The sequence below is a fragment of the Rhamphochromis sp. 'chilingali' genome (assembly GCF_963969265.1).
Source record: "Rhamphochromis sp. 'chilingali' genome assembly, chromosome: 5".
NCBI lineage: Eukaryota > Metazoa > Chordata > Actinopteri > Cichliformes > Cichlidae > Rhamphochromis > Rhamphochromis sp. 'chilingali'.
Window position 1 is genome coordinate 28,521,184 of NC_137932.1, and position 109,324 is coordinate 28,630,507.

A 109,324-nucleotide genomic window follows, 5' to 3' on the forward strand; every position below is an offset into this window, starting at 1 on the left:
ACTCTCGTTGCAGCATTTTGGATTAACTGAAGACTTTTCAGGGGTTTTTCAGGACGACGAAGATGATGACGATGAGGATGATAATGACGTTCTTTCTGAGAGGTCCTGTGCTTGGTGTTGCAGTGATTACATTATTAAAGGCACTGTCTTCATAAGCAGCACAGGCCTGAGGTAAAATCACCCTTCCTCAGATGCTGCTGACCGGTTAGCCAACAGTCAGCCAGAGCAGATGGAGCCATCTAGTGTTCATGTGAAGAACTCCTGCTGATAAGGAGCTCCTGCATGGCCGTTCATATACACCTAATTGTAGCTGCCCACTTGGAATTACCACTCGTGACGCAGAGAGCTTCGACTGATGCAACTTTATTCTCTCCTCTTTAAACCACCGACAATATGGCACCGTGAAAACGATAAAGATGCACAAACAAATACCATTAAACATTCAAGTAGAAAGTGTAGAAATGTTCACATTTTACTATAGAAAATTATTTTGATTAACCCAAATAGTTACATTGACATAAATCAATAGTTTTTAAACTATTTATGTTACAGCATTTAATAAAATTAATTAACAACAACCTTTCTGTCTCTTAAATACATAAACAATCATTTGCAATCATTAACCAACCTCTTTCTGCTTCCAAGGGTGCTAATCATGCTGAACCAGCTAGCAACCTCCTCCATGCGCATCTCTTAGCCAGTCTTTCCACACCGCAAACAAATGACATGCATACACAATAAAAAACGAATTCAACCACATTGAGTAAACTTTCAAAGTTATAGCATGTGACAGAAAAATAAAATACATAGTTTTGCATGAGTATTTTCAAAAAACAAATGCTTTTACTCACTCTGAAGCAACGTGTTTGCGTCGCCTCACCGCGAACAAAACAGGAAGTCTGACGCTATAAAAGAGGAAGTGCTGAGGTACTCTTCAAAATAAAGCACAAAGTAAAGTGGCTTTGCCGGCATTTACACTAATAATTAACAGATAAACAACCGAATGACAGAAAAGTCACTGTTTTTTCACGTCTGTGTTGGAAATGTCAGTTTTTTTATGTGTCCACAGTAAAAACATTAAAAATGAAAAGATTAAAAAACAGATTTAAAAAAGAAACTTTCAATTTTCTGACTGCAGGACAGTTGGAGCAATGAGCTGCTCTACACCAGTGTATACAAAAACTGCATTTGTTCCTTGTACTAGTTAAACTAGCGTACTGCGACAGACTATCACTTAGCCGTCCCACTTCAAATTAAATTCAACTAAAGTAGTTCTAGTAAAAGTACTTTACTAGAGACTTTAACATAGAGACTTTAACATAGTGCTCACAATGATACTGACTTCTTCCTCTGAAAACAACATAAGAGTATTTCAACATACATCTGAGTACTTACAGTTTTTTCTGATTGCTTAAGCACATTTTTTGTAACTATTGGCTAATTTTGCATAACTCTACACACAAATAAAAAAACCTGTCACCCAATTATCAAAACATTTTAGTTCTCTTGCAAAAGCAAACACAGCTAGATTAACCCTTCACACCTTTGTAAAAATGGTGTTTTCGTATCAAACAGTACACACAAGCCATCATCTACTAAGCACACAATGCGCCAACTGCACACTGATGGTATGAATACAAAACACATCTGGCTTTTGCTTTCTCTGTGTACAGATGTCAATTTGAGGTCACACCTTTGTCATAGTGTCATGTAAACATACAAGGATCCAAACTTCAAGTATTGGTGTTTATTCACACTCATCAAAACCAAGACAAAGTCAGAACACAAAATAGGAATTCCACAAATAAAAGGGAAAAAAAAGACAATCGGCCTACATCATGTCGTCTTTCTGGGTCCGGCCACAAAATTTCGTCCACATCGCATGCGATATCCTCCAGTCCAAGGCACCGGGGAAAATATCTCCTTGAATGCCGTATCCAGGCCTGACATGATGCCTGGTCAATATCTCCACATGCCTCCTCCATTGCCTGTAAAAGGGCTACCTGTTGATGAGGATGATGGTCATACACTTTCCAGCGCCAGGCAGAGAAGAACTCCTCGATGGGATTCAAGAATGGAGAGTATGGAGGGAGGTTGAGTGCCATGAAGGATGGATGGTCTGTAAACCAGTTGCGGACCAAAGCAGCCCTATGGAAACTAACATTGTATATGACATCATATGATGACATATCGGGTCTGCTCTGGTCTCTGAACAGTGAGCATGTCATGCAAGGTGTCCAGGAATGCAATAATGTGTACAGTGTTGTATGGGCCTATGGTTGCATGATGGTGAACAACACCATTTTGGCTTATAGCTGCACACATGGTTATGTTACCACCACGTTGTCCTGTGACATTGATGATGGCACGGTGTCCAATAATGTTCCTGCCACGTCTCCTGGTTTTACTGAGGTTAAAACCGGCCTCATCTACAAAAAGTAGCTCATGTCCCATTGCATCTGCTTCTAGTTCCATCACTCTCTGGACAAGACAAAACAAATGCAACACATCAGGCCCATGCACAGCACTACAGTATGCACTTCCAAATTCAGAACCAATGACACTAGCTTACCTGCACATAGTCATATCGCAGTTGCTTTACACGTTCTGTGTTTCTCTCGAAAGGAACTCTGTAAATTTGCTTCATTCTTATTCTGTGGCGCGCAAGTACACGACTTAGTGTAGAAATGCTTGCACTGTGTATATTTTGAAAGATGGTGTCATCATCCATTATGCTGTATTTCACGCAGTCTTATTGCATTACAGTTTTTTCTGATTGCTTAAGCACATTTTTTGTAACTATTGGCTAATTTTGCAAAACTCTTCACACAAATAAGAAAACCTGTCACCCAATAATCAAAACATTGTAGTTCTCTTGCAAAAGTGAACACAGCTAGATTAACTCTTCACACCTTCGTAAAAATGGTGTTTCCGTATCAAACAGTACACACAAGCCATCATCTACTAAGCACACAATGCGCCAACTGCACACTGATGGTATGAATACAAAACACATCTGGCTTTTGCTTTCTCTGTGCACAAGGTAGGCTATGTCAGTTTGAGCTCATACTTCTGTCATAGATCCATAAGCATAGAGGGATCCAAACTTCAAGTACTGGTGTTTATTCAAACACATCAAAACAAACACAAGTGTTTATTTCCAAGTATAGGATTATTTGCAATCGCCATAATGACTATATGGGTTACTTGGTCTGCAGTGAACATGCTTCCTCTGCCCCCAGCATCTGGTCATCTAGCAATTCTGTAAAGTAACAATTTCAGTATTTTTACATCAATGGTATTGGTGTGTTTCTCATTGGCATATGGCAGTGCTACAAATCTTTGTGCGAAGTGACTGTACTAACCGATTCTCATTTCAAGATGTCCTTATGGTACTTGCTACAGTGTAGCGGCTCGAGTTAGGCTGGACCCGTTGGCCAGCTACCCTCAGGGTCATTCCACGGTTGATTACATGGTCCACTATTGTAGCTCTGATGTCATCAGCAATTCTATTTCTTACTCTTCCTACCCTTCCTCTCCCCCTCCTCATCTTCCTCTCCCCCCTCCTCGTCTTCCTCTTGCTCCTCCTTGTCCTTGTCGTCCTCTTCATCCTACTTCTTCACCTCCACGTCCTCTTCCTCGGCCTCCTCTACTTCTCACTCTTTCTGCTCCCTCCATTGTACTCCGCACACACAGCTTACCTGTATTATAGTGCTTAGGCTGATTGCAAAGTGAACTAATTATCTAAAAAAGTTTTCACATGTGAAAGTGTGCCAGACAGTTGGCAAATTAGTGTTAATGATAGCCATACATGTGTATACTTTTGCTAGGAGTGTGTTGGAAATTTGGTAATTGAGTGTTGTGCAGTGAATTGTGCCTACAGTTTTGCAAAGTGTGTGTTACAAAATTGCAAACTGAGTGCAAAGCAGTTTTTGTGCTTTTAGTTTTGCAAACTCAGTGAGTGGTTTTGCTATAAGTCTGAATAGTTTTAGAGATTGTGCTACAGGAATCACAGTTAGGGTTTAAGCATTCAGAAAAAACTGTAATCTGTGACTGTATATCTCAGAATTACTTGTTTGAACTTGCCTGAATTAACTTAAGCTCATTGTTGTTATTGCTCATTGTTATAGTTCAAAAGGTACTGTACGGGTATCAATTTTTTTCTTATTTTATAGTTTTCACGGTGCTCAACGTCCAGAGAATGAGCCGTGTGTGGTGAGGAAATAAATGGCTGCACCCGTTAGAGACTCTTCTGTCGTTCCTGATGCCAAGGGCTGCTACAAAGGGTAAGAAGAGTAAGAAATAGAATTACTGATGACATCAGAGCTACAATAGTGGACCATGTAATCAACCGTGGAATGACCCTGGGGGTAGCTGGCCAACGGGTCCAGCCTAACTCGAGCCGCTACACTGTAGCAAGTACCATAAGGACATCTTGAAATGAGAATCGGTTAGTACAGTCACTTTGCACAAAGATTTGTAGCACTGCCATATGCCAATGAGAAACACACCAATACCATTGATGTAAAAATACTGAAATTGTTACTTTACAGAATTGCTGGATGACCAGATGCTGGGGCAGAGGAAGCATGTTCACTGCAGACCAAGTAACCCATATAGTCATTATGGCGATTGCAAATAATCCTATACTTGGAAATAAACACTTGTGTTTGTTTTGATGTGTTTGAATAAACACCAGTACTTGAAGTTTGGATCCCTCTATGCTTATGGATCTATGACAGAAGTATGAGCTCAAACTGACATAGCCTACCTTGTGCACAGAGAAAGCAAAAGCCAGATGTGTTTTGTATTCATACCATCAGTGTGCAGTTGGCGCATTGTGTGCTTAGTAGATGATGGCTTGTGTGTACTGTTTGATACGGAAACACCATTTTTACGAAGGTGTGAAGAGTTAATCTAGCTGTGTTCGCTTTTGCAAGAGAACTACAATGTTCTGATGATTGGGTGACAGGTTTTCTTATTTGTGTGTAGAGTTTTGCAAAATTAGCCAATAGTTGCAAAAAATGTGCTTAAGCACATATTAAGTTAAGCTTAATAAGGAAGTAACTGTGAGTTAAACATGGTCTCCGTGGTTCCTTAGTCTTAGGATATCACAGACGACCAACATTCTAAGACTGTTGCTGAATTGATCTCAAACCTTCGACAATGTTGTCATCGATGCTATCATCTAAACGACTCGAAACAGTATCTACTGGTAAATGATCCCTCTCTATCTGATTTGCTTAAATGAGCAGAACTGACTGAAGTTCACACCAGTCCGCCATCCTCCGTGACTTTTGACCTAGCACGCTGTTGCTAGCTGTAGCAGCCCTCCGATGGTAAACAACAAGCCAATAGGTGCAAACGTCCAGCCCACTTACATTGATTGACAGACAAAGTCATTCTGCTGAAAAGTCGCATTATGAAATAAATAGGCCATTGGGAAAAACGGGATTTTGAAATAAAGACTGACATTGAAAATGGGTCATTTTGGAATAAAAACGTCTGGAAATAAATAAAATGCCTCAGGAATAATCTCTATTATTGTGAAAAATAATGACCATGAAATAATATTTCACAATAATAAGTAAATTTATATAGTAGAATGCAATATATTTCACAATAATGAGCATTTTTTTCAAAATGTGTTTCATTATTTCACAATATCATTCTCACATTACATATCTGTGTCTTATTTATTCACATAGTTATTTATTTCATCATTGTAGCGACTTCCACAGTCGCTAGAGGCCGGGGATGGAGCCTGCCTATTTGCCTGACACGCTGTCAACTTTACGCAATAATACGAGAGGTGGAATTGTTTGCTTGTTTATTAAAATGCTTTGAGAGTTTACAATGTCATCGGCTCCTGATTCAGACTCTTACAACGTCACAGGCTCTAATATAACGAAGCAAAACATGTTGTGCAGCGGTCAACAAAAACTACAGCTACCCAGCCCTCCTCTCTGTCAAAATCAAAACCAGTGAATGACAGACTGACAACGCCCATTTATGTCACCGCTAGCACCCACGTGACTCCCATAACAACCAAACAAATAAAAACCCAGTGATCATCAAAATTCAATACATTCAATTATGGCTCCTACACACCAGCCCCTAATTATTAGGATCCCTTCTAATAATTACCCATAATTAACCAAGTAGGAGACATAAAACATGCAGAGAAAAGTCAAGCATTTACTGTATTTCAATATTACCCGCAGGAATCCTATAGGTAATCTTAAAGTCTATCTTTAAAGAAAAAAAATGAGAGACATTTTATGTCCAAATACAATCAATGTCTGATAATTGGACCCAGAAGTCTTTAACTGTGATCTTCCTCCAGCAGTAGACACAGTTTGGTAATAGGCCGATCCAGGCAACTAGTCTGAGTTTTAATCCGAACTTGACGAACGAATCCTCTTCGGTCAGGAAAAGTCTTTATCACACGTCCCATTGGCCAAGAGTTTCGAGGTGCCGAACTGTCCATGATGAGAACCAGATCTCCCACGATGAGGTTCCTTTTTACTCCAATCCATCGCTGACGTTCCTGTTGCTGTAGTAGGTATTCCTTCACCCATCTTTTCCAAAACAAGTCAGACATGTATTGGACATGTTTCCATCTTCTGTGTGTGTACATATCAGTGGAATGGAATACTCCTGGTGGTAATATCGGTGAGGTCTTTAACAGAAGAAGATGATTAGGGGTCAAAGCTTCCAGGTCGTTAGGATCCATTGAGGCTTTGGTAATTGGGCGGCTGTTAATGATGGCTTCAACCTCACAAAGTACAGTATGAAGACCTTCTTCATCCAGGTTTTGTACTTTCATTATGAAATTAAGTACTTTGCGAACCAGTCTTATCAGTCGCTCCCAGGTTCCTCCGTGATGTGAACCTCCAGGTGGATTAAAGGTCCATTTAACTCCCTTTTGCAGAAAGACGTCATTGATTTTTACCTGGTTCCAATGTTCAATGGCAGTTCTAAGTTCACGTTCAGCACCTACATGTCACAGGCTGGGTCTCTGACCCAGCACTCTGAACTCATTTTTGTATTTGTCTCATTTTAGATATTTGATTAGTTTGTGTCATTTCCTATTTATCTTTAGTTTAGGCAGTTATTGTATCTTGTATCGTTCATCACTTGTTAGGTCTGTTAAGTTTGTTGTCATGTCTAGTTTCAGTGTTTCCTGTTTTATTTTGGAAGGAGTCGTGTGTTCTTGGTTCTTTGTATTTAGCTTCACTGCTCCTGTCATTAGGTTCATGTTAGTCAGCTGTTTCCTCATGTGTCTCCACTTCCCCTGATCACCTCATGTGTGTATTTAAGTCCTCTGTTTTTTGCATGTCATTTGTCGGGTCGTCTGTTATTTCACCATAGTCATAGTTATAGTTAGAGTCATAGATTTTCTTGGTATTTGTTTCTTAGTGTTTTTTCGTTTGCTTAGGGTTCCTGGTTAACCCCTGTAATCACCTAAATAAAGGATCACTTTTCTGTTTAAACTTACAACTCCTCATCTGCTTTTGGGTCCTGTTTCCATTACACACCGGCGCACCCCGCTGTGACAGAACGACCCGACCAGTATGGACCCAGCGGACATCTGTGAGGATTTTTGGGAGTTCAACACTCAGGTGACCGTTCTCCGCGGACAGTGGATTTGCTACTCCGCGTGCAGACAGGAGAATGAGAAGGAGTCAATCAGAGTTCAGCTAAAACAGATTTTGTCTGCATATCCTGCTTACGCGGCGGGATTGTCGGAGGATGTGCAGGATTTTGTTCGCACCGTTTTGCCACCGCAGCAGCATCAAAACCGCGAACAGGAATCACTGCCGCTGCCTTGCGAGCCTGAGACGGTTCGTGTCGGTTCGCTGAGACTCGCCGCAGCGTCACCACCTCTCAGCTCATCAGTTTCCACACCCTCGTCACAGTCTTGCCACACTCTTGCCACAGTCCAGCGCGAGGAAGCGCTGGACGCCATAGATTTGGACTACGACGAACGTCAGTCAATATTCAGCGCTCTATTGGAGGAGGAGCTCCGGTGGAAGCCATGGTTCATTCCAGAGCACGAGCACTCTTTCCGGGGAACTCGACTGGCTCTCGGGGGTCCCCGGAGTTACCAGGGACTTCCACCCATTGCTCCGCCGTCTTCCACTCTCAAGAAAAAGCGGCGTGCGCACCACCGACGCTCCGCACCACAAACGAAAGTGAGTGACTATATTTTGGCTCCTCATGTTTTTTCTCAGGAGAATATTAAAACTAACACTGACTTACCAGTTCATTAGCCCAGCTATAAAGAGACTGTTTATGATTTTCACGTTGCTAAGACTGAGAATATTTCGGCCGAGTCTTCCACGGACCATCCTATCCCTTTGCAAACTTCCCGCTTCTCTGTGCATTGATCATGCCACGAACTATGCGTCCAAGAAGCCTAATTATGAGACTGTTTGCACTGGAAATGCTAGCCATCAGGCTCAGCTAAGCTGCTGTGGGACTGTAATCCAGGCCGGGTTGGAGCCAGGGGCGGAGGTGCAGTTTGTGCAGCCTTTTCCAGTGTCAGCTGGAGGGCCCGAGGAGCCCGTCCAGCCTCACTGGACTCTGCTGGGGGTTCGGGAGAACCCAGCCAGCCTCATGTGTCTCCACTTCCCCTGATCACCTCATGTGTGTATTTCAGTCCTCTGTTTTTTTTGCATGTCATTTGTCGGGTCGTCTGTTATTTCACCATAGTCATAGTTATAGTCATAGTCATAGATTTTCTTGGTATTTGTTTCTTAGTGTTTTTTCGTTTGCTTAGGGTTCCTGGTTAACCCCTGTAATCACCTAAATAAAGGATCACTTTTCTGTTTAAACTTACAACTCCTCGTCCTCATCTGCTTTTGGGTCCTGTTTCTATTACACACCGGCGCACCCCGCCGTGACACTACAAAATTGGTTCCGTTGTCAGAACGCAGTTCTCGAACCTGACCTCTTCTTGCATTGAAACGTCTGAACGCATTAATGAAAGAGTCAGTATCCAGTGATGGAGCAACCTCAATGTGAACAGCACGGATAGCAAGGCAGGTGAACATAACACCGTATCTCTTCACCACGCTCCTCCTACTTTTTACACTGAAGGGTCCGAAGTAATCCACTCCCACCCGCGTGAATGGAGGTTCATCTGGAATGATTCTTTCATTGGGCAAATCCGCCATCTGTTGATTCACTGGTGGAGCATTAAGACGTCGACAGATGACACATTTAGATAACACTTTTCTTATTGCTGTACTAGCTCCAATCAACCAGTACTTTTCTCTTAGCTTAGACAGCATGTGGTTACGACCACCATGTCCAACTTCCTGATGTATGTGTCTAAGCAAGAGCTCGGAAATGTGTTGATCCTTTGCTAGTATTATGGGATGTTTCACCTCAACTGGCATCGATGATCTACTGAGTCTCCCACCCACTCTGAGAATTCCATCTTGCAGCTGTGGGCAGAGTCTTCTTAGAGGACTTGATTTTATAATGGGTTGTCCCTTCTCCAGACTCACAAGCTCCAAGGAAAATCTCCTCCTCTGACAGAACTTGATAATGACAACCTCAGCTTTGTCCAGATCTTCCACTGTAAGATTCTTAATCACAGATGTCCTCTTAAAGTTCCTCAGCTTTTCTTCCACAAATGATTTCTGTTGCTCTTTGGTGACCTCTGACTGTGGTAAGCTTGAACACAATTCTCTCCTTTTCTTCACAAAGGACAGAAGCAAGTCCTTAAATTTTAACAGCCATGCCACTGACTTCTTAAGACGTGTCCAGGTGGAAAAATGTTTAAACAAGCGAGTAACAGAATTTTCTCCAGCTTGCTCAACACTCTCTGTGGCAACTGTTTTTACCTCAGGATCATCAGATGCAAGCAGACTGATATCATCTGGGTAGACAGGCCATTCACTTCTAGATTGTAGAAGATACTGAGGCCCAGACAACCATTTTGTATTCTTCATAAAAACATCGACTTTCACTCCTCTTGAGGCCATATCTGCTGGATTACTGGCAGTGTCCACATATCTCCATTGCGAGGAAGATGAAACTCCTAAGATTTGTGAAACTTGTTTGGCCACAAAAACCTTGAATCTTGAAGTCTCACTCCTGATGTATTTAAGAACAGAAGCACTGTCTGTCCAAAACACAGAATCCAGAAGTTCCATCTGCAGCTCTTTCCTCCAGAGTACATCCAATCGACTGCCCATGGTTGCTGCAATGAGCTCCATCCTCGGGATGGTAAAGGATTTAAGAGGAGCAACACGAGCCTTTCCCATAACAAACGCACAGTGTCGTTCTGAACAGATGTTTTCAATCAGCAGACAGGTCACTGTTCCATATCCATCCTCACTGGCATCAGAGAAATGGTGCAACTGAGCACTCGTGATTTCTCCAAATCCATCAGGTTTCAGACAACGACTCACTTCAAACTTGCTCAATAGCTGGAGCTGCTGGAGCCATGTTAACCATCTTTTGGAAAACAGCTCTGGTACGTTATCGTCCCAACCGATTCCTTCCTGGCATAGATCTCTTAGGATTTTCTTAGCAGTTAAGACCACAGGACTTAGCATTCCAAGAGGATCATAGATAGAACTGACAATTGAAAGGATTCCTCTTCTGGTGAGCGGTCTGTCCTTGAGCACAATCTTGAACTTAAAAGAGTCTGATTTTATGCACCACTCCACGCCCAAAACTCGCTCGATCATTGAGGAATCCAATTCCATGTTCAACTCTTTCATTCCTGTGGCTCTGTGACTTTCAGGAATTGATTCCAGCACTCCAGGCTTGTTGGTGATCCACTTTTTGAGCAGAAATCCTCCTTTGGCACACAAAGAAACCAACTCGTGGTACATTAACACTGCTTCCTCATCAGTTTCAACGGACACAAGACAATCGTCCACATAAAAACAATGCAACAACTTCTTCACAGCTTCCTCACTGTAGAGATGTCCAAAGTCATCCGCACACTTTCTGAGTGCAAAGTTGGCGCAACTTGGCAACAAGTTGCCCCGAAGAGATGTACATTCATCCTGTATTCAGATGTTGGTTGTTTTAGATCACCTTTAGGCCACCAGAGAAATCTCAATAGATCTTTATCTTCAGCTGGAACCATGACTTGATGGAACATGGATTCAATATCTCCCATAATTACAACTGGCTCCTTCCTGAATCTTGTGATCACTCCTATTAAAGAGCTTGTAAGATCAGGTCCTTGTAAGAGTTGGGAGTTTAAAGATGTTCCATGATAACTCACTCCACAGTCAAACACAACTCCGAGTTTCTTCTTGGTCTGATGGTAAACACCATGGTGTGGTATATACCACAGCTTGCCATCATTGCGATTGATCTCCTCTTCCGGGACCTTTTCAGCATATCCTTTAGCCAGAAGCTCATTCATGAAGACTTTGTACTCAGTATGAAACACTGTCTCTCTCAAATCTCTTTTTTAGAAAGCGCAGACGTTGTTGAACAACTTTCTTATTGTTTGGCATACTGATACTGGCATTCCGAAAAGGTAATGCTATCTGGATATGACCACCCACATATTTGGCAGAGTTAGTCACTATTTCCAGAAATCTCTGATCCTCTCTTGACAATCCAACCTGCTCATCAACTTTGCTCTCAGGAAAGTCATTCTTGAACTGTTGCTGCCAAAGATCCTCCAGCGTGACAACAGAAATTCTGTTGACTGTAACTTGTGGATGCTTCTGATCACCTGTAGCTTCACAGTTTCCTGAAAGTGGTCCATTGATGGTCCAGCCAAGCCTTGTCCTTACGGCATATGGTCCTCCATTAACACTACACACCACTTCCAGAGGTTCCAAGGCTTTGGGAATGTTTGTTCCAATCAGAAGTTCGATTCCTGCATTTATTTGAGGCAAGGTTATGCGTTTTAAATGTGCCCATCCTTCAATATCTCCTGGTGTTGTAATATTTCCTTTATGTACAGGCATGGACTCCTGTGTGTACACTTTTGGCAGTTCCAGAAATTCGTCACCACAAAGAGCGGCAACCTCCAGTCCTGATAAAGTGTTGCTGCTCACAATTCTTTCCTGGCTCATGGTTCTGAGGAGGATGTTTCCTTTCCTTCCCTCAAGGTGAAGTCTGCGCATCAGACTCTCAGTGCAGAAAACTGCTGTGCTCCCTTGGTCCAAAAAAGCATATGTTGTAATAATGTTGCTTCCTTTCTTTGACTTTACTTGGACAGGCACAATGGGCAGTTTACAGTCCTGATCTCCAGCCCCTGTAAGACCACTCGACACCAGTGTGCTCACATGCGGCTGCATGTTCCTGCCGGTCTTTTCAGAAGGTGAACTTTCTTTGTGCAGGATGGTGGGATGTTTTCGGCTGCATTTGGAACAGGAAATCCTCTTACGGCAATCTTTACTGATGTGTCCTATACACAAGCAGCCAATACAGATGCCATTTTCCTTTAAGAAGGTTATCTTCTTCTCATGAGCCATTTTTCCCAACTGTGCACAGACATCCAACATGTGTCTTCCTCCACAACAAATACAGACGTTCCTTCCAACCTGATTATTTTTGATTTCCATTTCCGCAGGCTTAGGTGTTCTCTCCACAACTTGCATAGTGGTGGCAAAGCTTGTTCCTTTATTTCCAGGTCTGCCTTGATACTTGGCTTTACTCATTCCTTTTGTTGGTAAAGAAAGCGGAGAATCTTGAATATCACCGAATACAGGATCAGTTAATATTCTTATTTGCTTCTCCAAAAAGTCTGCAATGTCCATAAATTTGGCTCTTCTTTTATGCCTTTCTTGCAGGTCACAAACATGGCTTCTCCATTTGTCCCTAAATTTATACGGCAATTTTTTAATAATGTTCACCATATTAGAAGGCATGTCCAAATCACTCAGATGCTGCACCTCCTCCATTGCATTACAGCATCCCCTGAGGAACAAACTGTAGTTCTGAAGAGCTTTTACTTCCTCTGTTTTAATTGATGGCCATGAAAGTGCCTTGTCCAGATATGCAGCTGCGACCTTCTGTTCATCGCCATAGTGCTCCTTTAACAGTGATTTTGCCTTACGATAACCACGATCTGAGTTCATTTGTTGACAGCTTCTCACCAATTCCTTTGCATGGCCTCTTGTGTACTGTTCCAAAAAATATAAACTATCGCTGTTATTTTTCGTATTGCACTCAACTGCATTCTCAAATGCTTTAATAAATGAATAATATTGAAGTGGATCTCCATCAAAATGAGGTATTTCTCTCTTTGGTAAAGAAAAGAGGCTTTGTTGTTGGATTAAGAGTGTTGTTATTTCATTTTGTTTAGTCATTATTCCAATAACATCATTTTGTGGTTCCAGTTCCACCATACCATTTGTATGACAGCCATTTTGTCCATTTGCATCAGATGGGTTTGAAGGAATAACTGAATATTGTCGAGGATGCTTATTTTGAGAAGATTCAGTCAGCACGGCTTGTTGCATGACACATTCCAGGGTTTTATCTTTTCTCCTGTTTTGAGTTTCAGCATTAGTCAATGAATTTTGTTTTGCAGAAATGTGAGGTATAAATTCCAATGCATCAACATTAAGGGTTTGTTTAGATCTTTCATGGGAAATGTATGAATTCATTCCATCTGAAACTTTTAAAGATCCTTTTTTGCTTGTTATACTTTGAGCTTTAAGGACATTTATTGTAGCCATTTTTTCAGCAATTTCAGTGTCCAATTTTAGCCTTTCCTTTCTTTTACGAAGACGTTCCTCCTCTTCTTCCAGTACATGTTTCTCATCCAAAATCTTCTGCTTTATCATTAAAGCTGCCAACTCTGCCTCAGCTTTCATATGAACAGATGAAGTTGAAGATCTTGATGAAGAAGTTTTGTCACTTTCAACATTTGAAACACTATCACTTGGCTTGATATCATCCTCCACTTCTGTCTCAGTATTTGATGCAACATTGTTTTCCAATAAATTGATTTGCTTTGGACAAACAGCAGGATTTTGTTCTCTTTGATTTATCCAGTTTTGAATTTCATTTAAAAACACATTGGTGTATTTCATGATGTTTGAAAACCATTCCTCTTGTTTTATTACTACTTCTTCTGGCACCAAAGACAACACCTCAACATGTGAACTTGAAGCCTTTTCACACAGTGCCTTTAAATCCACCAAATACTGCTTAATTTGAGAAAGATTTTCATTGTGTTGCATGAGCGCTTTCATTTTTTGTATTCATTTTATTGACATAAATTTTGCATTCATTTTGTAATTTTTCGATTTTATTCAACAATGCCTTTCCAGTCATTTTTCTTTCTCTCTTTCCCCCCAAATCATTAGAGGAACAATCATCACCTCCTGTTTGACTCATGATTTTCCCGTTTGTTTGTTTTATTTATTTATTTTAATCTTCAGTGATCATCCATTAAAACATATATCCACTGGAAGCCACAATAGACTTTGACCATAAAATCCTTTCAACGTAACGGCACTTTAGTTGTCCATTTGAACATCATCCAAGCAGCATAATTAATAAGACGCAGCGCAGACATCAATCCAAGAGCGCACCCAAAAACGTTGCACATATAACCAACATTCATTCCATTCAGTGTCTCCTCTTGAAACATCTCAGTGCTAATCCAATGTGGCTTCCTTTTCCACAACCAGACATGCACAGGTATTCTTACCTGCGCTCCTCAGAATTGCGTCAGGTGTGTCGGTGCTACTGGGCTCACTCATTCAGATGCGCTGCACTTACTTGGCGTCTCCGCTGGAGGGCCCGAGGAGCCCGCCCGGCCTCAAGCCACGTCAGCTGGAGGGCCCGAGGAGCCCGTCCGGCCTCATGCCTCGTCAGCTGGGGGGTCCGAGGAGCCCGTCCAGCCGCCTTCTACTCCTGCTTCGCCGTCACCTGGTCCAGCCTCTGCCTCAGCTCCTGCTTCGCCGTCGCCTGGTCCGGCTGATCTGATTTCTTTGATCCTGCTTGCGGCTTGCTTCTCCAGAATGCTGTTTTTTGTTGACTAAAGATGTAGCGACTTCCACAGTCGCTAGAGGCTGGGGATGGAGCCTGCCTATTTGCCTGACGCGCTGTCAACTTTACGCAATAATGCGAGAGGTGGAATTGTTTGCTTGTTTATTAAAGTGCTTTGAGAGTTTACAGAGTAATGTCATCGGCTCCTGATTCAGACTCTTACAACGTCACAGGCTCTAATATAACGAAGCGAAACATATTGTGCAGTGGTCAACAAAAACTACGGCTACCCAGCCCTCCTCTCTGTCAAAATCAAAACCAGTGAATGACAGACTGACAACGCCCTTTATGTCACCGCTAGCACCCACGTGATTCCCATAACAACCAAACAAATAAAAACCCAGTGATCATCAAAATTCAATACATTCAATTATGGCTCCTCCAATCATGACCTATTTATTTATTTAATTTTGAACACTTTGGAGTTCCATAGTAATTAAGTCATTAAGTGTGATTGGAGAAAAGGAAGTAAATGACCCAAGACAACAAGGGGTATCTTCACAGGGCCGTGCAGAGAGGTTTAAAGGGGCGGGTGCTCAAAGTTAAAAAGGGGCACATTGAACCAGGCTGAATAACAACAACACATTCATCAAGAATCTAATATGGGAAGGGCAGGGCTGTGTTGATCTGAGACTGTAGACATTAAAAAGTCCATAGGAGAGATGGTAGCTGATTAAACAAGTGTCATGAGATAATAACAAAATGCAAAGATTGGTGACAGCGCTTGGAACCATAAGGCAACAAAACACTGTGAGAAATAAACTCGGCTCTGCCTGTGAATCACTCTTTGCTTCTCTTCTTCCATCCCATCATTTCATATATCACTCTCCACTTGCTGTCTATCTGAGAACAAAGCACAACTTGCTATTGCAATAAACTATAATCTAATTATCCACATCTAACAACTCTTGCACTTAATCTAAAATAAAATGATGACAGAAAAATGTTATAGCCCTGCCTTTAGTAGCCTCCCACAGCTCCTGCTGTTTCCTCCTCATGTCCTTACCAGGCATGTCTGGATAATGTTATATCATGAGTAATATTTTTTTTTTAAATTCATCTAAATAAAACACACACATGCACACACAGTGACATTTTAGACCTTCTTCAGAATACTGTATATACTATGGACATCATGGTGCTGATCCACAATCCTTACATTATTATTTATTACTAGAGCTACAATAATAAAGCAAAGAGGGGGAAGTAATAAATATGAAATAATGTATTTATGATGATTCCATTTGTTTCACTATCCACTCTGTGCAGGGGCAAAGCTTATTACATTTTTAAACTGTAGAGATACAATCATTTTACTGCTGTAAAATCCAACTTTTGTCTTATTTAAAATATAAATCTAATATAATCTGCTTCTTAATGTATGTTCTTTAAAATACAGCTTGTGTTTTTAAATATATTATAATTATAATTATTATTATGTGGACATGCATATTAGATCATTTTTTAGTGAAATATAATCCCTCCAGAAAGGCAGGAAAAGCCCGGAAACTTACTTTAAAATTAAATATGTTTCTAAATACTTTAAAACTAAATATGTTCCCTAAAACGGTGGACAGAGCTACAGACCCATGACAGCCAGGTAGCCAGCAGCTATGACCAGCACTACTTGTGCAGTTAATAAAAGGACAGGTAATGTTTGTCACGCTGTTGCACACACAGCACGCTCGTTTGTTTCAGTTCCTCAGTTGCAACAAGACATCTTACCAACGTGTACGTAATAAGCTAATACTCCTGGGTGCTATACACTACAGTGTACGCTGTACACCTACTTACTGGTTTTGTCGCATCAGTCTGTGTCTCTGAGTTAACTTGTGTCTCTCCTACAGCTCCGGACCGCTAAAAATGCGCGTGCTCTTTGTGAGCTCGTTCCCGGCTCGTAACCAGCGCGTTCTGCCGTCAAGGGCGATCATTGGTTAAATGTGATCATGTGACTGATGCAAGCCAGATCCTTTTATTTAGCAAAACTGTGATTAATAGTTAAATATTATTGTTGAGGGGCACAGACAGGACTCCGCACGCACGCACACACACATAAAAAAATAATAATAATACTAATTTTTTTTTTAAAAGTTACCTCAACAAAAGGGCACTTTGGGCACCCATCAGGAAAGGGGCGGGTGCTCAAGCCCCTCTAGCCCCCCCCCCTCTGCACGTGCCTGTATCTTCATAAGGGGTGGCACTTGAGGAAATTTTGGATCTCAAGTCCATAACCTTATTTACAAAATGATTGAGGAAAGTATTGCAATCTTCATCAGAAAGTCACACAGCATGCTGAGTTGGAGGAGAAACAATATTGTTTATGGTATCAAATAGAGCTCTCGAATTACTTTTATGATGATTTATAAGATTATTGAAATAAGAGGAGCTAGCCTCTTTGACTGATTCATTATATAAGTAAAGAAGTAATATGTGGTTTGAATGCAAGCAGGTTTGCCTACAGCTAATTAAAGGCAGATCCAGCCCATAATACTGCAGCATGCAGTTTGTGATTTATAGGCTTTCTGCTGTTGAGTTGCAGTTTGATCTCATGGAACAAATGGAACAGGTGCAAACAGCTGTAAACAGCTGTTCTGCAGCTAACAAAATTAATTTAACATTTTCCAATCTACACACATTCAAATACTCATTGAGTCTGTGTAGCAAATCAATGAACTCTACAGGCAGGTCACTAAAGGCGCAAAGCAGCAACAACCTTGACAAAATGAAAACTATGAAAATCACTTTTTGTTGCATTACAGAGTTCCTGGCTGCCGTTTTACAGATTATTAATTAGAACTTTTTTTCTTAATTTGAATTTCACAGCTCATATGTGTTGAATAAGAGCACTCAGGATGTAGTGAGAAAATATATTTAGTTCAGGCTGAGTCATAGCAAACCTTTTGTCATGGTCCTGGGTCGTGTGACCCAGTGTTTTGTGTTTAGCCTATTTTGATGTTTATTGTTTGTTTAGGTTCTCTAAGGTAGTCCAGCCATTTGTATATATTACCCTTGTATTAAGTCCCTTGCCCTTCGTGTGTTTATGTCTGTGTGTCTTGTATTGTCAAGTTCATGCTGTCAGTTATGTCATCTCCCCTGTACTAAGTTTCCCTGGGTCGTGAGTCATGTCTGCGTGGTTATGTTTAGTTCTTGTCATGTCTAATTTCCATGTTTCCTGTTTTACTTTGTAAATCTGTATTCATGTCAGTGTATTCAGTTGCACCCTCCTGTCCTGTCGTTAGGTTCATGTGTGTCAGCTGTGATCCCATGTGTGGCCACTTCCCCTGATCATCCCTCATGTGTATTTAGTCTCTGTGTTTCATGTAGTCTGCGTCGCGTCGTCTGTGTTCCCACCCTCTGTGTTTCCATGCCCGGTCTGTTGTCTTCCAAGCCATAGCCTCACCTAGTGATGGCCAAATGAAGCTTTCCGAAGCACTGAAGCTTGTATTGAAAAACGGTTCATTACTCGAAGCTTTTCAACACAGTCCTCTCCGGTGACATCTGGTGGTGAAAATTTTAAAGAGCAGCTTGAATCTGCAAAATAAAACGGACTGCTCAATTATCACTGCTCACTCAAGAGTGGAGTTCTCTCTGATATTGGGCCACCGTTCCGTTGCTTTGAACATGTAATTGGTTTTGTTTTCTCGATTGGGGGGCTGAAAAAAATGTAATGCGTATCTGCGTAATACATTTTGATCAATAAACTTTCCCTATTTAAACATGCACTATGGTGTGGCCTTTCTTTGCTCATAACTCCTTGATGTTGGTAAATACAATAAGTGAGCAATATATATAATATACATATGAGAATGCACAGCACATTATGGAGTATGCCCCTGCTGTGAAGTCCTGCCTCCATCTACTTGTCGTTTAATCACTGGACAGCTGGACAGGTTCATACAAAATATTAGATTAGGCCAATTCCTATACATATTTTTGACCTAGGGGTGGGATTGATTGTGAACTGGAAAGGGAAAATGCTTAGGGAGCTGAGTACGGCTGCATCGTTACTGATTTGTAGAACCATTTTGATTCGATACAGGATCCGGTTCAATTTGATTGGAATCTGGAAAGTTTTGCCTCAGTCAGAAATATTACAATTCTGATCATTTAACAGTATATATCCATAATTTCGTATCTATTAAAAGAAAGCTGACACATGTGAGACTTAATTAGAGATGTAAACAGAGAGTTATGAAACCTGCAGCTGCAGAAGCCAGCGAAAAAAAAGGAGGCAAACACAGCGCGGACCCGACGACACACCAAAATCTGATTCTGACGCGTCGGGTCCGCGCTCTGTGTTTACGTTTGTATGCAGAATCCGTAAACCTGCTCCCAGTTACTGTTTTAGCTGTATGGTGTTTGACGACATGTTGTGAGGTTTAACCTGAGATGCTGGCGTTTCAGGCATAATAACGTTAATTTACAAATCGACACGGGATTTTAATGAATCAATATCACTTTATTCAATTTAGCATGGATTGTAATCAGAAAAGCGATAATCAAAACCCACCCCTAATCAAGAACTTGCAAAGTAAAAACATGATCTATGTAAGGTAGCCCTTTTGTTATTTACATTTAAAAAGAGGATTAGTGTTACTGTGCGCTGGCTGAGTCTGTTTCTTTTCTTAGAAATAGTTTCTCCTGCCCTGGAGAAAATCCACTTGCATGGAACAGAAGAGGCTGTGGAGTGCAGGAACCACACTGCAAGCTAGTAGATATGCAGGTATTCCTGGGTCCTGCAGACTATCACCTAAAAACAATAAACAAAATGATTTTCTAAACTGTGTAGCACTGTAATAGTGTCAAATACATTTTTGTAGTCTTCATTAGCTTTAATTCACATGGAAGTGTTCCTAAAGTCATATGCTGTAATGATATTTACATTATGAAAACATGATTTTGGACATTTCAAGTTTTGCACTTCGGCAGATAAAATGAATTGAGCAAAATCAACTCAAAATATTCCCACACGCCAGAATGTCCTCTCTTCCTCGCTGGCTCCATATCTGTCAGTGGAATGATCACCTCGTCGCTATCTGTCACCATCAACACACTCCACGAATCCCGTGGATGATTCACTTCCTTATATCCGTTTGAATCAGCTACCGAAGCAGTTAGGTGCGTAATGAAGCTTCGGACGTCACTGGTCACGTGACTTTTGCCAAACGAAGCAAGCCTCGACACAGTGCTTCTGAACCAGTGTGTTGTTTTTTTCGACACACGCTCCGGAGCGTCAGCTTCAAGCGGGCCATCACTAGCCTCACCATAGTTTGTTCCCAGTTTAGGTTTCTGTTTAGCCACGCTATCCCTGCTGTGTTTGTACACCTTGTTTTCAGCCATATTAAAGGCTCGCCTTCTGTTAAGCTCACTCCCGTCTGCTCACTTGTGTACTGTTGGATTGTAGTGTTATTTTATGCCATGTTATACTCCGAATTAAAGATTGTGAATTATTATGTAGTTTTAGTTTGCATTATTCTCCTGAATTAGAAGAAGCTGATAACTATTGCATTAGTTAAACTGATTTGCATTACATTAAACTGCTGACTTGTTGTGAATGAATGACATTGTTTTATGATGCATTATACTGCTGAGTTATAAGAAATACTGTTCGCAGAGAGTTATTGTCTTATTTGTCTGATTAGAAGAGAACAGAATATGCTGGAGTTTTCTGCCCCATCTCAGCAGGAGCAGATAAACAGGGAGCCAAGGTCGTAGCTTAGACGCCGTGTGAGAGAAAGCATGCGAATGTTTAGGCTTTTTATGATAAGGTGGAGGCACCAGACGCTATAAAAGTTTGAGCAATGCTCCACCATTTTGAGATCTGAGGCTGTCTGCATACAGTGTCCATCTCCCACGCGTGTGATCATTAAAATCATCGTTTGACTCAACCCGGCCGGACCAGTGTTGTTATTGTGGTTTTTTCTCTTGTTTCCATCCCCAATTTTGAACTCGTAACAGCTTGGGGGCTCGTCCTGTGGTATTGGGGTGGAATTTAAAAGTTTGGACGGTCCGAGGTTGTCGAATGGACAGGCACGAGCCAGTGGTCTGATGTGAGTGGGCATAAGCCGGCTTATCTAAAGGTAAGGCACTATCTGTTGAAATATTTCCAAAGTGTGCCAAATTGGATATGACTAAATTAAAGTCTACTCACTGAAATTACTGGTAGAGTGTCTGTTTTGATTTTGATGAGAATCACCGTGTGTTATGCAGTTAAAGTTGCTTAAGAGTATTTAATGAAGTTGAAGAAATATGAACGTAATAATGTTGGGTTTGAGTCCCTGGATATTGAGTTAAAGTCTCAAGTAGTTTGGTAGGGAATTGGCTAGGTATATTTTAGAAAATTAGACCAGAAACTGTTCCAGAAGTAACAGCGGCTGGTATTGGCCGTAAAAAAGTTACCTTTCTTCGGTTGGACCCGTTATGGTAAAATTTGTCAAAATTGTGTAGGCGAAAATTGTTATAGGACGGCACCAGAAGTTGCTAAGAAGCACATAGCCCGGAGGTTATGCTCCCTCCTGGCCGTGGACGCGCGGTCTTGACCTGTCGGCGAACAGGGTTAGTTCAGTTTGGCTTAACTGTGGGGTACAGGGCATCCCGGAATCAAGCTAGGAGTTAGAGTCTCCTCACCGTTTTAAACGGTGTCATGTGCTTTTTTGGATACTGTTAAATTGAGTTAGGGATTTTAGAAATTAGGTCAGAAACTGTTCCAGAAGTAACAGATACTGTTTGATTGATTACAAAAAAGTGACCTTTCTTCGGTTGGACCCGTTATATTAAATTTGTCGAAATTTGTTAGGTGCTGAATCTGTCAGGCCTGTCAGTGATTGTAAATATAAGACGTCTTTTGTAATATAAAGTAATAAAGTTTTGTCTGAGCTTTGTGTGACCCTGTGTGTGACGTGCAGCTGCAGCGCTGCGAGCTATTTTTAGACTGTGTGTGAACATGCAAATGAGCTGTGACGCGCACAGAGGACTTTGCTTCCTGTGTAGCGTGTTATTGAGTTTTATAAGTTTGATTTGCAAACAATGATACATGCCTGTAATTAAAACGCTGATTTTGCTGATTATAATATTACAAATAAGGTTTTGAAGGACTAGGGTGTGAATGATGTTGGGTTTAAAGCTGAAACTCAGAGAGGAGTGTGTTGGGAGACTGGCATGTAGTCTGCAGTGCAAAGGTGAGCGTCTTGCCTGCTGGTCTATTTAACAGTGATGAAAATGATATTAAATAAATCTCTCAGTGTGTTGATACAGGTGGCTACGGGCCTGGACCAACTGCCCCCACAAGCGCAGCGGCCGAAGCAAAATTATAGTAATGGAAACCAAACTCAGCAAGAATCAGCAGCTGTGGAAAAGACAGCAGCTAGCAGAGAATTAAAGGAGAAATTAAGAGGTTTTAACACATAAAATTGGGGCCAACAGACTTGTGGAGGTTGGGAAGGCGTCCGGTGCATCACAACAAAAAGGTGAAAAAAAACACACAAGCAGAGAAATGTGAGAGAGAGGCACGTGCTAGAGGAATGCCTCGTTTGAGAAAAGAACGTTAAATTAGCCCATTTACAAACGCACATACACGCAATGAAGAAACAGCTTACACCCATGAACACGTGAAGATTTTCCAGCAAGTAAAGCAGTGAAACTTAACATACATCCGCCGTTAAATAATAAAGTTTATCCACTACTAACAAATAAACTCTCTGGGTTGCAGGACAACAACTTAACTTCAAAAAAAAAAAAAATCACAACCAGTGATAACACGACAAATTTTGTGGTTAATAAAAGTCAAATTGTGACATGTTTTCTGCTGATTGATTAATACAAGTGATTACTAAACGAAAGAAAATTCCAATTTTTTGTGCTTTTAACCCTTTAAGACCTACCATAGAACCAAGTTCGCCAGAGCTTATATTATATTTTTACATGCTGTGGAGCCATTTTTGGGACCATTTCAAGTTGCTATACATCAATACAACCATTATAGCCCAAACTTTAATAATATGTCTGCATTAGGTGCATAGTAATTACATAAATTGCAAAAAAGTGCAATAAACTACAAAAAAATTGAAAATCGTTTTTGTTTTTTTAACATATATTTCTAGTTAGAGAAATTTAAGAGGCTTATCCCTCAAAACTGTAAATACAAAAAAGTTACACAAACTAGTTTCCCACCACAGGAAATTTATTTTGAGTGTCTTCATAGTTTTATTTTTGAAATACACCAATTTTTGTATACTGCAGGAAAAACGAAAATAAATATTATAGTGCAAATTTGCAAAATAACAGCATATGCATCAAAATAAACTATTTCCAGCAGTGCAATATGAGTCCTAAGCATCCCAGAAACGACACATAAAGTCATAAACTCAAACATAACTTTTTAAAACACATAACAAGTAAAACACAAGCTCATAAGGCCCCGATCATAAAAAAACTACATTTCCGCAAAATGACGTCACTTCCGGTTTCGGGCAGGTCATGCGGTCATGTGATAGTTCGCGCTGATGGACGTAGGAAGTGTTACAAACAGCTGATGGATCGGCGAAGCGTGTTTCTGGAATATCATGTTTTTGTTGCTGCAAGTGATTTTTATGCAGTTTTTGCAAAGCTATATGTGGAAGGAAACTGTGACCTAGGACAAGCTGATGGCATAAGATGTAAGTACAACTCCTCCAGTTTCATATGCAAAAAAAATTATTGCGCTAGCTTACGTGGTTGCAGAGCTACCGGGATTTAAAAATAGTTACGCAAAACGGAGCGTGCCCGCTCCGATCGGCTGTAAAGGGTTAAACACGATCTTAGGAATTTTAACATGTACCTGTGTTGTCCTGCCAGCTTGGCGGGTCATGAGTGGATAATATGGTGAGAAAAAACAAAAAAAGGGGGAGAGAAGGCTGACACAGGGCCTGGTCCCGTTGTTTCTCCCCCTCTGAATAACACAGCCAATACAACATCACTTTCCTGTTCGTTTGTTTTTGTTTGTTTTTGTTTTTGTTTTGTTTTGTTTTTTCTCTTTATGCTTGGTTACAGGCTGCTTTGTCACCCGGAAAAGCCGAAGCTGACCCTGGACTCCTGCTCTCCCCTCTACCATCTTTGCTCTCTCCTCCACCATCTTTGATGTGACCCTGACCAAATGCTAAAGCAGCTGGACCCACAACAACGACTTGAAAACGTCAACAGTGCTGCAGGAAAACGATCTCATGCAGCAGAGACGGAGAGAGTTAAATCCAAGGCCCGTTTCACTACACAGGGAGATTTCCGTCAGCGTCTTTTCTTTCTGAGAAGACTGAGAAAGGCCCGGCTCCCACCACCGATTCTGACCACCTTATATAAAGGAAGTATTGAGAGCATCCTGAGCAGCTATATCACTGTCTGGTTCGGGAGCAGCACCATGCCGGACAGACAAGCTCTACAGAGGGTTGTGCGATCAGCTGAGCGCACCATCCGCTCCGAGCAGCCTGACCTGCACTCAATCTACAGCAGGCGGTGCTGGACCAAGACCAGGAAGATCGTGAAAGACCTCAGCCATCCCAACAACAGACTGTTCTCTCTGTTGCTGTGTACGTGACAAATAAACATCTGGATTTGGAAAACGAGGCACTCGCAAAGCCACCAGCATTGTGCCTGATCGGACACACCCCCTCTCACACACTCTTCACATTCTTGCCATATGGAAAAAGACAGCTTCAGCTGACGGAGCTGTGACGAAACGCCCATTAAGCCCAGATGAAAAGAGAGGCCGAGCAAAACCATGCTGACCTTAACCACTCTGCATTAAAACTGTGCAGGACAGTGACGGACCAACACTGACCATCGGGCAGCAAAAAGGGCGTGCCAGAGACAGGAGGAGTAACTGAGGTCAGGAGGCACCTCAGAATGGACAAAACACCAGGAGAAAATAAGCTGAAGGCACAGGTGTCGGGGCTCGGCCAGGAGCTGACCTCTGAGAAGAGCCGAACAGCAGAGCCGCAAAAGGCCGTGGAGCAAAGCAAGGAAAACATCGATGGACTTCAATCTGAAGTGGACGGGAAACATTGTGAGGTTTCTGCCCCTCAGTAAGAGCTCAAGGCATCAGAGCAGAAACTGAGCATGGCTCAGGAGGAGCTGGCTGATTATCGAACCCATCAGACTTGGAGTCCCAGACACACGACTTGACATCAGGCTCAGGGCCTCAGCAAGGAGATGAGAATAAAGCAGAACGAGCAGCAGTGACAGCAGCTGAACTTTGACCTGAACAAAATCTTGAATTGGCTGGGAGAAACAGAGGAAGAGCTGGAGCAGCAGCGTAGACTGGAGCTTGACACTGACATCCAGACGATTGAGCTGCGTATCAAAACCCTGAAGGAGCTACAGAAGCAAAAGGGTCAAGCTAAGGAGGAGTGGAATAAGGAGAAGATGCAGGACACTGGAGAAAAGCACTGCATCAATTGGGGCCAGAACCAGTATGGACAGAACTTTGAGCAGCAGCACCAACGGATGCAAAACGGACTGAAAAGGAGGAGGGCAGGACCCCAGGGCACGCTTCAGGCCGTGGTTTACCCAGAACACCAGGGCCCTGTTTCAGGAAGCCGGTTTGGAAAACTCAGAGTGAAAAACGACACTCACGGTTGAGTAACCCCGAACTGTCCAACTCGGAATATTCCGTTTCAGAAAGGCTGATAACAATTAGTTCAGTCAATGCGGAGTTGCTTTAACCCCAAGTGAAGCGCGCGGACGAGGATACATAAAGCCCTGATAAACGGAGCACAGATTAAGCGAGTCACCATGGAGACGGAGGGAAAGAAGGCGCGGTCAATGTATTTCACAGCGCTTGAGGCCGAAATTCTGATGGCAGCATATGCCGATAACATGCAAATTCCGCGGAAAAAAGTAACACAGCCACAGCTGCAAAAGAAAGGGAGCATGCATGGCAAAACATAGCCGACAGAGTCAATGCATGAGTATTAATATAAACATTGATCTAGGGATTTCCACCCATTTAACACGTTATTTTATCATATGTTATTTTATTTGTTATTTTATACATTTTATTTTGTGATGTGATGTGAGCGCAGGTGCAACCCAACAGGCCCCAAACGTGCCTGGCAGCAAGTAAAAATGAAATATAAAAATATAGTCCAAACAGGTAAGGTGTAATTGTATTATGAGCCATAGTGCTTGGTCTGTTTGTCCCATGTAAATTAATTGCAGTTAGAGGCTACATTAATTTTCTTTCTGTAAGCACTTATTGAAATTATCTGAGCACATTACAAGTACATATTTGCTTACTCTGTATGCTCAAATGTGACCCGTTATAGCCAACAGAAAAAAAGCGGAGGCCCGAAAAACAGGTGGGGGTCCTCCACCACCACCACTCACAGAGGCTGAGCAGTTGGCCCTCAGCCAAAACAGTGGGCGCCCTGTGGCTGAAGGCATCTCTGCGGGGACATCCTCTGAGTCAATAACCCCGCAAGACACAAGTGCCTACATAAGGGGTAAATTCAAAATAATACATGATGTGCATACATCCTTTCTTCACAGTCACCTTTGCAGTGCGACACATTCATTTGATAAACTCTTTACCATAATGAATTATTTTGTAGTGAAGTTATTTTCCGACTGATTTTGCCTTCCCTCAGCCTTGGTTGTCTTTGAGAGCATAATGACAATGAAGTGTAAGGTGCTTGGTATGTTTGTTAATTGCCATTTGGTCCCTTGTAAGTTATAAGTGACCTGTATAAACCTCATATTCTATCAGTTGATGGTGGTGGTGTACTGCATCTGGTGCAGCCTCCTGTTGAGCCAGACCAACATGCAGTTGTGAGTAATACTCCACAGATTATATGAGTTTACAGTAGAACAGCAATGTTGTTTATTTCTTTACTGCAGGAAAATAATGAAGAAACATTGACAGCTGTTACAGAGGAGGAAGCAACAGAGACACTTTATGAGGTTTACATCTTTTAATACTTTGTGTACAGGAAATACAGGCGACCAATAAAGCCAGTTGAACAAAAAATCTGTTTATTCTTCTTTCAACATGTTGAGGTGATGGGTCAAAGGAAATGATTGTGACATATGGTGTCTCTGACTGCGCTTCCATCTTGTATGTCCGTGGGAGGGTCAGGATGTTCATGGTTTGGATCACTGCTGATGTTTGGTTCAGAAGGACAGTGTTCTCCTCTAATTGTGGCAATGTTGTGAAGAATCACACATGCCACAATAATGTCACATGCCCTTTCTGGGGTGACCCTGAGTCTTTGCAGGCACTGGAACCGGGCCTTAAGCATTCCGATAGTCATTTCAATTCTGGCTCTTGTCCTGCAATTAGCCAGATTATATCGCTGCTGTGGGCCCGGTTCAGGGTCAGAGTAAGGGGTAAGCAAATAGGGTAAACATGGATACCCCCTATCACCAAGCAAGTAGCCAGTGAACTCTCCTAAGACAGAAGGGTACACTTCAGTTCAAATGTCCCTGAAGCAATTGGTCTTTATATATTTTAAAGTATTCTCAACTCACCATGTCCAAATTTTGTGCTCAGTGTACATTCACGGAATATTTGTGAGTCATGGACAGAGCCTGGCCACTTGGCTTCCACATTTGTGATAATGTTGGCAGCATCACATATGATCTTCACAGTGCAGAGAACACAAATTAGCATCCATTACTATAATGAAATAATTTGTTAGTTTGACATGCTACAGGGAACTATGTACCTGCACATTAATGCTGTGGAAAGACTTCCTGTTCACATAGTCTCCTTCATTTACTGAAGGAGCAATGATTGGAATGTGAGTGCCATCTGTACAGCCAATCACGCCTGGGAACCCTGAAAATAAATGTGCAATTTAAGTAGTAGTCCAAGTATCACCACATCATACATTAAGTTTTGGTCATCCTGATACCTGCAATTTTGTGGCATCCCTCTTTGATAAATCTTGTGGGTCTGTGACCGGGGAACACCACAGACGAGTACAGGAGACGTTTCAGTGCAACTGTAACATTCCTGACTGCCCGACAGACGGTAGCCTTGGAAACGTGCTCAGCGTCACCAATATTATACAGAAAGCTCCCGTTTGCAAGAAACCGAAGTGCAATACAAATAATATGCAATGAACTGAGAGCATGTCCGCGATGTGTCACATGCGTAATATATGGCCTGAGGATGTTATCCAAATAAATTATAGATTGTGCTGAGAAACGGTAACGTTCGCACAGAAAATCATCAGGAAATGATAAAATGTCCAAACGCGCTCTGATCACTCTCTCCCGGCGGAGAGCTCTGCGGAGAATTTGGGCTTCACGATCTACTGGCTCTTCAAGGAAGTGGCACGCCATGTCCGACACTTCCTACTGTCAGGTTTCCGACAAAGGGGCGGAGACAGTCAGGGTTAGTTGTAGTAAACCTGCTAGGGGGCAGGTTAGCTTCACGGAGTGTGTCGTCATAGTGACTCACTCAGGCTGCAGCTGAACTCGCTTTGTGAAACCGAAAACCCAGAGTTTTCGTTAACTCAGGGTATACTTACTCAGTTTTTCCACTAAACCGGCTTCCTGAAACAGGGCCCAGAACAGGAAAGTGATGAACACAAACACCCACACAAACACACACATCTACATTCACTGACTCAGAATGTAGAGAAACACACATATGAACATATGCACTCGTTGATTGAGTGAGAAATGACACACACACCTGCAAAAAATCAAAATGCTGATTCAATTCACTGAGAAGTGATCCACACACACACACATCTACAAGCTTGTGCAATAAAGAGTGACACACACATACGCTGATGCAATGAAGAATGCTTTACTAACAAATGCTGCACACAAACATCCGAATATGGAGTCGGTTACAACAACAAAAAGCCATTGATTGTTTATTGGCTAAATGCATTTCATGCCACACAGAGGGCATCTGTGTAGATTTAGGGGACAAGGTCTAAAGCAGTGTGGTTGGGAAAATAATATCTGTGCATGATGTCTATTTATGGCTTAAGGCCTCCACTGAATTGTGTACTGTGCTTGACACAGGCTGATAAGGAGCAGTGGTACAGAGTGAAAATGATGAGTGAATGATGTGAGTTTTATTTCGGAGAGAATATGAAAAGGTTGTGTTGATTTGACTCAGTTGTTTAACTTTCTGCCAAAGCAAAACATTTGTGTGTAACCAGTGTCTACTATTGAATCAAGTCAATCTAACATGTCTTTGTCAGTGAAAAAAAAAAAAGGAGTTACGGTGCCTGTATGCCTACACAATATAGTGTGTGAAGTTTTGGTTGATTTTTGGGTTTTGTTTGACACTAGGTTGATTCTATCAGTGAGGTTTGGATTGTTCTCTTTCTCTAAGAGAGAGAAGGATGGTTTTATGTTTGGACATGTTTCCAATGGGCCCCAGTATCTGTTATTATATGAGTGTTTTATTGTTTACGTCTGTTTTTTCCTTTTGTTACAGTGCACTGAGATAAGAACATCTGAGAGGTGTGATCCACCGGTGGTGATATTTTGGTATTTTGTGAGTTTCTGATTTAACAAATCAGCTCTTTAATCCAGGCCTGAGAGATTGAACTTTAAAGCGCTATAAAATATTCTTATTGAAAACAGTCGCAAAGTATTTTTTCTCCATGATTACAATGAGCTTGGGAGAAAATTCACTTATATGGGACACTAATTGAATGAGAATTCCGGAGCCTAAAAGGATTGCAGCGAGTCAATCCAGTCCAAAGAAGGAAAAACAAACAAGGAACTGTTTCCTTTAAAATGATGACGTCATCTTGCTGGTGATGGAGCCTTGAATAGGCTGCGCATGAGACTCCATTATCAGCAACTTCTGGTATGAATGTGTGTGGATGTATGCATGTGACTGGACTGTGATGGATTGACGACTAAAAGTTTTAACTGACTTGATACTGAGACAAAAACGGTACTGACTTTAGGATTAGTAGATGTCCACGGACAATTCACCCAACCTGCAAAAGAAGGGTGGATGTTTTGTCTTGCTTTGTTTTGTTTGCAAGAACAGAAGAATGACAGAGACTAAAGGGGGAGGCTTTAGCTTCACTGCAGACTTAACCCTTTGGTTGCTAATTTTGAGTTACTGATGTTTGCATTAAGAAATTTGTGTTTTAGTAGCTGCGTTTTAATCAAGGTATCATATTATATTGTTGGGAATGTTAAATGCTAAAGTGAAGAAAAGGTTTGATTCCACTCATGACTGAGCATGTTATTTTTAACCATAGTGGGTCACTGTAAAGAGTCAATTAATTGTATAAAGAAAAAACAAACAAAAAACCCTCCACCGAGGTCTATGAATAATAGGGGAATGATAGGCAGCCACACTAAAAATGGAGATATGTAATGATAAACACTGGTCCCCGTCTTTTGGGTGCTTTCTTGAAGTACTCAAAACTTTAAAAGTAAGATAAAATAACAGGGGCATGTGCTGAGGGGTGGTGCTGCACAAGAACAAGAGTAAAATAAAGAAAATATTGTTTTTAGTTTCGAGAAGTGCAAATTAAAATGTACCATTACACTCAGAGGATCAATATGAAGCTTGATATTTGTTAATTTTGAATGAAGTACATGACTGGTGACTGTTCTGTCCTGAGCTTTTGTTTTTACAGCACCCGCTTGATCACACCAATGGTTTCTCGCCACCGAGGAGGGGTACTTGCAAACAAAAATAAAGAACGGGGAGGAATATCATCAAAACTGGAAAAAGGTAATCCCCAAAGGGGGTGATAACGCCATAACTTTCACTTATGGTCAAATTCTCAAAATTTGACCCCGAACTCGAAAAATTCTTAAAACATTTAGAGACAAAGTGGAGATTTAGATAAATATAATGTCGTAAACCACATAAGGATGAAGTATTTGATTCAATAAGATGGTGAAATAACAAGCAGCAAAATGTTGATCATATTAAGTATGTTTATTCAAGGGTGCAGAGAAGATTATTATTATTATTAAAGACAACAAATGAAATAACGAAAACTAGAAGTGGAAAAATTTGCGTTAACGGTAATAAAATCAAAACAAAAAGGAATACTAACTAAAACTGTACTGAATGTTCACAAAACTAACTAAAATTAACTAGATTTATAGCAAAATGTGTTTGGTTGCATTGATGTGTGCGTGCCCTGCAATAGTAAAGTTAAGGCAGTACGTTAGTCGAGTCGTCTGTGTGGCTGCTCCGTCCACGCGCAGAATCAGGTCAGGAAAAGTCGGGAAACAGCGCCAGAATAGAATTGAGGATGATTTTAATGTGACTGTTTTGTAGACATAACAAGAGTCTTGTAGTGGAGAGGGACATAATGACCTCCTGAGACCCAGAGAATAAGAAAAAACAGGGAGAAAATATTTTCGTTTTTTCGTTTTTTCTTTTTTTCTTTTTTCTTTTGAATAAATCAAGTGTTATTAAAATAACAATCTCAAACGATGAAGATCAGGGACCAACCCAGAAGTCACTGACACTTCACTAGCCGTAAACTATTGGTTCAGGAATAAGTGATGGCACTGAACTTTCTATTTCACAAAAGTCAATTTATTTAGGATATCTGAGGAAGTACTGATTTTATTTGGAGACACAAAGGAACATTTGGCACTCCCCTCATCTCACATCTGTTTCATTGTTACACCCAACCATTCTATAACTGAAATGCCTTGGACTGTTAACCATTTCAGGCAAGCGGAGTGAACCATATTTTGCTAGACTCTCATCGGATGGGGGCTTCCTTTTATTGATCTTTGGAGAGAAGTCTTCATTACTGGTACTATTCAGGTCTTGCTCACAGGTTTGTCCCAGGATTCTCAGCCAAGAGGAGCTTAAACTCCAGGTACTGTGAGTTCTTTTCACACATTGAGATCACTGATAACTTTTAGCAACGACGTGATCTTGTAGAAACAATTAGGTGTTATGGATTCAACTATAATTGCGACTCTTATTTTTTACTTTACTGGAAAAGATTTCTGCATTTTACCCATATTTTATTTTTAACTCAAAATCAAAATTCCAGATTCTACTACATGTTGGTTTTGCACCAGATAGGATGACAGATTTCAGGTGGCCCTGTGGTTTTCTCTGTTACATGTGCCACTGCATCTCGATAATCTTTGTGTGGCTTCTTGTGGGTCCTGACCCTCTCATATTTTGAAAAATCTATGTTTGAATCTCCCTCAATAATTGTGTTAAGAATTCTCTCCACCTTTGTCAAAAGTTGTCTATTAGGAAAAAGTGAAATAAATATAAATATAAAGTCCCAATGTGTAGAGCACACATTAATAAATTAGTCATGTTCTCTGTGAAACTAAATAAGCCTAATTCTTAAAGACCCCTCAAATTATTTACTAGATGTTTATTTTTTGAATAAAATAAAAATCTGAGTTTAACAAAACATTTTAAATTTAAATATCAAGCTTACCTTTCTTTTTCCATGAAATGTGCTTGTGGGCACGCCAGCCATTTTGAAAAGGTGGGCAAAACAATTGGCAAGGCCACACCCCCACACATGTGATATAATTTTAAAGGTACTGTTGCCCTCTCTAAGAAACATCAGGACTTAGAGGAGTGGCAAGTAGAGTATGCGAGCTACAAGCAAAAACTAAAATGTGTACTACAGTGTGCAAAAATGAAATACTGGGTCATCAGGGGGTTATGAGGGACATTTATAAAACTAAAAGTCCCACTAACCTTAAAGTGCACTTGAAAAGCTCACACAAGAAGGTTAACCTAGCTTACCTAGAAGAGCTCATCAGGGGGAGCACACTCCCCCTCCTTGAAGGGCTCCCCCACTCAGCCCGCATCCCCAGAAAATAGCTAACCCCAGATAAGGCAGCGTGATGCATCCCGAGATAACAGGACTGGGACATCTAAATAAAGGTGTGAAACAATCGCCTTCAAAAGGTTATCAATTCACTTCAACCAAAATTAGGACCACTCGGTGCGGCAAGAGTTAATAGTTATTAGTCTCAACACCCAGGGATAACCAGAAGAGCATGATTGATATGATGGAACTGAGATTTTGTTACACTTAATTTTTGTAAAACACAAATAAAACTAAATTGAAACTAAGGATTTTCAGAAAATAAAAACTAGACTAAACTAGCAAAGAATTGGTAAAAACTAATTACAACTGGTAAAAATTGAAAATCTGGAGTCGAAACTAAATAAAAATAACAACTAATGGAAATGGCGAAAAGTTAAAACCCTGGTGCAGAGATTGGCAAATCTGACCAGGAAACGTTATAAAATGGATTGTCAGGATAGTCAGCGTTAAAGCCACTTTTGACAGTCCATACTAGGATGGCATTGGACATCTTCGGGGCGGAAAAGGGTTGGTGTGACCAGGGTGTGGTTTGGCTTGTTGTATGTATATTTGAGATCATATGGCTCTGGATGGACCAGTTACCAGGGCATGGAACGAGGACAGACTCATTAAAGGAGGAGAAGGAACTTCCTGGGACTGGAGATCCTCTGGGTGAGTGGTTGATTAAAAGCATGCATAAAATAGAAGTTATCTGTTGTTATTGATTGGTAATAGATTGATAATTGGCCACATTTACAGCTGTATTGACTTGTTGTGGACGTAGTCGACTTCAGGTTTAAACACTTTAATTAACAGGTTGAAAATAGTGACATTAAAGGAAGAGTATGCAGCGCCACCCTGTCAGACGCCAGTGATGGTGGAGCTCACTGATGAATCAGGTGAGCTGGATTCATGGCTGATTTAAAACTAAGATCCCCCTGCTGTGGTCAGAAAGGGGAGAAAAAGGGGGAAATAAAATTAAGAATAAAAGAGGCATTTATAAACATTTAGGTGTCAAGTGAAACGGGACAAAAGGGGGTGTTTTACTGTTATTTTCAATGTCGGCATTATTATTGTATGAGAATCATGCAACAAACATTGCATCGATGATCATTTATTGAAGCTTTTGACCTTATACTAACATCTGTGTTCCTGTGATTCTGATGAATCTTCTATTTACAGGTGTTAGGATAATGATATAATTTTTCATTGCAGGTGTAACCATGATCATTTTTATACATATTGCAACTTGTTGCTCATTGTAGAGTTGTGCTCAAGTTAATAAGGGTTAAAAGCTACAGTCAGCGCGAATGTCTGACTGATCTATTGAGGGAAAAGGCTTCGAGCATAGAAGGCCGCACGCGCTTACAAAACACTGATATCATGTTATTCTTTGTGATCTTTTCTTTAATTATGTCTTTAAGGTTAGTTTAAATAGCGGCAGTTAATTAAACGACATTTATTAAAATATTAAATACCTGAGTCAGAACATTACACGCAGATCACCTTAAGAGTCTGGGAAACTTTGTAGCTGCCTAACTTTTTTGAATGTTCTAGCTCCGTTGATTTGACACATTGGAATGTGTCAAAAAAGGGGGGGAAAGTTGAGCTTTAACATCAAACAAGGATTATTTGAACATTTTTATAACTTCATTTGTGTCTTTAATACCCTAGGAATGGTAAAGCTTAAGCTAATAGCGGTCCGAGAAGACGGACCTTTTAGAGAATCAGTGAAAAAGCATAAACTATCACTTTCATGTTTAATCATTACTCATTGAAATGAACTGAATAGCGTTTAGAAGATTTGTTAATTTCTTTGTCTTTTGTTAAAAAGAGGGGTTTCAATAATATTCAGACACACCTTGCAAATGTGCTTATAACGAGTTGGCACCTGGTCTCTTGAAGGTCATAAGCTTCGTTCGGCGTGATTGTCCGGACTGATATATTGCAGGTACTGACTTTGAGTGCAGAGGGCTAAATGCAAACACGCTTACACACACATAAGATATGATTAGAATAAGTCCTTGGGACATTCTGAATGTTTTAGACCAATTCTGAATCACTAGAAGGTCAATAGATAACAACATTAGATTATTAGGGGTAGGAAGAGAGGTGTTTTGGTTTTCTGTCTCTTACAGAGAAAGGAACAGACACCAGACGAGGTCACAGAGATGCAAAGATCCTCCGTAGCAGAGACAGACACAGTGACTGCCGAGACATCAACTGGGTCCAAGGGTCATGGCGTTTGGGCTCCAGCTAGTCACCATGAAAGGATGGATCCCATAAACACAGCAATAACCATGAAGGGGTTGGCGGAAATCCGGGAACACCAGGCCAACGAAGTTCGAGAGGCTTTTGGGCAAAAAAAAAAAAAAGGGGGGACACCTTCCTGTTCCTTTTTCTGGAGGATACACAGATCGTTGTTTGAAATCGGGGCAGAATAATCCCCTGATCTGTGCCACGACTGAAGGGTTGTCTAACCCCTAAGGTTGAAGAATGAAGAGCAGAGGATCACCCAACTGGACGACACTGGTAGCTGCAGCAATGAAATAAAGGCTAAAAGCTCTTTGGACAGAGGTTCTAGTCTGAGTACGTCTGAAGGGTATAAGGTAGCACCAAAATAAAGCTGTGGGAGAACTGGGGAGTGTCATCTGGACCTGCTACTGTTGGAATCATAGTTTTTCTTGCATCTGAATTGCGCAAACATAGAGGTCATCCCACATATGGTTCGCCCCTCAGGGGGACAAAGGACCTCAGGAGTGAGAAGAGATGAACCCGGCCACACTGAATTGAAGGGTGTTTGTGAGGTCATTATTTTAATGACCTCATCAGGGGGAATTGTTGGATTGTAGTGTTATTTTATGCCATGTTATACCCCGAATTAAAGATTGTGAATTATTATGTAGTTTTAGTTTGCATTATTCTCCTGAATTAGAAGAAGCTGATAACTATTGCATTAGTTAAACTGATTTGCATTACATTAAACTGCTGACTTGTTGTGAATGAATGACATTGTTTTATGATGCATTATACTGCTGAGTTATAAGAAATACTGTTCGCAGAGAGTTATTGTCTTATTTGTCTGATTAGAAGAGAACAGAATATGCTGGAGTTTTCTGCCCCATCTCAGCAGGAGCAGATAAACAGGGAGCCAAGGTCGTAGCTTAGACGCCGTGTGAGAGAAAGCATGCGAATGTTTAGGCTTTTTATGATAAGGTGGAGGCACCAGACGCTATAAAAGTTTGAGCAATGCTCCACCATTTTGAGATCTGAGGCTGTCTGCATACAGTGTCCATCTCCCACGCGTGTGATCATTAAAATCATCGTTTGACTCAACCCGGCCGGACCAGTGTTGTTATTGTGGTTTTTTCTCTTGTTTCCATCCCCAATTTTGAACTCGTAACAGTACGCACCTGGGTCCATTACACACACCACCGCACGGCCTGTCTCTGCAGACCGTGACACCTTTCCTCATCAGGTTTAACTGTTAATTGAACGTCTTCAGCTCTGGGACTGACCAGAACGGACAGATTAGAAAGAGTTTTTCAGAGGGACGGGTTCACTAAAGCTCAGGTGTTTGGACATGTACAGGCTTGTATTTTTGACAAAGGATGTTGAAGCTGGCAGGGAGGATGAAAAGAGGACCTCAAGGAAGATTCATGGATCTACTGAAGGAGGACATGCAGAAGCCTGCTGTGTTGGGGAGGATGTTAGGAACAGAGTGATGTGGAGACAGATGATTCGCTGTGGAGACGATAGCAGCCGAAAATTGTGCAAGAAGTGGTCTTGACCATCTGTTGCAGACACCGACAGATGAAGTCCGCTCCTGGGGTGCAGTTCTCTGTGGGTGAGTCCACATGGTCAAAAAACCACAGGCAGGCGTCCTCGTGGTCGCTGTGCGACGACAAAACACTAGTGATGTGCGGATCGATCCTGAAATATCGATTCCTCCGATACCAATCATTTATGTTCTAGAATCGATTCTCACATTAAAATATCGATATTTTAGTAATTTAGGGTAAATTTGTAGTTTATCATTAACAGGAACACAGTGGAAAGAAACTATAACATTCGGATTGTCTATATTCAAAGGAACTACTTCCTCTTCCGCCTTTCATAGTCATGTGCGAAATACGGCTGTATAAATGTCTCGCAGCCCCTTCACAACAATGGCTGAGCGTAATTGTGTGAACGTATTTTACCTCCACAAACAGCTGAGACGTGGTTTGCAATACATGTGGCAAAAAAGTGAGGTGTTGTGGCCATACATGCCAACCTTGAGACTTCAGAATTAGGGAGACATTCAAAAGGGCTGTTGGGGGGGTGATAAATACATTTTACAGTGTTTATTTATCGGATAAAATACGTTAAATGTCACCGTTATTATTGGCCGGCCCGGAAACAGCTGGCGTAAACTCTCGACCGTCTCACACTTTGTTTAATTAGTTTTCTGTTTAACGTTTATTCAGCTGTGTGAAAACCCCAGAGGAACCCACCCGAGGGATTAATAAAGTTTAATTTAATTTAATCTAATCTAATAACTTTAATCTCAGCCAAACCGATTTACTCACGAACAAATAAAACACTGAAAAAAGCCAAACAATAACATTTTTAAGTTATCAAAGTGACTTATATCTCATGTTTAACCCGAGTAGCGAAAGACCGTGGGGGTTTGAAGACGATGTGTCGGTCGGCTCAGATATTTGAAGTTTACACAGCTACATTCTCACCTGAAAATATGTTAAAAGTTTTTTTGTGACCCAGAAAGAGAAATAAGAGTAAAATTAAAACTAAGTAGCTGCCGCCATTGTTGGAAACTGGAATTGGCTGGGCCGCGCTATGAATTCTGCAATATGGTTTTTCAATTTTGCTGCCCGGGTGGAAAATCGGGAGAAATTCGGGAGAATTGTTGCTCCGGGAAATTTTCGGGAGGGGCACTGAAATTCGGGATTCTCCCAGAAAAATCAGGGGGGTTGGCATGTATGGTTGTGGCAACATCACTAACCTTGTCAAACACCTCAGAGTAAATCATATCACAGAATATGATGAGCTTATGTTGAGGCGAACTGAAGAGGAGGAGAAGGACAGGTGCTGCTAGGGCAAGACAGACGTCTCTCACGGAGTCCTTTAGTGCTGCAGGCAGGCAAGGTGTTCAAATAGTGCACAACTTCAGTTTTTTTATTTCTATATGATGAACTCTGCATTATTAAGTGATAAGAACAAGTAATCTGATGTCCTGTAATAATTATGATGCTATAATTTAAGATACAATAAATAAAATAATGTTTTGTACAAAGTATCGGTATCGGATCAGTATCGTCGATACCACCCTGAATATTACTTGGTATTGGATCGGAAAGCAAATCAATGGTATCATACATCAGTACAAAACAACAGGGTCGTGTGACAAGTATAACAGAGGCCTTGTTTTATTTCGACACACAGACGGTGGAGACGTCACTGTAAGTGGAAAGAAGAGACAATTGTGGAGCTTTTCTGTTGTATTGACTTGCTTCACCACAGTTTGTGGTAACATAAAGCAGCTAACATTAAGGTCGTAGAATGGCTGCGCTTAGAAGTCGGTCTGTGCCAGGAAACCATGAACTTTACCAGTTGTGAGAAGAAGAGATAGCTCATTTACGCAGATACATCAGGAAGCCATTTTAAACACGGACCAGCGAGGAAGGGAACAGGCAGGTTTTCTACATCTGCGTGTGTGGGATTGGCTGCCCGCTCTAAAAGGGGGAGTACGGTCTATGACAAGCACTCAAACTCACAGACACACACACACACACACAATCTGTGTGTGTCTCTTTGTGTGTGTCCTTGAGTGTAAGTGTTGATGATGATGCAGCTTTTCTGAACCGAAACTGAAAGTGTTCTTTCAGGATGACGTGAGGGGGATTCAGACATCACCTGCTCTCAGCTGCATCCAGTCCTGGTCCCGGTCGATCTGATCGTCGTCCTGCCCGCGCGGAGGTACTTTCAGCTCCTAATGAGTCATCAGAGGAGTAAAGGTGAGCTCATCTATGTTTCGGTTCAGGTTAGACTCAGCAGTAACACCTCCTGCTCCTGCTGCTCACGCGCCCTGCCCTCTCCCGCTGCTCCTTCAGACACAGAGCGGCCGGTGAGGAGATTAGCGGAGCTGCGGAGTCCCTGTCGTCGATTTGACGTTTGTGTGTGTGTGTGTGTGTGTGTGTGTGTGTGTGTGTGTGCTGGTGATCGATAAGCGGACTCATTGATCTGATTGATCGGACTGTTTGAAGTGTTTCCATCAGAGCTACAGCGGCAGGCCTTCAGACTGCAGGTGGTGCTCTGCTGGGGAAGTGCAGAGTCCGCACCAAACTCCGCTCAAAAAAACTCAAATTTACGGCGCAGCAGCGAGTTTCACTCTGGTGTTCATATCAGTGCTTCATGCTGCCGCTCAGGTTTAGCTGGAAAATCTGTGAGCCCTCTGCAGTGGACCCGAGCCTGTCAGCTTACACTGTATTGACTGTCTGCAGCAGGGCTTTCATCATCATTATCCATTGCAGTACTTATATCTATGTAGCGTCACAGCAGATGCCTTTGTGCCAAAGTAACTGAGGATAAAAACATGAAGGAGATTTTCCCGGCCTGGCTTTTTATAGCAGATAACCGCCTTAAAAATATTCTGCAGTAGATCAAAAACAGAAGAAAACCATGAAAACATACTACCTGATGCTGCTTAAGTAAATCAGAGAAAAGTTACAGAGGTTTGATTAGAGAGACAGCTAAGCAATCATTTGTAAAAGTTTAAATTTCTTCAGCATTGAACAGCAGAAATGAGGCTTTCATGTTGGAGGCCGACAGCACTGAACAAAACGGTAGACTTGTGCATAATAAGCAGCAAATAATGCAGAAAACAGATATTTTTGATGGTAAACTGGTCTCTGAGTAAACTGACAGAGAGAGAGAGAAAGAGAGAGAGAGAGAGCTGTGCAGGGAATAACAGCCAAAGTAAGAGGGAATTAATGACGATTTTTATCAAATGTGAAGCCCAGTTTTGATCTTTTGCTGCTAGTTAAGTGAATTTTAGTAGGAAAGCGATGAAACCTGATGTTTCAGAATATTTTAGATTTTGGCTTTCAGCACCAACGGCGTGTCTGTGTTGTGTGCCGTCAGGTGAACGAGCCGTGCTTTGTGTTTACATCTTTTTCCGTTTTCCCGCTCTTTAATCGTTGCTGTTTTAGCTGTTTTGCAGTTGTTGAAATAGTTTTGTGAGCTCTAAGCTAAGATTCTGGCAAAATACATTTATATTTAAAATTCGATTCAGGATTTAATTAATCGATATCAGCTGCACATATTCATTCATCATCTTACTGACTGCAGCAGGAGGTGCAGAGGAAAGTGGAGAAGAAGGAGGAGCCTGGAGCAAACTGCCAAGACTGAAGATCCCCTCAAAGATCTGGAAGAACCGCAAACTGCACAACAACAATGAAGGTGAGACCTGCAGAAGCCCTGCTAGAACCAGGTAGCTCTCCAGGACCACAGACTGTAGATGAAGGATGGACATAGCAACAGTCACGTCACCCACTGGTAGCTTTCGTGAAGGCTCAGTTTGAGGATTTTCTCTATGTTCGTTTTTGTTTCCAAAAATGGCAACATGTGGACGCTAATGGTAGCTAGGTTAGCATAGACTGAATGGGAGCATCTTACCGAGATGGTGCCTGCTAATTAGTGCTCAGTGACATCCAATCACAATACTTTCACCAGAGTTCTGCCCTCTTGGACAGTCTATTAGTACAGTAACCTCACAGCAACTATACGATTGGTCACATGATTTCATTTAAAATGGTTCAAAAGGCTCCAACAGGACAAACACAGTCCAGAAGTCCAGTTCAGGTGAAGCTTGCTAGCTACCAGTGTAGTGGCGAATTTCTGTCCCAAGCTTCGAAAAAATAATTCTTCCACTTCTTAATGTGAGCTGTTCAGATTTATTTCTGACTCGTACATACAAACAAAAGATGTCACGGTCTAAAAAACTATTTGCTGCTACAGCGCACATTTCCATTGCCGTCCTGGCTCACTCTAACCTGCTACCACACATGCGCTGTAATGTTTTCTTACCCGACACAAATTAAACGCGCAGCATTTATTCTCTAACAACATATTATACAAAATTAAACATGTAACATAATAACTGAAACAGTATCAAAAATATTTCTCTATAGATTGGCTCTAACATTTCCAGCCCCCTAACTGGAGGGCGTGAAGACTGACAATTAGCGAACACTTACAAAAGAGCCAAATAACATTAACACTTCCTGTATCACACATGGTCATTCAAATTATCTTTCACAAAACCTGTAACCGATCAGAACATATACTGTATTTTCTCATTCCAAGTTACATGACATTCTCACAGATCAAGCATAGCTTGTCAATGGGTCTTTCTAAGGTGTTAGTCTTTGTCTTGATGATCACACGCCGCACCAGACCCTTAGCATCTGGAATGACACGAAGAACTCTCCCCAACATCCACGAGCTTCTTGGCGCTGACTCGTCGACCACCATTACAATGTCCCCCACAGTTACATTTCTTCTGACCTGATTCCACTTTTGACGCTCTTGAAGCATAGGAAAATACTCACGCACCCACCTCTTCCAAAACAAGTCAGCAAGATATTGCACTTGCTTCCAACGGCGGCGGGAGTATGAGTCTTCCTTTCTGAAAAGTCCAGGAGGCAAACCCGGCTTTTTCTTCATCAGTAGCAAGTGGTTAGGCGTCAGTGGTTCCAGGTCTGTTGGATCATCTGTTACTGTAGTCAGCGGTCTGTCATTTAGTACTGACTCCACTTCACACATTAGTGTCAGTAAACCTTCATCATTGACCAACTGTTCCTTCAGTATAGACCTCAGGACCTTCCTCAAGGTTCTGATCTGCCTTTCCCATATCCCTCCAAAGTGAGAACCAGCGGGTGGGTTAAATACCCACTGGATTCCCTTTTGCATGAGACAGTCTCTTCTGCACACAAAGCTTCTGATGGCGTTCAGACATGAATCAGTGTCCAAAGTGTGCGCAATTTCAATGTGCACTGCTCTTGTTGTAAGGCAGGTAAACAACACACCATACCTTTTTACTGTGCTGCGGCCATGCTTCACATTAAACGGTCCAAAGTAATCCACCCCAACATTAGAAAAGGGGGGTTCATCAGGTAGAAGCCTATCCTCTGGCAAATTTGCCATCTTCTGTTCCAGTGGTTTGCCTCTAGTTTTCCTGCAGATTACGCACCTTGACAGAAACTTCCTCACTTCTGAGTTAGCGGATGGAATCCAATACTTCTGTCGCAGCCGTGAAAGCGTATACAGTCTTCCACAGTGCCCAATCTTCTCATGTATATCCTGCAAGATCAGTGTGGTGATATGTGAGCCCTTTGGGATAATGACTGGGTGCTTCACATGTTCTGGCATCCCAGCAGCTGCGAGGCGACCACCAACTCTCAAAACTCCGTCCTGCATCACGGGATCAAGTTTCCTCAAGTGACTAGTCTTTGTCACACACTTGCCTTTCTTTAACATGGTGATCTCTTCTTGGAATTGTTGACTTTGACAGAACTTAATGATCTCTGCCTCAGCTTGCACCAGATCTTTCAGGGTAAGTGTTGTCTGCATTGATTCGTTGTCTTGTTCTTTCTGTTTAGCGTACGTCTCTTTCCTTTTTTCACATCGTCGTAGCAGTAAGTCTTTGAGTTTGATCATCCATGCCACAGCTCTCTTCACTCGATGCCAGCTGGAATAGTGATTGATCAGCTTGTTCAACGTGTGAACATTCTCAGCTGCATTTGTGAGATGTACCATGGTTGCATGCCTCACTTCGCTGTCATCTTTATCAATCCTTTCCTTGTCAGGTCTTTCTGGCCACTGTCTTTCTGGGGTTTTCAGGAAAGCTGGGCCGTGGAACCAGCTTAGATTCTTCATGAGCTTAGATGGTGCAAGCCCTCTGGATGCACAATCAGCTGGATTGATTGCTGTACCAACGTACCTCCACTGCTGAGGATTTGTTAGCTCTCTAATGACCGCAACGCGATTGGCCACGAATGTCTTGAAGCGAAGATTTTCATTTTCAATATACTTCAACACAGTTGTGCTGTCAGTCCAGAATGTAGATTCAAGAAGATTCATCTGAAGCTCCGTTCTTAACATTTTGTCTGTCTTTGCAGCAACCATAGCTGCAGTCAACTCTATTCGTGGAATAGTGGTTTGCTTCATGGGCGCCACACGGGATTTTCCCATCATTAATGTACAGTGAACCCGTCCATCATTGCTGGTCATCCTCAAGTATGATGCTGTTCCATATCCACTTTCGCTCCCATCAGAAAAATGGTGGAGCTGTGCTGTTGCGACAGGACCGAAGTCCAATGGTCTCACACACCTGGGTACGGTTACCTCTGACAGCTGGCACAGCTCTTGTAACCACTTGTTTCACTTATGACTGAGCTGTTCTGGGATCTTATCATCCCAAGCAAGACCCTCCCTGCATAACTGCTGCAAGATCATTTTTGCAGGGAGAGTTCCTGGGGAAAGGAATCCCAGTGGGTCATAGATGGAGCTGGTGACGGAAAGTATTCCACGTCTCGTCACAGGTCTTTCTTTGATGTTAATCCTGAACTTGAATGCGTCAGACTCAGGGCACCATAGAACTCCTAAAGCATGTTCCATAGGCAGCAGGTCATGGTTCAAGTTCAGGTCTCTGACAGCTTTGGCTCTCTCATGCTCAGGGATGAATGAGAGCAAGGCACGACTGTTGCTTGTCCATTTCGTTAGGTGAAATCCTCCACCAGAACACAATTCAGTGAGGTCTGTGTATAACTGCATACCTTGAGTTTCCGTGGCAACAGACTTCAAGCAGTCGTCAACATAAAAATTTTCCAGGACTGTGCTTACAGCTTCAGGTGATGATTTGCTGCGGTTCTCCTCTGCTGTAAAGGCGATAGACTATTGCCTGAACCGTGTCAGCACTCCAATCAATGAGTTTGTTAAATCTGGCCCTTGTAGAAGTTCACTATTCAGTGAAACTCCTTGGTAGCTGGCAGCGCAGTCAAATACCACCCTCAGCTTCTTTTTTTGTGGATGATATACCCCATGGTGGGGAATATACCACTGTTTTCCATCCTTGCGGTTTAACTGTGTTGTTGGAACCTCAACGGCATATCCCTTGTTCAACATGTCACTCATGAAGGCAGTGTATTCTTCATGGAGTGCAGGATTCCTTTTCAGCTTGCACTGAAAGGCTCAGTGCACGCTGTAACACTGCACTTCGATTGTTCGGCATCTGAACGCACGACTTCTTCGTAGGAAGACTTATGGCATAGTGTCCATCAGTGAGACGAGTAGAGCTTGACACAGACTCCATGAAGTGGTGGTCTTATTGAGACATTCCTGCTTTATCATCACAGTGACGCTCTGGAAAGTCGTGGTTATACTGTCGTACAAGCAGTTGTTCCACGTTGTCGATGGCTATTCTGTTCACAATAGCACATGGTTGTACATCATTGGCTGCAGTATCTGTTTCTCTGAGTGGTCCATTCAGAATCCATCCAAGTGCCGTCTTTACGGCATATGGACCATTGTCCTCACTTGGGATCACCTTCCATGGCTCCAATATGGTGTATTCTTTAGTTCCAATGAGAAGCTCCACTTCAGCCTCAATATGAGGCAACCTCACCTCGCGTAGGTACGGCCACTTGTCAACCTCTTTCTGGAGTGGGATGTTCTCTCTGGAAACAGGAATACTTTTCTGTGTGAAGACCTTTGACAGTGCGATAAAGTTGTTGTCTGCCAGACTGCTGACTTCCAATTCTGTGAGCACATAACTCTCCTCTCGACTTCTGGAATTTATGGTCCTCAACGTTAGCTCGGTTCGTCTGCCTTGCACCTTCAACTTCCTTGCCAAGGCTTCGGTGCAGAACGATGCAGAGCTACCTGGGTCAATGAAAGCGTAAACCTCCACAGCCTTGTCACTCTTGCAGGACTTCACCCTTACAGGTACAATGGCAAGCACGCAGCTGCCTCCAGCCCCAGTACAGGCACTTGTCTCCTTTTCTTCAGACAACCCTGCTGGGCCTTTAGCAGTGCTACCCATATTGACCTCATCGGGAGGCTTCTCTTCCTCATAACTTGAGAAGTGCAACAAACTTGGATGCTTGAGTGAACAAACCTCGCACACCATCTTCCTTTTGCAATCTCTGCTCATGTGACCCTCTTGTGAAGGCGCAGTTGAGTGACAGGTCACTCTGGTTCTTACTCACTCTGCTTCTTTTGTCCATTTCTGAACCTTGGTTAACCTTGATAGCAAAGCTGCTCCCATGTCTAATGTCTTTCTTCAACTTATTTCCTTGCTGTGGCTTTTTCATAACCTTGTCTGACACTGCTGTTTCAAGATCGCCAAAGAGTGGGTCGGACATGATCTTTGCTTGGCGTTCAACGAAGGCCACCAGCTCTGTGAATCTTGCTCTGTTGCAGCGCCGCTCCTGGATATCATATGCATGGATTCTCCAGCGCTCTCTTATTTTAAATGGCAACTTGGAAATGATGACCCTCATAGTTGCAGGGTTCTCCATCTCTTCCATATAGTCCACATCCTCCATGGCATTACGACAGCTCACCAGGAATACAGAGAATGCGCTCAACGCCTTTCCATCTTCAGCCTTAATTTGTGGCCACTTCGATGTCTTCTCAATTAGTGTGCTAGCAATCTGTAACTCATTTCCATATTTATCTTGAAGCAGCTGCAGAGCCCTTTCATACCCCCGATGTTCAGGCATATGCTGACAACTCCTCACAAGATCACGAGGCTCGCCTCGAGTATACTGCTCCAGAAAATATAGCTTGTCTGAATTGCTATCAGTTCTGGTGTCAATACCGTGCATGAATGCCCTCATAAACGACCTGTACTCCAAAGGATCTCCGTGGAACACTGGCACATCCCTTTGTGGTAACCGAGCCAGCTGTTGGTACTTTACAAGCATCTCTGTGATATCTGCCTGTTTCTGCATAACTTGATAAAGCTCACTTGGTCTGGTCTCCTGAAGTGAGACACCATCTTGGCGTTGGCTCGGCCCCTGCAGTGGAGTTCTATGTGTCTTAGGTATGGCCCCTGCTGCAGTACTTGGATCACCAGGATTCCTCCAAGAGGCAGACCTATCTATCTCTGTTGGCTTCCCTGGTGTGTGTTTTACGTTGCCATGACGATTTTCGTTATTCATCTTCAGGAGGTCACGACGTGGCATTACCGTAAGTCTGGTTTCACTCACTTGAGACTTAACCCCTTCACATTCCTCATACACTTTCACTTTGGCAGTAGACACTGCAATGGCTGTTTCAATTTCCAGTCTTTCCTTTGCAGCTTTAATTTCTGCTTCTTTTAACTCTAGAGCCTGTTTTTCTTTCAGAGACGCTGCTCGTGCCATCAGAGCTGCTCTGTTAGCTTCTTCCTTGACGCGCTCTGACGATGCTGTCGACACCCTTGACGTGTTGGATACTTTAGACTTGTTTGACACTCTAGATGTTTTTGACACTCTGGATGCACTGTCCATGGGAGTTATCTCTTGATCACATGTTTGTATTTCAATCCATGTATTAACTCTATTAATGAACTGCAAACATCGTTCTGACATTGGCTGAAACCAAAATTGTTGGTCAGCCTCCTTTTCCTCCTCATCTTTAATACACAGCAACACTGCATAATTGCATTCTTGAAACTCTTCATACAACTTCTTGTAAACTTTCAGTGCCTCTCTCACATCATTTACAGCCAGCAGAATTTCATGGCTCAAAAGTCGCTCAGTTTCATCTTCTTGTGCTGTCACTTGTCCTAATTTGCCTCTTCTCACCTTTGTGAGCTGATGCAGTTTGAACTCCAGACCTTTGTCTGTCATCGCCCTCTGGCTGTCATCACGCGTAACTACACCCACACTGTCATTAATGTCGTCCGCCATTGTAATTATATAACACCGCTAAGCCGTAATGATTTTCTTCGGCACAGCTGTCGGGTGGTGTACTGCACAAACTCCTTTATGCTACTTCCACAGGTAAGATGCATCTGACAAAACACTTTTTACTTAGCTGTTCGCCGTGTTGTTGTGTGTAGGCGTCCTTATGCCGACGATCCGGTGACTTTTCTATGTCTCAGTCGGTGGCTCTACCGCGGAAAACATTCCTCCGTTACTCGATAGATTTTTGACTTTTATGTAGTGGCGAATTTCTGTCCCAAGCTTCGAAAAAATAATTCTTCCACTTCTTAATGTGAGCTGTTCAGATTTATTTCTGACTCGTACATACAAACAAAAGATGTCACGGTCAAAAAACTATTTGCTGCTACAGCGCACATTTCCATTGCCGTCCTGGCTCACTCTAACCTGCTACTGTAATGTTGTAATGTTTTCTTACCCGACACAAATTAAACGCGCAGCATTTATTCTCTAACAACATATTATACAAAATTAAACATGTAACATAATAACTGAAACAGTATCAAAAATATTTCTCTATAGATTGGCTCTAACAACCAGCTATCCGGTTGTTCAGTGATGACGCGACGAATCCTACTTCCGGGTCTAAAGTAGTATGCGTTTAATATGGCTTTTGTGTTGTTAACATGTTTAATGTTATGTATTTTCTTCTATTTAATCTCAAAAAGCTCCTAAAACAGTCAGTGATCCCTGTTGACCTCCCTCTCCTTTTATTACCACTAATCATTTATTTAAGCTCAGTTTTTAAAACCTTAGGATGTAACTACAGCCCAGCCTATGCAGCAGTATATGAATGACTAACCTCGTATTGTGGATGGATTATCTCAGTTGTTCTCCTGGCTGAAGTTTGGTCCTTTTACAGCATCCTGCCATGCGATTACATTTGTTCCTGACCACCGAGAACACTCAAGTTAACTTTTATCGAGTGGAAAAAAAGTTAGCTTGTTTATATTATGCTAACATAGCTGTGTCGCTAGCGGTCACGTAGCACATCATTATATACCAGCTAGCCCAACTTCAGTAACCCTACAAACGTCACTGCTGTTTAGTTTTCTGTCTTCATTTATGTTGGAAGTGATAGCAGAGCTGTACGTTTGAATTTGTTTCCAAAACCCCGCAGTCAGGACACGCTATATTGTATTTAGATAGAAGCTAGCGAGCTAACTCCCTGCTAACTTCTAACTCCGTTAAATGTCATAAATTCCGTTTTCATGGATGCCTGGATGTTAAACTCAATTGTTACACCTGGTAGAGCAGAACGCTGATCATTTTATTAAAGATGAAAGACTTTAGACAGTTTTTCAACTCTCATTAATGCCATAGTGATCGTTTGATATATGGACCTGCAGCGGAGTTTAGACCCAGACACGGCTAGTGACGTCAGACTGAACAATCAGATAGTCTCCTGTGTCAGTGAAAATAGGCGACTCCCCTAATAAACAGGGGAAGTATAAAGACCCCACCACCCCATTCATGTGCAATGAAGGAAAAGACCAAACTGTTTGTTTATCAGGCTGTAAATATGTTTATTTGTGCTGTGAAGTTTTAACATGGGAGTCTATGGGGGTGACTCACTGCTGTTTCTGCTGGATGTCATAGGAACTGCAGGTGTTTGGTTCACATGAAGAATGAGAGCTAGCAGGACCTGATCTGTTGATGGATTTAGCTCCTGTGGTTTTTTGCTTCTGATGCTTTCTGTTTTCTTCAGGGGATGAGGTCAAGCAGGTGCAAGTGGAGCAGGAGGAGCAGCTGGAAGAATCAAGCAGGAGGCTGATAGAGAGGGAGGAGGACCTGTTCAGCTATGACTCGGTCAATGAGGAAGAGGAGGACGAGCTGCACAAAGACTTCGAGGCTCTGCAACTGAAGCTGTGGATGGCCATCAATGACACCTTCACCCCCTCCTCCTCTGCAGGGGAGCTGAAGGTCCTGAGGAGTGCCATGGTGTCTATCCAGCAGCAGGAGGCGCAGGACCGGCGCTGGAGAGACTGTCAGGAGGAGCGAGTCCCAAGATGGCGTCCTCAGAAATGTCTCAGCATCCACAACATACTGCTCCAGAACATGGTGGAGGGCCGAATAAAGGAGGCTGCCAAAGACACCTCGGGAGGAACCGACTGGCTCTCTTCACCTGTGAAGAGACAGGTTAGTCACCTGGGAGGAGGTGTGGGAGGAGCTCTGCTGGTACTCAGTTTGAGCTGGATGAGAGTTTTTTTTTTTAAAAATTCAATTATTTATTAGATTTTACATTTTATAATAACAAATACAAAAATACAACAACCAAAAACAAGAAGCAAAAAATCAAAACAAAAACAAAAGAGAACAAGAAAAAAGCAAACAAAAAGAACAAAACAAAAAGTCAGGTAGACATGTAGGTGCAGAAATTGCCCCATTGTTCCACCAAAGCTTCCGTCACATGATCTTACCTTCCCAACATCTTTTCGCAAGTAAAGTTCCCAATCATTCTGGCCACATTTTAAGCATTTGAGTATAGGTGTCCTTTCAGTATTCCAAAATGACACAGGCACATGTTACTGGTGCAGTGCTTAACACTCTAAACTGGTGTTTATTTAATTGTGGCACCTTTCTTTTATCTCCTAGTAGACATAATTTAGGTGATTTGGGCAAGTTACAAACCTTCCATCCCTGCATATAATTCAATACAGTGTTCCAAACTGAAAAAACAAACAAACAGCGGGCATTCAGGGGGCATGTATCAGTACCTTTGGCTTGTTGGCATTTCCAACACAAGTCCTCTCTACCAACACCCATTCTATACAGCCTTGAAGGAGTATAATAATATATATTAAGATTTTTTTAATAATCTATATTGGGCAGGACTAATCCCCCTTTTTGTTTTGGTTGGGACAGTCGATTAATGTTAATACGGGGTTTGATGAGAGTTTTTACCCTACTCCCTGTTCGATGAACCTGTACAGGTGTGTCGAGTGGGAAGATGTGTGAAGGAAGACCTGCTGACGGTGGTGAGGAGGGTGAAGAACTGCTACCCTCCTCACATGGACATCATGAACCTCTACGCCGGCCTGTACCATCAGGAGTTCTCGGCCCACCTCACTCAGCTCACCGCTGCAGGGCTGGACGACGATGACTGCAGCTACCTGTTGTCCTGGGTCAACCAGTACTACCCACAGTGAGTCTGTGTGGCACTGGGTGTGGCAGCGCTGCCCACAGGCCAAAGAGCAGAGTGCTAATCACCATAGCAACAACCATAACAACAACCCTGAATCAATGCGAACCTAAACACTTCTACTGAGCTTAACCATGACAGCAGAACCATTACTGGGGAGCCGTTATTGCAGAACTGTCACAGCAGAGCTGTTACAGCAGAACCGTTACAGCAGAGCCATTATTGCAGAACCGTTTCAGTAGAACCGTCACAGCAGAGCCATTAAAGCAGGGCCATCACTGCAGAACCGTCACAGTAGAGCTGTTATTGCAGAACTGTAGCAGTAGAAGCATCACAGCAGAGCTGTTACAGTAGAACTATTACAGCAGAACCATTACTGCAGAATGGTTACTGCAAAACGGTTACAGCAGAACCGTCACAGCAGAGCTGTTACATCAGAACTATTACAGCAGAACTATCACAGCAGGTCCTGTCTGAGCATCAGTCCTCTGCCTTACCTGAACACAGCCCAGATTCCTGCTGCGCTGTGAAACATTCACAATTATTTATTTAAACCATCAGCCAGACCTGTAGGTCCCAGTTCTGGTCCACAGGCCTTATCTTTATCCTCTCTGTAATAACCACTGGCTAGTTTCTTTTGCATGATCGTATTCTGTCAGACTCATGTGAAGGAGAGAAGTTAGTGTGTGTGAATTATGATCTTTGCTCGGTGTGGTCAATAAGACTTCAGAAAGTTGTCACGGTTGAGGATTGAGTGGACTCAAGCACGGAGCTGTGAATATAAGCAGTGCGTTTATTTACAATGGATAAAGGTTGACAATAGTTAAAATGTGCAATGATAATAGTTGGTGCGTCCTTCCCGTGCTCAAACCGTGCGTGGTAGTGAGTGCCAGTCTCTCCTCCAAGTGTTTTCTTGTGCTCGTGAATCCTCCGTCCCAGTTCCTAGTTGCACACAGACAATAGTAATGAATAACCAAAAAGAGCAGACAACACTGAGCAACATGAGCGGCTCGTAACATTACCAGGCTTAGTGCAATACTCCAGCGCTGTCGTTCGCTCAGCCACACCATTAAATAGCCCTGCCCAAGATGGTGGATGATTGGTAGCAGCTGGTGGAGAATCGGTTGCAGGTGAGGCAGCTCAGGGCCACAGCGCCTCCGGGTCGGAGGTCCCTCGTTGCTATCCGACCTCCGTAAACACCACAGCGGAGGGAAACAGAGCGAGAGAGGAAAACACACACACACATATACACACAGGCGGGTTGACCGGTCGGGGCACCCTGACAGTACCCCTTCCTCTAACGCGAGCCACCCGGCGACCCACCAAACTTGTAAGGGTGCCGGTGGCAGAATTCTCTCACCATGGCATCATCGAGAATTGCGGACCGCGGCACCCAGGAGCGCTCTTCCGGACCATACCCATCCCAATCCACCAAAAACTGAAAACCTCTACCGCGGTGCCTAGCATCCATAATGCGGGTGATGGAGTATGCCGGGGCGCTGTGGATAATCTTTGATTCAGTTTTGAGTGGAATGTGTTTGGTTGAGAGCCATACCTGCTAGCCCACCTGGTACTCTCAGAAAAATTATGGCTCTTAAATGGTTCTTCAGATGTCTTCATGGTTCTTTAAAGAACCATCATATGTCAAAGAACCTTTTTATTTTGTAGCTGGTTCTTTAGGTACTACAAATGGTTCTTTAAAGAACAAAAGGTTCTTCATCCTTAGCTATCTAAATTTGATGGTGTAAAATGGCATACATATTTGTTATAATTATAGTGTGAATTATACTGTGTGTTTTGTTTGTGTACATGTGTGTGCAAAGGGGGAGGGCGGGTTACCTGGCAATTACCCTTTAAGAGCAGATGGTAGGAAACTGAATATTCAAATAAAAGTTAGAAATACTTGGTTAAAAATATACTGGTGGCAGGGGTGGGGGCCAAAGCCTAAAGACCCTACCCCCAACACCCCTAACCCTGCAAACCCACTGATCACAAATAATGTGGTAATAGAATATGGAATTTATTATTAAGACGTTTACTGTACTTTAGTTTTAAGTTTTAATAAAGTATTACTATTTTCTGTTTCAAGGCATTACTTTTGAGATTATTATACATATTAGAAAATATAGCAAAATGATAATACTAATTATTGTAAACTTTATAAACCACCCAGCAGTATGTAAAGTCAAATTATAAAATACAAGTAAATAACAATTGTACAACAGAATGTCAGTGTAATGAACACACTTATGTGTAGTGAACACACTTATGTGTTCATTATCGACACACTTACTTAGTTTTGACAAAGCGCACTGCTTAGGTAAAGGATCTGAGTACTTGTTTATCACTGAGCAATTTGTTAATATGTGTTTCGAGCCAAATAAATGACAGAGAGAGAGAGTCACGTTAGAACATGTCGTACTGTGGCAACCTTCCGAAAGAGAAGGGGGGCGTCAATTGTTGGGATGCACATGCGCAGACAGATTGTGCGACCGGTGGGCCTTGAACTTTGTAAGGGAAAAAACACTTTCTCACAGTCGGTGACAGCAAAGCGGATAACAGTCTTCAGTACCTGCTGGTCTTTGAAGCTCTGGATTCTGGGACTGTTGGAAAAGGTAAAACATTTTCATTAAAACCTTTTTACTGTTTTGTTTTTGTTACTTGTCATTGTAGCTTGCTGTTAATGCTGTGCTAACAACAAGGGTTAGCTATGTTAGATACGTTAGCCGCTGATGTTAACGCAATTTAGTATCCAGTATACAGAACTGTTTTCCTAACAAAACCACTGTTATAATTAAGTGAAGGTGCTCCCAGCTAATTTGAACCTTTGGCTTCTCAAATTGCGTGCTGCGTACATAACGTAATGTCAGCTAGACCAATATTAAAATTTATAATATTGTTAAAGTCACTAAAAGGGCGCATGAAGCCTGTTTGACATGAGCGCTGTGTCTGCTCTAGAAACTCTTACATTAAATACTCACATCAGCCTGTACTTTGCAGTCTGTAAGAGCTGTATAAAACACAGCTATGCGTAAGTGTTTTGAATGAATAGAATGTGACACATGAGAAGGTGTGTCTTTGACTGTTACTGTATAACTTATTTTCAGACTACTTGACAAGTTATGCTCCGGTCATTTGATGTTTCAAAGATAGATGATCTTTTGTGATATAGTTAAATTTTCTTTGTACATTTCATTTATCCACCATCATACATTAAGCCAAGAAGAGGTCATTATACTATACAAGTACTATACTATACTATACAAGAGGTATCAACGCTGGGCCAAAGTTCAACACGTGGTTAAAGTTTGTAATCCAGCCGGGGTGTAAATATCACTCAGCAACCAGTCGTAGAGATGAAGCAGGCAGCATCAACACATAAATCTACTCTTCCCAGCTTAAATCACAAGAGCATCTCTGACCGAAAAGCTGATTTTTCACATTTGCAAAAATTAATTCAGATTCACACTAATTCCTTTCACAGCTCCAACAAAATGAGGAAGAGGAGGGGGAAACACAATTAGATTGAATTACAATTGGATGGAAGTCGAGGACAAGGAGAAGGAAGCTTTGGATGAGGAGGAAGAAAAACAGCAGGAGCATCTTTAGGGATCTCTGTGATGTCATTGAGATTGGTTTCATTAATATGGTCCTCTCACAAAGAAAGATGACTTGTTTTAGTTCACCTACTTCCTGTATTAAATAGTGATGTGCAAAATGTTGTGGAAAACCACAGAGCAGGCACGTATAGGGCATCTGCAGGTAAATGAACGTCAAATCTCTCAGACTAAAATCTGTATTATACTTTTAGTCTTAAGACCATATGTTGTATATTTATCACCCTTATGATAAAACCCATGTCAGCCATTAGTTTATGGACTTTGTATTTTGAAGCCTCAACGTTTGCTTTATTGCTATCGCTATGTTGGTTGTTGTGAGCCTTTTGGGATCATATTAAGACAAGGGATCAGAATCTGAAGTCGTGCACACTACTGTTTCATTTATTGTGTATCCATAAGATTTGTACAGCAGATCCAAGTTGTGCCTTGAAAACAGGAACGTTGTCTGCATAGAGGAGAACTTTAATAGCAGGCTTGTATAAAGTGAAGCTTTGTGCTCACATTTGCTACAAACACTTGTTTTAATTCTGTCTCCCTGTTTTGATGCAGATTTCACTTGAAATCAGGCAAGAACGGGACTTTCTTTTTTAATGTGTTCTTGTGGATTGATTGTGTATCGCATACATTTGATTTGACTTTCTGCGAGACAACAGTCGTCCGCTGGCCAAAAAAGTTTTCCAAATACCTCCACGTGATCAAGCCTGGATTTAGAAAAGAATAGCAAAAAAAATCTGCACCTCCTGCTTTACATGCAATTTGTGTTTGTGTGTTTAGAGGTGGTGGTGAAAGGGGAGACCTTGGCTCATCCAGCTGGAGAGCCTGACCAGGAAGAGTCGAAAATTAACTATGCTCTTCCAGGGCACCCTGCAGACTCGGCTGCTGGCATTGGCGAGTGAGTGCAGCCGCCGCTGGGATGACGTGAACACCAAACAGGAGTCCATCACAGGTCGACCTTCTGAGGAGGGTTTCACTTTTCTCTCTTCTTTATAATTGACCCTTGTTTTCTCTCTCTCAGCTCCTTGTCTCAGAGTGGGAGGGATTTGAAGCACAAAGGGAGGAGCTTGTTGTTTGGTTGGGTGATATGGATGTCCACCTGAGTGAGGTTGACCACTGACAGGAAACACCTGTGAAAAACTGAAACAACTGCAGGTGTGGGGTTGTTTTGATATGACATATATTTGATATGATACATACGTCAGAGACATGGTCCTAAACTGGAATAACAAAGGACCATGAGTCCAACATGAAACTTCCCTTACATAACGCTGAAGTTCATTCATCATTTTAATCAAAAACTTGTTGTTGAAATATTTTTACTGAACATGCAAGCATCTGCTGATGAAAATGTGTTGATTTATTGGTCTGTTATGAAGCTATTGCTATTTCTAATCTGTTTTTATATCTTTCTGATGTTTTTTTAATTAAGCAATACATGTATTAATTGTTGTGTTATCTATAGATATAGTATTTATATATTTTTGTTTATAGTATAGTAAAAATATTTAATTATTACTGTTTAAATGACTAATATGTGACATGTATTAGCTGTGATGTTGTGCTGAGGGTTAAAATGTCCTTTTGTCTTTTGGTAACTACAAAATGGCAATAAACCATTAATATACAGTGGGGCAAAAAAGTATTTAGTCAGCCACCGATTGTGCAAGTTCCCCCACTTAAAATGATGACAGAGGTCAGTAATTTGCACCAGAGGTACACTTCAACTGTGAGAGACAGAATGTGAAAAAAAAATCCATGAATCCACATGGTAGGATTTGTAAAGAATATATTTGTAAATTAGGGTGGAAAATAAGTATTTGGTCACCTCAAACAAGGAAAATCTCTGGCTCTCACAGACCTGTAACGTCTTCTGTAAGAAGCTTTTCTGTCCCCCACTCGTTACCTGTATGAATGGCACCTGTTTGAACTCATCATCTGTATAAAAGACACCTGTCCACAGCCTCAAACAGTCAGACTCCAAACTCCGCCATGGCCAAGACCAAAGAGCTTTCGAAGGACACCAGGAAAAGTATTGTGGACCTGCACCAGACTGGGAAGAGTGAATCTACAATAGGCAAGCAGCTTGGTGTGAAAAAATCAACTGTGGGAGCAATCATCAGAAAATGGAAGACATACAAGACCACTGATAATCTCCCACGCAAGATCTCATCCCGTGGGGTCAAAATGATCATGAGAACGGTGAGCAAAGATCCCAGAACCACACGGGGGGACCTGGTGAATGACCTGCAGAGAGCTGGGACCAAAGTAACAAAGGTCACCATCAGTAACACACTACAACGGCAGGGAATCAAATCCTGCAGTGCCAGACGTGTTCCGCTGCTGAAGCCAGTGCATGTCCAGGCCCGTCTGAAGTTTGCCAGAGAGCACATGGATGATACAGCAGAGGATTGTCATGTGGTCAGATGAAACCAAAGTAGAACTTTTTGGTATAAACTCAACTCGTCGTGTTTGGAGGAAGAAGAATACTGAGTTGCATCCCAAGAACACCATACCTACTGTGAAGCATGGGGGTGGAAACATCATGCTATGGGGCTGTTTTTCTGCCAAGGGGACAGGACGACTGATCCGTGTTAAGGACAGAATGAATGGGGCCATGTATCGTGAGATTTTGAGCCAAAACCTCCTTCCATCAGTGAGAACTTTGAAGATGAAACGAGGCTGGGTCTTCCAACATGACAATGATCCAAAACACACCGCCCGGGCAACAAAGGAGTGGCTCCGTAAGAAGCATTTGAAAGTCCTGGAGTGGCCTAGCCAGTCTCCAGACCTCAACCCCATAGAAAATCTGTGGCGGGAGTTGAAAGTCCGTGTTGCTCGGCGACAGCCCCAAAACATCACTGCTCTCGAGAAGATCTGCATGGAGGAATGGGCCAAAATACCAGCTACTGTGTGTGCAAACCTGGTAAAGACCTATAGTAAACGTTTGACCTCTGTTATTGCCAACAAAGGTTATGTTACAAAGTATTGAGTTGTATTTTTGTTATTGACCAAATACTTATTTTCCACCCTGATTTACGAATAAATTCTTTACAAATCCTACCATGTGGATTCATGGATTTTTTTTTTCACATTCTGTCTCTCACAGTTGAAGTGTACCTCTGGTGCAAATTACTGACCTCTGTCATCATTTTAGGTGGGGGAACTTGCACAATCGGTGGCTGACTAAATACTTTTTTGCCCCACTGTATGTCTATGCTGTTGTTCTTGTATTTATTTTACCCTGCTCAAATTCAATTTATCTTACACTTTATTTTGTTGTTTTTTTTTTTGGTTTTTTTTTTTTGCCTGTCCCGTTTGCCTCCTTTGCCATCAGAATTATTGTCTAAAGGCAAAGAAAGATGCCCAACGGATTTACTTTACCAAATTGACCATCCCAGCCTTGCCATAATGGTCCATTTGATTCATCTTTTATTGTTTATTTTATTTTCACTTGCTGAATACGGGACAGACTTGACTGAGGGAAAGAAGGGGAGAAAGAAAGAGGGAAAGAGAAACAGCTGAGAAGAGGGACGGGGGAGAAGGGCAAAAAACAAAAACCAACAGAATGGGCAGAAGAAGAAAAAAAGAAAAAGAAAATGCATATATCGATCACCTGGATCACCTGTTGAGAAAGAAAAAAGAAAACAAGCAGAAGAGAACAAGAGTAATAGAATAAACAACATCATGGGAATATGACAGTAAATGCTAAATATTAAACATTATTGTGCAGCACGTAAGATCAACAGAACACAGTGTGCTTTGAGGTAGGAGCCAAAAAGGGTGTAGTTTGTGGGTGTGATCACCCGTGTGTACACCTGTGAGCATGGACGCGCTTGTTTTGTTTTTTTTAAAAGGTTCTTTCATGTAATGATCTGCTAGAGGGTGTGGGGGGGCCACAGCCCCGTCCTCCAGGGCATGAAGCAGGTATGGAGGAGATCAAAACTCCAGACATCCAGAGGCCCTCAGAACACAAGAGACCAAGGAAGACCAACAGAGGGGCAGCCACGCCACTGTCCCAGAAAGAGCTGAGGAGAGTCCCAGATGAGGGTTCACTCAGCAGCCGCGGAGCAGAAGCCAGGGGGAGTTGCAGTGACGCGCCCGTGAGCTCCGCCGGCAGCCAGCCGTGCCTGAGTGACCGAGCCCCAGGCCGAGAGGCCGGGGGCACCCCACCTCCGAAGTGGCCTGAGCGAGCCCCAGGCTCCAGGCCCCGATAAGCGGCCGCCAAGGAGTGAGCCGGTGTGTACCTGGACGCCCATCCCCAGACACAAAGAAGCACCAACGCACCGATGTCTGAGGGAGTCTGCCACTGGCAGGGGAAGTGGTGGTGGGGGGAGATAGGCCTCCAAACCTTGGAGGGCCTGAGATGTCCCCAGAGAGGTGGCGTCTGATACCCAACGTGACTTATAGACACAGACATACAGGCACACACAGATACAAACATCCATTCCCACCCTCATGCTCTCATATGCACTTACTCCACACTCAACCAATGTGGAGACAGACATAAAGAGACGCTGTACACACAATCACACTCCCCAAGCGTACTCTACGAACCGGGTCTAGGTACCCTTGCCCCTGGAGGGGGGAATTGCACCCAGACCCAGGTGGTGTTACCCTTTTCCCTGCGGCGGGGAGAGGCAGACCGCCCCGACTCCGCAGCAGCAGGGAGGCCCCACACTCCAGACCGCAGTCGGACGGCCAACTCCTCCTCTTAGCCCCCCCGCTCCAGCAGGCCGCAGAGAATGGGGGTGAGAGAAGACTCCAAACCTCCCTCCACCCGCTCATTGTAGTGTTGATGCATGTGTGTTCTAAGGTGCATTTAAAACCCAGGAGGGCATGGAGCTACCTGCCAGAGAGCACCAGGTACATTTTATTTTGAAAGATTTAAAATGGTTCTTTAAAGAACCACTCAAAAAAGGTTCTTTAAAATGTTTTTTTAAAGAACCATTTGAAGGACCTTTTTAAAAATGGTGTCTTTACAGTAAGACCCTGACAAAAGTATTCTCTCCGTAAAGTATAACTCTGGTGTACTTGTAATCAGAATGATCCCAGCAATACGTCACACAGTAAGAACCTGGTCCGTGTTCTGAGGCACCTTGGAACCCACACAGGTGCTGAACTTTGTGAGGTCATCACAACACACAGCAGCTACCATTAAGAGACAGTCACGCCTTTAAACGAGGTGCACAAGTTCTGGTCCCGTTCAATGGAGTAGTCACAGTATCTGAGCCTGAGTTCAGATTTGTGTTTTAGGACTTTTTATGGTCTTTTTTTCCTCCTCCACAGAGCACAAAGTGCTTTACACAGAAAGGATCAGCTCATGTTACAGGCTGAAGAAACAATAAGAGACTTTAGCAGTTAGGTTAATTTTAGCTCATCAATAAAAAGCTAGAAGCTCTTAACTGACCAAACACTCAGTTTTATCTCACATCTATAAAGAATCCTTCCAGAAATTCCTGAATCCAGAACACCTTTTGGGTCATCCATCTCCTGTAGGGTGGTCACGCTAACAGAACCAGATACATTGTTTCATTTAATTTAGTTCAATTTTATATTTCTATCACCAAATCACAACAGTTTCCTAAAGTTAAAAACTCAATAATAAATAATAAAAAGAAAACAGAGAAAAACCCAACAATTATATGACCCTGCTTGAGCAAGCGCTTTTTGACAGTGGGAAGGAAAAACTCCCTGTTTGACAGGAAGAAACCTCCAGCAGAACCAAGCTCAGGTACACAGCCATCTGCTGTGAGCGGTGGGGGGTTATGGGAGGAAGATGGGACAAAAGACATGCTGTGGGAGAGAGCTAGAGATTAATAATACCTAATGATTAAATGCAGAGAGGTCAATTTTCACATAGAGAGTGGATTTGAAACACTCAGTGCATCACGTCCTGCTGCATGCTCAATCATCCAGGTAAGAAAATCCCAAAAGGTGGATTCTGTTCATCTGGATGTTTTCAGTGGGAGAAATGACCTTGTAAACAGTATATTTGTATAATGACTGAAACTAGCACAACTGGCTGTTAAGTCAATTTCTTGATCATTAATATGCAAATTGTCAAGACCCTTGATCAACAACCACTGATAAATGGCCATGAGTACCATTCACAGAGAGTTGGGGAATGGCTGAACTCACAGCATTGTAAGATGGTGAAAAATGTACCCTTAGGCTGCCTCCTTGATTCAGAGATGGTCTTTCCCTTTTCACATAAATGGCCTCCCTGACTTCCCGCTCCCTCCTTGTCCAGGATGTGTACATCCTCATTATTGAAAGAGTGTCCAGTGGCTTGTTGGTGTGAATAGACTGCTTAGTCCTGGCCTGATGAGCTCTTCTGTGTTGCGCCACCTGCTTTACCTCTTTAGGTTGTTTGGTTTCCCCGATGTATAAATCATGGCAATCCTCCTGGTACTTGGTGGCCCAACACATTCACATTCACCAGGGAGATGCAAAGTGGCAGGTTAGCCTTCTTAAACTGTGAAATTTCCATCAGTAATGGGGGGCATTTAAAAGTTGATGTGAACCGTAAACCTACACACACTGTTCAGAATTTAAGGTCTTACTCTCATCATTCACTGGAGCACAAACTGGGTTCATCGGGACGCTACAACACAGAGCGAACACCATCCTGACAGGCAGAGCAGCCAGGAGTTTGTATCAGGAGTATCGGAATAGTTGAGACTCTTAGCACCGCGTCTCTTTGGCTTTCAAACCGCAAAACAGGCTGCGCCAAAAATTGGTCAAAACAGAAACAAAGCTATATAGTGTATGCTGTTAAGTAGCAGGAGGATTGCCATGATGTATACATCGGGGAAACCAAACAACCTCTGACTATCAAAAGGGCCTGGAAGCCTGTATGTAACTGCAGACTCAAGTGCAGAACCAAACGCAGAGACAACAGAGTAACTTTTGTACAAACATCTACATCTACAATCGTAGAGTTAAAAAAAATCCTAAACATCAACTCCATTAGCAATAACCCAATCATCCTTAATGGACGTCCTCTGGAGGAAGTACACTCTTTCAACTAACTGGGCGGCATCATCGACCAGCAACGTGGAACCGATGCAGATGTCAAGGCAAGGCTCAGCAACGCAAGAGTCGCCTTCATCCAGCTCAAGAACATCTGGCCTTCCAGAGAGCTGACCGAGACTACCAAGATCCAGAGATGGGCAGTAACGCGTTACTTTTAATGCGTTACTGTAATCTGATTACTTTTTCAAGTAACGAGTAAAGTAAGGGATTACCATTGCAAAAACGGTACTGTTACTTTCCCGTAGGAATGCTGCGTTACTGCTTTACTAAAACCGTGATTTTTTTGCCAGAATGTCTCATGACAGTGACGTAAGCGAGTGCGACGTTCGTGACAACAGCTGTCTGCAGATCAACAATGGATCATATATCAAGTGCGGGAGAGAGTATGCAACGTTTAAAGCTTGGAAGTACTGACCTTACTTTGAGTTTGATTCCATAAAAAGTGACAAAAACATTAGCGTCCATTGTGGGTGGGAAGAAAACTTCTTTTTACACCGAAAAAAAAACGTAAACTTCCAAGCAAGCTCCGAGTGCGCAACGACGTAATGGGAAATTCACAGAGAAACTCGTGGATTCTTCCACTGACCGCTGTGCCACACCTGCACCAGAGCACACCTCCGCCTACCCCACTCCTGCTTTACAGGTGAAAATAGAGCAACAGGACTGCTAGTCTTTGATTTTATTTACTTTCTGCTGTGTTTTACTTGCATCTATTTGAAAGACTGAGTGCAGACACAAAAAATATTTTATTTTATGTGCTGGAATGTGCAGAAAATAGGTTTAAATGTTAAACTAATTTCTTCAAGTCAGAGAATGGTGCATATAATTTAATTTTTGCTTGATGCATAAAGTTAAAAGATTAAAACGGATAAAACAAGTTTAAAAAAAAGAGACTTTTCCATTTGATTACATTTTGTATGATGGATTATGCAGAAAAAGTAGAATTGGCTTGACAGATCTATCGTTTTATCACCTATTCAGGTTATAAATCATGTTTTTAAAAAGTAACTAAGTAACTAAGTAATTAATTACTTTTGAAAATAAGTAATCAGTAAAGTAACGGGATTACTTTTGGGGGAAGTAATCAGTAATTAGTTACTGATTACTTTTTTCAAGTAACTTGACCAACACTGCCAAGATCCGACTGTTCAACTCCAACATGAAGTCAGTCCAGCTGTATGGGGCTGAAACTTGTAAGACAAACAAACCTCAAACAGAGAAATCCAGACATTCCAGAACAGCTGTCTCAGAAGGATTCTCCACATTCGCTGGCCAGACACTATCAGTAACATAACCTATGTTGAACCTGTCAACTCCCAGTAGAGGAAGAATCAGGAAGAAAAAGAAGAACGGACAGGGAAATCTGCGCTTTCACAGATAGCACTTTATCAATAAAGAAGTGTAGGAAGTTTTCACAAATTTCCTGAGAGGACTCGACACCAACAGTCTGTGGAGCATGAAGGACCCTGTCAATAGTCTTAAATAAGACATGAGGCTTACGACAATTTGACTGAATAATAGCAGCAAAATGTTTCCTCTTAGCATCTTGTACAGTCTTCTGATAGGAATTCCAGTAGTTTTGTAATATTTGGTATGACACCTGAAGTAGATCCTTCTTCCATTTACTTTCAGTTCTCCTACACTTTCTTCTGGCAGCACAGAGTGTCTTCATTCAGCCAGGGTTCAGATTTGGCTTTAACTTGCCTAAGTTTAAAAGGGGCCACCGAATCTAAAACAGTTTGGCAGACTGAGTAAAATCATGTACTCAGCTCTTCTGTATCATTACATATGGAGTCAGGAAGGCTGCAGTTCTGATTAAAAACAATAGAGAACTGACCAGCAGAGGAAGGGTTAAAAATACGACAGCATCTAGCAACAACAGGAGGAGGATTAACTTTGGTACAAGGAAGGGAAACCTCAAACAAGACAGGCTTATGATCCGACCATACAATATCACAAACCTCTAAGTTAGAGACAGGTAGATTGTGAGTTAAAACAAGATCCAACGTGTGCCCATATTTTTGGGTAGGCACAGACAAAGGTTGCACAAGATCAAAAGAGTCAATAAGATTTAAAAAGTCCTTTGCCATTGGCTTGCCAGGGCAGCACACGTGAATATTTAAGTCCCCAGTAATAAGGACATGATCATATTTTGGCATAATTTCAGCCAACTGATCAGAAAAGTCATTTAAGAAGTCCTTATTGTATTTTGGGGGTCTGTAACCCACAGCACAGAGCACTGTGTGACAGCAACCTAGCTCAAACACACTCAGTTCAAAGCTACTAGGTGATGTTGATAAGGACAGTGGTTTACATTTATACTGCTTCTTAAAAACAACTCCTGCTCTGCCTGATATTCGAGGAGAGTTTAAAAAGCAGCAGTCATCTGGTAAGAGATCTATGAAAACGCTGGACTCACCGGCCCTCAACCATGTCTCAGTTATACAGAGGAAATCCAATCCTTGGGTCATAAAAAAATCCTTTAAAATAAAAGTTTTATTACTCAGCGATCTAGTGTTCATCAATCCAAATCTGGTGGAGGTCAGCGTGTTCTTGGCTGACTGCGAGACCCGACACAGCGGCCGCAGGTTCTGTAGGTTTGCACCGCGCCGACGAAGATGAGGGAAAATCTTTCGCGGCTGGGACATCTGATCCGAGCCAACAACGGGCACCAGCCAGGCATCGATGGGCTCCAGAGAGCATGGAGAAAAGACATGGCGAAGCACAGATCCACGTTCGTTCCAAGGAGCTGGGGAAGAGCGCACCAAGTATGGCTTAAGTTTCACGAGCAGACAGCTGTGTTTGCCCCGGCGTCTGAAACGCTTTCGCTGTGAGGCTGGGGCCAGGGTCCAACAAAGGTTAGCTGGTATCCCAGATACCGCGCGCCGCACGCCGCACGAGGCCGCTTTGTAAGGCGCTCATATCACCAGTGGCGAGACCCGCGTTGTAGGTGGCGGTCCTGGCGTTCACATCAGTTTTCTCTGATGGACTCTCCATCCACAAATGCACATTGGCCAAGAGTTGGGAATGTCTACTAATGTCCGTAGACTCATCAAGTTGCAATGCAAACCTCCCACTGAAGCGTATCTTCTCCAAAACCACACTTTTGATGTCTGCAGACATGTCATCAATACGTCTGGCAATTGTGTTATCTGAGAGCAGGACTTTTTCGGGAGCTATTTCTTTAACTGCATCAGGTCCGAGCATCTCATTCACAATGGCTTTGCAGGCAGGTAGTGTATTAATGTCTCTACTACGGTGTGGTTTTTTTGCTATAAGTTCAGCCACTAAGTGGCTAGCTTTGAGAGCTCTTTCAGACACCTTTGTGTTTTTTCTCAGTAAAGTTGTTTCTCAGCGTGTTCAAGCAGGCAAACAAAATAGTCTCCGTTCTTGTTTTGAAGTGAGGGATGTTTTGTGTGGAAATGGCGTTTGAGCTTGCTTGGGACCATGGCACTGTTTGAGAGCTTTTCTCCACACACCAAACATAACGGAGTCGGTGCAGTCGGATCTCCAGTGAAAGCAAATCCGAATGAAAGATAACTTTCGCTGTATTGCCGCGAGCTCACCGTTTTTGCTTTCTTTTGACTAGCGCTCGTACTAGGCTCTTCTGGATTAGAATTTTTTGGACCAATTAATTAAAATTAAATAATTTCCCACGGCACACCTGACAATCTCTCATGGCACACCTATGTGACACGGAACAGTGGTTGGAAAACACTGGGTTACCTGATCCAGCCGTAACTACATGCTTTATCAAAAAGGAAAGTTTGAAGCAAACTTTCAAACTTGCCTTTCCTTTTCCTAGTTTTAAGACTATAGTCTTAAAAGTAGAGATAGTGCCTGTCTCCTAAATACAAACTGGAAGCTGGTTCCACAGAAGAGGGCCTGAAAACTGAAGGCTCTGCCTCCTATTCTACTTTTAAATACTCTAGTAACAAAAAGTAAGCCCACAACAGATCATTTGCCTCCTATCCAAGAATACTCCTCTGTCACACCATCCCTCTGCATGTCCTCCTTCAGTACATCCTCCTCTGAAGTCTTGCTCTTCTCCTTCTGCCTGGTAACTGTATCTCCAGCCTCCACGCTCCCTCCTCTCCACATGCTCAATGCAGCTCATTTGTGATCCTGTCTATACTGCTCTCTGAAAATCTTCACCTCTGTCTCCTGTCTTTTTGTCAGTGCTACTGTCTCCAAAGTATACATCACAAAAACACTCAGATATGGTCATTATGTTTGTAGCCTCTGCCACAGCCGCCTCTGTTAGGTGGCTGGTTTCTGGAACCTGTCTAAGGACTGGGACAGGGCTTTCCTGTAGTGCAGAGTTGGTGTGGAGCCAACTGGTCAATTTTGTTAGTGTATGTACACTCGTTATTTATAGACACCAGGTCTATGAATAACGAGTGTAGAGGAACTTTGTAGACTCTCCATAGGCTCCTGTTGTTAGTCTTTTTCTTTTGTTCATTCTTCTGTTATTCACATTAGTATTTGTGTACTTTTGCAATGCCAGAGTTGACGAGTGGTGTAATCTTGAATGTCTGTTGTTTCATTGCAGTGAAATCCTGGAACATACGGAGCTGGATGGACAGATAAAGGTGCCCTGTCTGGGTTCTCTGCTCCCGCAAAATGAGCTGAAGCTGCTGGAGGAGCAGTACCTGACCCACAAAGAGGTAAAGAGCAGCAGGAACTGATGCTGCTGTCGGGTCAACTCAGTTCTGTCCCCCCATGTTAAAACTGTTGAGGGTGGCTTCTCGCTTTGGCCTGATGGTCGGCTTTCTGCTGGGGTGATTACATAGAGAACCCCGACTCTATGATAACTCAACAGCGTCTGATTATAATTTGTAGAACAAATGTGAAGTGAAACGTTTCCTTTAGGAAAAGGTGAAGCTGTGGCTGAACACTGCCCTGAAGAAGGAACAAGAGAACTGGCTGAGTGGAAGGACACCCGAAATCATCGATGGTTATTACTTCAGTTGTCTGGCTGTAGACGTCATACAGGTGAGGCTCAGGTGAGACCCATTGTGCAGGTGAGGCTCGGTCTGTGTTAAGTTGATTAGTGTTGTGATGTTTGTGTTTTCAGGTGATGACCGGTTCCCTGTCTGAGTTCAGCTGTGCCATCAAAGACAAGAGAAAAGCTCAGAGGCTCACAGTTCAGCTTGAGAACTTCATGTACAGGTACAGTCGTACTATGTGGTTCGCTAATCTTGAACTTACTTTTTATGTTACGGCATCATTCCTCCCATGCTCACTGAATATTTACTACAAATATATAACTTAATGCTGTCAGCATTAATCCCGTTAACATGAAGTTAACGCCATAACGGCATTAACATGACAAATCTCCGTTAGCGAGTTAACGCGGATCGCCCTGTGCGAGGGCTGCATGGCGTCAACGTGTTAACGTTGTTACCTTGTTAACGCATTAGCACCCTGCAGCCCCTTGCACGGGGCGATCCGTGTTAACTTGCTAATGGAGCAACGATAATGTGGTTATGGCGTTAATGTCATTTTAACGAGATTAACACTGACAGCACTAATATAACTATATTGTAACGTTTTCCACTTTAAATAAAAATGGTAGAGCTCAGCAATAAATTGTTCCACAAACTTATTTAAATAAAATTCTTCATAAAGCCTTCACTGCTTGTTCACATTTTCCATATTAAAATTGATCTTCAGTCAATATTTGAAGTCTGTTTTTGACCTGAAAAAAATGCAGACATGTAAATGACGTCTGATTGACACCCAGATGTGTAACAAATGTGTGTGTGTGTGTGTGTGTGTGTGTGTGTGTGTGTGTGTGTGTGTGTGTGTGTGTGTGTGTGTGTGTGTGTGTGTTTCAGCTATGTGAAGTGTGTGGAAGAGTTTGTGAAGGGAAACCATGGTAATGTCCGCTCGGTGATCAAAGCTCAGCTGGTCTGCGAGCAGCAGCTCAGGTGAGGTCACCTGTTCAGTTCTCAGACACCTGAGAGTCTTTGAAAGTCTTCCAAACAGAGTGGACTAGATCACATGACCTGTCTAAGGACCAAGGATAGAGTAGGATTAGATCTACCTAACTTTCAGCACTACTTCTTAGCCAACAGGCTTCAATTTATCTCAGGATGGCTAAAACATACCTACATCAAGCGACATGAATGCTTTAAAAGCATCCACATCAGCTCTCTGACAGCATGGGGGGAGTTTCTAAAATTGACACAGTCTTCATTAATCCCATGCAAATGTGGCACCCCGGTGAGGGAATGGCCACATTAATATTATTTTGTGTAAAACACTTGTGTTATGGGACATTTTTCATTACTATATGTACTCATTTTCAGTTACTTTAAAAGAATAGAAACCCATGTAAAAGGGAGTCATTTTATGTTAGAAAGCAGTAAGGGCGGAACGTTGGTGGCTGCTCTAGGGTTTCGGGGTGCAGTAAGTGGAGCCCACCTTCTGCTGCTTCCTCAGACACGTTCTAGAGGAAAACAGAGATGCATTGTGTCTTCCTTACTCCACTCTTCACCTGCTTTTACAGGTTGGTAAATGGTGTTTGTACTGAAAAAGTTGTTTATTGTTACCACAGTTACCCATGGTAATGTGAATGAGAGAATTTAAGGCGGTCCGCCTGAGTTACTTACAGTGTTGTGCAAGTTACTTTGAAAAAGTAATTAATTATAGTTACTAGTTACTTCTTCAAAAAAGTAACTGAGTTAGCAATTGAGTTACAATATTCTAAAAGTAATTAATTACATGAAAAGTAACTATTGCGTTACTTTAAAAAAAACGTTTAACCTCCTGGGTCCAGGGTATAATTGGCCATTTTTAACTACTTTTGATTTTCCCTCCACATTTTACCTTTAAAAACTATTTACTTTGCCTTGTGTTAATTCCAGTTCTTTTGATTCTTAGGGCCAAGAAAACACGGCTCAAAAGTGGTCTTTTACTTTAAAAAATGATCTTTATTTACATTTTCTGGAATATGGAGACCTGAGCACACAGCACACAGCCCCAGGTCTGAAGCACAAACGGAAGCCTAGTTATTTATATACTTGCTCTCATGTCACACCACACTTTAAGTTTCGATCAAACAGCCTAGTTGGTTTCACTTTCACTTCATTTTAGCTGCAAAAGCACGCTCTGCAACAGCAGCACTTTTTGGCACAGAGTGTACTCAGAGTTAGGCCTTTCTCATATGAAGCAATATAATCAGCATATAAACATTTGATATGATAAATTTAACGTCAACACTTGTTTGGTATCATCCTTTTCAGCACAACGTCCCATGTCTGAATTTACAGTCATGTTTTCATTTTGACACACTGTATTAACACAATTGATCTATAATCAGACAAAAAACATAAAATCATAGTAGAAAAAGTTATTTTTTACTGTAACAACCACAAACATGTTGTCATGAAACGCTGTGTGGCAGGCAGGAGTAGGACCCAAGATGCAGGCACTCAGACGCGAGGGATGAACTCAAAAAACTCAGCTTTATTTGCTGACAGGGGAAAAGCATACAAAACTAAACTGGGAAAATATAAACTTACACTTGACAGAGAGGCACACGAGGAAACACACAGCTTGAGGCAGTGGTTCCCACACACACACACACACACACACATTGCCACACACACAAACACATCCTCCAACCACACATACCCATATTTTCAGGGGGTGGCTGTAGCTCAGGTGGCAGAGCAGGTCAGCCACTAATCAGAAGGTCGGTGGTTCGATCCCAGGCTGCATCCTGGCTGCATGCCAAATATCCTTGGGCAAGATACTAACCCCATGTTTGCCTACTGGTGGTGGTCAGAGGGCCCGGTGGCGCCTGTGTCCGGCAGCCTCGCCTCTGTCAGTGCGCCCCAGGGCAGCTGTGGCTACAATGTAGCTTGCTATCGCCAGTGTGTGTGAATGGGTGGATGACTGAATGTAGTGTAAAGCGCTTTGGGGTCCTATGGACTAGAAAAGCGCTATACAAATGCAGGCCATACCCATATTTTGCTCCATTGCGGTTTATTTCACACCTCAAGCATTTAGTAAACAATTAAGCAAATACAAGTAATCTGCAATAAGTTACAGGTAGTAATAAAATAAACTACTAACTCTTTTAGGCTATGTCAGCACCTACACGGGTATTTTTGAAAACACAGCTGTTTCGTCCACACGTAAACGGCGTTTCGAATCACCGAAAACTGAGATTTTTTAAACTCCTTTTTTGCGTTTACGCGCGGACGAGGAATACAGAGTTCGCCAATCAACGTCAAAGGTATGTGCCTTTTTTCACGTCACGCTGTGCGCCACGTTATTGTTTACATGAGGTGAATTGCAGAATGGGAGATAGAGACAAAATACTGTTACTATTAATCTTCAGGTTTTACACGCTTAAATATACACACGCAGTTACTGTCCCTCCATTTACAAAGGCAGAGGCGTCACAGTGTGATTATTTTACGTGTAGTTGTTTTTTTTCATGTGTAATAATAGTCAACATTGCTATCAATACATTTTTCAAATGGAACAGAAAACAAAAGCAGTGCACAGTAAACACCGGAGCCCAAGAACACAGCCCAAACACAGTTCAGTTCAGGCAGCCGACCGTGCGGACGGCAATGGCGGCGGCGGCGTGGAAACAGATCAGGGGGCTGGCTGTGCGGACGGCGGCGGCGACGAAGGAGGCTTGGAGGCTGGACCAGACGAGGATGAAGGTTCGGAGGCTGGACCAGACGAGGATGAAGGCTCGGAGGCTGGACCAGATGAGGATGAAGCTGCTGATGGCTGGACCAGATGAGGAGGAAGCTGCTGATGGCTGGACCAGATGAGGATGAAGCTGTTGATGGCTGGGCGGGCCCCTCAGACCCTCCAGCGGAGGCAGGTTGCTGGACGGGCCCTCCGGAACCCCCAGTGGAGACGAGGAAGTGCTGGCCAGGCCCTCCCGAGCTTCCAGCAGGAGCAGATGCAGAGCCAGAGGGTGTGGGGACCCCTGGCTGAACATTAGGCTGACTAGGTGGGTGAGTGTGTGGCTGACCAGGGAACTGAATTGCTACAAGGGACTGAACTGAAGTCTGAAGTGGCACAGGGGACTGAACTGAAGTCGACTCAGCTAATGGTTCATATAGGGGTTGTTTTTGTGTGTGTGTGTGTGTGGGGGGGGGGGGGGGGGGGGTCATAAGCAGAGAGTGCTTGCTAGCGCTGTCCTTAGACAGTAAATGTGACCAAACTATTGAGGAAAAAGCGCCACGTATATATTGTTTATCATGACTCTGGTTTTACGTGGCCTATCAACACAATTTAAAAACTGGTATATATCACCTTGTTGCTTTGTCTTTAAGTGGTCATGTTATTGGCTTACCACGACTACTTTATTCTTCCTCAGTCAAACAGCAGGACTCATGTGATTGTTTTGCCCCCTTAGCTCCAGGTATTGTGCTAGACAGTAATTGTGATTACAGTCCGCGGGAGCGTGCGCAGCTGCTTAAAGCTGTAGCGTCCAGATTACTTACGTAGTCAGCTACTTCCGTGCAACTGATATAAGATGCGGTAAGCTGAACACAGCTTCAACCGTCTGTTTGTTGAAAAATAGTAACGGACCGCATTTTCTTGTTAATAACTGCAACGGCATTGTAACGATAGGAATAGTAATTAGATATCAAATCAAATCACTTTTATTCTTGTGTGCGAGCTTCACAAGCAACAGAGTTGTGCAAAATACAATAACGTAAACAAGCAAAATACAAGAATGGCTACATCTGAAACTAATAAATATATGTACAATATATAATAGTATATGCATTTCTGGATGTGTATAGTAAATATTTTTCTACGCGTGTGTGTGTGTGTGTGTGTGTGTATACACATATTTTACAAATTAAATAGAGTAAACAATAAAATAAAATATATAAAAATATACAGAGTTGAGACATGTGCAAAACAGTGGCATTACTGTACAGTACGGAGTGCATAATGTTGAAGTTCCAGTAGTGGAGGTGAGGTGTCTATGAAGTGTTCAGCAGTCTGATGGCCTGGTGGAAGAAGCTGTCTCTCAGTCTGCTGGTACGGGACCGGATGCTGCAGAACCTCCTTCCTGAGGGAAGTAGTCTGAACAGTTTGGCTGGGGTGACTGGAGTCCTTGATGATCCTCCCCGCTTTCCTCAGGCACCGCTTCCTGTAGATGTCTTGGAGGGAGGGAAGCTCACCTCCAATTATCCGTTCAGAGCACCGCACTACTCGCTGGAGAGCTTTGCAGTTGTAGGCGGTGCTGTTGCCATACCAGGTGGTGATGCATCCAGTGAGGATGCTCTCAATGGTACAGTGATAGAAGGTCCTGAGGATGCGGGGGCTCATGCCAAATCTTTTCAGTCTCCTGAGAAAGAAGAGGCGCTGCTGCGCCTTCTTCACTGTTTTGTTTGTGTGTACTGACCATGTAAGATCCTCAGCCAGATGTACACCAAGGAACCGGAAGCTGCTCACTCTCTCCACAGCAGCGCCGTTGATGGTGATGGGGGTGTGTACTTCTCTGCACCTCCGGAAGTCCACTATCAACTCCTTTGTCTTTGCGACGTTGAGGGTGAGATGGTTGTCTTGACACCAGTGGGTCAGGGCGCTGACCTCCTCCCTGTAAGCCGTCTCATCACCATTGGTGATAAGACCCACCACTGTAGTGTCGTCCGCAAACTTCACAATGATGTTGGAGTTGTTAGTGGCCGTGCAGTCGTAGGTGTAGAGTGAGTACAGGAGAGGGCTCAGTACACACCCCTGTGGAGCACCAGTGTTCAGTGTGATGGGGGATGAGGTGATGCTGCCCAGTCTGACCACTTGGCGTCTGTCAGACAGGAAGTTAAGGATCCAACTGCAGAGGGAGCTGCTCAGTCCTAGATCCTGCAGTTTCCTGTCCAGCTTCGAGGGAACGATGGTATTGAATGTTGAGCTGTAATCTACAAACAGCATTCTCACATATGTGTCTCTCTTCTCCAGGTGTGACAGGGCAGTATGTAGTGTCAGGGCTATGGCATCATCAGTGGACCTGTTGTGGCGGTATGCGAACTGTTAGATTACACGTTACTGAAAAAAGTAACACCGTTAGTAACGTCGTTACTTGTAACGCCATTGGTATTGGTATTGGTTACAAGTAACGGCGTTACTTGTAACGCCGTTACTTGTAACACCGTTATTCCCATCACTGGTTACTTGTTAATAGTTATGTTAAAGTGACTGAGTTAGCTAGTGTAACACAAGCATTCCGAGAAATTCTGTGTAGCTAACAGATGCATTAACAGGTTAATTCAACAGGCTGGGTTTCGTGATGCACTGAATAGTGATATTGCCAGTAAATTACTAAGGGGAACAAATGTGATGTATTTACCGATGCTGTAATTGAATATAACTGTTTAGACAGTAAGACACTACAGAAGACAATGTGATGTGTTTATTGATATGAGTAAGGAATGTAACTGTTATGGAAAGAAGGTGTTAATTAGAGAAACTGAACCAGTAAAGAGAGTATATTTCGCTGAGGTTGTGAAATAAGTAAATGTAATTGATGTGAACGAGGAACCAGCTGACTGGTATATTGAAAGCTCATGTTTAGTGTTTATATAGCATTTATTTGTGTGAAATAAATCAGACTCAGACACGTTCTGGAGGAAAACAGAGACGCATCTTGTCTTCCTTACTCCGCTCTTCACCTGCTTATATAGGTAACATATTTGTCATCATGGTCTTCATCCTTGGGACCCGTAACACAAACGTACACCTATCTGGAACAACCCTGACATAATATGATTAACTTTCCAGATTGGAGTTGTATAGGAATCAAATACTTAGAACATATATTAGAAGGAACAGAATTTATTCCGTTTGACAGACTGTTTACACAATATGGGCTCAACAAGAAAAGATTTTTAGAATATCAACAAATTAAATACATAGTAAAAAAGAAATTTAAACCCAGTCGAATCACAAACACCACCAAGTGTGGTACAGTTTCTTACTCTTAAAACCCCAAATTACTGTCCAAAATATACAGAATGCTTTCTAAAACATATGAATCAATATCACTTCCTATTGCAAAATGGGAAATAGATTTATCAGTCAACTTAGACTGAAACTTCTGATCTCAGGTATGCATAAAAACCTTTCATTTAAATAGAAATTCCATTCTGCAATTAATTCAATACAAAACATTACATACTGTAGAGTGCACTATACGGGTCATCGGATGCTCACATTGTCAAGCCAATACACCAGACAATTATATTCACGCTCTTAGGTCCTGTCCACCAGTTTAGAAGTTTTGGTGCGGAATATGTGAAGACTTATCAGCGTCTGAAATGTGACAGCAAAACACAATAAAATACAAACGAGTGAGAACAGAAGAGTCAATAAACGCATTCAAAAGTGATTTACTCAAGCAAGAATGGGAGATGCTGTATAAGGAAAAAAATATTGATAAAGCTTATGAGATTTTTTTAGGAAAATTTAAACTGTTATATAATAGTCATTGCCCAGTAAAGAAATATAGTAAAAAACAAAAATATGCAGAGTGCCCATGGATTACAAAAGGATTGCAAAATGCATGTAAGAAGAAAAATACCTTATACAGAGAATTTATAATGAACAGAAGTACAGAAGCTGAAAATAAATACAAGAAATATAAAAATAAATTAACGAGTATTTTAAGGTCATGTAAAAAGGAATACTATGAAAAATTACTGATTATGAATAAAAATAATATTAAAGGGATCTGGAAAACATTAAATACCATCATCAAAAAGGGCTCGGGGCAGGCAGACTATCCTTCGTATTTCGCAAATAATGATAGAAATATTACTAATATGAGAGATGTGGTAAATGAGTTCAATAAATTCTTTGTAAGTGTTGGGCCAGACTTGGTTGAAACAATTCCTGATATAACAGATTCTGTAGAGAAAGAAACTAGACTCATTGACCGCAATCCTCATTCAATGTTCTTAACGGTGGTGGAAGAAATGGAAATCATTGATATTGTTGGGAAATCACAAACAAAAAACTCTACAGACTCTGACGACATTGATATGGAAATCGTTAAGAGAGTGATAGAGGGCATTTCCAAACCCTTAACACACATTTGCAATTTGTCCTTACAAACTGGTACATTCCCAAAACAAATGAAAACAGCTAAAGTAACACCACTGTTTAAAAATGGTGACAGACACCAATTCACAAATTATAGGCCTGTCTCTCTACTTTCTCAATTTTCAAAAATACTGGAAAAAGTCTTTAGTAATAGACTTGACAAATTTATAGATAAACACAAAATAATAATGGATAGTCAGTATGGTTTCAGATCAAATAGATCAACATCATTGGCATTAATGGAACTGATCGAAAATATCACCAACAATATAGATAAAAGTTAGTGTATTCATTGACCTAAAAAAAGCTTTTGACACAATTAATCATGACATATTACTTGATAAACTGGAGTACTACGGCATTAGAGGAGTGGTGTTAGAATGGGTAAAGAGTTATTTGAGAGACAGGCAGCAATTTGTGAAAATTGGGGAATATCAATCAGAGTGTATGGACATTGTTTGTGGAGTTCCGCAGGGGTCAGTATTGGGACCAAAGCTGTTTATCCTCTATATCAATGATATATGCAGAACATCAGATATATTACAGTTTATTCTATTTGCAGATGATACAAATATTTTTTGTGCTGGAGAGAACTTACAGCAGCTTTTGGAAATTGTCACACAAGAAATGATTAAACTGAAAACATGGTTTGATAGAAATAAGCTATCATTAAATTTGGAAAAAACTACATTTATGTTATTCGGAAATTGTAAAAAAGATGCAGGAGCAAAATTATTAGTAAACAATGTTGAAATAGAGCAAGTTTCGGATACAAAATTTCTGGGTGTGATAATAGTAGGGATGGGTATCGTTTAGGTTTTATCCGATACCGGTGCCAAAACGGTACTTTTGAAACGGTGCCGGTGCTTAAACGGTGCTCGAACCGGTGCTTAAAGAATAAAGAACACAAACTTCGTCCAAAAACCTCGTGTTTTTATTTTCCCCAGTAATTTTTTTAAGCAAAATTATAACAAAGTTAGCCCTTTCTGTCAATAAAACATAACGTCTTTGGAACCAGTGCTTAAACAATTGAAAACAAACTTTGTCATGAAACCTGTGATGTTTAGCAGTTTTTTTGCAAGAAGATAATCATATTAGCCTTTTCTGGAGCTATACGGCATCGCTCTTGGCTGATGGCATGCCCAGCACAAAAGAAAACACTTTCAGAAGGCGTTGATGAGGCTGGGACACACAAGTATTTTTCTGATAGGGCAGATAAATTGGGGAGTGTATCCCTCTTACTCCACCACCAGGCCACAGGGTCTTGTCCAGAGGTAATTCCTGGCAGTCTTTTGTATATTTGAAGCTCCTTATGTACCTGCTCTGTGATTGAGGGGACTCTACCCGCTTGAGAAGCAGCCTGTTGAAGCTCTCTGTCTTCATCCTCAAACAGTTTTTCTAAGGGTGACTTCTGGACCTTACTTAGCTGAAAAACAACAAAAAAAGATGTGTGAGGTTTGCAAAATAAATAAAGATCACTTTTAGAATGTAGTGGTTGTGTTAGAAAAAATCTGAAATTACATATTTTTCTGGCTTGTCCATGTCAGCATCATCCACCTCGCTGTGTGCTTTGGGGTCCTCAGTGGGAGGCTATGGACACACAGATAGTAAAAGAGCATTCCTTCAACATAGAAACTACATCATGATGCAAAAGGACAAGATTGTACACACACAATGAAAATACCTGCGCAACTGCTACTGTGGCATTTGCAACTGCTGCCTTCTCCAACCTGTCCCAGATGTCAGTAGCTGCCTCACCAGCTAGCCTGCCTTTAAAACGTGGGTCCATCATCGTGGCCTCCTTCAGAAATTTCTGAAGGTTTTCATCCTTTAAGTAAAACAAGATATAACATAGGAGCTGATACTGAAAAAAGGTAACCCTATTTTCCATGCGCATTGACATTGTCTGCAAATACCTGATATCTTTTCTGCAGACTACCCCAGACTTTCTCTTTTATTGAAGAGGTGAAAACACTGTCTTCATCACATCGGCTGAAATGTGCCTCCAGCTTGGCCAGGATGGGGATGATTTGGCTGCATGTGGGTGACTTGTCACTTGAGACACACATGGTTGACGTGTACAGGACTTGCATGCACTTAATAAACTCCTCTGCCTTGATTAAATCAGTGTGTGTGAACCTTTCTAGTCTGTTGAAAAATATTCACAATGTTAAAGGTAAATGACGTTATTTAGCTCTTGCAAGTGATGCTCATGTCATTCACTTACTTGTCCTTCTCCATAGGCTTCCTCAGCCGTTGATCCAGAGCAGCTGCCTGGATTGCATCAAACTGCTCCATAAATCTCTCCACCATTAGGAAGAGAGAATTCCAGCGCGTCTTAACGTCAAGAATTACATTATGCTCTGGCAAATCTAAAGCACAGATAGACACAAACATTTTTTTAAATTACTATAAAAAAGGTAATATGAATAACAATACTTCTTGATATGTAACTGCATGTGCTACTTACTCAGGATTCGCTGCTTTTCTCTGAGCACAGTTTTGCTCAAGGATGAACGTTTGAGCCACACCACAACTGAACGGATTTTGGCACACCAGCTGGAAACTGCAGGAATGTCATACACCTTTTGTGCGGCCAGGTTGAGGGTATGAGCAAAGCATCCCACTTTTAAAAAGTCCAATTTTTTCAAAGCAACATCCATGTTGCAGGCATTATCTACAGTGGCAGCAATTATTTTCCCTCCCAAGTGAAATTGCTCCACAACGCTTGATATTTCTTTAGCGACAACTGGACCTGTTTGTGACTCATAAACTGCTTCAGTGCTGAGCACATTCTGCTTCATTTTGCCTTTGTAGATGTAGTGAACAGTCACTGTGAGGAAATGGTCCTGAGCAATACTGGTCCATCCATCACAGGTGATAGCGACCTTGTTAACCTGTGCCAAATTCTGGATGAGGTTGCTTTTCTCCACACAATACCAAGCAGGTATAAGTGTGTTGGATAGATCATCCCTGGATGGGGGCTGATACCTCGGATTAAGGGCAGAGGACATCTCCCTGAATTGAAGAAAAAAAAACAAAACAAAAAAGAAAAAAAAACATATAACTCACCTTTTATTCAAATATAGTTTACTTATAATATTTAGAGAAGACTTACAAAGCTAAGCAGCTATGAACATATTAACCTTTACAGTATTATGCAGTCTATTTTTTATGTCAGAGTAATACAACATTTTTCACCTGAATGATGGTGACTCCACCGTTGAAAATGGATGGAGATCTTTGACTATAAATTTTGTCACTGCCCTGTGAATTTCGTCCACTTTTTCTTTCGTCATTTTAGCCTTTTTGGCCAGGATGAAGGGAGTATCTGCCATCAAACAAGAAGAAAGCCGCATGTAACTACGACGGTGTTTGCTAGTTCACCTTACATGCATTAATTTAATAACATGGTTAGCCTACTCAACTTAAATTACACACGAACAACATTAAGATACTCACCCAGAGAAGAACGGGTGCTGCTGCCATCATCATCATCAGTTATCATTTCCGCTACACTGGCGGCAGGGCTAGGGGCCGGACTCTCCTCTTCGGGTTCTTGGATGTTGCTAACTCCAAGAACAGGCACCGCAGCAGATGTGCTAGGTGTGCTGTCTTGCTGCAAGTTATCAAATGCGGTGCATTTCTCGGCTTTTAAAAAAACGCTATGCGACGCCATGTGTTTCATTAGATTTGAGGTGTTACCTCCTTTGCACATTATTACCTTTAAGCACTTGTTGCAGGCTGCTGAGTTTATATCTTTTGCTGTGAAGTACAGCCACACTCTCGAGCGCTTCGCCTTCGGCATTTTAGCTGCGCTCTAAAGAAAAAACCGTACATACCTGGGCCCGCCTACTATCCTGGGAAAGGAAGTGATTGGCTAGATTTCTCAGGGGAAAAAAGCACCGAAATGAAGCACCGAATTGTGCGCTGCTTTTCGGTCTGGTTACTACCGTTTATGTCAGAACCGGTTCCACAATGGCACCGGACACCGGTACCCATCCCTAGATAATAGATAACAAAATCTGCTGGAAACCTCACATAAAGCATATACAAGCCAAACTGTCAAGAAGCATCTCCGTACTAAGTAAAGTTAAATATTTTTTGCCTTCCAAATCACTCCGGGTACTTTATTGTTCACTTATATTGCCATATTTGGAATACTGTGTGGAAATTTGGGGAAACACATATAAAACTGCACTTCAACCAATATGTAAAATTTAAAAAAAAGCAATCAGGATGATTAATAAAGCAGGATTTAGAGACCATACTAACATCATGTTTTTGAAATTAAAAATACTGAAGTTTATGGATCTTATAAAATATAAAACTGCAAAAATTATGTACAAGGCCAGATACAATATGTTACCAGGAAATATACAGAGGATGTTCTATGACAGAGAAGGGGACTATGAATTGAGGGGGAAATTGAATCTAAGGATTCTTAAAGCACGGTCAAAGGTTAAAACCTTTTGTGTCACTATTTATGGGGTAAAACTGTGGAATAGTTTTACTATAGATCTACAGCAATGCTCAGGAATTAGTAAGTTCATGAAAATACTTCGAAAACTGATTTTGGAAGAATATGATACCGATAAAGATGATCACCCATTGTATGTATAAAAATATCAAATTATATCCAAATTATATCAATCACGGTAGCCAAGTTTATATAGGTTCTCCTCGTGTATCGTGTGGAGTATGTGATGATGGGAATTAGGTGAATTATGTGGGATCAATAAGATGTTGAGCAGGGGTAGGAATTAATAAGTATGTTCATACTTCTTCCTACTCCTTTTCAGACCAAACATTGTTACATTATGTCAGACGATTTTGTTTTATTTCATTATATATTTTTTGTTTATCTGAACACATACGTGTGTGTGTGTATATCTACATATATATTCGTATCTGTAAAAGGAAATATATATATATACACACTACATGTGTGTATATATTGTTTTTTGTTTTATATGTCTGAAACAAATAAAGATACAATACAATACAATACAATACAATACATTCCAACTTCCCCATTAGTGTGCTTGTTGGGCAACTTAGAATATGTCACAACGTATTGGGGGGTCATAGTTTGGTCCCAACTTCGCTGTTGTGATTGATGTGGGGGTAGGGACAGGCTTGGGGCGTCGGGGGATTCCCTAGGGACGTCTTCCTTGGAGGACATCAGGAATATTTCAGAGTCATTTAATAAAAATCTGATGAAACATTCGTCTCTATATCAGGACTTTATCTGTCATCCACTGTGATCACCTTCTGTTTTCTTTCATTTCTACAACACCGTGAAAATAAAAGGGAGGTTTGCGTGCTTCGTACACCCCCGTTCTCAGGGCAGGTGGGCTGGGAGGAGGAGGTCTGGGTTGTGGGGCCTCCCTGCTACTGTGGAGTTGGGAGCGGTCTGCTTGTCTCCAACCCAAGGGAAAAGGGTAACACCTCCGGGGTCTAGGTGCAGTTTCCCCCTCTAGTGGCGAGGGTACCTGGACCTGGGGTATAGAGTATGTTTGGAGAGTGTGATTGTGTGTACAATGTCTATTTTTGTCTGTCTCCACATTGGGTGAGTGCTGAGTATTTGCATATGTGTGCATGAGGGACATACAGGACAGGCGGCAAAAAAAAATGACATGACCTGGATCACATGACCTGCAGATCTGACTGATAGCACTGATAGAGAGAGTTAACCATTTTGTCTTCTTACAGCAGAGACTTGCTTATATTTAGTCATCCATTGCTTTTATTTCAGATACAGAAAATAAAGAATTATATTTCATATCTGTCCACAGGAGTTTGCCTCACATTTAAATGGTAGAGGACTCGCAGAGGAAACAAAAATAAAAATTTTATCATGATGTTACAGCCTGACTTCTTCCTACTGTTTATCTTTGTTGGTCTATTTTTAAGAGTGAATCATTTTATTGTTGCTGTTTTGGCGAGCTGTGTGATCATGAGCTCTGCTGCTGACTGGTTCTCTCTGCTCGTCTTTAGGGATTACATCACAGCTGAAACAGGAAATCTGTCTCAGGAGCAGAAGCATGGCTGTCTGAATGCGCTGTCTGCCCTGAGGGATTGTGGGTACAGATATCTCACCTGTTCTCTTCACATTAGACTGAAGGTATGAATACTGTACTGCAGTAGTAATATTCAGAAACCTGCACATTAACAGAAGTCCTTAAATCAAATCCTCCTGGAAATCCTGTCACAGAGGTTTTCAAAGTGTTATCGTGAAACGTTGCATTATTCACCTGAAGCTTGTTCTGATAAACGTCTTTATGTCGCTAAGAGCACTGCTCACATCTCATGGTTTGAAGATCTGACAGTTTCATGTTTAGGGCATTTATTTCTGGAAATGACAGAAGGTGTGTTGGAGTCAGCTGTGGATGCCGCGATGGCTGAATGGCTCACTTCCTCTCGTCGACTTGCTCCTGGACTCTCTGAGCCAACAACTGGTTGACCTGACTGACCTGAAACCAGTCTGCAGAGAGGTGAAATGCCTTCATACCTCTGTATCTGTCTGCACACCTGTCTGTCTGTCTGTTTGACCCCACTGTGTGTCTGCAGTTGCTCCTTTGTGACCTGCATCAGGATGTGGTCCTTAAGTATGTGAAGAGGATGATGAAGACCAAGATGAAGAGCAAGGAGCAGCAGACTGCCGGAGCTCAGCGGATGATTGAAGACGCCAAAAAGATCAACAGTTTCTTCTCTGAGGAGGTGAGACAGGTGCACCCTCACATAGGTGTGCTCACCACCAGGCTGTCTCAGTTAGTTCACTCTTCAGTAATACTGTGCTAGTACTGCAATACTGTTAATGCGTTAAGGCATCTGGGAAGGATCTCAAAACTGGATTATAGATGCCATACAGTTGGTGTCATAAGCCCCGGCCTCTATTCAAAGATGGTCATTCACTCTGGACATAGATGGCTTCTTTCACTCCTCTGTCAAACCATCTTTCTTCTTGAGACCACGCCCACTCACATCCTGGGCCATTTGACCTCAGTAAGTCACATGATAGGGTGGGGCAAGGTCTCATAAAGGGTTCACCTGAAACCTTGGCTGATTGTCACCCAAACCTGTTTTCACGCCTTGGCTCGTGTGATTAGGCAGAGGATCAATAGGGGGTCCATGACCCTTTTTGGGACACTCGATGGGGCTTAAAAATCTGGGACTCCACCGTTTGCTCTTAGAACTGAAGAAGCTTCTTGGATGAAATGTCTTTAAGAAACTTAAAGTCCAGATGCTTTTTAGGCCAAGAAGTAAAATTATTAACAAGATAATCAACCTCTGTTGGAGTAGCGTTCAGGTAGGTATTCTGTGCTGGTACAGAAGATGATAACAGTGGGGTTAATAAATTTGGCCAGATTTCTAGAAATGAAATCTGCTCCACCAAAAGTGTGATGCATGCTGTGTCACGGTCGGACGGTCCTCCCCGGACGACCCTGCTTGTCTATGTATGTGTGTGTGAGTGTGTGTGTTCGCTTCTCCCTCTCTCTCCCCGGTCCTCAAAGCTGTGTTTACGGATGTGCGCGCTGTAGGGAAGGCGTGACCTGGCGACTTTCGTCATCAAAGGTCCCTTCTCGCTGTCGCAGGCCCACCAGCGTCTGATTACCTGGCCAGCTGTTGGCAATCATCCTTCTTTGCCATTCGGAGGTATTTAACCTGGGCTTGCGGCGACAGTCACGTGGGATTATTACTCCAAACTGGTAGAATCTTTGCGAGAAGTGTGCTTTTGTTATTCGGCTAGCGAGTTTGCTAATTGTGGATTTTGTGGATTTCCTTCTTCCTCCAGGAGAGTTGGGTGGAGAAGCAAGTTGGGGAGCACACGCACTCACGGAGCCTCTGCATGGAGCACACGGGGAGCAAAGGACGAGCCCTGTTTGGAGATTGCACTTTTTTTATTGTATTGTTGGACTTACCTGTTTTTCTCACTCTCGAGGGTTGAACAAGATTACAGTTAAAAATAAATATCCTCTCCTTCTGCTTGCCTCAGCATTCGAACTGTTACAGGGGCCGGTCATGTTCACAGGGCTCTAGACTAACTTTTTGCCATGGTTGCACCACATCGCTTAACACCGCAGTTTTACATGTGCACTTTTTTTTTGGGGGGGGGGGGGGGGGGGGGGGGGGATTGCTGTCCATACAGACAATATTCATTTGTAAATGATTAACTAACAATCTTGTGCTTAAAGTGGTTTGGCACTCTTTGGCAATATTGTAGAAAATGTTAAACTTAATCATCATCTCGGCCTCCTCTGATGACCTGTTTGCTGCTGCCTGCTGCTGAAAGGCAGTGGGGAGAGGGAACACTTGGGCAGTGCATTTATTGCAGCATATAATGTGTTTTCTGGATACACCGTGCTTTTTCAGTGTTCAAAGATTAATGGCTCCGTGTCAGAGCACTGCCTATGAATTTCAGATGGATCAGGCCTTAACTTAACAAAAAAGTTATCAATAGTTCTTTTCATCTTTTCTCATTACCCACAGCTACATCCACTTCTGTTGGGCCTACTCACTAGGGCTGGGTATCATCACTGATTTCTATAATCCATTCGATTACAGTTCTCAAAGTCCTGATTCAATTCAATTTTGCTTTCGGTCTTACTAATGCCCCTGTTGTCTTCCAGGCCTTGATCAATGATGTGCTCAGAGACTTTATTAACCATTTTGTTTTCATGTATCTGGATGACTTTCTGATCTTTTTCAGGACCCGGAGAGTGCACATCAACCATGTACATCTGGTCCTACATCGCCTGTTGGAGAATCGCCTCTTTGTTAAGGCAGAAAAGTCTGAGTTCCATGTTCAAACGTTTTTTTTTTTCTGGTATTCATTGTCTGCTCGCAAACAGGGGCGTTTGCGAGCAGATGCGGCCAAGGTCAAAGCCGTAGTGGAATGGCCAATTCCCAAAACCTGCAGGGAGCTGCAGAGATTCTTAGGCTTCGCCAATTTCTACCCCCGCTTCATCTGGGATTTCAGCAAGGTAGCCCTTCCTCTAACCAACCTCACTTCTCCTAAGTTGTCTTTCCAGTGGTCTCCCACAGCCCAGCAAGCGTTCAATCGGCTCAAGCACCTGTTCTCTTCAGCTCTGGTCCTTGTCCAGGTGTACCTCAGCTGGCCCCTTTATCATGGAGGTGGACACGTCCGACTCGGGCGTGGGGGCGGTTCTCTCCCAACTGATTGAAGGCAAGCTACATTTCTGTGCTTTTTTTCTCCCGTAGGCTGTCTCAGGTTGAGAGGAATTATGATGTGGGTGATCAGGAGTAGCTCGCCATCAAGTTGGCTCTCAAGGAATGGCAGCATTGGTTGGAGGGCAGTGAGCAGCCTTTCGTGGTGTGGACAAACCATAAAAATCTGGCATACCTCCAGGCAGCCAAGCGCCTCAATGCCCAACAAGCCAGGTGGGTCTTGTTTTTCACACATTTTCACTTCTCCATTACCTAGAGGCCCGGCTCAAGGAACACTAAGCCTGATGCGTTGTTGGTGGCCCTCTCTCATTCTTGATGTCCAGAACTATGTTTCGGTTTGCCCAGTGTGCGACCTCCAACTCACCTGCCTCTGGCCTCCTGTGACTGTTGCCCACTCCTAAACGCACTTGGTCCATTATTGACCGTTTTTCCAAGGCCACCCACTTCATTGCTCTGCCCAAGCTCCCTTCTGCCCTGGAGATGGCCCAGTTACTAATGCAATACGTGTTCCGGTTCCACGGCATACCCCAGGACATAGTTTCTGACCAAGGCCCTCATTTTACCTCGCAGGTCTGAAAAGAGTTCTGTTTGGAGTTGGGAGCTCAGGTCAGCTTGTCCTCCGGGTTCCATCCCCAAACTAATGGTCACACTGAAAGGGCAAACCAAGAAATGGAGACCACGCTGCGCTGCGTTGCTTCATCTAACCAGTCGACCTGGAGCAACCAATTGGCCTGGGTGGAGTACGCCCACAACGCAAGCACCTCATCGGCAACCGGACTCTTGCCCTTCGAGGCATCGCTGGGGTACCAACCTCCCCTCCTCTCTAGCTCTGAGGGAGAGTTGGCAGTTCCCTCTGTAAAGCACCACCTGAGATGCTGTCGTCGGGTCTGGCGGGCCACCCGAGCAGCGCTCCTGAGAACGGCCGAGCGTAACAAGGCACTGGCGGATCGCCGTCGCAACCCTGACCCAGACTACCAGGTCGGCCAGCAAGTGTGGCTCTCCAGCAGACACATTCCCCTTTGGACTGGGTCCAAGAAACTGGCCCCTCGGTCTCTGGGCCCCTTCTCTATCCAGGAGTTCCTGAACCGGGTGACGGTCCAGCTGGCCCTGCCGCCCGCTATGAAAGTACATAACGTCTTCCATGTTTCTCAGATTAGGCCCGTACGGACTAGCCGTTTGTGCCTGCCCTCCGGGTTATCGACAGCACCCCGCCATGCTCCATTACTCGCATAATGGATGCCAGGCGTCGCAGTAGGGGCTTTCAGTTTTTGGTGGATTGGGAAGGGTATGGTCCGGAAGAACGTTCTTGGGTGCCGCGGTCCGCAATTCTCGATAATCGCATGATGAAAGAATTCAGCTGCAGGCATCCAGACAAGTACAGCAGGTCTCCCGGAGGCTCCCGTTAGAGGGGGGGAACTGTCACGGTCAGACAGTCCTCCCCGGATGACCCTGCTTGTCTATGTATGTGTGTGTGTGTTCACTTCTCCCTCTCTCTCCCCTGTCCTCGAAGCTGTGTTTACGGAAGTGCGCGCTGTAGGGAAGGCGTGACCTGGTGACTTTCATCATTGAAAGTCCCTTCTCGCTGTCACAGGCCCACCTGCATCTGATTACCTGGCCAGCTGTTGGCAATCATCCTTCTTTGCCAGTCGGAGGTATTTAACCTGGGCTAGTGGCAACAGTCGATGTGGGATTATTACTCCAAACTAGTAGAGTATTTGCGAGAAGTGTGCTTTTGTTATTCGGCTAGCGAGTTTGCTAATTGTGGATTTTGTGGATTTCCTTCTTCCTCCAGGAGAGTTGGGTGGAGAATCGAGTTGGGGAGCACACACACTCACGGAGCCTCTGCACGGAGCACATGGGGAGCAAAGGACGAGCCCTGTTTGGAGATTGCACTTTTGTATTGTATTGCTGGACTTACCTGTTTTTCTCACTGTAAATAAATGCACTGTTTTGCTGTTGAATAGAACCGCGCCTGGATCCTCTTTTCCGTGACATGCTGTCCCCAAAACGTTTCCCAATTATCTATATAGGCCACATCGTTTGTTGGACAGGTCTACTGTGAACATCACTGGATCAGAATAATTCATTTATGTGCAAAACAGATAAAGTAGGAGGATACATTGGTGTAACAAGGACAAACAAAAAGGAAGCCACTGGATTGTTGAGTAAGGACAATGAGAGATGACGTGCATACTGTGACATTTAGAGTCAAGGCAGTTTTTTCTTGCAGTACTGAGAGAACTGACAGTGCATTGTTTTACCTCAGGGCTGCAGCAAGGCCTCGTGGCTCTGCGAGATAGTATGCAAACTTGCAGAGATCCTCCGTCTGCAGGATCCTGCCAGCATTCAGCTGGAACTCGTCACTCTGGCCCGGAACTTCCCCGACCTCAGGTACAACACAATTAATCAAAATACACATTAAAGTATGTCACAAAGCACTTCAGTCTAGGGATGGGTATCGTTTAGGTTTTATCCGATACCGGTTCCAAACTGGTACTTCTGAAACGATGCCGGTGCTCAAACCGGTGCTTAAAGAATGGAGAACACAAACTTTGTCCAAAAACCTCTCATGTTTAGCTGTTTTTTTGTAAAGAAATAACAATGTTAGCCTTTTCTGCAGCTATAGGGCATATATGGTATCACTCTTGGCTGGAAGAAGTGCTTAAACAATGGAAAAAACACAAACTCTGTCCAAAAACCTCTCATGTTTAGCTGTTTTCCCACTTTCTTTGGTCATTTTAGCCTTTTTGGCCAGGGTGAAGGGAGCATCTGACATCAAACAAGAAGATGGCTGCATGTAGCTACGACGGTGTTTGCTAGTTCACCTTACATGCATTAATTTAATAACGTGGTTAGCGTACTCAACGTAAATTACACACAAACAACATTAAGCTACTCACGCAGAGAAGAACGGCTGCTGCTGCCATCATCATCCGTCATCATTTCTGCTACACTGGCAGGGCTAGGGGCCAGGACTCTCCTCTTCGGGTTCTTGGGGGATGTTGCTAACTCGGTGCATTTCTCGGCTTTTAAAAAAACCGCTATGTGTCACCAGATTGGTCGTCAGATTCAAGGTGTTACCTCCTTTGCACAGTATCACCTTAAAGCACTTGTTGCAGGCTGCTGAGTTTGCATCTTTTGCTGTGAAGTACAGCCAGACTTTTGACCGCTTTGCCTTGGGCATTTTTAATCTGTAGCTCTAAAAGAATGTAAGTACCTGGGCCCGCCTACTATCCTTGCAAAGGTAAAATGATTGGCTAGAATCCAAGGTGTATGACATCTCAGGGGAAAAAAAGCACCGAAATGCACACTGCTTTTCGGTCTGGTTACTACTTCAGACTACTTTAAAGTATCTCAAACTATGTCAGAAAATACTTTAAAGTACTTTGTAATTTGAAAGTACTTTGACATCGTTAACAGGCAGATTCTTCCTGTTAGCAAACGGTGAAATGATGACAAACGCTGATTTGTTCTAGTGATGATAGTACTCAGAGATGTTGAGCTGAACGTGATGTTTGACTGGTTCATTGTGTTGTGTCTGAGTCCCTACTCATTCAGACTGTCACTCATCTAATCAGGCGGCTGCTGGTGATGTCACCTGGTTAACATTCGGGTCATGTTGTTTCATGTTCTTTCCTGATGAATGAAGCTGAGTGGAAGAAAACAACTGAGCGAGCAGCCAAAGCTTTCTTCACTCATTTGTCCAAACACAGAGATTATAAAAACGAAGTCCGCCGACACGTTTAATGAAATAACGAGGAGCAGGGAGCATGAGATGAGGATTAGAACCATCAATAGAGCTTTCAATGCGGGGTTCAGTTTCCCTGCTTTAATCTTTGATCCGGTGGGAGGTCCTGCTGGGTCCCCTTCATGCTCACAGCTTATGTAAGGCCTCAGCCTGCAGACCTTCCTCTGAGTCTGCACACATCACGCTGGCCGAGTTTCCCCTGATCCATCACACCGACTCCCTCCCCGTCCTTTGTGATCCCCACATAAGGGCAGAGCAGCAGCAATTTGTGTGCATGAAATCTCTTTTGTCTGTTTTACATCAGGAATATTTCAGAGCTATTTAGTAAACATCAGATGAAACATTCGTCTCTGTATCAGGACTTTATCTGTCAACCATTGTGATCACTTTCTGTTCTCTTTCATTTCTACAACACTGTGAAAATAAAACCTCAGTGACTGAAAACAGCAGACAGGAAAGATGTTCTCATGTCAGATGGTGGGTGCAACTAGGTGGGGTTCATGTATCACAGGTGTGTAACATGAGTGGAAAAATACTGACTGTCTGACTAGGCTTCCTCTGCTTTATTCCTCTGAACTGTATTTAGGCTTAAAGTTTGCATTATTAGGGGCGTGGCGCGTGACTAACAGGTGGATGGCGACAGAGGTGGCTGTAGCTGCTAGTTTTCTGCTAGCTTCACCTGAACTGGACCTCTGGATCATGTTTGTGCTGTTGGAGCCTTTTGTGTCACGGCTGAGGAGGCGAGCCGTGTGGTGTGGAGGAAGGAGGACCCAAGATGCAAGCAGTGGATGAAAATGCTAGTGAAGTTTAATTACAAGGTGTTGTAGTGGCAAACGTACGGTGGCTGGGAAGTGCAAAGCGAGACAAATTAAAAAACCGCAACAAATTAAAAAACCACAACAAATTAAAAAACCACAACAAATTAAAAAACCGCAACAAATTAAAAATCCACAACAAATTAAAAATCCACAACAAATTAAAAAACCGCAACAAATTAAAAATCCGCAACAAATTAAAAAACCACAACAAATTAAAAAACGGCAACAAATTAAAAATCCTTGACGGAAAGGGATTGTCTGAAATACCGGAAGTGACACAACGATTAGCCTAATAGGGCTTTTGGAGAGTGATGTCACGAGAGGTGGCGTGGCCAGGATTTTGGGTTGAGGTGCCATGTTTCTGGGCCGAACAAAGCGCTAGCGAAAGAGGAGCGAAAGTACACGGATAACACCAGCTATGGTTCGTACTTGCTGTGCGGTCGGTTGTAAAGTTAGATCACACGACCGGCAAGGGAATAAGGTTGAAAATGGTTTATATTTTCATTCTTTCCCAGTCCAGGCAGGGCTGGACTGGGACAAAAAATCGGCTTGGGCATTTTGACTAGAGCTACTCCAAAGATGTGACGTCATTCAGGGGTAAAACCGCAAAGGATTCTGGGAACTTGTGGCAAGAGGTACTAGCGCATGCAGGCTTTCAATTGAACTCAGTTACACAGCGATAAAAAGAAACACAAAAAATGGCAAGAAGCTGTTGTATTATTAACTGCAATAGCTGGTGTTGTGCCAAAAAGTGATTTCCGGTATTTGCCAAAACCTGATTGCTCATATTTAAATTGCTATAAGTAACTTGTTGGGCTATAATATGTGAAACATATGTCAAATGCATCCCTCATGGATGACATAAAGTCATCTCTCCATCTCCATCTCTCTCTCCTGCTCTTTTCTTTCTCTCTCTTGCTCCATCTCTCTCTGTAGCTCTTCTGTCTCCTCTGTCACAGACTTCTCCACTTTTGATGATAAATCAGCCTGGTGCAACATGTAAGGATTGGCACAATTGGTTAAGATTTTGAGGAGTTTGAGAAACTAACCTTAAGCATAAAATAAAATTTATAATCAGTAACTTCATAGCACCCGCCCAGCAGTATACAAACTCCGTCATGCTAGCTAGTACGCAGTACCAGTTATTCTAAGCGACTGTAAAAAGTCAGCACAACGAAAACAAACTACAACTAAACTTGGTTTATATCTGACACAGATAGACAGCAGGTCATAACTTCTTACCTGAAGTTCAGTTCCTCTGCCACTGTGACCGGCGGCCGCCTCGGGTCTCTCCTCCTCTTGCCTCCCCTTTCCCTTTCCCTTTTTTTTTTTTTTTTTTTGTGTCCCGTTTGGATCTATAGCCATCAGAATTGTTGTCTTAAGGCCAAGAAAGATGCCAAGCGGATTTATTTTACCAAGTGGATCATCATGGCTTTGCCATATTGGTCCATTTGATTGACCTTTATTATAATTATGAATTTATTTTATTTTCAGTTGCTACAAACGGGACAGACATGACTGGGGGATAGGACAGGGAGAAAGAATGAAAGAAAGAGAGGGAGAGAAAGAAAACCAAAGGGGAGAAGAGACGGTGAGAAGGGGGGGAAGAAAGAAAAAAAAAACACCTGGGTCACCTGTATGGAGAAAAAAAACAGAAGAGAAAGCAAACAACAAAGAGCAACATAATAAAAAAAAACGGCACCATCACAATAAACTAGCAAGCAGTAGATATCAGTAGATACTAAATAATAAACGATATTGTGCAGCACGCAAGATAGACAGCGTACAATGTGCTTTGAGGCAGCAGCCAAGAAAGCTGTAGTCCGCGTCTGTGAATACCCGTGTGTACACCTGTGTGCATACCTGTGTGGATCAGCATGCTTGCATTCCAAAGGTTTCTCCATGTAACGATCTGCTAGGGAGTGTGGGGAGCCACAGCCGCGTCCTCCAGGGTATGAAGCAGGTATGGAGGAGATCAAAACTCCAGACATCCAGAGGCCCCCAGAACACAAGAGACCAAGGAAGACCAACAGAGGGGCAGCCGCGCCACTGTCCCAGTAAGAGCTGAGGAGAGTCCCAGATGAGGGCTCACTCAGCAGCCGCGGAGCAGAAGCCAGGGGGAGTTGCAGTGACGCGCCCGTGAGCTCCGCCGGCAGCCAGCTGTGCCTGAGTGACCGAGCCCCAGGCCGAGAGGCCGGGGGCACCCCACCTCCGAAGTGGCCCAAGCGAGCCCCAGGCTCCAGGCCCCGATAAGCGGCCGCCAAGGAGTGAGCCGGTGTGTACCCGGACGCCCACCCCCAGACACAAAGAACCACCAACGCACCGACACCTGAGGGAGTCCGCCACTGGCAGGGGAAGTGGTGGTGGGTGGAGATAGGCCTCCAAACCTTGGAGGGCCTGAGATGTCCCCAGAGAGGTGGCGTCTGATACCCAACCTGACATATAGACACAGACATACAGGCACACACAGACACAAACATCCATTCCCACCCTCATGCTCTCATATGCACTTACTCCACACTCAACCAACGTGGAGACAGACATAAAGAGACGCTGTACACACAATCACACTCCCCAAGCGTACTCTACGAACCGGGTCTAGGTACCCTTGCCCCTGTACCTATCCACCTGCTGGCCTGCACCACTTGCTGATGTTGCTAAATCTGTGGAAGCTATGCCATAGCTACCGCCAAACAATTCAGTTATTTTTACACATTTGGCAGCGTCTGCCAGGCAAATGCCCGGTATGCCCAATGGCCAGTCCAGCTATGCTTCCAGGTGGGGAAAGAATGAAAATATAAACCATTTTCAACCTTATTCCCTTGCCGGTCGTGTGATCTAACTTTACAACCGACCGCACAGCAAGTACGAACCATAGCTGGTGTTATCCGTGTACTTTCGCTCCTCTTTCGCTGGCACTTTGTTCGGCCCAGAAACATGGCGCCTCAACCAAAAATCCTGGCCACGCCCCCTCTCATGACATCACTCTCCAAAAGCCCTATTAGGCTAATCGTTGTGTCACTTCCGGTATTTCAGACAATCCCTTTCCGTCAAGGATTTTTAATTTGTTGCGGATTTTTAATTTGTTGCGGTTTTTTAATTTGTTGTGGATTTTTAATTTGTTGTGTTTTTTAATTTGTTGCGGATTTTTAATTTGTTGCGGTTTTTTAATTTGTTGTGGATTTTTAATTTGTTGTGTTTTTTTAATATGTTGCGGTTTTTTAATTTGTTACGGATTTTTAATTTGTTGCGGTTTTTTAATTTGTTGTGGATTTTTAATTTGTTGCGGTTTTTTAATTTGTTGTGGTTTTTTAATTTGTTGTGAATTTTTAATTTGTTGTGTTTTTTTTAATATGTTGCGGTTTTTTAATTTGTTACGGATTTTTAATTTGTTGCGGTTTTTTAATTTGTTGTGGCTTTTTAATTTGTTGCAGTTTTTTAATTTGTTGTGGATTTTTAATTTGTTGTGGATTTTTAATTTGTTGTGTTTTTTTAATTTGTTGCGGTTTTTTAATTTGTTTTGGATTTTTAATTTGATGTGTTTTTTTTTAATATGTTGCGGTTTTTTAATTTGTTACGGATTTTTAATTTGTTGCGGTTTTTTAATTTGTTGTGGATTTTTAATTTGTTGTGGCTTTTTAATTTGTTGCCATTTTTTTAATTTGTTGTGGATTTTTAATTTGTTGTGGTTTTTTAATTTGTTGTGGTTTTTTAATTTGTTGTGAATTTTTAATTTGTTGTGTTTTTTTTAATATGTTGCGGTTTTTTAATTTGTTACGGATTTTTAATTTGTTGCGGTTTTTTAATTTGTTGTGGCTTTTTAATTTGTTGCGGTTTTTTAATTTGTTGTGGATTTTTAATTTGTTGTGGATTTTTAATTTGTTGTGTTTTTTTAATTTGTTGCGGTTTTTTAATTTGTTTTGGATTTTTAATTTGATGTGTTTTTTTTAATGTGTTGCGGTTTTTTAATTTGTTACGGATTTTTAATTTGTTGCGGTTTTTTAATTTGTTGTGGATTTTTAATTTGTTGTGGCTTTTTAATTTGTTGCCATTTTTTTAATTTGTTGTGGATTTTTAATTTGTTGTGGTTTTTTCATTTGTTGCCGATTTTTAATTTGTTGCCGTTTTTTAATTTGTTGCCGTTTTTTTAATTTGTTGTGGATTTTTAATTTGTTGCCGTTTTTTTAATTTGTTGCGCTTTGCACTTCCCAGCTACCGTACAAACGAGCAGTGGGGCATGACAAAATAACTGAAGACACCTAAACTGGGAGAACTAAAATAACAGACCTGGGAGCATACGACAAAGGGCTGAGAGGCAGACAAAGAGCGGGACACCGAGGAACCAGCAACAGGCAGGAGAACACACAGGGCTTAAATACACACACCGGTAATCAGGGGATGAGAGACAGGAGGGCAACACAGCTGGGAGAAATCAGAGCTGACGGGACAGGGGAAACGTAAACTGAACACACTCACATCAGACAGAGACCTTCACAATAAAACAGGAAACTCAGACACGGGGAACCAAACAAGACACAGAACTAAACACACAGATTCACAAACAGACGGGGTGACACCATAGACAGACAGAGACACAGACGCAGACTCAGAGGCAAACCGAATATAACACATAGAACTCAAACAATAATAATCATCATCATAATAAACTAGAAAATGATAATAAACTAAAAGCGCTGGGTCACCGACCCAGGACCATGACTTTTTGTCATTTTTAATAACATCATGTGACCAATATACGGCTGCTGTGAGGTTATTGTGCTAACAGACTGTCCAGGAAGGCTGAGGTCCAGATTTTGCGTTTTATTTGGATGCTACTGATTAGTAGGTATTTGTGTCTGTGATGTAAACAAGCTACCTAGCATTAGCTAATGCTCCACCAGGTTAACCCTCCACCCTCTTGTCCAAATACGATGACTTCCTGTAACACAAACCAACATGGCGGTTCTAATTCATTATTAATGTGCTGAACCTTCAACACATTAACAATTATAAGGTGTCTGCTGAAGTGTTCTTAATGTGTCATTGAGTGGCAAGATGGCGCCTGTGTTTGGCTTTGCCACTGCTGCAGTTTGCTGGATGCAACGATGTAGTTTTTCATTGTCGTCAATCGTCATTTGTAATGTTATTTTTGCTCTTTTGTGTTCTGACTTTGCTTCTGCTGCTTTAATTTGTGATCGGGATACACTGTTAAACATTAAAAATTAAATGGAGCGCTACTGTGACAGCTACAGAAAAAACTTTTCCTCATCCTCTGGTGTGTTCCTTACCTGAGTGCGCGCTACTGTGCACAACCCACAGGACTCCCACCCCTAAGAGACAGAAAGGGGGAATGAGGCCCAGCATCCAGGTGAAGCCGGAGGCTAGCTTCTTGTCTGTGGGGAGACTCCAGGGTGCCTGAAACCAGTTCCTCTCCTGACATTTGGTTGGGATGTTACCCTGCTGCCTGGGACCTGGGCCCCATGGCTCAAAAGCAGTATGCTCACCCTGTGTCTGTCATCCGTTTTCCTTTTTGCTGGTGACAGCTATGTCCGTTCATCGATCACTGTTTCCCCCAGCTCTGGAGTCGCAGTACCGCCCGGCAGGCACACAGGTGTGCATAGGTTTTTAATTCAAGTGCCGCTGCAGTCAGCTGTTGATTTCGCAGATCAACAGTCATCAACTCAGTTCGCCCTGCTTAACGTTTGTTCCATAACTAACAAATAATTTATTCTAAACAGTCTCTTTTTTTAGAGTCTCTAGATTTTATGTATCTGACTGAGACATGGCAGCAAAATAAGGTTTACGTCCACTTGAATAAAATCTGCCCGGCTGGCTGCTCCGTCATCGGAACTCCGCGTCTTTTGGGATGTGGTGGAGGCCTTGCTGCTGTTTACCAGGACAGATTCATGTGCAGGCTGATGACCTTGGACTCCTTTTCTTCATTTGAGTCACAGATGATGAAGGTTTGTTCTCTGAAAAACTTTTATTTTATTTTAATCTATCGACCTTCTGGACCTGCTGGGGTCTTTCTAACTGAATTTAACGACCTTCTGACATCCATCATTAAATTGGAGAAGGTTGTAATAGCAGGAGATTAAAACCTTCATATTGATGAAGCATTCTGTAACGCTGCTGCTGAGCTCATTGCTGTCACAGTGTCTTTTAACTTTAGGCAGCATGTTTCTGGTCCCACACATAGAAAGGGCCACATACTGGATCTTGTTTTCTCTCTGGGTTTAAATATACATGATGTATGTGTGGAGGATGTGCATGTGAGTGACCATAGCTACATATTTTTTAATTTGCCATTTTACTTGGATCCTTCACCTCCTCAACTAATGATCCGAAGATGGATTATAAACCAAGATGCTGCTGGAAGGTTCTCTGCTATGTTTGACCCTGGCATGGGTCAAATATGGCAGAAACATTTCTAAACTCAGACTACTGGTGTCAAAGGCAGAACTTGAGATGATTATTCAAGCGTTTATTTTTTCTCATTTGGATTATTGTAATGGTCTTTTTACTTGTATCAACAAATCAGCTTTTGCTTGACTTCAGACTGTACAGAGTGCTGCGGCAAGACTTTTAACTGGCACTAACAAGAGGTCACATATTCCAGTTTTGGATTCTCTTCATTGGTTGCAGGGTTTTAATAGTTTTGCAATTTTCATTAGTTTTTATTTTTATTTAGTTTTGACTTCAGATTTTCAATTTTATATCAGTTTTATTAGTTTTTACCAATTGTTTGCTAGTTTAGTTTTTATTTTTTTGAAAATCCTTAGTTTCAGTTTAGTTTTGATTAGTTTCAGTTATAGTTTTAGTTGTGTTTGCAATAATTAAGTGTAACAAAATCCCAGTTTCATCATATCAGTCATTCTCTTCTGCTTATCCTTGGGTATGTTGCTATTCCAGCTACCATACCCTGCACCCTTGACAGGTCGCCTGTCTGTCGCAGGGCTAACACGCAGAGACAGACAACTCACATTTCCACCTATGGGTTCTTTAAATAAATAAATAAATACATAAATAAATAAAGGCAGATGAACAACCATTGATACCAGACAACTTTAAATTTTATATATTGGCCCCAATGAGACTACTAACTCTTGCTGCACTGGGTGTTCGTAATTTTGGTTCAAGTGAATTGATAAACTTTTTGAAGACAATTGACTCGCACAGTTACGTAGATATCCCAGTCCTGTTGTCTCGGGATGCATCACGCTGCCTTGCCTGGGGTTAGCTTCTGTTTTCTGGGGATGAGGGTTGAGTGTGCTCCCTTACCTTCTCAAGGTAAGCTAGGTTAGCCTTCTTGTGTGAGCTTTTCAAGTGCACTTTAAGGTTTGTGGGATTTTTTTCCCTTCTAAAGGGATTTTTTTCCCTTTAGAAATGTCCCTCATAATTTGTCTCTTTCCACTACACCCATCAAACACAGTCATATTCAAAGTAATCCCAAATTGGACTCTGGCGCTTTCTCCCGACTTTTCCTGACATGAGTCTTTGCGTGGACGGAGCAGCAACACAGACGACTCGACTAACGTACTTGCCACCTGCTGGCATAATGAGACGGCAAGAAAAAAAATCTGGAAACTAAACTTCATTTTCACCCTTGACTATTGTATGACACACATACATCAACAAAAACTAAACACATTTTTGCTATAAATTCAGTTAATTTTAGTTAGTTTTGTGAACACTCATTACAGTTTTAGTTAGTTTTCCTTTTTTTGTTTTTATTTTTATTTCCGTTAACGAAAATGTTTTTTCACTTCTACTTTTCGTTATTTCGTTAGTTTTCATTAACGATAATAACCTTGATTGGTATGGAAAGCCAGGACTGCCATAATGAATTAATTAAATACACCATTAAATAATTAATTAAATGTGTCAATAATTAATTAAAATTGGAATTAATTGATTAAATAAATAGTTTTGACACATGTAATTAATTAATTATTGACACATTTAATTAATTATTTATGTATTTCACATTTTAATTAATTATTGACACATGTAATTAATTAATTATTGACATATTTAATTAATTATTTATGTATTTCACATTTTAATTAATTATTGACACATTTAATTAATTATTTAATGATATATTTATTTATTTCATTTTGGCAGTCCTGGCGCCTGGCTCTCATCATGAAATAATTTTATCTGTCAGCCTCACCCATTGAACTCAGGGGGCGGGGTTAACGCTGCCCATGCAGCTTCTCTAACATTTGACTGGTTGGCGTCCAAAGTAAGTCAAAACAGGTCGATCCTAGATAATCGATTGCTTGTGTAGACTTGGGGCAGCCAGGTATCCCAGAATGCAGATCAAATCACAGGCAGCAATGGTGGTGGTGTAGTTTTTCTGTCACCAGCTACACTTTTAACAGTGATTTAGCCGCGAATGTCGCGCCGTATGTCTGGTCAGGTTGTCAACATAGAACATGTTTGCAAAAGTGCTCAGATGTTTTCAGAGATTTCACTAGCTCTGCTAACAATTAGCATGCAGAGTGCACCGAGGGGGTTACGTTAACCGGTTTGTTTACATATTCCACTCTCCGTGTTCCACATGTTGCATTCGCAGATTCTCATTTTCACCGAACGATCGTCTCTTTCCGCCTGGTCTTGTGTCTCTGTGCTTCTGTAACATAAAGAACGAGCTGACATTTTTCTCACGAAACCAGCGATCAGCTCAACAGACCCTCAGTTTACCTGCATGCATCCTCCTCCTCATCTGTCAGCTGTTTAACACCTGCTGCTAATTCAAGAAACACGCCTACGTTACCTGGTAATAGTCACAGTTTAACTGGGCAGCCGGTGCTCGATATAAAGCAATGTCAGCGCATTTTTCTGCACAAGATAAGTAAATATAGTGTTTTCCCTGAGCGCAGAGCTGCTGGAGCTTGTTTCCTTACAGAGCACTTTATAGGCGAACCAGCTTCATCAGCGGCTGATGTCCAATCACCGGCACACAGCTTTGAAACCTCAGCTGAGTTTTAGCTCTCAGTGGTTAAATGCTGGACTTCATTCACTCAGGTTCTGTCTGTCGGGTCACGTTTACTTCGTTGTTTTATTTACAACTGAGCAAATCGGTTTGGCTGAGGTTAAAGTTACGTTTCATAACTGCATAGTTTCACAGACATTTAATGGTTCACTGGCACATGTATTAGACTGAACTATCATCTAAATATCATCTGTTTTTTAATAGTTATTCAACTGTATTCTAAGCACCAGCTGTCTGTTAGAATGTGATTTTTTTTCTCTCTCTGTTGGCAGAGGTATAAAAATGCGCAGGAAAATCTGACGTGCATGGCAAACTTCACCGACGATATTTAGGGAGGAATAAACACACATCAAACATAAATGAACCATTTGCCTGTCTCCATAATTGAGAGCATTTTCTCTTCTTATGTCAACACTCTCTCTCTCTCTCTCTTTTTTTTTTTTTTTTTTTTGCTTTTTTGGTCATGTTATGTTTACCTGTCAAAGGCTTGTTACAAACTATGAAACACATTGTGCAGACTTCTGGATGTTAGAAGAAAACTAATACTGCTCATGAAGGAGACTAAAGGCAGGAAGGTGTCCTTTAAAACTAAACATGTTAATAGGACCTCCCTATTTATATCATAGTCTATGATATAGCACGTGTATTTCAGTAATAGCCTGCTGATTTCAGTGTAGTGGTGAACAGTCGCACAGCTCACGTAGGCGTTATCTGTGATTCTCCTTAACTATAATTTATCCAAGTTAACTTCAGTTAACCATTCAGACAGTTCTTTTGCAATAAAAAACATAAACACCCATGCTGCCGGTAGGTTTCCTCAGTGCCAGCTGTTAACATTATAGCTGCTTATGCAGTAACCATGGTAACCACGGACTCTGAGCGGCTGGATCGACGGAGGTCAGACAACAATTTTACATGTATGATCTTAAAACAGGACACAGCCACTATACGTGCTGGCCTCATATCAAATGTGAAGGCAGACTGAGTCTATGTTTGACGTTGTTTATATCTAATCTTCCTTTTCAAACATTTAAACAGCAGCGAGTCTGCAGCTGAGGGAATACAAACTCAAATTGTCGGAACAGGTTTGCTCGCTTCTTGGATTCATTTGGTGATTTATTAAATGTATAACTGTTATTCTAATCTTCTGCTGAGTATCTTACACTTTTCTTTATGCTGTATATTTTCACGTCTCTGGAATAGTTGGAAGTTAAATAGTCAGCTGGGAAACTTTGTGTTAACTCATGGAGCTGAGGATATCGTGGATATGCTGACCTCGCTGCGTGGTGTACAGAGCGAGGTCAGCATGATTAATATTCACAATAAAAATATTAGCCGAACATCATGAAGTCTGTATGTGTTTCATAGTGTCGAACAACCTTTGTACAGTTAAAGCCAGCAGTTACTACATGACGGAAACACCAACGTTATCTCTTTTATGCGTTTATACACAGGTCACGCTGATTACTGAACAAAAACCCAAAGATCAGATGTTAAACAGATTTATTTGCTCTCTCTCCTCCTTAAACATGTTTTTAATGTTAGTTATAATTCAGAATTGGCGACTGAAACACGTAGGACACATAAGAACATCAGGAAATAAAACACCGATAAATATAACCTCAGTAAAAGAAGTCAGCGGGGGTTACTACAGCTGTGTACCGGGGCCTGCGCTTTGTCGGTGGGATTGCTTGCGAGGCGAGCGGGTCTATCCCACGCTTTGCTGTGAGACTGGGCAGACATCTCCGAAATCATCGAAGCACTTTTGCAAAGAGGCTGTATCTTGACAAACCGACCAGACACATGAAGATTAAACCACTACATTCTCGGCTAAAAAAATATTAAAACGGTATTTGGTAACACACAAACAGGGTTTTTCAAAGTTCAGTTCTGTTAGCTTCCAAATGCCGGTTGTTGTGTGCTAGAAACAATGGCCACCAGGCCAAAGCAATGGTTTTGACTCGATCAGCGTTGACCCCGCCCCCTGAGTTTGATGGGTGAGGCTGACAGATAAAATTATTTCGTGATGAGAGCCAGGCGCCAGGACTGCCAAAATGAAATAAATAAATATATCATTAAATAATTAATTAAATGTGTCAATAATTAATTAAAATGTGAAATACATAAATAATTAATTAAATGTGTCAATAATTAATTAATTAAATGTGTCAATAATTAATTAAAATGTGAAATACATAAATAATTAATTAAATGTGTCAATAATTAATTAATTACATGTGTCATAACTATTTATTTAATTAATTAATTCCAATTTTTATTAATTATTGACACATTTAATTAATTATTTAATGGTGTATTTAATTAATTCATTATGGCAGTCCTGGCGTTCCACAGATTGGTTGACAGTAAATTTTAGGTTTCATTTTAAAATTTTAGAGCTCAAAACGGTGAAGCTCCCCAGTATATCTCTGACCTGTTGAAACCTCGTGCTTGTTCCTGAGCACTTAGATCTTCTGGTCAGAAGATACTATTGCTCCCATGTACTAGATTGAAAACACGTGGGGATCGGACACAGACACCAGGGCTGTGGAATTCTCTTCCGTTGTCATTATGCTACATAGACTCCGTTGACTCTTTTAAAAAGCAGCTGAAGACATTTTTCTACAAACAAGCTATTAATTACTTTTTTCCATTGTTTTGTATTATTTTTGTATTTTTATTATTTTATTTTTATTTGTGATTTTATTGTGAAGCACTGTGCTTTTTATCTATGAAAGTTGCTATATATAAATAAATTTTACTTACATACTTTTAGTTACCTCGTTTATTATAGTTTGTTATTGTTTGTTGTCATTCTAGCGTTCGTTATCTTCCCTTATCAATTGTTGTTGTTCTAGTTATCATGTTCGTTATCTTTGTTATCGTTCATTATCAATCGTTATCGCTTGTTATAGTTTGTTATCGTTCTAATTGTCATGTTCGTTATCTTTGTTATCTTTGTTATCTTTGTTATTGTTCGTTATCAATCATTTTCTTTCATTATCATTCTTTTAAAATGTAGCTGAAGACATTTTTCTACAAACAAGCTATTAATTACTTTTTTCCCTTGTTTTATATTATTTTATTTATATTTGTGGTTTTATTGTGAAGCACTGTGATTTTTATCTATGAAAAGTGCCGTATAAATAAATTTTACTTTCTCACTTCTAGTTATCGCAATAACAAACAAAAACGCGTTCGTCCGTTATTGTTTGTTATTATTCTAGTTATCGTGTTTCATTATCATTTGTTACTGTTCTACTTGTGTGTTTGTTATAGTTCGTTATCGTTCTAGTTGTTGTGTTCGTTATGTCTCGTTAGTGTTCGTTATCTTTGTTATCATTCTTTATCCTTCGAATTATTGTGTTTGTTGTCTTTATTATCGTTCGTTATCATTCATTTTCTTTCGTTATCGTTTGTCATTGTTTGTTATAGTTCTAGTTATTGCGTTTGTTATCGTTCTAGTTATGTGTTCGTTATCTTTCGTTAGTGTTTCTTATGTTTGTTATCATTGTTATCATTCTGGTTATTGCTTTCATTATCATTCATTATCATTCGCTATCTTTGTTATTGTTCATTATTGTTCATTTTCTTTCTTTCATTATCATTCGTCATCATTTGGTATTGTTCGGTATCATTTATTTTCTTTCATTGTTGTTCGTTATTATTTGTTATCATTCATTTTTTTTCATTATTGTTGATTATCATTCATTATTGTTCTAGTTATCATGTTCGTTATCATTAGTTATCACCTGTTATCGTGTCTGGCATGACTCTAACCCTAACAATGCCTCTCACAGCTGACTGCTGTAACCCTGTGTGTCTGTGTCTCTTTCTTAGCGGCGCGCATGTCTCGGCTCTCCTGTCTCTTAAAATTGGGCTCTCAGCTGCTGACACTCGCTCTATCAGACGCAGTGTGGAGGAGAATCGCCACGGTGACGTCTCCACCAATTACAGTCCTCCGTTCTTCTCCAAGGTCAAAGTCAAATGGATTGACAACAAGATGAATCAGATGGGACTGTAGGTATAACAACATGATGTTAGTAGTTCAGGATGTGAGCAGTGTTTCCTGTATGCTAGCCTTCTATTTCATCCTAATGCAAACAAGTATTTTGTTGTGAAAGGTGCTGCTGGAGCCCATGATGAAGGACAGAGCAGCAAACACAGTGGCTATGTCCAAATTCAGGGGCAGCATGTTTCGAAGGACCCAACCTAACCAGTCCATGTAGGGTGGGTCCTTCGAAAGCTCATCTCACACTTCTGTTTGATATTTATTCAGCTGTGTGTAAACTATAACTTTAATCTCAGCCAAACCAATTTACTCAAGAACAAATAAAACACTGAAAAAACCCCCCAATAACATTCTAATTTATCTATTTGACTATTTGAAGACCGCGGGGGTCTGAAAACGATTTGCCGGGAGTCCGGTGCTCTCTCCGGCTCTAGTGAGCCTTAACCTCCCAGTCAGCTATTGAGTTGGTGGGTAACAGACGTCTCCGAAAACATCGGAGCACTTTTGCAAATATGTGATGTCTTGATAAATTGAACATGTATTTGAAGTTTACACAGGTACATTCTCACCTGAAAATATCTTAAAAATTTATTTTGTGACCCAGAAAGAGTAATATTAAAACTAAGTAGCTGCTGCCATTGTTAGAAACTGGAATTGGTTAGGCTGCACTATGATTTCTGGGATAGGGTGTGCCACGAAGGATACCCAACCCATCCTTCAAATCTGGGGAAAAGGAGGATGCATTTGTTGCCGCATTTGGAAGAGTCTTCGAATTTGGACAGCCTTCGTCACGTCACTGTGACGTAATTGCCTACAAATGCGGCATTCGAAGCAAATGCAGAGAGAGAACCCACGCAAACACGCAAACTCCACACAGAAAGACCCCGGCCTGATGGTGGAATTGAACTCAGGACCTTCTTGCTGTGCGGCAACAGTGCTAACCACCGTGCTAACCACCGTGCCACCGTGCTGGGCATTCGAAGCATGCTGCCCCTTAATTTGAACACACCATATATCGTTACAAATTCTCGAGAGCTGTGCAGCAGGGCTCTGCTTTCTTCTGATTGTCTGGTTTCTGGAAGCCTGCAGAGGAGAAGACAGAAATCTGTGAGTGGACTCTAATGTCCAACAGGTAATAATAATAATAACAATAATACATTTTATTTGAAAGTGCCTTTCAGAACACTCAAGGACACTGTACAAAGTAGAATAATAAAAGAAACATAAAAGCAAACAGTTTACACAATCATAAAAGCATAAGACATAAAACAAATTTAAAATAGCAGAGTGGAGAGGTTATGTGGGATAAGCTATTTTGAACAAGTGAGTTTTGAGTTGGGACTTAAAGAGAGAGAAGGAAGAGATAGTTCTTAAATCAGGAGATAGTGAATTCCAGAGTCGAGGAGTAGAGCAGCTGAAAGGGTGATAATACGGGCAGCAGAATTCTGGACGCGTTGGAGCTTGTGGATGGATTTTTGAGTAAGACCAAAAAGAAGTGAAATACAATAATCAATCCGAGAAGTAACAAGGCTATGGACAAGAATGGCAGTGGCATGTGGGGTGAGAAAAGGACGGAGACGATTAATGTTGCGCAATCGAAAATATGCAGATCGACTAACATTATTAATGTGTGAATTGAAAGATAGAGTACTGTCGAGGATGACACCCAAGCTTTTCACAGAGGAAGAAACAAAGACCGGCGAGTTATTGATAGTAACAGAGAAACTGTTGGTTCTGGATAATGTTGATTTAGTGCCTACCAAGAGAAGCTCGGATTTATTATTATCGAGTTTGAGAAAATTAGAAGAGAACCATGAATTTAGTCCGGCTAAACAAATGGTGAGGGAGGATGGGGGAAGAGCAGAATCAGGTTTAGTGGACAGATAAAGCTGGGTGTCATCGGCATAACAGTGAAACTGAATATTGTATTTACAAAAAATGTGTCAGAGCGGTAGAAAGTAGATAATGAAAAGAAGGGGCCCCAGGATAGATCCCTGGGGCACACCAGTGGTCGGAGGAAATGGCTGAGAAGTAAAGCAGTTGAATAAACTGAGTGCGATCAGTCAGGTACGATTTAAACCAGGCTAGTGGAGTATGGGAGAGACTGATGGAGGCTAGCCTACTGAGAAGAATGGAGTGAGAAATAGTGTCGAAAGCAGCGCTCAGATCGAGGAGAATAAGGATGGAAAGTAAACCGGAGTCAGCTGCTATAAGAAGATCATTGGTTATTTTAAGTGTTGTTTCAGTGCTATGGGAGGAGCAAAAACCAGACTGAAACTGTTCATACAGATTATTATTAGTTAAATGTGAGTGGAGTTGTGTGGGAACTATTTTTTCAAGAATTTTTGAAAGGAACGGTAGATTGGAAATAGGCCGAAAATTCTCAAAATTACTGGGATCTAGACCAATTTTTTTTTCAATATTGGGGTGATGGCAGCAATTTTGAGGGAAGCAGGAACAGTTCCAGTGGTAAGTGAAGAATAGATTATGGCAGATATTAGGGGAAGCAAAGAAGGTAGACATGCCTTAACCAAAACTGTAGGAATGGGATCTAGGTGACAAGTAGAACGTTTTGACTTACAGATGAGATCTGAGATATCAGTAACCGAGTGGAGCTGGAAAGCAGAAAAACAGTGTGATGGGAGAGGTATTACAAAGGAAGAGCTAAATGGAACATCGGAAACCAGGTCATGGTGTATTTTGTGAATGGTGTGCTCACCTGCCACATAAAGAAGAGCAGGAATGATTTCCTGAAGCATCGGCACTAAATGCGTCTGAGGAGGCGTTATGTTTGTCCCACACACAGACACAGGCAGAAATTCACAGACACATAAACAGAGACACACACACACACACGCACACACACACACACACACACAAAGTCATTTTCATATCCTAGTGAGGACATCTAATTGACATAATGCTTTCCCTATAGCCGCTTACTCTAACCATGAAAAGTGAATGTCTAAACCTAGCCATAACCTAACTGTAACCCTGATACTAAAACCACAAACATGCCTTTAAAAACACAGGTATAGTGTTCGCCTGAAAATATCTTAAAAGTTTATTTTGTGACCCAGAAAGATTAATAAGACTAATTTTACAACTTAGTAGTGGCCACCATTGCCGCAAACTGGAGTTTGGCTGGGCCGCGCTATGAATTCTGGGATATGGTGGGCCACGAAGGACACACACGACCCATCCTTCAAATTTGGGGAAAGGAGGATGCATTTGTCGGCTGCATTCGGAGGAGTCTACGAATTTGGACAGCCTTTGGCGCATCGCTTGTGACATAATCATGTACATGACATATGTAGGATCAGAAACATTCCAAAAATCAGCCAATCAGAAGAAGAAATGCTCTTCTGCAGTCTGATGTCCTCTGGGTCTCGTTCACATGGCCTAGCTCCTCTTCCTCTGACCGGCTTCCAGCAGTGATGTTTGTCAGTGACGCTGTTCAGAGCTTTGTTACTTTAATCACCTGAACGCAGCAAGCTCGAGCTGATGTTTGACGAGCTCGAATATGAAGCTGCTAGAAATCTGTGCAGAAACTGGTCGACATCTTCATCTCCTTCATGTTCACCACCGCCTGCTCTGCACCACACTGCCACACAGCTTGTTTGCAAGATGTTGATATACTGACTTATGACATACTGAGGATGTTATTAACAGTAACAGAAATACGTTAATATTAATAGTAATATATGAGAAATTATAGTATTTCAGAGGAGACAGAGACAGTACTGATGTATTCTGGTCTAAAGACTTCCTGTATTTGAGTATTTAATGATCCTTTTTCCTGAAGTGTTCATGTACTCCCTTCCTCTTAAACGTCCTCTATGACTTAATTTACAGAAACTACATTTCCTGCATCCATTTCAAAATAAAACCATTCTTATGTTTCAGTAGTAGAGATGCTTTGTTTCTCTTATTGTGAAACATTCTTTGGGACACAATTTTTGGGGTTTAGGAATCATTGAGCAGGAGAACATATGTTTAGCTGGTAACGTTTACTGGTTTAAACATGAGAGCAGAGAAATCTGCTGGGTCTGACCGGGAGAGAGGAAGATGACACTCAGACAAATTTTATTCATTCAGTCCAGTATTTAATCATGTTTAATAATACTCCAGTAAAAGTGGAAGTACTGGCTCTGAAATGTATTCAAAATATGAAAGTAAAAGTATCTTCTTGGAGGACGTTTCTACCAGCTGTTTTATCCAAATCTAACTGAACTCTGCGCTATATTAATGTAATAAAATAATAATAGTAGATGGAAATACAAATCTTATTTCAGTCTAAATTTTAATTATAATATTTAATTTTAATAAATGAACTCAACTTGAATCTGTTAAGTAGAACACGAGCAGAGAAAAAGGAAAATAAAAAATAATTCTATTTTCTGTTGCCTCCATTGTAGAAGGGTGACTTTAGCTCTAAACAGTAAAATGTGCACAGTCAGGGGTTACAGTGTGATCGTTGCCCCCTTGGTGTGACAGGTGCCTGGGAGGGGTGCGATCCTAGATCCCGCAGCTGTGTATTGAAATAAAGAGGCACAGATCATGAACTTGTTTACGATTCAACTGCAGGATTTATTCTGCTCATCAAAAGGGGAACAAATCATTAATCGCCTCTCATAAGAACCAGCAATTCTTTATAACGTGTGGCATAACAGCTGTCAGCGCATTTGCAAAAGTACAGGAATAACCTTGGCGAGTATACATTAACCATCATAAATATAGACAACATTGGCTCGCAGTGACCAGGTTGCCCCAGCCTTGGTTCCGGTTACACATACATATCACTGCATCAAGAAATACAATGTACTGTAACTCACAGCCCGTGAATAGCAAATAACCATTCATATACAGCACATGAGCAGCTATGCAAGCATTAATTACAGCCTTTGCATCCTGTCTTACTTCGACAAGACATATAGAGAACACACAACTGACAACGTGCCTTAGCATCGCTACGGTACTTGAAGCTCACTTCCCCCGCTAGCCAGTCCATTAGCCTAGCACGGTCACGTTCACATCACGATCTCATTCAAAACACAATACTTCAACAGTACTTAACTTATAATGGTATACTTTCATTCATGAGTTCACAAAAGTCTTATTGCTTCTACTGTGTTACCTATTAGTCATTTTGAGGACTAGTAACCCACCTGTGTATTGAAATAAAGAGGCACAGATCATGAACTTGTTTACGATTAAACTGCAGGATTTATTCTGCAGATTTGCCTCCCAGGGGGTTTACGCTCCTCCTGGCCGCTATGCGCCATCTACTGGTATTTTTTAAGTAATGCCATGGAAGATGTAAAGTGTAAGTAGAAAATACTGAATCAACACTGAACGATATACAAAGACCAAAATATAACTGGGGTGTTCCCTTTTTTCCTTGTATGAAGACATAAACTGAACTAACATCCCCATAAGTCTGTTTATCTCTTAACTTTTTAACTATTAGTGTAATCCAGATTTACCAGCCACACATTTCAACTTAAACACATATGGTAACCTTTTACAGGTTCAGCAGGTGGGGGGGGAGGGGGGGGGGGGTTGTAATGTCTGGTGTGAGGGAAATAATCATAGCTAACAGTAATTTCTATTGACAGCTTCACTAGATTTTCTTAATGTACAGGCTGTGATCAGCTGACCTGCTGCTCTTTGTGGATGTACACAACTTAAGTTAGCAGATGTTCCCTGAGTTGTCCTGGCTGATTTCATCCTCTACACTGGCAGTACACTGTTTGTTCTGTCTTTATATTAGACACTATACAACCATCATCAGCTAAAATTCATATGAATCTCTGCTACACTTGATGTAAGCTAACTGTGACCATGAAACCACAGCAACTGTGCACCAGTCACACACTGTTCTTTACTGTAAATCTTTCACAGTGCAGCAAACTAACCTGTTTATCCTGCAATAACCTGCAGAGGATTTTCATGCAGCCTTTAAATAACATAGTTAGTCTTCCTCACTTTGTTTAGCAGCAGGTTTTACACTATAAAAAAACATAATGTCACATGTACAGATTTTAAAACATGAGGAATTACATTTGAGCTTTAAATGAGCAGTCCTTCCCTTTAAATCTAAGCTCTCTTCTTCATCTCCTGTCCTGTCTTTCTTATTTTTTCCATCTCTGAGTGAAGTTACCTCTTTCTATGGGTAGAACTTTGTGCCATCAGAAACTGAATTAAATAAGTTAAATTCGAATTTGAATTAGGGGAGACCGGGGATAGTTGTAACGTGGGTCAGTTGTAACACTTCCAATTTCTCCAATCAGGGCTAAGTTTCAAATGATGTGACTCATCCTGTGCATGCCCAATTCAGTTCTGCTATCACATGTGAAAAATCAGCACATTTTGTCAAACACAGACAATTTAACATGAAAAAAAGTAATTTGTATGCCAAAAAGTAAGTTTTTCTACTTTATTTCAATTTGTGATAGCATTATCTGCTTTGCAGTTAAACTCATCAAACTTAAATTATGTTATTTGTATGTCTATGGGGATATATTCTGTGTAAGTCTTTAGTGCTAATGTTTTAGCCGTTGGCTGTAATGTTAGCTAGTTCATGGCTATAGGAGTCTGGGTCAGTTGTAACAGCAACAGTCTGGGTTAGTTGTAACAATAATGCAGATGTTACAACTTGCCACACTATTACTTTAACTTATATTAAACAAGTTGGGGCAACGACATCAGCAGAGAGAGGTTCACTGGTCGCATTTGTATATGCGGTTAATGCCATTGGCAACACAATTCCTCCACTGTTTGTGTTCCCACACATACCGGTACATTATGCAGACCTCTGTGTCAGAGATGGACCAGTAGGAAGTACTGGTAGTGGAAATAAATCAGGATGGGTGCAAGAAACAGATTCCCTCATCTTTCTGAAGCACTTTGCAAACCACACCAAGGTAAGCCATGATAAAAAGTAATGGAATTGCGATGCTGGTGAACAACTACATTTTTTCAGCTTCATTGTTATGTTCAAAATTGGTGCAAGAGTTGTAGGTTATAATGCCCACTGAGCCAATGAGGCCAAACTCAAGGAAGACCAACCAAAATTAATGAAATATTCAGTTGCAGAAAATTCCATAATATGTCTTTTTTGGGGGGTTGGAATATGTTCAAAAGCTAGATTTCTGCATTCTGTCACACACACACAGCTACATAAATGGATGTAAGTGCATTCATGTGTTGAATAAACAAAGATTACATGTTAATGTTTTGTTAGTACCCTTATTTCATTGTGTTACATTTTACCCCAGGATGTGTTACAACTAACCCAGACTATGGGGTTAATTGTAACATTTCACTCTTTGTGTTTGAGACCATACCATGCAATGGGTAATTGTGCTGCAGAGAAAATAGCTGCATTATTTAATAGCAGAGACATGTAAATACTTTGCATTACATTTTGAATCCACTACCTTAAAAGAGCTTCAATTTACAGACAGAAATGTCAAAAATGTTACAACTATCCCCGGTCTCCCCTACTCAGATTGAATCTGAATTGTAACTTGAATAAATGCTTTTCAAAACTAAAATTAAAATGTTTTGAAATTTGAAAAATTTAAAATTAAAATGTTCATCATGTCAAATGACTACCGGATAAATTCTCAGGTTGGTAATAAATGTATTACATTTAAAAGAACAAGCGTCATGTTAACAAATGATAGCCGTACAGTAACTTTTATGCTTATTGTAGCTGTTAGCTAAAAACGCTAATTTAGCGTGATCGACTGTTTCCAGTTGAATTCCAAAGTTGTCATCTTGTACCCTCTCAGAGCCCTGTAGGCTTGCAGAGACTCCTACAGTAGGGAAATGTACAAAAGAATGTCCAACCATTGTATTTTAGGTTTATATATGTGTTACACTGCATCCAAACTCTTTAGCTAACTCAATAACTTTAGCTACAGTGAATAGTTGGTCAAATTCTTTAGTGCAGCATTACTGGATCACCTCTGTTTGAAGTGATATAATATGATATATAACTATGACTGAAACAGCAAACTTTGTAAAAAAAATAAACTAAACTAAACAAAAAACCAACAACAACACTTCTCATTCTCTAAACGTTTGGCCACAGCTGTAGATTACACTATCAGTGCTCGTTCACTCTTGTCAATAATTACATTTCTAAATTCTCTGTGCAGTTGGAGGTCAACAATATCTAATATGGGATGTAAGTCCCCAAAAAATGAATTCTGAAACTGAATTGTAGAACTGAAACTGAATGCTGAGAAGTGAAAGTGAAATTATTCGGGAGCTACATTTTTAAATGATAAAATAGTTTCAAAGCAAATGAATTCATTTTCAAAATATAAAATTCAATTTCAATTTAGTGACGATCATTTTCAAACCAATACACTGAATTTCCAATTAAGCTAATTCAAATTCAGTTTTAAAAAAGCATTTATTCAAGTTACAATTCAGATTCAATCTGAGCAATTCAAATTCAAATTTAACTTATTCAAATTCAGTTTCTGATGGCACAAAGTTCTGCCCATATCTTGCTTTTCTCTCCCTGTGAAATACAGCAGCTGCAACACACTGTGAGACAAACTGCACACAGTTTGTGTGTTTGCTGATGTTTGGTGAGCTGATAGAAACGCTGCATTTCAAATTACCTGACACTTAAAAAACATTACACACAGTCTCAGTTACATGTGGTTGAGCTTCAGCGTCGGTTACAGACTCCTCTACAGTGACTCTGTTTGTCAGGGTCCTGGGTCTGAGCAACCCAGGATCCCTGAGCAGTTATGAATTATATGATTATTATTATATGTATTTTGGTGTTGCTGCTGCTCTTCTCCATGCTTGTAGATGTGAGTGTGTGTGTGTGTGTGTGTCTGCGGGTATGCTTGGAGGATGGAGCTCAGCCACC

At 41.8% G+C, this 109,324-nt stretch overlaps 2 protein-coding genes across 2 annotated transcripts; one reads left to right on the forward strand and one right to left on the reverse strand.

Annotated features, from left to right (window-relative positions):
* Positions 1-25,944: 25,944 nt before the first annotated feature.
* On the reverse strand, positions 25,945-28,536 carry LOC308397359 (putative nuclease HARBI1). The gene is made up of 4 exons (XM_080883211.1): positions 27,879-28,536; positions 27,690-27,802; positions 27,493-27,604; positions 25,945-27,412 (listed from the first exon to the last, which is right to left on the reverse strand). The coding sequence occupies exons 1-4, from the start codon at positions 28,309-28,311 to the stop codon at positions 27,030-27,032; spliced, it is 1,041 nt and encodes a 346-aa protein (XP_080739337.1). The 5' UTR covers positions 28,312-28,536; the 3' UTR covers positions 25,945-27,029.
* Positions 28,537-38,772: 10,236 nt separating this feature from the next.
* On the forward strand, positions 38,773-100,437 carry LOC308397717 (tumor necrosis factor alpha-induced protein 2-like; the record flags this gene model as incomplete). Its single annotated transcript, XM_080883795.1, has 13 exons — positions 38,773-38,794; positions 40,131-40,238; positions 48,477-48,907; positions 49,702-49,913; positions 65,115-65,229; positions 65,435-65,557; positions 65,640-65,734; positions 66,403-66,495; positions 79,655-79,781; positions 80,023-80,151; positions 80,228-80,377; positions 85,113-85,237; positions 100,254-100,437. 13 exons carry the CDS (start codon positions 38,773-38,775, stop codon positions 100,435-100,437), a joined length of 1,914 nt encoding a protein of 637 aa, XP_080739921.1.
* Positions 100,438-109,324: the final 8,887 nt, after the last annotated feature.

What these genes read in the sequence shown, in the direction of transcription:
- LOC308397359 (XM_080883211.1), bottom strand. Translation starts at nt 28,311, where the DNA reads ATGGCGTGCCACTTCCTTGAAGAGCCAGTAGATCGTGAAGCCCAAATT. An exon ending in GGGATGCCACAAAATTGCAG is followed by an intron (nt 27,803 to 27,878) that starts GTATCAGGATGA and finishes ATTTATTTTCAG; the next exon opens with GGTTCCCAGGCGTGATTGGC. An exon ending in TCCACAGCATTAATGTGCAG is followed by an intron (nt 27,605 to 27,689) that starts GTACATAGTTCC and finishes TGCACTGTGAAG; the next exon opens with ATCATATGTGATGCTGCCAA.